The sequence below is a fragment of the Cibotium barometz genome, chromosome 45, assembly GCF_041138505.1.
Source record: "Cibotium barometz isolate CiBa-2024 chromosome 45, ASM4113850v1, whole genome shotgun sequence".
In the NCBI taxonomy this organism is placed as follows: Eukaryota; Viridiplantae; Streptophyta; class Polypodiopsida; order Cyatheales; family Cibotiaceae; genus Cibotium; species Cibotium barometz.
Window position 1 is genome coordinate 16,040,078 of NC_141090.1, and position 144,179 is coordinate 16,184,256.

The 144,179-nt window shown below is 43.7% G+C and overlaps 2 protein-coding genes and 1 pseudogene across 2 annotated transcripts; 1 reads left to right on the plus strand and 2 right to left on the minus strand.

Annotated features, from left to right (window-relative positions):
• Positions 1-14,654: 14,654 nt before the first annotated feature.
• On the minus strand, positions 14,655-93,321 carry LOC147612488 (uncharacterized; the record flags this gene model as incomplete). Its single annotated transcript, XM_086783508.1, has 6 exons — positions 14,655-15,162; positions 29,955-30,090; positions 30,175-30,239; positions 30,327-30,410; positions 30,573-30,674; positions 93,169-93,321. Coding segments are annotated over 6 exons (696 nt in total), but the record flags the coding sequence as incomplete, so codon positions are not given.
• On the plus strand, positions 20,766-21,586 carry LOC147612489 (uncharacterized; annotated as a pseudogene).
• A 42,797-nt stretch (positions 93,322-136,118) lies between the features above and the next one.
• On the minus strand, positions 136,119-138,662 carry LOC147612490 (calcium uniporter protein 1, mitochondrial-like). Its single transcript, XM_086782804.1, has 2 exons — positions 137,382-138,662; positions 136,119-137,052 (listed from the first exon to the last, which is right to left on the minus strand). The coding sequence occupies exons 1-2, from the start codon at positions 137,997-137,999 to the stop codon at positions 136,576-136,578; spliced, it is 1,095 nt and encodes a 364-aa protein (XP_086638930.1). The 5' UTR covers positions 138,000-138,662; the 3' UTR covers positions 136,119-136,575.
• Between the last annotated feature and the right edge of the window lie 5,517 nt (positions 138,663-144,179).

Here is a 144,179-nt window from a genome sequence, read left to right on the forward strand (position 1 = left end):
GTCCTTTCATCACCTATGTTGGTGCCTCCAAACAGGGACTTAAGGGATAATAGTTGGACCCCATAATTTCTTTCCCTCTTAGGAATGTTCACTTTTGTACTTTGCATGCTTTCATGCATATCTTTGACCGCCTCTTAAAGTGTCACATAGACTATGCATTCACTATGCCCGGTAAAACTCGACAGGATGAGGCGATTTCTAGAGTGGAGAATATCTTAAATAACATTGGTTGCCATCATGGGGGCAATGTGGAGATAAGAGTTAACCAAAAGACCTATAGAGTTTCACATATGGTTGCTCAAAAGCTTTCAATGAGTGGAGGCAAGGCGAGAAGGTTTCTCCAGAAGCCTTGCAACAGCAAGCGGGGCAAGGTTCAAAGAAATGCAGACAGACAATATGTCGAGGAAGGTGAAAATGCTCCTACGAAGACATGGGAGCTATGGAAAGACCTTTGTGCTTGTACTACTTCGGACTGCTTGGATGCATGTTGTTTTGTATGAGCAAGTGTGGGCAAATTTCAATAAGGTAGTGTGGTTGATGAGTCAAAGCAGCACAACACACAACTAAAATCGTAAACAATAGCAGAGTTGAAAAGCTTCATTGAAGTCGTGGTCCGCACATGGGGTGAATTGAATATTGTGCATTACATGGTAATATAATGCTTTTAAAGGTTTCCAAAATAAATTTCTTCTTCTAATGCACTTTTCCTAAATGGTGGTTTTGTTTGCTATCTGCAGCACATTTTGTACGCTCATGGTGCATATTTCATGAACGCCTACGGCTCGCTTGACATGTGGAGCACCCAAGGAATGGAGAAAAGTCATTACCGTGCAAGGGGAGTCTATTTCAAAAACACTAGACATGGAGGTGGTAGGACGACTCGATCAAACTATCTCAAAGAAATGTTTGATTAGTTCTTCCGTTATACCTTTGGGAGAAACCTTTCAAAGGAGAGGGCTCGAATGTCCAAATTGGCCCAAATTATCAAAATAAAAAGTAAAGGTTAGAAAACAGCAAGGTGGAGGGGGCAGGGACAAGACCTGCATGTCATGCAGCATGGAGGGTTACACATAGGAGAGTTGGTAAAGTATGGGTTCCTATAGACTTGAATGAGGCAGCTGTAGTTTTCAGCATGTGTGAGAGGGAGAGCTGCAGCCCATGTGTGTATAGGAGAGCTGCGTAGTTATGAGGCTCTCACAGAGCTGCGCCCTCCATGTTTATAAGAGTGTGAGAGAGCTCGTAGTTTCCAGTGTGTGAAGGGGAGCTGTAGTTCTAATGTTCTCAGAGAGCTGCAGCCCATGTGAGTAAGGGGAGAAGCGCAGCCTTTGTGTGAGAAGGCGCCGTCTTCAAGGTGTGAAAGCCTTGTTTCTTTTTCCTTATGAGTAAGAAGCTGCTCTCTGTGTTTGAGAGAGAAAGGAGACGAGCTCGTTTTCTTTGAAGAGAAGTACCCTCAGAACAGCCCACAGCACTCCAGTTTGGGAGGGGAGGAGAAGTTGCAACGCTACTTGTATGAATGAAGAGAAGGTGCCACGCCTAAAGAGTGCGGCTCTCTGTCATGATGACAACCCATGCAATGTAAGTAACGGCTGGCCAGTTTTTTGTTCTCTTTTCTGTGAAATAACTCATATATATATGAGGAATCACCAATTTGTGGCATTGGAAAACCCATGTATATGATAACCAACTCTCTGATTTTGTGGAAAGCTCATGTGTATGAGAAAGACAGCCCTCTGGTTTTGCTTGAGAGAATATGTATGTATGATGGTATGCTTCTTCAACAGACAGACTGAAGACCATAAAGTGATTGTGCCTCCTAGTCACACACTGCTTGCCAGGTTGGGAGAATTGAAGTTCCTTACTGATGTTGTCTTTTCTTGGGAAACTGAAGTTTTGCAGAAAGCTCATACTTGATGGAATGTAACCTTGTTATGTCAAAAATTCTTCAACTAGCCTCAAATTTCAAAGGAGCACTGCGTGGAGGTGGGGGTGAGCTCTCTGGCGACCTGGCATCCTTGGAAGTATTATAAATAATATAATATTTCTTTTTTGGGTTGAACGAGCAGCGCAGCCATATGAGTATAAGAAGAGGAGGGGAGCGAAGCCAGTAGAAGAGATGGTACCCGCAGCTCTAATGCTCTAAGCGCAGCCCATGTGTGTGGAGAAAGCGTAGCTGTAGTGTTTATAAGAGCTCAGCTCTAAAGCTTTCAGAGAGCTGCGCTGCACTCTCTATTGGTGTGTAGAAGGGCTCTCAGAGTTTTCAAAGAGTGATAGGGAGAGCTCGCCATTCTAAGACTCTAGGAGAGCTGCGCAGTACATGTGCGCAGCTCATTGTGTAGAAAAGAGAAAGCGTAGCTGTAGCGCAGAATGTGTGTGAGGAGAGTTCATTACTCTAAAGCTCAGAGAGCCTGCGCAGCTGATGTGTATAAAGGGAGCTGTAGTTTTCAGCATGTGTGAGAGGGAGAGCTGCAGCCCACGTGTGTATAGGAGAGCTGCGTAGTTATGAGGCTCTCACAGAGCTGCGCCCTCCATGTTTATAAGAGTGTGAGAGAGCTCGTAGTTTCCAGTGTGTGAAGGGGAGCTGTAGTTCTAATGTTCTCAGAGAACTGCAGCCCATGTGAGTAAGGGGAGAAGCGCAGCCTTTGTGTGAGAAGGCGCCGTCTTCAAGGTGTGAAAGCCGTGTGTCTTTTTCCTTATGAGTAAGAAGCTGCTCTCTGTGTTTGAGAGAGAAAGGAGACGAGCTCGTTTTCTTTGAAGAGAAGTACCCTCAGAACAGCCCACGGCACTCCAGTTTGGGAGGGGAGGAGAAGTTGCAACGCTACTTGTATGAATGAAGAGAAGGTGCCACGCCTAAAGAGTGCGGCTCTCTGTCATGATGACAACCCATGCAATGTAAGTAACGGCTGGCCAGTTTTTTGTTCTCTTTTTTGTGAAATAACTCATATATATATGAGGAATCACCAATTTGTGGCATTGGAAAACCCATGTATATGATAACCAACTCTCTGATTTTGTGGAAAGCTCATGTGTATGAGAAAGACAGCCCTCTGGTTTTGCTTAAGAGAATATGTATGTATGATGGTATGCTTCTTCAACAGGTAGACTGAAGACCATAAAGTGATTGTGCCTCCTAGTCACACACTGCTTGCCAGGTTGGGAGAATTGAAGTTCCTTACTGATGTCTTTTCTTGGGAAACTGAAGTTTTGCAGAAAGCTCATACTTGATGGAATGTAACCTTGTTATGTCAAGTGGTTCTCTCACCATTTCTCTGTGGTGATCATTTTGCTTATGGCTGTGAGCCTATTTCATAATAAGGGTGCATCCCTATATGCATATGTATCAATTGAGTAAAGGGTGGCAGATGTTGATGTGCCCATCTCCCCTTGCATGTCTTGATCAAATGTATGTAGGCTCCCTCCAATTACTTAGAAAATTGAATGAGGGTAGAGGCAAGGTTTCATGCTTAAGATGTTAAATGTTGAGTCAGCTCACTGAGTAGCTGACTGGTGCCCCTTTTTCTTGATGTTGGTGTGTACTCCGAACTGTGGAAAGGCATTGCTATAGAGGTGTTCCGTGTTTCTCCGCCTCCCTTCATAGCGTGAGTGACCTCTTAAAATTAGGGTTTTTTTAGGGTTATTCGCAATGATGGCATTTCCTTGTATAAATAAAGGTTGACCTCTATTTTTGCCTATTCTTACCCTCATCCTTACCCTTAGCTCTCCTCACCACCGCACGGACAAAGCAAAAAGTGAAGAAGATGAGCGATGAACGACACGCCCAATTGAAGGACAACGCAAACAAGAACTTTGAGCATTACAACCGCACACTCAAGAAAAAACTAACTGAGCAAGCCAGCTCATCCCGGCCAAACAAACAAGTAAAGTTGATGGATTATGGCACAGAAGACAACAGCACGACAGAAACCGACACCATTTGCGGGGAGCCTACATGGGCACACATGGAGATTCCAAACCACCCAGCCGTAGGAGGGAAAGACCTTGCCACGCATCAACACGCAACATCAAGAGCAGCAAGGGGAGCAAGAGGAACAAGCACTGTCCCCAAAAAGAAACAAAAGGAAGTCGACGTATTACAGGCCTCGCCCCCTACAACTACGTCTTGCCGATCGTCTTCCTCATGGCCCCGCTCGCAGGAGACACGTAGGATATAGGGCTTTCCAGGAGATATGGCACTACAAGAAGTCCGTGGAGTTTCTGATCCGTAGGGCACCTTTCTCAACGAATGTGCAAAGAAATGTTGTGGGAATACACGATGGAATGTCGGATGCAGTCGGTTGCCCTGGAGGCCTTGCACAAGAAGCCGCTAAAGCATATCTCGTTAACTTATTTGAGGACACAAAGTTGTGCGCCATCCATGCAAAGCGGGTCACCATAATGGTGAAGGATATACAGTTGGCCCATCATATTTGCGAGAGAAAAGGGAAACAAAAAATGATGTATCTTAACTTTTCATATTAATGAATTTTTGATGTATCTCAACTTTTCAATGTATCTCAACTTTTCATATTAATGAATTTTTGATGTGTTTTATATCTTCCTCTAGCATATCTTATTATCTATTTCATTGTGTAATTGATTTAATCATATAATTCATCTTCCATCACGTTTCAATAAAGGGCCAGAAGGGTGCGAAATAGGCCCCTTCGGGTCGCGTGCAATGGCCATTTCGCACCCTTCGAGCACATATAGGTTTTAATTGTAACATGGTTTTTAATTGTAAGATGTATCATCTCACGAAGGGCATGGGGTGGGAAAATGTTGTGTGCGGGGCCCTCAAACAGGTCATTTTTGTGATGGCCATAGGGGTACGAAAGTGTGGTGTATGGGGGCCTCGTACATGCCATTTCCGCACCCCTCTGGCCCTTCTAAAAGTTTTTGTAAAGTTTTTCCTAAAATTTGAAGGTTTTTATGAATATTAAAATTCAAATCCCTTAAAATCAGCCGTAGATAAAAATTTCCATTAGGATGGAAATATCATGGAATTAAGATGCTCTATAGGCAACCCAATACATCATGAAGTTGGTCTCCTTAAATGGTCTTTACACAAAGTGAAGAATGCAAGGGGAGGAAGATGATGTAAATACAAGACATAATTGATTTTAAATGACTTACTAACTAGGATTACAAAACTGACCGACCGGCCAATAAAGGCCACGCATAGTTGCTTTGAGAAGGTCTTTAATGCAAAAAGGGGGAAGCTGGCATCCCGGTGTGAATTCTTTGTGAATAATCACAGTCACTGGGTGGGAGGTGTCTGATGTAGTGGGCAAGAGCCGAATATGAACCTACAGTAGATCGAGTTTCCCCCCCGCATAGCAAAACTGTCCATCTCTAGCACCCTCTCTTTCTTATCATCTTCATCTGCATCAACCTTTCTTTCCAAGTCAATGTTGGACTTGAATTCATCGATATTATGTGTTGGAGTTGGTGTCCAAGGCACAATTACACGGGATACACTTTGTTGCACCGCTTGGAACTCCTCCTTGGTGACGTTTGCCTGCTCTGCATTCTTGGCTGCCTCTAGAGAAATCACCATTGTCGCCTCCATAGAGTCTGTGGGAGGTTCTCCTCCATGTTTTCTTTGTTGGAGTCATTGAATACGAACCCTACCTTCACCTTTAGCATGCTTAAACACTCATCCATGCGGAGGCCACATGACTTTTCAATGTCATGCAAAAAAATGAAAAGCTCCCCTCTCCTACCACAACCGGACATAGAGAGTCGATCTCTATCTTAGGAAGGGGGGCAGAGTCAATCTCTATCTTAGGAAGGGGGGCAGAGTCATCTTCATCTTCAATGGTGGTGCCGCTTCCACTGGCCTCAAAGCGGCACGGATTTTCTGCGAGCACTAGCGCACCTCCTGGGAATTGTTTTGCGACGATGAGGCTTTCATTGACACCTATGTGTGTTGCACTTTGAGGCTCTTCCTTGTCTTGGATGAATCCGCCAAGGTGTAATTATGGCATTTTGACCTCCTCTCCTTCTGAAAGAAAGAAAACAAAGCAGGCCAGCCATGATATGAAGCGATGGCCAATGGCACCTCTGTTGAGCTTGTGTACTTGCTTCTTATCAAGCTCTAGGAAGTGTCTAGATTTTATATTCATTGCTTCAAATCTTCTGAGCCGCTTTTGGAAGGGCCTATCATTGTGGTTGATATACTCTAGGAGGTTGATATACTCTAGGAGGTTGGAGGCCACCCACAATCTGTCATTGGTGGCCAAAGAGACAGAGTGCAGTTTGCTGTGGGTGTCCATGTAAGATAACGTGTCCACAAATAATTCTTCATCAAGGCGGAGTGTGGAGATCCAATCGATCTCACGAGTGAACATTGCGTGCAAGTGTGTGGCCTCTAGAAACTTGCTCTCATAGAGGAAGTCCATGAAGCGCTCATAGGCAGCCATGTGCTCTGCAGCTTGAGAGTGGAGGTGGCTTGTGTTGTTCAGAATGAGTGAAAAATGACACATAAGGCCTTCAAAGTACTATTTATACTAGATAGTGGCCTTTTCACACTGGACCCAAAAAAAAAAGTTGCTTTTTTACAAGACGAAACCACCTCTTCAAGAAACCAGACAACATATTTTAAATACCGAAGTATCTCAGAAAATATTTTTTTATACAAAACTCCGGTGGAGAGACATTACAAAATTGTTCCAGTGGATACTCATAGCTTAGATTCTTTGAACTAAGGTGACATCATCTGGCCCCTAATTCGAGGACACCTTGGTGTTTGCTTCCATTCTCCTTCTAACCTATCCAAACACCCAACATAGTAAGTGATTCTAGAAAGGGGTGAGCAAATACAAAGGTTTAAATGTTAAACAATCCTTACCTTCCTACCCTACACATTGAAGCAAGCATTATTGATTCCCTCAAATCCCAAAATGTGTAGGTGATCACGGACGTTCAAAAGGCTCCAATGCTCTCTTGCTTCTTGGACAATATCTACCCCCACATTAGGTAGTCCTATAGAGAGATATATAGGCTGTACAACCTCCTCTTGAGCTTGTAGGGGTATCCATGCACCCTTCTTCTTCATCCACCACTCGTAACAGAAACGAGTAGACAAAGCGGTACGCGCTCGCAAGAATTGAAAGGATACACTAGAATGCAATACATTGCACCTGAAATTCTCTCCTTTGTGCTCCCCTCCACAATGTCCCACCCTTGGCCAAGAAAATTGACAATCTCTTCATAGCCTACCTTGCACATGTACATTGTTGGCATTCGTGTGCAAGTAATGGCCCAAAACATGTGGGCAAACACATGCACAGGGCATGCCCAGCTAAGACCAACCGATCTTGAGGCCTTTGTGTACTTCAAAGAAGAATGTATATCATTGGCCATCTTTGCTTTAAGAGCAACAATAGTCCACACATCAGGCATTGGCCATTCAGCATCATTAGAGGGAAGGAGAGGGGACCTCTTCAAGCTTACCAAACCCGTTGACCTGTGTCGGGGCTACATATTTGTGGGTTTAGAAAAATCTTTCGACTAGCAAGGTCAGAAGGGGCATTGTCAGAGAATACACCATCTCCAATGTGTGCGAAAACGACATAGAATGTTCCTGTTAGGCTCCTTATGAGCTGCTCCTCAATGATATTGGAAGGAAAATATCTGGAAATGAGGAAACTATCAAATAAAGTTGAAAAGAACAATTCAAATACTATGTACACTAACATACCAAACTGAAAGCATACAGTTGCAAGGGAAATGAGGACTATGACAATGTGGGCTCAAAGTAATTTTCGATGCCGAGTACACATGTTGGACTAGGCCCACCAATCCATCATGCCTCATTTCCTTGAATCCTAGTAGACACCCCTTCCAATGGTGCTCAACCACAACTCGATGTGTTCCAGTGGCACTGGGCTGCAAATACGCCCAATCTCCCTTTTAAAATTGATTTTCAACCCAAGCACCGTGTTCATCCCTGGTACTGTGCATGAGCAGAGCCCCAACCTCGTCCCTTGGCCTTCTCCTCGACAAAGATACACTACCCTCCATGGTGTGTTCTGCTAGAAAGTTTTTAGGGGGGAGAGAAAGAAGGAAGGTTTCACAGTACAGGTTGATGGGGGGAGATGAAGGTAGATGTGGGTGTGAGGAGATTCGAATGTGTGCACGCACGCGTGATAGAGATAGAGAACGCTGCAAATCTGAGCACAGCTGAGAGAAGGAAGAGAGAGAGAGAGAGAGAGAGAGAGAGAGAGAGAGAGAGAGAGAGAGAGAGAGAGAGAGAGAGAAGGTTGCACAGTAGAGAGAGAATGAGCTATGGAGATTTGAGGTTTGGGGTGAAGAGGATGATGTTGTGTAGGGAGAGAAATCTGAGGTGGAAAAATAAGTTTTTTGATATAATATGGTTTGGGTTGGGTTTTGAGAGGGAAAAATGCACTTTTGAAATTTTTTTGAAAAATCTAAATTTGTAGGGTTTTTTGACCCACGAGAATGATAGGGCTGAAATTGGTGGAGCCCTCTACTTTTTAGAAGCTGCCCCCTTGCTTTATGGCACCCTCCTACTTTTTGCACTCCACCTCCATAATTTATAAAGGCCACTCCCTACTTTTTGAACCCCACAAATGTAGCAATGAGGGAGGGAAGCCTAGTTGCCCCCTACTTTTGGAGGAGACCAAATGTGCACTCCTTTCTTCCTATTGGTCCATTGCTAATGAAGGTCATTTAGCAAAGGGCCCAAAAGGTGTTTTAAGGTTTCCTAATGATATGTGCTAGTAATATAGCAATGCATACAAAAATGTCCATAAATAATATGTACAAACATTTGACACATGGCCAACAAAATAATAATAATTCGAGATGATATTGACAAGATCCTCTATAAATGCGACACACGCACTGCTCATCCCCTATCTCATAAACGTTAACACATTAGTTGTTCTAATCAATTGCTATCTCCACAGCAATTAATCCCAATATGAAACGTTGATAGGCACAAACACAACATACACTCACCACAACTTACACTATGATGAGAGTATCATTATACACATCATCTAGCATGGCATGTATTATCACTTTTTATACTTCAATTAGCATGTCACATCATTTGCATAAACCACTTGTTATGCTTCGATCATGTGTACAGTTGTCTAGTGTAGTCTACTTGTTTCACTTTGATCACACATAGTCATCAAGCATGGCACTACTTGTTACACCTCAACAACATACACCCATCAAGCATTGGTCTCAAGCTATACCAATAATACTAGGTAACTAGTACTTAATGTAGGGTCACCCACCATGATACCAATTCACTAGGATGGCACACTAGCGTTCGGGAATCCTCGTTTTTTTAGGATGGACATTATGTAACAATACTAGACCATCCACACCTAAAACCATAGCAGCTTCATTGACTGACTTGGGTGATGTGAAGATGCGGGCATTCCTAAAACCATAGCAGCTTCATTGACTGACTTGGGTGATGTGAAGATGCGGGCATTAAGAATGGGGCTAAGTTAATCACTCCATTCGTTAACATGGTTTTGCCTACTCGGCATACTGTAAGGCGTGAGAACGGGTAAACTTCTGTAAGATGGCACTAGAACATATAAAGTAGCCTTATCATGCACTTTATGTCAACAAATAGGAAAAATATACGAACTTAGTGTACATAGTTGCTTAGGATTAGGATAATTTTTAAGTTTGCTCGGCCTAGTGTGAAATCTAGTCACTTGTATATAAGCCATTTTTGACAATAACCAATAGACAATCATTCTCTTTTGCAATAGTTTTCTTGTGAGCTCTCCTTCTTCCCTAGTTTGCATGCTATTAAACCTTGCTCTCTGATAGGTGCATGCTAGATAGGTTGTGATAAAGAACCACCATGAAGATGGATCTCTTGTTACTTCAATTAAGGCATAGAGGGCTCTCCCTTCACACAAGAATTCTCCTTTGGCAAAGGAGCATTCCTAAGTGATAATGGAGTGAGGATGCGACAAATGAGCTAGCGCACCCACATTGGGTGGTTGTAGTTTGCGGCTCTAAGACAAGACCCAACAACAAATGCTTTGGCAAGGCTAAAGTAAGCTCTTCACTTGAACAACGCTATCAAAGTAGCATTAGGGGCTTTGAGAGGCCACATGGAATGAGTCGAAATTGGCAACTACCACTTTGAGATTGTTGACCTTTAGCTCCAAATGTTTTTATGTATAGGTGACGAGTTCTTAGCTCTGATGGCCTTGGCAAGCTCTTTGTAGATGTTGTTGACAAGGGCCTTGGCAAGCTCTTTGTAGATGTTGACAAGGGCCTTCTTGTTGTCAAGAGGCTTCTTATACTCTTCCTCATGGTTCTTTGCATGCTACATAAATTCCTTCATTTCTTTGTCTAACTTGTGCATGAGCTCTATACTTTCTTCTATCTTCTTCACAAGAGATTCATTCTCGTTCGCAAGTTGTAGTTGTAGGATGCATCATTTTCTTCTTTCTTTTTTGTTTGGTCCATTGCCACTTCCTCCATAGCTTGTTGCAATTGCTATTACAGTGTAATGATATGAAATTTGAATTGTGTTCTTTATTCTTAGGCTATGTCTTGAGCCACAACACTTCAAGCTTCTCTTTTGTCTAGAGAGACTATGCCAATGCTCTCTTAGCCTACCAATGTGGATTTGTCTCTATCAAGATGGTCGCTTTAGAGTAAATTTATGTAAAAAACTTCATCTCTCAAAGGCTCGCTATGGGCATTAGGAATTTACAGTCATGCGATTCGGTTTAACAAATACCCCAGCAACGTTTAGTCACCTCATGCAGGAAATTCTCAGAGAATACTTAGATGAATTTTTTCTTGTCTTCTTCTATGACATCCTTGTATACTCCAAGAATGATGCAGTAGATCATAAAGATCATGTGCATAAAGTCCTGGAGATCCTAAGGAAGCACCAACTCTTTGCAAAGAAGAGGGAGTGCACTTTCTCTACTGACCATGTCGAATACTTGGGATTTATAGTATCCAAGGATGGGATTTCTCCTGACCCCACAAAAACCCAAGCAGTCGTAGATTGACCAGAGCCCAAAACAGTGAAAGAAGTCAGAGGATTCTTAGGATTAATCGGGTGGTATAGAATCTTTATACCCAGGTATGCTCAGATAGCATCCCCTTTGACTAACCTTCTCAAGAAGAGTACCCTATTTCATTGGACCGCTATGTGTCAGAGTGCTTTTAATAAGCTGAAGACAGCCTTAGTAACCAACCCTATCCTAAAATTTTCATATTTGTTTATACCCTTTGAAGTAGAGACAGATGCTAGTGGTTTTACCCTAGGAGGTGCACTTATGTAGGAAGGTCATGCAGTAGCCTATGAATCCATAAAACTTAGAACGCATGAGAGAAATTATGCTGTCCATGACTTGGAGTTACTCTCAATAGTTTATGCTCTAAAGCTGTGGAGACATTATCTCTTGGATCACAATTGAAACTACCTATCATCTCAATGATTGAAGGAGCCCATCATGACGAGGAAGCAACTTTCTTGGGGATATCTTGATCCTTAATTCTGATCTGGTAATATCCAGATTTGAGATCTATCTTTGTGTGGTAACACTTGTTGATTATTTTATAAGAGCATGGTTGTAGTATGTGATATGTCTCAAGTGGGGGTTGCAGCACGCAAGCAAGGATCGTTATGGTGTTGAAGCCTAAGTTGTAGGTTAAGAAGTATCTAGCCTCAATTGTGTTGGGATCCATAATTATAATGATAATATATCTTCAATATCTTCCAAGGTAGGCTTAGTGGTCTTTGAGTTCTTTCTAGTCTTCCTCTTCTTGATTGGACAACTTCGTGGATGTGGGGACAAGGCTTTTCCATTGGATTTTGGCATCTAAATATTCTCCCCTTTTGAACTCTGGCATATCTCTGTTGGGCCTTTGCCTTGGCTTCAAGGGCTCTAAATGTACTACTTGATTTAAGACTTTTGCAATCATGTGGACATAGATAACACTCTATTGCAACTTTTTGATGAAGTGTGTCCAACCTAGTTATCCACTTGACCTTCCTATAGCTTGTTGACCTCATTGGAATCTTGACATGTCAATCATGATTCTTTTAGTGTCTATCATGGCAGTTGTATCTTTGTTAGTCCCATTAGGCAAGGTGATGGATCACCTTATTGGTACTTTTCTTGTAAGAAGAGATGCACTTACAAAATGTATGGTCCCGTTGCTCCCATAATTCTTTGAGCCTTTTGGTGCCTAGAGTGCCCTTCATAGCATTCCAACATATGGTATTTTAATTAGAAGAGGATTTTGTCATGTGCCGCCTTGGATGTGGAATGCAACATAACTCCCTGAAGATCTTTGATAAGAGAAAGTCTTCTTTAAATATCTTTGTTTTGAGATAGGGTTCCACAAGAACAAAATTATTTTTCTTTATTTATAGATGTTATAACCCTACCACTAGTGAGATGCGAGTAAGCAAAGATGATGTCTTTAATGAGATGAGTAGCTCCTATTGACCAATGAAGGCAACAAAAGATGTAGATGTAAGAAGTAATAATGTTGGACACATGCAGAGCAGCAATCACAGGTGCTTAATAGACCTAGAGTCCTCTAGCAGTATCCACAATTTTGCACATATGTAGAGCAGCAATCACAAGGGCTTAACAGAACTAGAGAGTCCTCTAGCAATATCCATGAGAGTCCTCTAGCAATATCCATGGTTAGGTAGGTTGAATTAGTTACGTCCAAAACTCTATCTGGTTTTTCACGTGTAAAAATGTTATGTTTTTTGATACTTGTAGTGTATGTTGATATTCAGTGCTTTATTAGGAAGACTTTATTACGAAGCCTTTTACATGGAGCTTATGTTCATGTTCAATGCTTTATTAGAAAGACTTTATTATGAAGTCTTTTAAATGACCATCTTGCCACTTCCAATCGATTCTTGTGCACATGACTATTTTGAGATAATCATGGTGTGCTTATCTCACACTTTTCTTTTCACGTGTAAATCCCTTATTCAATTCTTGTCCTTGATGGCTTTGATGGTCTTGGAGGGATTCCCTAAAAGGCCTCCTTTTGAGCTATGTTGTTGGGACGAAGGCTCACGGCACTGATGCCATGGTTATGAGTGTTTGAACTTGGGAATGCAACAAACAAGTACAATGATGGTTAGGACTTAGTATGTGTAGGCTCTATTGGTAAGTGTAGCTAAGAGTGAAGGTCACACTCATAAAAGGGCTATATTGGAGGTGGAGATTTCAATGGGAAGGTTTTGCTGGGCATAACCAGATGCATGTGTGGTTATGCTTGAGTGCATGAAGGTGAAATCAGAGCATGCAAAAAAAAAAAAAAAAAGTAAGGTGGGTGTGAAATCCTTACAAATTGAGACTTGTGACGTGAGTGAAGTGTGAACATGAGTGAGAATGTTCACAATCCTGATTGCAGACTAGGAATGTTTTGAAAATGCATGGACGTGAATATATTCATAATAAAAGTGAAGTCTGAATACATGAACGAATTGTGGCTCACAGAAGTAAACAAAATAGATAAAGGTTGATTCACTACCATGAATGATACATAGCATCTAAGGGGAGAACAAAGCATGAGAGCAAGGGACTCACTTGGATGAACACAAGGTATAACCATTTTAGACATTTTCTTGCTTCATTTTTATGTGCTCTTTCTCAAACACCTCTGCTTTCTTCAATTGTCGTTATCAAGCACTCGTCCTTTCTTTGATGTTTGTTCTAGGACTCCTTGGTATACTATAGTTGTACACTTGGGTTTTGAGCTGTACGTTCAAAAATATGCAAGGTGGAATAGACTTAGCCACTTGGTGTTGTTGCATCAGCCTTAGGCATCACATGAAGATGTGTAGCCAAGGTGTGACACCTCAGAGTCTTTGCCATGATCACACCTTGATGGTGAGCATGGCAGCGCCAATGCGATTTGTTTGGGAAACCTCAGCCTTCCCACTTGAGAGTCGGCATTGTAAGAAGTTGATATCCATGCCCTACCATTAGGAAGTTCTTGTGTTACAACTTGAGAGTCGGCATTGTGAAGTTGATCTACAGGTCTTTGTGAAGCTGTAGATTTGCATGTCCTACCACTAGGAGGTTCCATTATTCCATGCAAGCATGTGCTGGATGCTTACTACCTTTCTTCACATTCTGCAAGGTTTCTGATTTTGGTGTTCTGATGCTTCTTTATGCACAGCTTCATCCAGCCATTGTCACAGCGCATACCATGTTGTTTCAGAATTCAAGCATGCATCTGGTCAATTACATATCACTTCAATAGTGAGGAGATAGATGTGCTGGTCTAAATATGGCAAAGGTTCAAGTAGTTGCCAGTGTTCGGGTTTGATTTCACACAAAACCAAGATGCAAAATCACATCACAATATTTATTTCAAAAACAATCCAGTCAAACTAGGTAGATACTAGAGAATTATTATCTAATATGAAACAAGTCCTGTAACCCAACAAAAAGAAAAAACAAGGGAACACAATGAATCAAAAACAAGAATGAGACACCACATTGCAATCATCATAAAATTACCATAAGATGAGGCAAACAGGATCCATGGTCAATACGTCAAATATTAAGGAAATCACAATAAAGATACCAATATTGGAAAGAAAACAAATGTTGGAGAATGGACACGACTCCTATTAGCCCAACAGATATGCCACAACTCCCTCAGCAATATTTTTTTAAAAAAATTGCATGGAGATACCTTTATTATGTGAGCATCGGTACTGAAATTAGATGCCACTAAGGTAGATTCGAACCCAATTTCTCCTTGGGAGGCATAAGCACTAAGTTCCCACAGCTTCTTTCCACATAAAGAAGCTTTGTTTCTTGAGAAAATATTTAATCAACAAGTTTTTTAACTGAAAATTAAGGTTTTTAGTAATGTGTCCCTCACGTAAAAATTAATCAGTTAGATTGAGTCCCTCACTATTTGAAACAATGAAGCATACAATCATAAACTCTTCATTGGAGTTCAAAAGAAACAATTGCACTGAAGCCTGGAGAGCTACCCTGACCTATCCAACCTTTGAAGGCTCTCTTGAATCTGCAGCTCAAGTGCATTAAATAGAGAAGCCATTGAGTAACGATTGATATTGGTCAACTGATACCATGTTGTCAAAAGTTGGCTATACTTGTCTGCTCCTGAAAACGTGATTATGATCTGAAATAACCATTCAAACAATATAGTTTTAAAAATGTCTTGATCTGTACGACGGTATTCACTTTAACTGATTTTTGCATATCCAAATTTGAATGAAGAACATGTGACATTTAGATAGAATCAAAAGTCCACATTTCACTTGTACAACTTTGTGCTTTTAAATCTTGGGGGCACAACAAAATTTAGTGTGGACAAGGAAAGGAGTGTGGGCCCATCTACACGTGTTCTGTCCACATGCATGCAGTGGGCATGCACACATGCGAATATGAAAATTGAAAGTGCAGGTATGTGCAACTGTGGGTGTGCGTGCACCTGCATAGACAGGCACGTAGGTGCACATGTCACCACATGTGCATGCATGCGCACATGCATAGAGAGAGGGTGTGCGTGTATACTCGTGTCACAGCATGCGCATGAGCTTGTGTGTGTGTGTGTGTGTGTGTTTTTCCTGGGTGGGGGGGATTATGTGTGCATGCTTGCATGTACGAGAGAGAGAAAGAAAGAAAGAAAAAAGAAGATATATTAAACATCTTCAAAAGACTCCATGGGTCTGTGAGACCAAAAGCGGAACAAGAGTTCCATGTGGTACTGGGCCATGGTAGAGGACTACAAAACTGAAAAAAACTCATACAAAACGATAGACTAGCTGTGTCCATCTCATCATCATCATCAGGATTCAGCACTGTGCACTATTGTGAGCATGTGAGTACATGTGAAAATACATGAGAGAGAGAGAGAGAGAGAGAGAGATTAACATCTTCAAAAGACCCAAAGGACCAAAAAGTGATACAAAAGTTCCATGATAATGCTAATCCATGGAAAAAGAACTTGAAAAAAGAGGAACGGAAAATTTAAGACTGGGACTGTTCCGTCAAAAGACTTCATGATAGGTTGGGAGATTGGGCCAGGCAAGAAGGGCTCAATCCAAGAGAGGTGGCCATTGCTTTCTTGCTAGAAGGCTTTCTTGCTAATAGAGGGTTACTAGTTTTCTTGAAATTCCTCAGGGGTATTCATTGAAAAGCCTAAAAACAAATAGGATTCACTTATCAAGTTTCAAGCTCCCGCAAACTACCAGGTGCACATTCAAGTGAATCAGCCAGCAAGTGCTCCAAAGAAGAGGAAGAAGACCTTCATGAGTGCAGGTGACTCTCAAGAAGCAGACGCTTTTGAGGGCACAGGTGCATCTAGAGGCAAGGTGATGAAAGCAAGGAATAAATCAGCTTTTCGAAAAGCCATGCAAGAGAAGATGATTGCTCAACTTTCTCCTCCCATGCAACCATTCCAAGTTGGTGGTGAGGAGAATTTTAACTCCCAAGGGACCACCCTACTTTCCACAAGAAGGGCTTGGTAGTTCTTGAGGACATGTTGGACTCTTGGATTCCAAGGTGCCCAAAAATAGTACAAATACAAAGAACGGGGGATTTCCATCCCGTATAAATCATGGATGCATGTGAATGCATTAGTGGATTTTTGCTAGAGAATGACGTGTTTTCGTGTCCTGTCTGCATGGATGTGCGAAGGGATCAGTAGTGATGGGGACGCTAGCATTGCATGCTGCCTATCCCCAGTGGAGTGCCCTTGTCTGTTGATGAATTTATGGTATTTTACACAGCTTAAAGCATGTGAAAAAGAGGCCAAAAAGGGTACATTTATTATGGTGACCAAGTTATAAGCTTTTGTGTTCACATTCATTTAAATGAAGGTGGACATTATTAATAATATTGGGCACCACATGTGGACAACTTATTTGGCAATAAAGACTCGTGTAGAGAAGGAAACGAGTAGAAGCTGCCAGCCGTCTTCAAGGGAATAAAACTTCCATTTACGTGGACTTTCCAAGAATCGACCACCCTGAACCCATAAAGCAAGTCGACAGGGCTCTAATTCGCCAGGATCACACTGAAGTTTGTTGTACGGCTATTTTCCCCAGCGACTGCTCCGGTATATGTCTCCTTCGCTCTTTTCAAGGGGCCAACTGTGTGGTACTTGATTCCAGTTGCCTGTTGTATGGCTTTGTACCATGCTGTGCGACTTTGTACTTGCTGAACAACTCTGTTCCTGCTACACGATCCTGTACCTGCTGATCACAGCCTTTGTACCTGCTGCACGGTGTTGTATCTGCTGTACAGCTGTTTTCAGCCCCTGCTGCACCATTCTACCTGCTGTACGGCCCTTTCCGGGCTGTTGAACCAGCTGTACCAACCGTACCATTCTGTACCTACTGTGCCAACTGTATTGTACCTGTTGTACCATTCTGTTCCGGCTGCATGGCTGTCTCCCTCTGTGGTACTTGCTGTACCATTCTGTACTTACTATACAACAGGTTTCAGGCGTTGTACCTGCTGTACAGCTCTCATCCACTGAAGCACCTGTTGCACGACTGATCCCAAGAGTCATATTTACTGCATCATATTTGCTGTACTTGTCAAGAGCTCGTGAAGTATTGGTGCAGATTCTGAAGATCTGGGGATTTGTTGCCAAAGAAGAAAGACGGGGCAAAATCTGATGGTTGGTTCCATTACAACGAGAGACAGGACGTGGTCCTGTGAGTTCCTCTCGGGTGTGACATGTTGCTGATTTTCTTTTCCCTTTGTCATAGACTTGGGAGAAGATTTACTTCACTTCCCTAACTAATGGTTTGGGAATAGGGAAGGTGTTTGTTCTTGTCTTCATGCACATGTTGAAAATCTGGTGCAAAGCACCCTCATACTTGTACAAAAACAAATACTCCTTGGAATGAAGCTTTTCCTGGAGGGGGGGGAGGGGGGGGGGGGGGGGAGTGGCGGTCCGTTCCGGCCCCACTGATGTGTTAAGTGAGGTTACCTTTCCTTCAGTGTGAAATTTTCCATTTGTTTGCAAGCGTATTCAAACTAGGATGGGTACTACTCAGGTGCCCACGCCATTACAGAGAGCTGCAAAGCAGTTCCCTCTCTGTGGGTGGGCCTCTCCATGACTCCTGAGTATGTCTTGGATCTGAAGCTTGCAGGTGGAGGGTCAGGGTCCTGGAGGGTGGGAGTGCCTTGCTATCGGAAGAGACTATGCTCGCGCTACGTGCTGGTGGTCCTGCCCTGCTCGCGTTACGCACTGGTGGTCCTCTCCCTGCCCATGCTACAACTTTCTTTCTTTCTTGCAAGGTCCATGGCGTGACGTCGCGCAAGCTCTCCCTGCTCGTGCTATGCACTGGTGGTCCTGCCCTGCTCGCGCTACAGCTTTCTTTCTTTCTCGAAAGGTCCATGGTGTGATGTCGCGCAAGCTCTCCCTGCTTGCGCTACGCGCTGGTGGTCCTGCCCTGCTCGCGCTGCGCACCCTGGCTGTGCTGCACCTGGCGTTGCCCTGTCCGTGCTATGCTACGCCTATCCCCGCCCGAGCTGCCCTGCTTGTGCTGCACACCCCCTGTGCTGCGCCTGGAGCTTCTGTGCTCACACTGTGCTAGCCTGCTTGCGCTACCAGAAATACTCTCTCTCTCTCTCTCTCTCTCTCTCTCTCTCTATTGCGCTACCTCTCTCCTCCTCTCTGCCTGCCTGTGGGAAGCACTGCAGAATAATCTCGAGGAATGGCTCCGAGTCTCCAAGAGAAGCTCGAGGCCCTCGAGACAGCAATGAAGGCACTTATCAAGGAAAACAAGAAGACATCCGATTCCAACCTCAATGAGGTGGAGAACAAGTTACACTGGCACATCATGGCCCTCGAAGTACGGGTCACGGAACTTGAACAAGAGAACACGGCACTCAAGGAGGAGGTGAGTGCATTGAAAGTGGAACTGGTAGCTGTCAAGAACACCGAGAAGGAAGAAGGGGCGATCAATGGTAACACTCTCACGGCCATCAAAGAAGAGATCTCCAAGGAGATCACAAAAGACACGGAGGGGGAACTCGAAGCCAAACAATCAGGATGGGTTGAAGTGGTGAAGAACATCCGTAAAGAGGTGAGGGAGGAGACTCAAAGGGAAGAACACCAAATATTCACACCACCATTGAAGAGGAGAAGATGAGGCAGGCCCGCCGCCTCAACATTCGAGTCACAGGTATAACCGAGACACCCGACTCCACTCCCGAGAAAGATGAACAGCTTCTATGCACTAAGCTCGGCTACAGGGAAGAGGACCCTCTCCCCTTCACCAAAGCATGGAGAGCTGGGAAAGACTCAACACGCAAGCGAGCCCTCATCCTACAGTTTGTAGGGAAGACGAAGAGGGCCACCTTCATGAGGAAGAGGGTGATTCTACGAGGATTACATGGAGATCCCGTCTATTTAGATGACGACCTTACGAGGATGCAAATAGAACACAGGAAAACATGCATGCCAGCCCCCTCTCTGGGCTCTGGTGACTCTATAAGTAGTATGATGTCCCGTCCCTCCATGACCTCCTCCATCCTCCCAGGATGTGTCCAAAGTGCTCCATTGTAGTTCCAAACTGCTATGTGTATCTGTGAATCTGGATCCTCCATAGCTGATGTCCCATAGGCCGCCTGGCGCTAATTGGTGGCCTTGCCATCGATGATGACACGACCATTGCGATAGAATGCTCTCTTGCCCTCTTTCCGGGCCTATAGGACTCCCAAAGTAGAGGGTTATCAGTGGGAGTCTACACATAGGGGGACCACACAGCAGAGCACATTGAGAGGATTTGGAGGTATAGCGGTACTCTTCAGGCGAGAGCTACATGAGCGCCTACGGGTGGTAGCACGTGACTAGGAGGCTAGATACATGTGGATCAGATTGCAACTCTCGGCAGAGAGGGTGTTATACATTGCTCTATGCTACTTCTCTCCTAGAGGATCAAGATATGCCATGACAACAGAGGAGGAGAGTAGAGAGGAGGAGGAGGACACAGGGCCATTGGGAGAGTCACCATATGCAGCCCTTTCAGATGAGATCATACACTACTCCAACCTGGGGGAAGTCCTCCTTATGGGGGACTTCAATGCACGGACACAGAGCCGACAGTGCGACATTTATGATTTCGAGCACCCCGAGGTGATGCACACACTAGAGGTGGAGGACACGGGAGCTTGCAGAGTGTCAGAGGACATGGGGCCGGATAACACTACATATGGTCGTCACCTACTTGAGTTGGAAGCCCGACACCATCTCGTTATTTAACGGGATGAGACAGTGGCAGGATTCAGGAGCACTGATATGCTTTCCACCGTCAGGGGGAGGTAGCATAGTGGACTACATCATGGGGTCCATGGAGACCACACAGGCAGTGACATCTTCCACCATCCCCCCCTGTCCTATCGGTGCGGATCACACGTACCTCTTGCTGTCACTGGCGAGCTCCACACCAGCACCCACAGCCCACACAAGCATCGCATACCACTTTCTACTTCACCCATGACCCGGCAGACATATATGAGCATCATGTATATGACGGGCTACTCCACATGGATCCCCTGTCACCCCTAGACACACTCACCACTCAGATGTCATCTCTACTACATACGGCCGCCACCCGCAGCTTCCCCCATCATACACACATTGCACACACAGATAGATCTAGGAGCATGCCCCAGAATCGGTGGTATGATGATGATGAGTGCAAAGAGCTATACAGACACCTCCGTGCCCAGCAAGCACTGGGGACCATTACACAGAGACAGGCGAGCCGACAGATACGGACCCTCACACGCCGTAAGAGGCGTGCATATGAGGAGGCACCGTACTGGGATATGTACCACCTTCTCATGAGCAGAGATACAGCCAGTGCATGGCGCAAGATGAGAGAGCCTCGCCCTCCTACCCCGATTGAGGATCCACACACATGGCACACATATGCAACGAGCCTCTACCATATCCCTCAACAACCGCCCATACCACAACCACAAGAGCCCCGCCCTACCACCACCTCTACTTTCTTTACTACCTCGATGGTAGAGAGAGCTATCCACCGGTTATAGCATGGGAGATCGGCTGACCACACAGGTATACAGAGTGAGCATCTTATTTATGCAGCTAACACACTGGCACCCTTTGTTGCTCACCTCTTTAATAGGGCACTAGTGGAGGGCCCACCAGCTGAGTGGACTATGCACACCATCGTGCCTCTCCACAAAGTGGGAGACATGCTAGACCCCAGCAACTACAGGACTATCATGATTGGTCATACATTGGCCAAACTTTATGGCGCAGTGCTCAAGGCAAAGTTGAGCTCATATGCAGAGAAGGAGGGACTGCGAGCACTAGGGCACGCTGGATTCCGACGAGCTTTCTCCACACTCTGAGATGTCTAATTGATCAAGCTAGGGCGCGGGAGAGGAGATTATATTGCTGCTTTGTGGATTTCCGCAAAGCATTTAACACGGTGACACGAGAGAGACTCTTCCAGCACCTTCAGTCATTGGGGATCCCATCAGAGATGGTCTGGGGCATCTATGCTTTATATGAGCAGGTCCTCGGCACATACTATGCCCCGGGGGGGCTATCTGATGTTATTGCTAGCACCATAGGTGTGAAGCAAGGATGTCCACTCTCTCCTACACTATTTGGGCTATACATTGATGAGGTGGCTGACTTCATTGTTCACGGTGGTGGGGACAGGGTAGACATCTCAGGTACCACAGTCCACATTATGCTATATGCAGATGATATAATTTTGGTCTCTGAGTCGCACATGGGACTACAGCATCATCTCCATGCACTCCATGACTTCTGCACACAGAGGGGACTCACAGTGAGCCTTGGGAAAACCAAGGTCATGATTTTCCACACCTCAGGGCCGGTTCGACGATAGGCCATCTTCACACTGGTAGGAGGACAGGTAGAGGTGGTAGACTCATATGTGTACTTGGGAATTACATTCGCGACTCCGCCAGGAAGATTTACTATGGCACAGGCAGCCAGGGATAGACTCACACGAGGATATGCAGCTCTGCCATGCTAGAGAGACAATGTCACCAAGCACACTTCCAGGAGCCCCGCACGAAGGGGTGGTTGTTTGACACACTAGTCACCCCTACTTTGATGTATGCTGCAGCAATATGGGCACCTGGACTCGCCACCTCCACATGGTCTCAGATAGAGAGGCCTCAGATTCTCATGCTCTCACGGATGATCCGTAGCAAACCCTCTGTCCCACATGACATTGTCTGAGCAGAGTTTGCTGCACCTCCTATGCTAGTAGAGGCCCTCTTCCAGACGATCTGCTTCATACAAAGGATCAGAGATATGCCATCAGATCGACCCTCACATAGAGCTTTTGAGGCGTCCAGGCAGCTCACAAAGAGTGGAGATAGGAGATCATGATATTCACAGATGATACAGTGGCTCACTCGGCATGGTCTCAGCATAGATCACCTGCCACCTTTCCAGTATGATATACATGCACCACACATCCAGCTCTCTCACAGTGAGAGAAACAGAGTCCTTCGGCAGGATTTATGGCAGCGATACACTCAAGAGACTTGGATTACACCCAGTCAGCCTCTACTGCCGAAGATGCTATACTACAGAGATCAGTTTTTGTGTATCTCAGCGGATGGATTCATTCAGCAACCCGGATATATGGATGTGTACATGCCTCACACTGCCCGAGTGGCGATTGGCCAGCTCAGAGTGTCATCACACCAGCTTGAGATTGAGGCAGGTAGGGCAGCACGGATCCCCAGAGCAGAGAGGATACGCAGACTATGCCAGGAGGAGGTTGAGAGTGAGGAGCATTATGTATGCAGATGCAGAGCATATAGTGTCAGTAGAGAGAGATACACCACCATCTTCAATGGACATCCCTCACTCCACTAGATCATGGAGTCCGCAGACCAGCGCAAATTTCGCCAGTTCTTGCTAGAGAGACAGCGCCACACACAGACACTGCTACGGACTCATATAGGAGGGGGTTACACTTCAGCGCGCTATGGACCTCCGAGCCAGACGGAGACCGAGAGCACCAGGCTACCAGACTCCCAGACTACATCAGAGGGCTCACTTACACTCACACCCGGAGATCATGCTTCGAGGGATTTTTGCCTCGCCATCGCCTATGTATCACATATTACACCCCCATTATGGTACTGGTTGGAGCTAGACAGATCTGCATTGCATTCTTGTATACCCTACGCATATAGGTTGCATACTGAGCCACTAGCAGTAGTGCTCCATCCATCACACCCCCCCACTAGCTCAGTACTTTCATAGTTTATTTCATGTTCATTTTGTCCTTTTTTTTTCTGGACATCTAGAGGACATCAACAGTTGTACATTGATTTGTCTCATAGCAGTCAGATACAGACAGGGCTGATATGGCCAAGATTCCGTATGCTTGTTGAGCTTGGCAAAGCAGCAGGCAAGACATTTATGCCTTGAATCCTCAGAAATCAGCTTGCAGTCAAGGGGCTTTTGCCCAATTTCTGTTCGGGACTGTTTTATGCAGTGTTCGTGACTGTAAAAATCTGATTTTCACTCATTTGGACAGCCAGGAGAGCATTTATTGCTATTGTACCTGCTGGTACAGATTTGGCACAGCTTTGTGCATGTTTTGGCATGGCTGTACATTGTTTTGAGTGATCAAAAGGTTCAAATTCAGCTGCTGAAATTGCCGGTACAGGTTTGGTACATCATTGGTGAGCGCTTAGTACTGCTGTACAGTACTTTGGAAGGGCAAAAGAGCACGTTTAAGGTGCTGTCCAAAATCTGCAGCAACCAGATTTTGGTGTTTTCATCACAAAAAGTGGGAGAAAAGTTGCATTCTTGCTTCCGCAGTCGGAGATAAAGCTTGGGAGATAAACTGTGAGCACTTTGTGTGCTTTGGGTGCAGTGTTTGCACATTTGCAGGGAGTCAGGCATTGACAGGTTGCATTTTGCTATGGCAACCACAGGTGAGAGCTCTTCATTGCTTCACATCAAGAAGCTTGAAGGCTCGCATAATTATGATATTTGGCAAACCCAGTGCTACAATGTGTTGCTCCAGAAAAAGCAGCACAAGCCTATCAAAGAAAGGGGTGTGATGCCCGCTTCTCTTACTGCTGAAGAGTGGGAAGATATGGATGAGCTGGCAAGATCTACTATCATGTTGTCTGTGTCAGACTCATTACTTTTCAGCATTCGTGAAGAGAAGACAGCTTGGGGAATGTGGCAGAGATTGCAGGACTTGTATGCCCAACAAAGTGCCTCAAGCAAAGTGTATTGGTTGAAGAAACTCATAGGTCTTCAGATGAAGGAAGGGGCTTCTATGACAGCCCATCTCAATGAGTTTAATGGTATTGTCAGCCAGGTTATAAATCAAAAGTTGGCAATGGACGATGAGTTCAAAGCCACTTTTTTGTTATGCACTTTGCCAGAGAGTTGGGATACATTCAGGACAGCCACTAGCAATTCGAATGCTATGCTGTCATATGCAGATGTTGAGGGTGCTCTTCTTCAAGAAGAGATGAACAGGAAAAACAACTCTGTTGGAAAGTCCAATGCAATGAATGCACGTGGGAGATCCCAGCAAAGGGGGAAAAGCCAAGAAAGGGGAAGGAGCAAGTCTCGCTCCAAAAAGGATTTGGAATGCCATTATTGTGGCAAAAAGGGACACATTAAAAAGCAATGCTACAAATGGAAAAATGATCAAAAAGAAAAGGGAAAAGGCAAAGACAAAGAGAAAGACGAAGCCAAAGATGTAAAGCCAAAGGGCAAAAGTGGAGTCAAGATCGAAGAAATCAATGTGTCACATGCAGGTGGCAGTGAGGATGAGGTCCTCTTTACGTCTTCACTTGATGCCCATTCACTTCTTACAGGTGGTCATGGTATGCACTCATGGATCATTGATTCAGGTGCCTCCTTTCATGTCACAGGTTGCAGAGACTTGTTTGTTAGGTATACTGCTGGCAATGAAGGAGTGGTTTATTTGGGTGATAACCATGCATGCAAAATTCTTGGCAGAGGTGATGTGAGGCTTGTATTTTCAGATGGCTCACAGCTTATGCTCCATGATGTCAGGCATGTGCCTGAGATCAAGAAGAATCTGCTTTCTACTGGACAGCTTGATGATGCTGATTATGTTACCACATTTGGTAGTGGAAAGTGGAAGATTAGTAAGGGCTCACTGGTTGTTGCCAGAGGCTCTAAGGTGGACACTCTTTACTTTATGCATGCAGGTGTTTGTCACCATGCTAATGTAAATGCAACCGAGCTGCCGGAAATCTCTATGTGGCATAGCCGGTTGGGACACATGAGTGTCAAAGGAATGGAGCAATTGTCTCGTTTGGGTTACTTGCCTTCTCTAAAGTTTTCAAGTTTTCAGTTTTGTGAGCATTGTATATATGGTAGGCAACTACAGTGCCCCCACAAGAAAGCTCTTGGACAGAAAGATGCTCAGTTAGAGCTTGTGCATACAGATGTATGTGAGATGCCTCAGCTTTCTTTGGGAGGGGCAAAATATTTTGTGTCTTTTATTGATGATGCCACACGCAAGGTGTGGGTTTATCCTCTTCGTTTGAAGAGTGATACATTCTCAGTGTTTGAGAAGTTTGTTGCTCTTGTTGAGAATCAAACTGGCAAAACACTGAAGGCTTTGCGTTCCGACAATGGTGGAGAGTATACGTCCAAACAGTTTCAGGACTTTTGTGATGCTAAAGGCATCAAGAGGGAGCTCTCTACTCCTTATGATCCTCCACAAAACGGGACAGCAGAGAGGATGAACAGGACCATACAGGAGAAGGTCCGTTCTATGTTGTCACATGCTGCATTACCTCATGGTTTTTGGGCTGAAGCTGTTATGACAGCCGTTCACCTTATAAACAGGTCACCTAACACGAGGCTTGGTGGGAAAGTGCCAGAAGAAGTATGGACAGGGAAGCCTCCGTCATACAAGCACTTGAGAGTGTTTGGTTGCGTTGCGTACGTGCACATACGCAGGGAAATGCGCACCAAACTTGATCCTAAGTCTCATAAATGCATATTCCTAGGATATGGTGACAGAGGTGAAATGGGGTATAGACTTTGGGATCCCATGAATAGAAAGATCATACGCAGCAATGATGTCATTTTTGATGAAACATGCATGTATAAGGAGCCTGCAAGGCAACAGGAGCCTAGCAGAGTCATCTTTGATGATGATGGACATCATGGACAACAACAAAGGGCTGTAAATCAGCCATTACAGCAGGAAAACCAGCCCTTAAATGGTGCTGAAAATGGTCCAAATGGACAGCCAGATATGGCAGAAGATATCCCTATGGATATACCACAGTTAGAGGATATACCGGGCATGATTTTTCAGCCTTATGGCATGGAACAGGAGCCACCAATTGGTGATATGCAGGCTGGACAGCAACCTGCAAATGATGGTCATTGGGTACGGAGGTCCACTAGACCCTCCAGAGCCCCTGACAGGTTTGTTCCAGGGGTTGACTACTTGATGCTCACTGACTGTGGAGAGCCCTCATGTTACAAAGAGGCTTTACAGAGGGCAGACAAGGCTCTATGGGAGCGTGCCATGAAGTCAGAGATGGATTCTCTGCATAAAAATGGAACATGGAAGTTGGTGCCTTTGCCTGCAGGCAAGAAGGTTTTGCCATGCAAGTGGGTATACAGGCTCAAAGTTGCATCAGATGCTAAGCCAAGATACAAAGCCAGGTTAGTGGCTAAGGGCTTCAAGCAGGAATATGGTGTGGACTTTGATGAGATCTTCTCTCCAGTGGTCAAAATGACCACACTTAGAGCTGTGTTAGCTTTGGTTGCACATGATGATCTGGACTTGATTCAGATGGATGTGAAGACTGCTTTTCTTCACGGTGATCTCCATGAGGAGATATATATGCAGCAGCCAGAGGGTTATGCAGTAAGTGGAAAGGAGAAGCTTGTATGCAAGCTGAAAAAGAGTCTTTATGGGCTCAAACAGGCACCAAGAGAATGGTATCATAAATTTGATACATTCATGAAATCTCAGAAATTCAGGAGAAGTGACATAGATCACTGCTTGTATACCAAGAAAGCTTTGAATGGCAGTCTATTGATTCTCATTTTGTATGTTGATGATATGTTGATTGCTGGGAAATCTCGTAAAGAGATGGATGCTTTGAAACAGAGGCTGCATCAAACCTTTGATATGAAGGATTTGGGTGATGCTAATCACATCTTGGGTATGCGGATACTTCGGGACAGAAATCAGCATGTGTTGTATTTGTCTCAGAAGGAATACATTGGCAAAGTCTTGCAGAGGTTCAATATGGACGGGGGGAAGAAAGCTAGTACTCCTTTGCCTCCATATGTGAAACTCAGTGCTATGGACAGCCCACAGTCAGATACAGACAGGGCTGATATGGCCAAGATTCCGTATGCTTCAGCTTGTGGCAGTCTCATGTATGCCATGGTTGCTACTAGGCCGGACATTGCATTTGCAGTGGGAGTGGTTTCTAGATACATGGCCAACCCTGGCAAGAAGCATTGGGAAGCAGTGAAAGGTGTCATGAGATACCTGAAGGGCACACAGGATTTGTGCATTTGCTTTGGCAAACAGGATGCATTAGTGCATGGTTACACGGATTCGGATTATGCCGGTCATCCAGATAACCGGAAGTCTACTACCGGTTATGTATTTACATTCACAGGAGGTGCTGTGTCATGGATATCCAGGATGCAGAAGTGCACAGCCTTATCTACTACAGAGGCCGAGTATATTGCAGCCACAGAGGCTTGCAAGGAGGCATTATGGCTATCTCGGTTAGTGGTTGATTTGGGCTATACAGGGGATATTCCATTGTTGCATTGTGACAGTCAGAGTGCTATCCAGTTGGCAAAGAACCCTGTCTTTCATGCAAAGACGAAGCATGTGGATGTGAAGTATCACTTCATCAGAGAGGTGATAGAGAACAAGCAAATTCAGCTTGTTAAGATTCACACGGATGACAACCCGGCTGATCTGTTGACGAAGAGTTTGCCTCCGGAGCGGTTTGCTCATTGCAGACACTTGATGGGCATTGGATGAGGCCAGTTTCAGCCTTGATATGGCCTTGTATATTATCATGTACATGCTGATTTTTTCTTTTCCTTCATTTAAGGGCACTTTGCCTTTAAGTGGGAGGTTGTTGGGGTAAAGGCGTTATGCCCACCCTTATAGTGTGTACAAGCCCATAAGTTATAGTACATAGTACACTTAGTACTTTTAATGTACTAAGTGCACTATGTGTACTAGTGCAATATACATGTGTGATAGGGGAGTCACACACTCATGCTTTTCATGAGTTGACTTATCCCCACAACTCTCTCTCTCTCTCTCCCTTGCTTCTCTGTGTATGTCTCCCATGAATGAACTCTAACCTAACCCTAATTCAGGTTTTCTCCCATCAGAGTTCGGCCTCTAGTAGACGTTAATACAGCTCTCTCTCTCTCTCTCTCTCTCTCTCTCTCTCTCTCTCTCTCGTAACTCCGTAGGAGAGTGGATCCAGGGGGCCTTGAGGTATGGCTATGTGATCCCTTAGTCTTTGAGGGGCCTGCCACCGGGGGGGGGGGGGGGGGGGGGGGGGGGGTGTTGCATACTCTCTCACAAGCAGATGTAGTCTAACGAAGTCTATGATAGAGGTTTCGGAGGCATCCCACTGGCTCTGGCCTTCACGGTACTGCCTGAGCACCGACTTCCAGTAGTGACGAAGCTCCAAAAAACACATACCCAAGCATCTCTGATCCGCATACTGCATAACCCATGATAAGTGGCCAAACCCATCTCGGAAGTGGGAATATGCCACCATTCTGTAGTAGTCCCCGATTACCTTTGTAATAATTTTTATTTTGTTGATAAAATCTATTTGTTGGCCAATTTCGTCCATGGATATGTTTACACTAGTGGACTCAAGTGGTACGATCCCCGGAATCCAAGTATGTTAGCTCCAGTGGTGAGCTATGCTCAAGTGGTACTATTCCCAAAGCCTCATGTTTACACTAGTGGACTCAAGTGGTACGATCCCCGGAATCCAAGTATGTTAGCTCCAGTGGTGAGCTATGCTCAAGTGGTACTATTCCCAAAGCCTCATGGCAAGATAGATCAAGCGGTACAATTCCCAGATCTATGCCAGTAGGACCAAGTGGTACGACTCTCGGGTCCTCAAGTTCAAGAGGTACGACTCCCAAATCCAGAGCAAGATGAGCTCGTGGTGGTACAAGTATTGTGAACGGAGAGTTCTTGCATGAGTGACTTGCCTAGCATAAGTGTGTGTGACACTCGATTTATGCTTGAGCTTGTAAATGCTTTGTGCTGCCTGTTTGGTTTGTTATGTGTCGTCTTGAGGAGCCGGGGACACCTGGAACTATGCAACCCCACGGCATGTGGAGTGACTTGTTTGTTAACATGTCTACATGTTGGCTTTGAATACAGAGACTCCATCGTAAATGTTGTAAATCATTTTAAGTTTGTGGATGAGTCTCATATATGGGATCAAGTCATGGTGAAACTGGATGTGGGTCAAGGTAGAAATAGGGAGGTGTAGATGGAAACCCGGATATGATGAAGGCTGGAGTAAGTATGATCAACCCCAATAGGCACAAGGGAGGGAGGATGAAATCATGGATGCACATCGCAAAAAAGTAGGAGACCCCATCAGATAGTCTACCATACTCGAACCACCACTGGTGTAAGCAAAGAAAGGGGTTGCGTGAGAGGGCGTCCCTCCCAAATCCATCTATGCATGAGCTAATTATATATAATGGGATGTCAAAATGGCCCTCATTTGGCAAGCTCATATGCTTTCCACATGCATGGCTCGGCCGTAGGATACCTAAACGTGATTCCTGAAATGCACAAAAAACCCTTACCCTAATTCCCATGAACCCTCCAACCCTAAGGCAGACGTTGAGAGAGAGAGAGAGAGAAGCCATACTGCAAGCCTGCAGTTGTAATCCGTTATTGTGGTGTTTGATGTGTCAGCATTTTGGCAATCGGTTTCTCTAGTCACACAACTACCATCTCTGCAAAGTTGATTTTTGGCATAGCAAGCTGCACAATTGTCTTCTTTCCTGTTCAAAAAAAATGATAATATATCACAGATATGATCAGTTTAGCAGATTACAAGCTATTTATTTTCTTGTTTTCATGCTTACCAAAGAAGATGAGCTAGTCTTCCTCCCTCAAAATGAATGTCTAACGTAAGCTCCGGAACTCTTCCCTGCAATGTAGCTTACACATAAAGAAAAAGCATCTTAACAAGAGCTTTTTTGTACATTGAAAGGTTTATCGGCAGGGATTGGCCTACATCGGCATACAAAAAATAGCGTGGATTCGAGATGACTGTTGGATTCCTTCCAGCAAAGACGATGAGGCTCGCATTCCCTGCAAACTGCACTCCAAATGTGCTCTATGAAATGTTTTTGCATTACAAAATCAAATTGAATGGCATCGAGCGGTCGGCCCATATAATGCTTTAAAGGTTTGATCAAGGTATCTTACATCATGTCTTAGTTGGTGTATGGATTTCGAAGGTTTGATCAAGGTATCTTACATCATGTCGTAGTTGGACGTAGCTCGTATTATCGAGCTCCAACTGTCCTATTTGCTCAATAACAGGCCGGAATACAGTCACAACAGCAGTTTGAGGAAGTTGCTGTGTAGAATAAACATAAAAACAAAGTCAAGGACGCTCGTGATAAGGACAAACTAAGAAAAGTAAAAGCACTAAACATGAAATTCATTTGTTGGAAATGTGGTGATTTAGAGGTAGTTCATGGTTGTATGGTTTATTGTTTTCAAGGTTGATTTGTAACTTGTGAAAGTAGATGAACAAGAAGTGATAAACTCTCTAGAAAAGTCAAAAAGTTGTGATGGTCGTTTTGTGATACTTTCGGGACTGCATGTTTGGGATGCTTTTGGACCACTTCTTTGCCGGAGATTAGGAGTTCATTATTGGAGCTATATCATGTTGTATTTTGAGATCATTTGTATGTAAGATTATGCAACGAGTTCGCGGCGGCCAGTGGGGGAAGTTGCAAGGTGGCTCTAACCATATGCGGGAGCGTCGGGAAGCCTTCTTGAGGCTCTGGTGACTTGGCCCTTTTCTCACAGACAAGGGTGGTGAGCCCACTTGGCACTACAAACCACCTGTGTGGCTGTTCCCTCCCCCACCCCTTGTATGAGATAGCCTTCTCCTCATAGAGCGGCCAGCCGGAGGAGAAGTGCATCACTCTTCCCCGCTTGTTCTTTGGTCCTCGCCCCATTCATGGAGGCGAGTTTGTATCTAGCCCTTCAAGGTTGTGTTTAGCCCTTCAAGGCTGGTTTTTTGTTAACTAATAGAAGGATCTTGTTTCCAGAAAAAAAAAAGATTATGCAACGAGTTCAGATTATCTTCCCCATCAAGCAACTCATTGTGGTTAAAGGTAATCAGGGGTTTGATTTTTGTCTTTGATCCCTACCTCTCGATTTCCAACACGGTATCAAAACCATCTAGGGCTAGGATCAAGACAATTATTAGCTAGATAAGTGTGTCATTAGAGTTTGTTTTGGTAAGATTAGTTTCCTTATACCTTCTTTCTAAGCCTTTACGAATATTTCAAGCAAGTGGTTAGAGAAGAGAAGGGCTTGATTAAGCACATAATTCTTAAGGCTCAATGAAATAATTACTATTTTCTTTGCAGTTTGCAAATTCCTCCACAAGATTAGCCCTAATCACAACTGAAAACACACTTAGTACCAAACCAAATCATAAGGTAGCACGCTAGCTCACCTCCCAACCACAACTGCCATCCATCATCAATCTCCCCCAATCCAAGGCTAGGGCTCTTGCACAATCCCATAGGCCCACATCCCATACCACCGAAGCCAAGTTATCTTTCCACTTAATCTTAGATTTAGGGATCAACTTATTCCTAAGTTTTCTTTCTCTGAAATCTATCCCCCTCTTGGGTTCAAGTGAAACATAACAAGTTTCTGAGGGGTAAAAACATTATCCTCGGCTCCCAGCATCTCTTTCACTTGACTAACATGAAAGACTAGATGAACTTTCACATTCGAAGACAACTCTAGTCTGTAAGCAACCTTGCCAATCTTTTTCAAGATCATGTAAGGTCCACAATACCTAGTGGATGACTTCCCAACCTTCCACCTGCATAACGTGTCAGAACTCTTAGGCACTCTCAAATAAAACTCAGTGAACGTTGTCTATGAGCATAAAACCGTGCACGAACTTGTGTACTCCTAATAGCCTCTCGTGCACTGACTAGCATTTCCTACATATCTACTAAGAAATCTCTAGCCCCATCAATCTGAATACCCTATAGTCCAACTATTACCGGAGATCTAGGTTGGTATCCAGACATCAAGATAAATGGATTGTATCCAATAGCCCCATGCTTAGCACTATTATACGCAAACTCGACCATCAAGATGTACTTCTCCCAATCTAATGGTCTCTTGGAGACGTATGCACAAAGCATATCCTCCAAAACCTGATTCACACTCTCTGTTCGCCCATTAGATGAGAATGATGAAAGAAACTCATACTCCGTGTAGTCTCCAATCTCCAAAACTAGTTGTCAAAAGTGTCAAGAAAACTCGGAGTCCTTGTCATTGACTATATCAAAAGGCACTCCATACAACTTGAAATGCTGCTCAACAAATTGTTGCACCAATTTAGTTGCCTTCACTATCACTTTTGTAGGTAAAAATTGTGCCATCTTCATCAATATGTCTACCACCACCACCAAGATAGTATCATGCCCTATGTTGGTCCGTAGCAAACCTACAATGATGCCTATGGAAATATTCTCCCATTTAACCCTTGGGATATCTAGAGGATGTAGCATACCTCCAGTCTTAAGGTGTTCACCCTTATTCACTTCACATTGACAACACTTTACCACAATATTGAACATACGCTTTCATCTTAGACTAGTAAAACGTATGTTTTACCAAATCATAAGTCTTCTCTTGTACCCCAAGATGACTTGTTGTAGAGCGTCATGACATTCATACAAAATCATTTTCCTAATATCAACATTATCTAGTACACAAACGTTCTCATTCTGAAATAGCAATCCATTCCGGGTAAGGAACTAACCACCTACAGGCTACCACTCACAGATAGCATGACTCTTGAGTCTTGGTCTAAATCTATGGAGCTACTTCCAATATCGATCAAAATGATTGTCGAACTCACATAGCTCTCCCAAAGAGTCATAAAGGCCAGCCCTAATCTCAATGACACTCAAAGAGTTCGCCTGTCGAATTTTACTTGAGGCGGATTCCGCCACTGATTTCAGCCTACCCTTCTGATATTTTATTTCCATATCAAAGTCTTGTATCTACTCAACCTACCGTTGTGTGCTCCCTTCACCTTAAGGTTGAAAGCTCGAAAAGCCTCATCAAGCTTCACTTTCCAAGAAATTGATTGTTGGACTTACATCCTCTTCTCCGAAGGTAGTTCATGAAAGATACAATTAACTGTGAATAATCCCTCATTGACTTCTTGAGAAAGACGGTGAATTCCCAAAAAATGACTGAAGTTGCCTTATGGTCTAAGGAATCGGCCAATCTACAACCTTCTATATCCACACAAGATCTATGCTCATTCCATCTCGAGAAATTCAATGTCCTAGATAAACGAGTTCTCCTATGAAATACTCACACTTCGTATACTTGGCATACAACTTCTCCCGCCTCAAAATCATCAAGACGATCTAAAGATGTTCGACAAGCTTCTCAAGAGTACAACTATATATCAAGATATCATCTAGAAATGCTACTACAAAAGTTCCCTAAATAATCTCTAAAGAGATCATTTGCCATTTGCTGAAAAGTAGCAGAAGCATTCGTAAGCACATAAAGTAATACGAGAAACTTGTAATGGCCATACCACGTGCGGAATCCCATCTTAAAGGTCTACTCGGCTAGGAAAACATTTACAAACTTTGCCTTGGTGTTCTCTAAACCTATGTCTACTATACCTCAACACTAATTGAATTAAACTTACAATTAGCATCAGACGACATGGTATCTAGAACATGAGATATTTTAGGGTTAGGATTGCTCAAGCCTAAGCTAAGGAGGATGAAAGATATCCATGGTTGTGGTGTAGATAGAGAGAGAGGAGTAGAGAAAGAAAGAGAACAATGCTCATGAGAGAGATTGTATTGCACGTACAATATAAGATTTGATTGATGTGTTGGTAAAACCTTCAAATTACAATGCTTTTATAGGCATAAGTATCCTTTGACTCAGTCACACTCACTAGAACAATGACACATGGCATAGCCTATGACATCACTGCTTACACATAAACGGCTATAAGAGAAGGTTCGCACACACTTACTCACTTACATAAGTTGTATGAATGTTCACACACACATACAAGGATTGTTCACACACAGATACAAAGAGAGTTGCATGTATACAACGATGGATACACACACACAGACTCCGAAATACCCAACAAATCCTCCTTTGGAATGAAGGTGGAAATGTCCCAAGATAGACCTTCAATAGCCACTATGATTTGGACTCAACATTGCACTCTAATGCAACACTCTAATGCTCCATTTAAGACATGTTTCCTACTACAAACTCAGAGGCTAGTAAGCATGGTTCAGAGGCAAGTGAGCTTGCACATAAGTCGTAGAGGCTCAACAATCATGACTCAGAGGCTTAACAAGCATGGACACGTAGAGACTCAGAGGTCTAGAGAACAGGGGCCAAAAGAGCTTGACCACTCATGACTTTCACTTAACATCAGTCTACTCAAAAATCACCCCCCCTCCCCCCCGCGACATTCAAAATAGGGATAGATTGAAATAGTGGAGCCTTCTATAACATATGGTGGTACAAACACATAAAAATTTGAGAGACATGACGAACACTTATTACAAATCTATTTTGGGGGACGACCTAGGTAGAGAACCCATCATACTCACACATAAATAATCATGAAAAATTATTTTTTCTCAGTGGGAGAAAATCTTTCAATATCCGGAGCCTGCAAAGGAAGTCAATGTTGGTGGAGCCGCATGCGAGGGCTACTCTGGTGGAGCCGAGTAGCGCTCATGCCGAATTTGTGCAAACCAGTTATGTCGCCTCTAGTACCCAAGGGGGTAACGATAACCGATGCACGAAGCATCAAATTAAACATTATGTGCTCCTTAATTTTGCTCAATTTTTATGCAAATGGCCAATTTTGAGAAAAGCCCAAAAATGCAAAAGGTGCAAATCCTTCAATTTTGGCTCAAGAGGCTAATTTTAGCGAAACCCCTAAATTTTGCGCTTTTCTAGGCTTCAATTTCTGAAGTAGAGAGCAATTTTGGTAAAAGCCCTAATTATTCTCAAATGATGTAGCTTCAATCTGATGCAAAAATGTAAATTTTGAAAAAACCCTAAATTTTTACAAGTGTTTTTTTTTGTTAATGTGCAAGTACACGATGTGTGATGAATGTTGTTGACGAGGTAGAGCATTTGCTTCAGATTGGTGGTCACCAAGCACAGTTGTCAAAGGCATTCAATTGACAGTGGCAGGAGCTCAAAGTGGCTAGGAGCAGGTTGCATTGATACAAGATGAGCGGTAGGCATAGACAGGCCGGCTCCAAGTGCTGGCAGCAAGTAGAACACTAAGCAGCGAATGCCTTTTGTTTTCTGTTCTTTTTGATGATGTGGATTGGAAATCTTAATAATAAGGTGGGGAACTGACAGGCGACAGACAGTAGAGAAGTGTCAAGGCGGCGCAGTCGACTCTAATTTCCAACCGCACAGAAGCGCACAACCAGCGATGAAGAGGCCACCAATGAAGAGCAACAGCAGGAAGACAACTTGGTTCTGATATCATTTGATAGATTTTAAAGGAGGGGATGAAAGATGTCCATGACTAAGATGTAGATAGAGAGGAGTAGAGAAAGAAAGAAAACAATGCTCAGGCGAGAGACTGTATTACACGTATAATATAAGATTTGATTGATGTCTTGGTAAAACCTTCAGAGTACAATGCTTTTATAGGCATAAGCCTTATCTTTTGACTCAGTCACACTCATTAGAGCAACAACACATGGCATAGCCTATGACATCACTGCTTACACACACATAAACGGCTATAAGTGGAGGTTCACACACACTTACTCACATAAGTGAGTGTTCACACACACACATACAAAGGGCTGTTCACGCAAACACAAACAAGCGTACACGTATACAATGGATACACACACACACACACACACACACTCCGAAATACCCAACAAAGTGTTAGCAGTCATCTCCTATCTGTACCATATTACTCAGTAGGGAGTGAGGGCCTCTGTTGTGGGTGTGCCTGCCTAGTTAGGAGTAGTCTCCATTTTTCCTCATTTTCCATGTTTTTTCCCCAGTTTTGCTAGTCGTGGGGGATCCTAAGAGCTGGCTCCTGGCCGATCTGTTGTATTGCTGACCGACCTGATATGGTCCTGGCCGATTGGAGGTTTTCCCAGTCAAGGACCTCTCACTTTCTGTCGACTGTTTTTGGGCTGGCCGACCAGCAGCCTAGGGTGGTATAAATACCACCCTTGCCCCCCACTTGTCATTTGTACCGGATCTTGTTGTATATAACAGAGTTTATACAGCTTCTCTCTCTCTATACTTCTGCGTTTTCTTTCTCACAGCAGTTGTCTCATTTTACGCTGTGCATTCTGACATGGTATCAGAGCCCTAGGTGGCTTGAAGCTTGGAGACACTGTGAGCTTGAGGGCTTGCTGTTTTTTGGTGCTGATTGGAGAATTTATGGCTATTCGGGACTTGGAGAAATAGGTAGAAGGCGGCCATCACTGCTGGACAGCCACCTTGCATAGTGCTTGCAACCTCTTCTTCATTTTTTTCCCCACCCACCCTCCCTTCACAAGACCTTATGAACCCTTGAGATGGCAGATTTGCTTGAGATGGCTGAGAAGCATGTGAAGATCCCCACCCTCCCCACATTCCCGGTGGATCGACAGTTGGACGGGACCAACTATGGCATCTGGAAGGTAATGATGCAGTCTATCCTGGAGTCTTATGACTTGGCTGATTTCATTGTGGTTGGTGTTCCAAGGCCAAAGTTGGAGGACGGGGAGCTTTTACCTTCTACTAGGAAAGAACGGGAGGCTCAAGCACAGTTATGGGATCGTGTCAATGCCCGTGTGTGTTCTTTCACCTTCCTTAACTACACACCCCACGTGATCAATCACATGACGCTCGCCCGAGGGATTTGACAACACTTGGCTTCATTGTACAAAAGGGTATCACCCATGAAGAGGATTTCCTTGGAAGTGCAGATGCCTTGAAGGCAGAGCGGACATGTAACCATTGTGGCGAGAAATGTCACTAGTGGAGGAAATGTCCTCAGCGGAGCACCGAGAAAGGTGCAGATTCCTCAACTGTAACCGTGAATGCACTTGGAGATTATGGACACCGGAGTTTCATCTTCTTCGAGCAAGGAGGCGGTTGGACTAACCACTAGGGATACTCGGGAGTGGATTCTAGACAGTGGTGCTTCCAGGCACATGACTTCTTCCCGAGAGTTATTACAGGATCTTCAAAGGCACACAGGTCACATCCTTATTTCCACTATCCCTATTCACAGTGAGGGTAGGTTGGAGATCGTTCCCGATGGCAAAGGGGGAAGCATTCCTCCTAGGTTCTTTATGTCCCATCCCTTGGTTTTCATCATTTGTTAGCGTGTGAGGTTTGCAAGATTGGCATACGCGTGGAGTTTGATGAGCATTTTGTTGCTCTCCGGGACAAAGCAACAGGCCAGGTTGTTTGGGAAGGTGGAGTGAAAAATGGGATTTACAGACTCTTAGCACTCTCTCTTACAGGTTCTCAACTAGGTGATTTCATCATGACCACTTGAATGTGGATACATTGTGGCGGGCTTTCCGGGACCAGATGGTGGATGGCTTGCCAGATGTTGGCAACAGACAAGGACATTCCAGTTCTTGCGTTTGTCAGTCAAAGGAGCCTTTACAGGTGAACTATGCTTTGATCATTCGAGAAAAAGAGCCCACTTCCATTAAGGAAGCTCTTTCCCAAGAGACTTGGAGGAAAGCCATGCAAGTGGAACTTCAAGCCATTGAGAAGAATACCACTTGGGAGTTGGTTCCGAGGCCGTCAAAACGGTAGTCATTGGTATCAAGTGGGTCTATAAGACCAAGTATACGTCTGATGGTTGAGTGGATAAGCACAAGGCCAAATTTGTGGCTAAGGGCTATGCTCAACGACGTGGCATCGACTATGAGAATACCTTTGCACCGACAGCAAGGAAGACCACGATTCGGACAGTTCTTGCCCTTGCCTCTTCTCAACGGTGGCCGGTGTATCAGATGGATGTAAAATCTGTGTTCCTTAATGGTGACTTGCAGGAGGAGGTGTATGTTGAGCAACCTCAAGGCTTTGAGGTTCCGGGATCAAGGGGGATGGTTTACACGTTACGGAAGGCCTTGTATGGTCTTAAGCAGGCTCCCAAGGCTTGGAATCTGAAGATTGAATCCTTCTTTCTATGGAAAGGTTTTCAGAGATCAGTTGCAGATCCTAACTTGTATCTCTTTCCGGAACGCAGTATGGTCACTTTGATTTTACTTTATGTGGATGATCTTATTCTCACTGGCGGTCATGTGGAGCACATAGCTGTGACGAAGGCTGCCTTGTCAAAGGAGTTCAAGAAGACTGACTTAGGCTTACTCCATTTCTTTTTGGGATTGGAGATTTGGTAGACCCAAAAGAGGTTCTTTCTTTCACAGCAACGATATGTTCATGAGTTGCTGGAGACCTTTGGGATGGAGAACTGCAAGCTTATTTCTTCACCGATGGACCCGAATACTAAACTTACAGTTAATGATCCTTGTGAGCAGGTTGATGCCTCCTTGTATCGGAAGCTTGTTGGTTCATTGATTTGGTTGCTGAACACCAGATTGGACTTGAGCTTTCCACTGGGACTGTTGAGCTCATTCATGCAGACACCTTTGAAGACTCATTGGGACGCAGGATTGCAGATCTTGCGGTATCTGCAGGGTACGAAGGATCTTGGACTCTTCTATGTTACTGGAGGGGGAATGAAGGACCGAGTCAGACTCCGTGGTTGGAGTGACTCAGATTGGGGAGGAGATCCAGACACAAGGAGATCTACATTAGGCTACGGATTTACCCTTGGCTCAGGAGCTATTTCTTGGAGCAACAAGAGGCAACCAACTATTGCCTTGTCTTCTACAGCAGCAGAGCACCACAGAAGGAACCCACAGTCATCCAGTGCGATAACCAGAACTGTATAGCTATTGCTCGGAACCCGGTCTTCCATGCCCGGATCAAGCACATAGAGATACAATATCACCTTGTTCGTGAGAAGATTTTGGCTGGTGACATCTTGATTGTTTATTGTTCAACGGAGGACAATGCGGCGGACCTCTTCACGAAGTCTCTACCTTAGGCGATGCTCTGTCAGCACTCCAGCTCACTAGGGTTGGTTCCACATCCAAGAGCTAAGAGGGGGTGTTAACAGTCATCTCCTGTTTGTACCATATTACTCAGTAGGGAGTGAGGGCCTCTGTTGTGGGTGTCAGTTAGGAGTAGTCTCCATTTTTCCTCATTTTCCATGTTTTTTCCCCAATTTTGCTAGTCATGGGGGATCTTGAGAGCTAGCCGACTGTCTTTTCACTTGGCCGACTTGTTGTATTGCTGGCCGACGTGATATGGTCCTGGCCAACTCGTCTTCTGTTGGCCGACTGGAGGTTTTCCCAGTCGTGGACCTCTCAGATGTTGGCTGTTTTTGGGCTGGCCGACCAGCAACCTAGGGTGGTATTTTATACCACCCTTGCCCCCCACTTGTCATTTGTACCGGATCTTGTTGTGTATAGCAGAGTTTATACAGCTTCTCTCTCTCTCTATACTTCTACGTTTTCTTTCTCACAGCAGTTGTCTCATTTTCCGCTGTGCATTCCGACACAAAACGCATTGTAACACTTGATAATTAAAATCCTTTACTATATTATGGAGTTTAATTGAGTTTACTATATTATGGAGTTTAATTGAGTTTACGGAGTAGTGGATAGGACATCAAATGACTACTCACAGGGTCAAAAAGAATGTTTTGCTTCAATTATTCTTGATCTTGAGCTGATAACCATCAAGCAATCCCTCCACAAAGAATCCCAGAATGGTGATACGATCCATGTGAGTTGGCTGAGCCTACAACTCTCTAAATTTCTGTAGATAGGTGTCAAAAGGCATATTCTTCATTTCCAAGATTTTAAACTTGGGCACTCTGTCATACTCATCCTCGGCCTCAAGGAGTCTTTTCCAGAAACTCTCTCAAAATCTATCGTGGCCTTCACGTGTAACTCTTTCCACCAGGTAAGGGCTTTTCCTATCAGGAACCCTTGTACCATCTGTATCTTTTAATCCTCAAGAAAGGATAGAACTTAAAATGTGTACCCAGCCTATGAAACTAGGATTACATTGTCTTCTAAGCACTCTGCTTTTTCTCCCCCGTATAGGGCTCTCGAGTAAAAAAGGGTGCTACTAATGATGTCCCACCTCCCCCTGCAGTTACCAAGCCGACCAATGTTGCTTGCATAACAACAATGGTGTTGGAAGGTTCAAAATCTCTTGCTCAAGCGAGGCCATCATAGCGTAGAAGTCCACTTTAGTGACTACGTCATCGACCCTCATGTCATTATCGGTGATGGTCTTTGTGGAGATGAAAAATTTTGTCCATCACACGATCGCTATGTACTTCATCAGCCATGATAAATCCCAAGCTGATTTGTTGCTTCTCAAGAAAAATCTCACGTGCCAAGTGCAGAGATACAGTGTTACAAAATTCCGCACTCCCATGCCCTACAAATCCCACTCTTGGAAGCTGGCTGGCTGAGTTCTTTCAGCCCTCTTCACCAAGGAGATGTGCACTTCTTGTGTGGAGAGAGAAACAATAAGAGAAATACCTGGAATCCCAACATCTATGCCTAGACATGCATACCTTCATCAGCCTCTGTGTTAGGATCGCTCTAATACATACTCCTCCACAAGACCTGCCCTAATCACAGCTCAAAACACAGTTAGTACCAAGCCAAATCATAAGGTAGCAAGCTAGCTCACCTCCCAACCACGACTGGGCATCCACCAATCTCCCCCAAGCCAAGACTAGGGCTCCTGCGCAATCCATAGGCCCTAACACCAACGTCCCATACCACCGAAGCATGCCCGAAGGCCTTTGGCACGCCAACCTATGTACTAGCCATGTGCATGACATGAGCATGTCTGTCCTAGTCCAAGCCAAACCTTTAGCGGTGCATCCGCACAACTGTGTCTCATAATAACCCAAGCCCTCACTTGTATAGTGATAACTATGCCATGAATAGCTAACCTGCTATAAACAGCCATTAAGCATGTTTTATCAATCTAGTAACCCTAGCCAAGTATCTGCCTACTAATCCCTAATCTCGGGGCCCCCTATGTTGCATGCACGGAAGCCTTACTGTACAGATCCATAGCCCTAGGACATATTAAGAACAAGATGCTGAAGGAACATTTGAGGTTAGAAACATAGATTTCTGGGATTAAAGGGGAAATTTGGAAAAGGAGAGGAAGTGGAAGAAAAGGGGAGGAAGTAGAAGAAGGGAAGAAGGGAGAAGAAGGGAGGAAAAGGGGAGGAAGTGGATGAAGGAGAAGAAGAGGAAGGAGAAAAGGAGGGAGAAGAGGAGGAGAAGAAGAGGGAGAAGAAAAGAGGAAGGAGAACAGGAGAAGGAGACTTGCAAGGGCAACCGGGACTCGGAAATGGAAGGAGAAGGTGACGGTCGACCTTGCAAACCAACCAGCGGGGCTAGTGGGCAAGTGGGGAACAAATCGTGGGCGACGGTCTAGCGAATAGATGGCGAATAGAGGTGGATCGAAAACATGAGTACCTTTGGGAAAAAAAAGTCAAAAAAAAAACGAGACTTCATATTTGGGCGAAACGTGCTTGATGGAGAAGTTTCTAGGTTTCGTAGAAGCATTTCGCCTCAAAACATTTTGCAGGTTTTGAAATTGCTAAACACATTTTTTTGTGACTATGCATCATCATATTATCATCCTCCTGAGCATCAACATCAGCATTAGCATTAGCATCATCATCATCAGCATGTTAAGCACATGGAGGGCATGAATACCCAGTCAGCAGCCCCTAGAAATCAGTTGGCAGCCAGCAGGGACTCAGGCAATAGGCAGCCAGGTGCTCAAACAGAAGGCCATCAAGTGTGGGTAAACATTGGAAGCAAGTGCATCATTTATCAGAGCATTTCATGAATATATTTGTCCAAGGTTGACCGACAGCAGCAGTAGCTGGCCGACCAGCACTTTCAGCATATTTATAATTTTATGCCATCATTTGCATTCAAGTATTCAGCATATTCACATCATTGAAGAAGTAGAATTCAGTAGAAGCATGTAGAAGGGGCCAGAGGTCACCCCTAAGGGGTAGACGAAGGGCCTGGCATACGTACAGTCTTTTCAGGCACCTTTTTGTACCATGTAATACAAGAAAACCTGACACCAACTATCTCTCTCTTCTTCTCTCTCCTTTCCACAATGCCTCGCCGCAACAGAAATGACCATACCCGGAATGTGTGGGATGACTCCATATTCATCCACAAGTATGGGACCTCTGGCACCAAATGTGTAGTGTGAAAGTATTGTGGAGATGTCTTGCGTGGTAGTAGCACCCGTGCAAGACCTCATTTCACTTGGGAGGGAAAGCAAGGGTCACATGGATACTATCCTGTGAGTGAGGTCGTTTTTCTTGCTCATGGTGGTTTGGCGGAAAAAATTCAAGAAGTGTGCCCACTCATGCGCCCTCCACTACCTCGAGAGCGGATTGACGAGAGTGTAGAAGCTGCAAAGCAAATTCAAAGAGGAGGCCATCGGCCCCAGCTCACAACCACCAAGCACATCAAATGTTGGTGGTGTGAGCTCACAACCACAAAGTGCATCAAGAGGTACTGGTACACCTTCACACTCTACCGCTATGGATGGAGCATCCTCACATGCAGCTATGGCGGATTCTCCTCATATTGATGAGTCTTTATCAAATCTTCCCATAGATGAGGCTCATGACACACTCCTTCCTATGCCTTCAAGCACAAGGCCCTTTCAAGTCTTCACAAAAAAGAGGGGTAGACAATCCTCGCATGGTAATCAAAGCACTCCAGCATCATGGTATGCCCCAATGCTAAAGCAAGAGGCACAAATCGCCAAGCATCAATTCTTTTATCAATGTAATCTTCCCTTCCACATTGCTCGTGCGTCCGCATACCATAAATTTTATAATGCAATAATTGCAGCGGCCGCGGCGGGAGCTTCCACCTCAAATCCCGTCAACTAAGGACTACACACTTGACAAATCAAGTCAACCAAATAAAAAATGAGTTGACGGGATTGAGGGCCTATTGGCAGCGGTATGGATGCTCTATCGTTTTCGACGGATGGAGTGACATAGTAAGCCTCCAATTTCCTCCTTTTTTCTTTGATCTTCTTATGCATTGTAATTTGTGCTACATCATACATAATAAATAAAATCATTGTGCAGTATACACAAACATTGCAATGTGCATTAACATTACTTGTGGCCCATGGCCCGTGGCTCATGACTCCTTGTGTCTTTGACGCTTTGTTTATCAAGCACTCCAGAGGTGGCAAGACAAGATCAATGTCTTGGTCTCTTCTTGTGCTGGCACAACATTAGTGTGTGTTGCTGATGCCTCGGGCCCTGGTTTGCGTATTACAGGTGAGTAGATATATGGGCACATTCAGCAAGCTATTGAGGAGATTGGCTCACAACATGTGGTCCAAGTCATCACCGACAATGGATCAAATTGTGCAAAGATGGGAGAGCTTGTAGTGCGTGATTATCCCACCATTGTATGGACTCCTTGTGCCTCCCACTCTCGTGATTTGATGATGGAGGATGTTGCAAAGCTTCCATGGGTGGAGCTAGTGTTAGAGAAGGCCTTGGGTATCATCAAGTTTATCACCCGCAAGCCTCAAGCTTTGGCACTCTTTAGAGGCATTTGTCACTATGATCTCGTGAAACTAGCAAAGACTCGCTTTGGTTATTTTTTTCTTGTACTTCAAAGTTATGTGGCACATCGTTTGGAACTTCCAAGCATCCTATCTTCTCTCAATGGTTTAAATTTTAAAGATTTAAACTTTGAAGACGGTTTTCAACCTTCTCTACTAAATACTCTCAATGCTCAAGGCTCATTTAATGCATTCCAGGATGGTGCAAAGCAAAGACACTCTTCGTCATCTAGTTTGTAGCGAAGAGTGGAGTATGTGGGCTAGAAGCCGTAAGTCCGAAGCTCAATGATCACTACTCATATTTTAAGTAATGACTTTTGGGAGGAGGCGGATGGCATCAACCAAGCTATTGCACCACTTTATTTCATCTTCCGACTCTTTGACCACGAGGAATGCACCATGAGCTTGCTATACCACTACATACAACGGCTTGTGCAATGCATGACCACATGTAGAGTTCTATAACTTGAGAGGTATGCAATCATGACTCTTAAAAGTTTTAAGTCCCATAGGTAATGGCCATCTAAGTCTTATGAGTATTTACTATTAAGTAGTGAGTCGTGAGTTGTGGCCATGAGTATACTTTGCATGTGCAGGGTTTTCGACCTCTCTCGAATTTGGAACAAAAGGTGGATTCGGTTTCATAAACCAATCCACACTATTTCATTCATGCTTCGTCCTTTATACAAGGATCCAAGCCATCGGCATGATTGCAAATTAGTTTGTGACTAGACTTCCTACTTGGATAGAGTATTTGCTCCCGAGAAACAAGCCACGTAATAGATCTTTGCCCTTAGTACTTACTTCTTACATTCATAACATTTGTTCAAAGCTTAAAGTTCAACAGTAAACTTCAAACTCTACACTTTGCAGCTTGCTATTAACACATGGTCCATGGATCATGGACCATGGTTTTATGTATGCTATTAACTTATGCATTTAATTTTTACAATCTTGATAGCATTGAGAAAGAGTCCATACTATTTGCTCAAGATCTTGACCAATTTGCACGAGAGATTGCCATGAGAGAGGAGCAAAGACGGCAACCGTCTCATGGTGGGAAATCAATGGACAGTTGACTTCCACTTTGTGGACCTTGGCTCTTCGCACACTCTCCCAAGAATACACTAGTGGTGCGGCCAAGTGCATTTGGAGGATATGCGCAGACATTCACACAAAGAAGAGAAATAGGTATACATATTTTGTTCTATGCTTTAAAGTTGAACTAAGAAGCTAGAATCTAGATTCTAGGATTTAGATGATCTAACTAGTAACTAGTAAGACTCACGAGTCAGGACTAAAGACTCAAGAGTCATAGACTATAGTAACTAGTTCACCTTCTAATCTTCCTTTTGTGTGCTTGATGTTACAAGTTGAGTACAAGCCAACTAGATAATTTGGTCTATGTGAATGCAAATCTTTGGCTACTTGAGAAGCTCAAAGAACGTGATGGGAGCAAAGGTTCTCAAGTGGAAGGTGAAAGAGATTGACAGCATGGTGATCACGAAGCTAGAGGGAGGCATTGAACGTGGAGAGAAGATCGACCTTACCTTCATTCAAAAGTGCAATGGCGAGGATCTCGCATATGATTTCCTTCGTGAGGACGAGGAACACTTCAGACAGGTCACACGAGCCCAAGCTTGAGCCCTTCTTACTGCTCCTGAGCCAGAGGATGTTGATCTTGACTTAACCTTCTCCTCCAAATGTGGGTACTTCTTCCAGTGCACAGTTGAGACATGGAGGAGGCACCAGCCACCATGGTAGAGGCCGTGGCAGCGATTGCTCTCTTGTTATACGAAAGATGATGCCATCGGACAAGGAGGAGCTAGGGAGTTCTACTTCTACAAAAACTAGAAGCTAGTGCTCATGGCGCTATCATCTCCCTCTCCCGATCCACGAGTGTCCGAGGCACTAGTACTATGTCACACATATGATGTCACATGATGATTATACATTATACTCATCTTTTTTTTGTTTTTTGCTACTATCTATGATATATGATCTATCTCATCTCATCCATGATCTTTGATGATTGGTCTTGGGCCTTCTTGGCATTTTGGTCTAGAGTCCTGACTCTTTGAAAATTGGGCTTGAGCTGTGGACTATGGAGTTTAAACTTTGAATGATTCAATGATGAATCCATTTTGGTATTTGAATTTTTGAGTCTCAACTTTTGATGCTTTGTGACTCGTGAGTTGTGAATTCGTCACTCATTAGTATAGACTTGTCACTCTATACAGTATGGATTCTATGGAAAGATAATGTTTTGTGAAATATTATGCACTCTACACAAATTGCAATGCACTTAATGTTTTGTGAAATATTATGCACTCTGCACAATGCCCTATATATTTTAAGTTTCAACTTTCAAAGTTTCATCTTTCAACTTTCTAGTGGTTTTTCAAAGATATATGTATATATTATAATTAATAAAGTAAAGTATTTTCGAAACTTGCAGTTCTTTTTAGCAACGGACGAAACCTTTCAAAAAAAAACCTTCGAACCTTGAAACGTTTCTTGTGACTATGGGACTCAAGATCAACATCAAATGATGGTGATGACCTAAATGCTATCCTAATCAGGGATTACGCAATTCATGCTTAAGATTAGCCATGGCACGCGCGTGCACGTGACATCCCCTCTTGCTAAACTTGATGACAACACTCTGCCATTCTTCCTCCCTGGACTACTAACTTTGACTTTGACCTTCTACCTCTAACTTTGACACTTTTGTCGGAACACCTTCCACTTCTGATCTCCACTTCCAAGTCTTGCTGAAGAACTAAGCATTTGTTCCATTGTTATCCCCATGCCTGCTATCCCTTTACCTTGACATAGCGGTGGGTAACCTACCGGAACTGATCATGCCTGTACTGGTTCTGGGTAATACCCCCAAACAATGCTTTCCTCTAGCTTCGCCTGTTGCAAACCACTCCATCTGCTACCCTTGCTGCATTCTTCTGATGGATTTGTGCAGCTCCTTGGGACTATGCTTAGTGGCTGAGTCTCAATGCTCTAATACCAATGTTGCATGTGCGGAGGGATTAGAAGATGGGTTGGTCTCCCCACCCTCCCTTGAAGGATATGTATTGCCTTAAGGGAGTAAGAATTTTACAAGTACATAAAACGGGTGGATTGGCCTAGCCATACACCACCGTTTCTTCCAAAATGATTGAATATGAAAACAACTTACAAACACTATACTAGCCTACAAGTAGCCCAACTACAAGTTAGCAATATGATGCCCAGCACCCTTCACCAAGATTGCCCAACAATCCCGGTTTCTTCAAATGTAGCTTAACTTAAATAAAATCAACCACCTAATGGCTGTAAATCAGCCTTCCGAGAATGCCCAACACTTCCTAACGGTTCTCCCGCATAGAACTTGTAGCAACCGGATCCAAGATGATTCTTCCACAGCTTCAATCTTGGAAATTTGTCTTCTTTTTCTTCTTCCAACTTGAATAGAGACTTTCAATTCTGAAAATCAGAATTCAGCCAGCTTCTAAGTGTTTTGGAGAGGTAAAAACACTATGGTATGGTTGGAAAGATACTCTACAATAATTGTATTAGATAGAGCAATAAACAAAGGCCAAGAAGTACTCTTGAATGAGGCTGGAAATCTGAATTTATAGAGTTCTATTCAGCCTAGAAGGAGGCGCCTAGATGAAGAGAAGGAGTGGAGGTTATTGCTCATGAAAAGATGTGGTAGGGAGAGGTTTGTGCAAGACTTTTGGATCAAAGAATGGCTATTAGCAAAGTAGCAACTCGTGTAGCTAAAAGAGGAGGAAAAGTTTACTTTTTATCTTTTTCTTTTGAGTTAACTAGCTTGCATGACTCTTTTGGAGAAAAGTGAGCTTGCATGCTTTACTTTTAAGAAAAGTAAGCTTGCATGGCACACTTTTAGATGCATGAAAAGATAAAGCATTGCATGATGCATGCATGTAGTTGAAAAAGCTTGCATGTCGCATGCATGGGGGTTTTTGGCCATGCATGTCGCATGCATGAGGATTTCTGGCCATGCATGTCGCATGTATGGGGGTTTCTAACTATGCACGTCGCATGCATGAGGGTTTCTGATCATGGAGAAGAACTTTATCAACAATACTTAGCTAGACTATCATGCATGTATGCATGCATAGAGATAGAAAACCCGCATAAGAGTGGACTGCCTTCAAAATGTCAATTATTCCTGTACAAATCCATCAATACAAGTTAATTGAAGACAAGTTATGCAACATACTAACCCATGGGTGCAATCCAGGCGTCCCCAGATCCATGAGCTTCTCATGCAATAAAATACAAGCATTGTTCAAGCAAACAAAACAATACACGCAAATAAAAATAAGCCATGCACACAAATGTATGCATTTAAACACATATTTTGGAAAAAAAAAAACCCATCTACTTATATGTACTTGATATTTACAAGGGCTATGGTATTTGGCTCTCCAAGATCCATCAAATATCCATGGCATTATGTATTGCATTTGGTTCTCCAAGATCCATCAAATGCTTAACATGCTTCTATGCAACTAGGATCTTGTCGATACAGCTAGCATACACATACATGGGAAGCCTAACCATAAACATTCCATGGCTACATGTAGTGTCCAACACCCATTTTCATGGATAATAGAGAATTTACAATATGAATCCCGAGAAATTAGGGAATAGTTAGTCTGTACATCTGCCAAGCCCTTGGTCTACCCCTTAGGGGTGACGTTTGGCCCCTTCTACATGCTTCTACTGAATTCTACTTCTTCAATGGTGTGAATATGCTGAATACTTGAATGAAAATGATGGCTTAAAGTTATATATATGCTGAAGGTGCTGGTCGGCCAGCTACTGCTGCTGTTGGCTAGCCTTGGACAAATATATTCATGAAATGCTTTGATAAATGCTGCACTTACTTCCAATGCTTGCCGACATCTAATGGCCTTTTGGTTGGCACCTCGCCGCCTGCTGCCTGCTGCCTGCTGCCTGCCGACTGGGTACTCATGCCCTCCATGTGCTTAACATGCTGATGATGATGACGATGATGATGTTGAGGATGATGATGATGATGATGTTGATGACTTAACTGCTGTCCTAATCAAGGATTATGCTATTCACGCTGAAGATTAGCCAAGGCACGGGCGTGCACGTGACACACCCTAACCCCTTTGGATTAGGTCCCTAATCCATAGATTAGTGTCCAGGTACATAACACAGTTCCAAATCTATTTGAGAGAGAGAGAGAGAGAGAGAGAGAGAGAGAGAGAGAGTTATATTGACGTCTTCAGAAGACCCCAAGGGCCTATGAGACCAAAAGTAATACAATGGTACCATGGATATACTGAGCCATGGAAAACTGAAAGAAAAAGCAAAATGAAAACATCTGACAGTACATGTGATCAACAGATGATCCTATGTAGAGTGAGATATGCTGTGATCAGCTAATGTCGATACCCGCCTCGGCCAAAACCGATCTGATGGTGGAGTGAATGTCAGTCCTCTGTGATGGGAGCGTGACATGTCGGCAGAGAACCTCACGAATCCATCTCAGTGTGGTGGAGGGTCCTGATGCTCTGGGTCGAGGACGTCTGGCTCGCAGAATGGATTGAGCTCTCTCACTAAGAACTCCTCTGGGGCGTGGAGCTGGAGCGTGGGTACGGGTGGTGGGCTCTGATGTCGTAGTAGAGGAACTGTTGTGGGCAGTAGATTCTGATGTGAATATATGTACCACAAAGAAATCTGTGATGGCTCTCTGTGAGGTGTCCTGTGGGAGCCGGGGCTGTCTCTCAGCATGTTGCCTCAACACTACATCCCTGTGTCGTCTGAGCTCCATCAAGTACATGCCCAAGCACCTCTGATCCTCAAACAGTATCACCCGTGTGAATGGTCCGAATCCCTCTCGGAAGAGGCAATGGAATCTCCCCCGTATCTCATAGTAAGCCAGGCAACTGAGCATATAATGGGCCTCATCCTCTATTGCTCCTGTGATGCATACTGTGCATGTCCTCTCCGGGATATCCCCAGCTCTGCCAATCTCTACTCTGAGGCGGTGGGAGGATACCCTGAGTTGGCCGATCGTGATACGCATAGCATGTGACATGTGTATCTGTATGTATCCCGAGATCTCAAAGAATCCATCCTCGGAGAGTCTCAAGAAGTGATCTTTGTAGAACTCACACTTCTTACCAATCTCTAACGAAGACACCCATGTTTGGTGTATGTGTAGCCCGAGCAGATCTAACCGGATGATCCGGTTGATCTCCTGATGTGAGAGATCAAGGTATGGGGAATCCAGGCTATACTGAAACGGGGGGAGACGGTCCATCTGTATGCCATGTGCATGAAACCACTCGACTACCTCAGAGTACCATGCATGTGTCGGTAATGGTGGTGGCCGTGTCGCTAAGGAGGAAGGCAATCCAGCTCGTCTCAATCGCTCCCTCTCCCTCTCGCCATATAATTGCATAGAGGACTCTAGTGCTAATCATGGGAGGCGATCTCTGTCAAGCGTGTATACATGCTGAATATAAGTGACAGTCTGATAAAGGGCATCTGTAACCATTGGGGCCACCCCAAACTCTGCATGTAGAATGTCATGTGGTACAGATGGCTTACTCCTGATCATGCGTGACATCATCACCTGTAGCCTCTCTATGCTCCTTCAGCTAGGCCTGGCCCCCAAAGGGTTGCACCATACATAGCCGCTGGTCGTACTAGAGTATCAAAGAGCCAGCACTTAGAGCGGGGTTCTTGGAAATGTGCCTCGAAACACTGTCTGTCCATACGGGCTAGGGAGGCGTGTCCCCTCGCAAGTCAGTCAGTGGCAACTCTGGTCATGGAAAACAAAGGGCCTGTAAAAGTGACTCCTAGATACACATACTTATGCACAATTCCACTGGGGCATCCCTGTATATGAAAGAAAATGATGAGGCGACTGCATAAGCTGTGTTGAAGACCATAACCTTGGTTTTGCCCAAATTGACCGTAAGGTCTCTCTCCCTGCAAAATCTGTCCAATGCATTTAAGTGTTTCTGTAAACCCTCGGCTGAATCTGAGATCAAGACAATGTCGTCAGCATATAGCAATATGGGCACTACTGTCTGAGCCAATGGTGAACCTCTACCTCCGAAACTATCCACAAATAGTGTGATCTCATCAATGTATAGGCCAAAGAGTGTAGGTGAGTGGGCAGGCCTGCTTAACCCCAATAGTGCTACATATATCTCCCGAGGTCCCACCGGGTGCACGTACTCGGCCGAGTACTGCCTCAGAACTGGAGCTCCTACAAGCGTCCTATCAGACGAGATCGAGGGACGGAGTCAAAGGCTTGCGAAATCCACAAAGCAACAATACACATGTCTCTTTGAGGACCTTGCCTTCTCTATGATAGCCCGTAAAGTAAAGATATGGTCTAAGCATGGAGAGTTTCTCCTAAAGCCTGCCTGGCCTAATGCTCTGTTTCCCATCCTCTCTGCCATAGAACTCATCATGTCCTCTAGTACTGCCCCATAGATTTTGGCCATTGTGTGACCAATCATGATAGTCCTATAGTTACCTAGGTCCGTGGGATCTCCTGCTTTGTGGATGAGGACAATGGTGTTGGTAGTCCAGGAGGGTGGGAAGCCTTCACAGAGTGCTCTGTTAAAAAGACTGGCAAGAATGGGAGCCAATACGTGGTGCCCGTGGGCGAAATGTTCCGCACGTAGATCCTCATGATCTTTTGCTCTCCCATTATGCAGCTTTTTAAGAGCCCTAGTGACATTGGGGGAATCAAAGAGATAAGATGATGTAGGCCTAGGGACGTGTGACATTTGTGGTATAGGTTGGTTTGGCACATCATACAGCTGTCGTGCATAGGCTTCCCAAAGGCTAGGATCTGTGATAGGTGTAGGTGCTCTTTTTTCTTCCAAAATGCGCCAAGCTTCTAAGTTGTCCTCGCTCAAAAAGAGCTAGTATAACTCTTGTTCTCGTCTGGCGAGAAATGCCCATTTCTTTCGGCGAGTGAATGTACGGAAGATGCGTTGCATCTTATGTGCTGAAATCAGCCCATGTTCCCTCTCGCGTAAGAGGCAAAGCTTGGTGGTTTTGCACTCTTCATCATACCATCCATTCTGGGGTTGGGATCCCACTGGCAAACTTGCTGTGGAGCATGTGGCATGGGCGGAGTCATGGATGACGGAGGAAAGTTGGGATGTGATGGTGGAGATAGGAAGGGATAAGTCCAGAGCTGAAATGTGGCAGGAGAGGTGGTCCTCATAGATGTGGTCAAGATCATGATGGAAATGAATCCAGGTGAAGGTGGTGACAGGGGGTGTGGGTGTGGGTGGTACGATGGGCATGAGATCGTGAAAGAAAGTAATGCGTGGTCAGCTAGTATGGGGGGAGGAGGGACGGTGAAGTCTGAGATGTGTGGTATAAGAGCGGGAGATCCCATGAGGTAATCCACCGTACTAGTGCCTCCCCCATGTAGAAAAGATGTAAGGTTGTCCGACTGCGGCCATCTGGACAACCCATTATATATAACCAGCTCATGCATAGCCCCCATCTCCAAGAAGTGTCTACCATATGATGTTGCATTCCCCATATCTTGGTTGGCCCTCTAGAGACCCATCTCAGCCAAGTCAATTTCTGACAACATAATGGTATCTCCCTGGAAGTCACATGTCTGCACTTGTTCCCCTTTTGTCCGTGCATTAAAGTTTCTTAATAGGAGGACCTCTCCCTGCAGGGAGAACTCTGCAATGTTTGCAAATAATGGCGCATAGGGAGTCTCCTCTTTCTCTGTCAACCTGCATGCATATTCTGATTTCTCTGGTGGGAAGTAGCATACTACAATATGCATCACTCTGAAGCCAGACCTGGCTAATCGCATCCACATAAAACGAGCCTCCTCATCGTGTCTAACCATTGTGAGCATGCCTCTCAAATGAGGGCGAAACAAGCATGCCACTCCTCCCGAGCCACGCACCCCCCCAGTGGTGCATGTTTGTCCTCTGAAAGCTGATTCCCATGTATAACCCTCCACTTTGAGCAGCCCTCTCTCAGGACTTTGAGAGTTCCAAGCAAGACAACTGACTAGGCAACATTTCAAGTGTGACTCCACCGAGCACAAAAAAATGTCCAACAAACACAAAGAAGAAGTCTAAAGAGGAGGCTACTTAAGAACTAAAGAATACTCATGAAGGAGATTCGCATGCAGTGTCTTGGCTCTCTTCATTTCTCGACTTAGTCGCATGTTGTGGTTACAAGATTGCATCATGCTGACATGCATTGCGTGAGATAAATTGTTGTGGCATCTTAGGACCCATGTAAGTAAGCCACCAAAGAACCATGCACCAAATTGTGCTGAACTCAAGCATAGTGATAGAGCAGTGGGAGTCTCCCGTATGGGGCAAACCTAGATGTAACATGCAGCGGAAGTCTTCGTATTGCAGGATCCTGTCACACAAATGCTCACACCGTCTTCTGTATCCTGAGTTTCGCGAGTTTAGCAATCCACTTTAATACATCAAAATTTAGAGAGATATGAAAGAGAGAGATGAGAACTGTACACCGTATGGGGTCCCGAATTACCCACTGAAGGGCCCCCTATCCCGTTACCGAGATAGTATTTGCTTTATTATCTTTAAAGAGACTGACAGTGTGACTGACGATAAGCCAAACGCAACACCTCTGAAGACCAAGTGTTGGGCTGAACTGTGCACTGCTGTAGAAGCACCAAAGATGTCCAATCTCGAGCCTATGCACTCTTCCCAATGGTATGAGGGAGGGATGCAAAGCTAGGGCTGAGAGAGGGGCTGTTTGGGACTATTCTAGACTATATATGTATGTTGTAAATGAATGTAAATGTTGCGTTTTACCTTCACCAAGAGGCTGGAGTAAAACGATGATATGATGAATGTTGAAAACTGTGTGGAATTTGCTTTATTATCTTTAAAGAGACTGACGGTGTGACTGACGATAAGCCAAACGCAAGACCTCCGAAGACCAAGTGTTGGACTGAACTGTGCCCTTCTGTAGAAGCACCAAAGATGTCCAATCTCAAGCCTATGCACTCTTCCCAATGGTATGAGGGAGGGATGCAAAGCTAAGGCGGAGAGAGGGGCTGTTTGGGACTGTTCTAGACTGTATATGTATGCTGTAAATGAACGTAAATGCTGCGTTTTACCTTCACCAAGAGGCTGGAGCAAAACGATGATATGATGAATGCTGAAAACTGTGTGGATGCAGAAAACGCAAGGCTGAATGCTGAACTGATGCATTTGACTGATGTAGATGGCTGAATGCTCATGCGTTTGAGGCGCCTAGGGCTGTGGGAGACAAGCGCTGAAGAGAGAGGGCTGAAACTGCAATCGCTTATGCTCCTGAGGCTGAGGATGACAAGCGCTTGATGGCTCTCTTGCTGAATATGATGAATGACTAAATGATTATGCAAAGCCTCTATTTATATGGATAAGATGTGCCAGTCGGCTGGCTACAGTGCTGGCCGACTGCACATGTCCAAATAAAATGTCTAAATGATGTATAAAATGCTAAAAATGATGGGAAAATTACCAAAAAAATCCTAGATAAATCCTGGATGCTATCTGAGGTTTCTGCAATGGTCTAGATGCTATGCATGAATGATGTACAATATGCAGTATGCTTTCTGATGTAAACCCTAAGGTTTCTACTGACTGTATATGCATGAATGTGTCTCTTTAAGTGGGTTAAGGGACTTAGACTACGGACTGACTATGGCTGAGAATGACCTACGTAACTCGTACCTGACTTATCCAAGACTGAGGATATACAATGGGGTCACGGCGTACAACAAATATCATCCTATTGGGTTCTAATAATGTACAGATGTTGCAGTGCTGATGATGAGCCAGTTTGTCACCATGCACTACAGTGCAGAGTGCATGTGACACTAGACCACAGGCGCAACAAAGTTTCCAGCCATGTATGTGAGGAAGAATCTTCAAAGCCATCAAAGGTGTTTGGTGGAGAATCTTCCACAACATTGGTGGATTCTTGAGCAATTTGGCATCAAAGGAGGATATTTTTTATCATGAAGTTTATTTCCTTGAGTATGTTCTGTAGGAGGGTGTCCATAGAGAGGACCGAGCATCTAAGACCAACACCGATTTCGTGAATGTGCCAGGGAAGTGCAGGTGGATACAGGCTTCCATCAGTGGTTGTGAGGAATAGCATCTATCATTTTTTTAACTCTTTCATATGTATGAGGGCTCTAAAATTAGCAAAAACAGATTTGTTGATCCATGGATGGGGATTTTCAGTGACTTTTGGAAGGGATTCTATCAGGAGAGTCCTCAGCAAAAGCTTGATCAGAGATTATCACAAGATACATTTGCAGTTCTTGTGTTGACAAGACGAAGAGCACAATGTTAGCTACAAGAAGACAAGACACAAGGCTTCATCAAAGTTCTCAAAGCACCCAGTAACTTGGGTCGGAACCAATGTGGGTTTGTCAAATTCTCCTATGGTACCCATAACTAGGTACAGCTATTCCCAGAGGTCAGAGAAATTAGAGCATAGGTATTTTTGACCTCCCACACATACATCCGTATTTGATTATGTGAGTGCATGTATGATTTGTTTATTCAAATGACTTTGAAAATAGTATTGTGTTAAGTGAAATTTGAGGTTAGAAAGGTTAATAAGTTAGAGATCCCTCCCTAACCAGCCTTTCTTCCTCCCTTAAAACCTAATTTTAGCCTAAAAACAGCCTAAGCTAGATCCTAGACACAACATACAGAAAACCCAAATGACCCTGCAAATAGAATTGAATATCGTGAACTATGCCCGCCGTCTCTACCTCTGTGCTTGAGTTGGGGAGCCTTTTTTTTCGACTAGCTTTGGCCCAAGATCCTCCCGTAGTTACCGATTTTTCACGGCCCGTAGGCGCTTAATTATCTGCACGTAGGTCAATGCCGCCAAGGAAGCACCAAGGGGAGTTTTGAACCCAAGACCTCTTGGTCCTAGGCAAACACCTTCACCACTTGAGCTATCACCTCATTGGTTGAGTTGAGGAGCCTTATTATGCAGGCCACCAATTTTTCCCCCACTATTCCCACTTAACCTCATTATTTTCATTGACTTACGGTTACACTTGAAAATGATCACTCTGCTTTTCCTCAAATAAAGAATAATCAATATTTTACTTCTAGGGGTGATCAGCCTTCAAAAAAGACTTAGAATTGTTAACCGTAGTCAATAAGCCCTATACCCATAAGACCAAATCTGTAGATAAGTCAACTAAATATGTTAAAATTAAGAAAGATCAAACTCAAAACAACCCACACAAACAACTCTTCCTTTTAAATGACTCTACAAGACATGCCAAACATCGATGCGAAGGATCCTTTTCAGATTGTGGCATCATGAGCAATGTAAGCTGCAAAGGAAGCGCTTATCTAACCGTCTCTAACTCTGCGCCTTTATAGGCTAAGCCACCTCTCTTTTCCGCATTGTTCCCACTTAACCTCATTAAAAGCAGAATGATCATTTTCAAGTTAATGAAGCTACTATTTGACTTTAAGAGGTGATCAACCTTCAAACAGGGTTTAGAAACGTTAATTGTAGTCAATAAGTCTCATAATATCCATAAGATCAAATCCATACATAAGTCAACTAAATATGTCAAAATTAAGAAAGACAAACTCAAAATGATCAACACAAGGCCTTTTCCCTTTCGATTTGACTCTAACAAGACATGCCAAATATGGTAGTAGCAAGGAAAGTTGTTTCCTACCTGCTGTAGGAATTTTAATCACCTTTTTTTACCATCGAATCCTTATATGCATGACCCCGCACATCTTACAATTTTCCGAATTTCATGTATAGAAACATACCTACAAACACCCACATAGCACGTATGCGCCCGAATCAGCCCAATCAAGCGCCGTGCATCATGTTTCTCAGGTTGGTTATATTCATTTTTGTCAATTTTGACCAATTTTGGGAAAAAGACTAGAATGTGAAATTGGGGATTTCCTTGCAGGTAACCCAATTTTTGTCAGAATGCCTCGTGCCAGGGATGCTATATGGTCCCATGTCAACACCCCCCCCCCTAAATCCAAAGGCACAACACGGGGTGGAGGCTCCTCCAAATGGAGATGTAATTGTTGTGTAGGACCTGGGGTGGGATTGGTTTCATAAGCCAATCCACGAGCTGCCCACATATTGCATCCTCTTTGGCAAAATGAGGAGGGATAGTAGGAATACATGAAGAGATGGACATGAGGGGATGTGGACCACTTGAGGCAACTAGAAGAGGAGCTGCTTGTTTTTAGGAACAACAACAACAAAAATGCAACGCAGAGCTTGAGCCTGCCTCCTAGTGGAAGAGATACAAGCTCAACACCCCTCACTTGGTAAGATAGAAGCTAGTGCTTTGAAAAATGTAAATTGTAATTAATTGGGTCCTATGTTAACCAAGTTTTTTTGTCTTCTCATGAATCATGACAGAAATGCCTCACCATTCGAGTCCTCTCATAGGATTGCAACTCGAGTCCTCGTGAGAGGAACTAAAGCACCTGGGCTCTCTACCACACAAAGACGAGGAGCCAATTGTCTACTGCTCAACTAGAGAAATGGGTGTTTTGCCATTGCAACCTCCACCTAATTGAGCCGCCTAATTGAGTAGTCAAGCAATCCAATTGAACCTTCGCAGGTCAATGTCAACAAAATCAACATTGAGAAAGTCAAAGAGACCCCACAGATTCATCCGGAGAAGTGCAACATTTATGCCTTGCTTTACGAGGAGATGATGGCACTTGCTTGCATCACATGAGCTCATGCATCAACAGCAGGAGCTAGTAGTAGTGTGGTAATAGAGACAAGTGTGGCATTGGAGACATCTGACACTGAGTCAGCTTAAGGAGGAGGAGGAGGAGGCCGAGGATGTCGAGGACTTGAGGGCGGCTTGAGCCTCCAAGCCTTTACGTTATGGGCCATGAGCCATGGCATATGCTATATCATGATTTATTATATAATATTTATGAGCCATGACTCATTAGTATTGACATTTTCAGACTTCTTATTTCTTTATCAGTGATTCGGTGTTCATATATTGAGCTTTGCTGGGTTGTGACTCATGAGACTCAGTGTTCCTCAGAACTTCGGTTTCTTGTTAAGTTGTTCACTGTTTATTGGCAACAGTAGACACAATAGGTTGCAGCATGCACTATGCAGTGCTTAGGGCTACCACCTGCAAGGCCCAGGCTACCTGTAATCATCTATTCTATGTTTTTTGCCTTCAAGTTGATTGTTTCATTCCTTCCATGCTTTGTACAGCTTTCTGGCATAAAATAAGCAGCATTGTAAATTTGTATGACCTAGTTACACCCCCCCCCCCCCCCAACACACACACACACAGAGGAAACTTCTAACATTTGAAAGAAACGTTTCGGAAACATTTAGGGACATGTTTTCAGAAAAGCCTCATAGCTATGGAAATGATCCTTTTCAAGTTATGATTCCACTTGAACCTAGTATACCTTAAACCCGCATGCCATTATTGAAACTTGTGTGTTTTCAATATATTTTGAGCTTTAAAAGAAATTGCCATTTATAAAAATAAGTCGCACACAAAGAATGTTTTAGAATTTTTTGTTGGTAAAAGTTAGAACTTACAACTGCTAATTCCCCACTACAAGGTGATAGGAGATTAAGATTCGTGTTTGAATTGTTGTACCATGATGAGATTCCACCCACCATCCCTACACCTAGGCTGATACCATCCTTCTTCTTTAATAGTCCAAGTGTAATGCAAGGGTCAAACACCCCATTGTCATCCCCCGCGTTTATTTCTCTCGTACCAAATACTAGAATGGTTAAAGCCACCAGAAATAACATGTTTCATGAAGAGGTATGAACCTTTAAGTATCTCCCATTCCTGCAAAGAACTTTGACGATACAATAAGAAGGTTTCAGAGAAGAAATTTAAGAAAAAGGTAGTAGAATCACGAAAGTTATAAGTGTGGATAAGATTATCTCTAGGCTTAGTTTTACTTGCATTTTGTGCATATTGTTCTCAAGCTATGCGGCACACATGCAAAGTGAGGCAAGCTTTGATTGGAGAGCATACACATAGAGACCATAAGGGTGAGCATCCAGAGCATAGACTTCAACATGAGGAATGAGGGGGATGAATGAGCACATATGTGATGGGAGTTGCCCAAGAGACCTTAATATTTCACCAAATTAAGACTACACACGAATGTAAAGGATCATGGATGCAGATATAGATGACATGTATGTGTGCACTCTATACTCTAAACTAGGGACCAAAGATGGACCAGCCCTCTCCTCCTGCTGGTTTCTTTATTGAACTTCCTTGCAATGAGCACTCTCTTAAACTTATCACTGAGAGTTCAAGACTTACAGACAAACAGTATAAAAGCAATTCTTGCAAAATAGCTTGATGATGAAGCCAAATTCCACACAGCCCTCCCTCGTGAACAATCTCATGACCCCATGTCACGTGCACCCTCTGCACTAGGGTGCCATGGGGCCATTCTGTTGTAGAGTGGAGTTAGGAACCTTTTGGATGAGTGATGATCATGATGTGAGTCATTATCCTGGGACAGGTCACTGGTTGCCCCCATCGAGGATAGAACAGTTGGTGCGTTAAGCCGCACACAAATACAAGCCACTGTGATAAGCCGATTATTAAGTGGCCGCACAGCTTATTTGGCATGAACTGGGCATCCAACGCCCTAGGACCAAACAGGACATCTGGCACGTTGACAGAATAAGTTCCCGGCAAGACGGGGCATGGCAGGCACATCCCAGCCTGACTGGACAGCATAGGGCAGGGCAAAAGAGACCGTACAGCCTTATAGGGGCAACGCTGCAACATGACAAGCCAACCAGCCAGTGAGAAGCCTCTGTGAACCCATGGGTGCCCCAAACAGGTTGTGGGCTGGCCAACCAAACCGACAATTGAAACGCAGCATAAAATGCATTTTAATATATTTTATTTGTATTTTCTCCAGTGGTGGGCCTGTAAGGCTGCTAGACCAGCTCCATGGGATGCTAATTCTCCTATAAAAGGAGCATCTGGCGTCGTTCTCTCTCTCATCTCACATTCATGCAAGTACCAGCGTTGGGAGAAGTCCAGCAGCATCCTGCAGCAGCAAAGATCAGTCCTCACACAAGGAAGGCATCTAAACTTCTGAAGCTCTGCAGGCAGCTCACCCTAACGCAGATCCAATCTCTTGTAGAAATATGGAAGCAAGAGCTAGAAACTAGAAGACTAGAAATGAAATAACAACAAGATTGAAGGACAAAGAGTTACCTTGAGACGAGTGCAGACAAGACACAAGCTGAATACTTCTTATGATGTGAGACCCACAATATATAGGTGTGTAGTACAAGAGATAGTAGCCAAGCTGATATGTGGGACAAATAAGATGCCACATGGCAGACACACAAGACTCAAGACAAAAGTTTATACTAGACTAGGAAAAGAGTACACCTAGTGTGCACTTATTTCCAACACCCTCCTTAAGTGGACACTAGGAGGAAGACAAAAGACAGACAAGACAAGACCAAGATAAAATGACTAAGACTGAAAGACATAAACATAAGACAAGATCCTAAGACACCCCTCCTCAAGTGATATCCTCATATGGGTCCACAAGGGTAGGGACAAGATGGATCTAAAACAAGACACAGTCAGATTGATAGACAAATAGACAGACAGACAAGACTAGATAGACAGAAGACTGACTGTAGACAAACAGATGGACCTTGAAGACATCCCCTCCTCAAGGGCAATCTCTGCCTCTTGGGTAGGGACAAGAGAGAGGTCAAAAAGCAGAATGAATAAGACACTAGAACCCCTTGACCTACATCATAGGTGGTCAAAGTGGTAGAAAGATGAAGTAATCAGAAAGCCCACTCCTCATCATATGAGGAATGAACAGCAAGATCTGCTGATGGAGATGCTGCAGCAACATGGGCTGAGGTAGATGCAGGGGCTGACGTAGAGGGTTTAGAGTAGCAGTCCTTCTCCCGGTGATTATCACGGCCACAAATGGTGCATGGATGAGCCTTGAAGCAGTCCTTCTCCATATGATTAGTTTTGCCACAATGGGTGCAAGGCTTTCTTACCTTAGAACTTCCTTTCTTTGCTAAAAATGCAGTGTCAGTTACCTTTTGTTGTTGAGTTCTTTCCTCTTCTTGGAGAGCATTGATGATACCTTCAAGAGTAGGATTATTGTGATACTTGAAGGTAGTGACAAGAGTAGCATAGGTGTCAGGTAAGCTCTTGAGAAGCACAGCGAAAGCAATATCTTCGGAGATGGGGAACTTCACTGATGCAAGCTGAACCATAAGACTACGAAGATAATTGACATGAGAGGCTATAGTAGCTCCCTCCTGCATATGTAGATCAAAGAATGAGATCATAAGTGCAATCTTAGAGTTTTTAGAGCGGGGTCCAAAAAGGGTATCCAAAGTGATCCATGCTTGAGAAGCAGAATGTATGTCGGAGATGTGATGAATGTAATCATCTCCAAGACCGAGCAAGATGATAGCATAGGCTTTGTCATTCTTGGCAGTGGGAACGTAAGTGATAACTTGCTCAATGTCGGAATCTTCGGGAGCAGCATGGTGAACAACGTCCCAAAGACCTTTTTTCATAAGATGGCACTTGATTTTGATTTGCCAAGTATGAAAGTTGGACCCATTGAATTTGTCGATAGACATGAGAGAATGAGTAGAAGAGGCCATGTGGGAAGGTCTTACCTCTTGCTAAGATGCAAGGGCAGTGTCTATTCCCTTACAAGATTGCAGAAATGAATGAAAGAAGAGATCCAAATTGCAAAAGTACTGGCCAGCAAACTGAAGGAGACAATGCACAGTACCTTGTAGACTCTTCAAGCGCAATAAATCCCAGGCAGAGACAGCCCCTTGAGTCGATGAAGAAGGCAGCCAAAGGAAAGCATCAGGGTAGTACGATGAACGTCCAAAGCTGAGGCGGCTCCAAAAAAAAAACGGCAGAAATTTGCTGAGCTGCTGCAGCCAAGTCGGTAGCAAATAGATGCTGGTCGGCTGCTGCTCTAGCTCTCTCTCCACGAATAACAGCGTGCAGTAAGAAGTTCAGGCCTGCGAGGGTGAGTGGTGGCTGAGAATAAGAGCGGAACTGAGCAAGATAATGGTGGCAGATTTCTGTTATGAGAAGAACGGCTGCAGGGGGCAGAAGTGGCGTGCAAGTCTACAGCAGTAGAGACAGCCTGAACAGGAACGGCAGCAGCTAGAGGTGACGGCCTGAATAGCAACAATCGTGGAGAAGACGGGCAGAAGATGGAGATGCCTCCTCTTCAAGATGTCGCTTCTCCACGTAGGTAGTAGAGGTCCTCAAGAGGAAAGAGAGCATACTCTCTTGCACTTAGAGAAAGAGAGAGAGGGCATGGCTTCTCTTTTTGGCCTCCCTCTCCTCAATCTCTAGGAGCAAGGAAGCAGTGGCTCTGATACCATGTAGAAATATGGAAGCAAGAGCTAGAAACTAGAAGACTAGAAATGAAATAACAACAAGATTGAAGGACAAAGAGTTACCTTGAGACGAGTGTAGACAAGACACAAGCTGAATACTTCTTATGATATAACACCCACAATATATAGGTGTGTAGTACAAGAGATAGTAGCCAAGCTGATATGTGGGACAAATAAGATGCCACATGGCAGACACACAAGACTCAAGACAAAAGTTTATACTAGACTAGGAAAAGAGTACACCTAGTGTGCACTTATTTCCAACATCTCTGCCATCAGCCAGCCGAGAAGTCAAGTAATGTACAAGTCCACAAGAGGTCTGTTCATTCAGTTTACCCATTGTACTCAAACCTCGTAATACAAGTAAATACACTGTTTGCCTGTGGGAGCCCTTAAGTGGGTAGTTGGGGGTGCCGCCTGAGCAAATCCTGAGATAGCGACTTCATGAAGAGGTCCACGGTACTGTCCTCCGTCGAACAGAACTCTAGCAAGATGTCATCAACAACGATCTGTTCACGAACAAAGTACCTCTGGATGACCATGGGTTCCTCCAATGGAAGCCCAAACCTGCAATGCAACCTCTGCATCCTCACCACCTCATAAGCAGCATCACAAACAGCCCGGTACTCTGCCTCTGTCCTCGACAAGGCAAAAGATGACTGCCTCTTACTGCTCCGAAAAACTGCTCCTGGGCCTGAAGTAGATCTCCTCGTGTCCGGATCTCCTCCCCATGAATTAGGGTTTAGAGTTCATTCATGGGAGACATACACAGAGAATCAAGGGAGAGAGAGAGAGAGAGAGAGTTGTGGGGATAAGTCAACTCATGAGACATGAGTGTGTGACTCCCCTATCACACATGTATATTGCACTAGTACACATAGTGCACTTGCGAGAATGGATGTGTTGTAAAAGAATAGATGTGAAGGCGTATGTGGATATATGAATGGGAATGTAGAAATGGATGGTATCTTACACATGTGAGCAAACACCTTAGCAAAATGGTGTGGCTAAAAGAAAGAATAAATCTCTCATGATGTTACATGGTTAAAGGCCAAGATTTTCCTCATGTTTTTTTGTTGGAGGCAACTTTATGTGTGCCACTTACATACTCAACAGATGCCTAACCAAGGCCTTGTAGGAATAACACTTTTATAATAATCCTTTTATGCATTTTACCATGCATAAATTCTATTTTAATGAGTACATTAAAAGTACTAAGTGTACTATGTACTATAACTTATGGGCTTGTACACACTATAAGGGTGGGCATAACGCCTTTACCCCAACAACCTCCCACTTAAAGGCAAAGTGCCCTTAAATGAAGGAAAAGAAAAAATCAGCATGTACATGATAATATACAAGGCCATATCAAGGCTGAAAATGGCCTCATCCAATGCCCATCAAGTGTCTGCAATGAGCAAACCGCTCCGGAGGCAAACTCTTCGTCAACAGATCAGCCGGGTTGTCATCCGTATGAATTTTAACAAGCTGAATTTGCTTGTTCTCTATCACCTCTCTGATGAAGTGATACTTCACATCCACATGCTTCGTCTTTGCATGAAAGACAGGGTTCTTTGCCAACTGAATGGCACTCTGACTGTCACAATGCAACAATGGAATATCCCCTGTATAGCCCAAATCAACCACTAACCGAGATAGCCATAATGCCTCCTTGCAAGCCTCTGTGGCTGCAATATACTCGGCCTCTGTAGTAGATAAGGCAGTGCACTTCTGCATCCTGGATATCCATGACACAGCACCTCCTGTGAATGTAAATACATAACCGGTAGTAGACTTCCGGTTATCTGGATGACCGGCATAATCCGAATCCGTGTAACCATGCACTAATGCATCCTGTTTGCCAAAGCAAATGCACAAATCCTGTGTGCCCTTCAGGTATCTCATGACACCTTTCACTGCTTCCCAATGCTTCTTGCCAGGGTTGGCCATGTATCTAGAAACCACTCCCACTGCAAATGCAATGTCCGGCCTAGTAGCAACCATGGCATACATGAGACTGCCACAAGCTGAAGCATACGGAATCTTGGCCATATCTGCCCTGTCTCTATCTGACTGTGGGCTGTCCATAGCACTGAGTTTCACATATGGAGGCAAAGGAGTACTAGCTTTCTTCCCCCCGTCCATATTGAACCTCTGCAAGACTTTGCCAATGTATTCCTTCTGAGACAAATACAACACATGCTGATTTCTGTCCCGAAGTATCCGCATACCCAAGATGTGATTTGCATCACCCAAATCCTTCATATCAAAGGTTTCATGCAGCCTCTTTTTCAAAGCATCCATCTCTTACGATGCAGCGCGTGTAGCCCGCTGCCCCCTGCGCCTCCCCCTTCGCAGTCGCCGCCGCCTCCTCCCCCTCCTCCTTCACCCGCCTGTCCCCGCAGCCCTTCCTCCCCTCCGCCTTCACCCGCCTGTCCCCGCAGCCCTTCCTCCCCTCCGCCTTCATTCCGCCTGCCCCCCTCTGCCCCCCGCCTGAGCCAGACCCTTCCGCCCCTGGCCTTCCTCTTCCGCGCCGCCCTCCACTTCCCCCCCCTTTTTTCTCGCCTTCTCTGCGCAGCCCCCCCCTCGCCATCTTTCTTCCTCCGCCTCTCTCCCTCCCCCCCGCCCGCCTTTTTCCACCTCTTTTCCCCCCCCTCCCTGCGTCGTCGGCTTCTCCGCCCCCCGTCCCTGCGTCTCCCTTTCTCCCTGCCTCAGCCCCCCCCATCCCCCCCCCCCTTTTTTTGTTTTTTTCGGCGTCTTCAGCGGAGTGGCGTGGTCTTTCTTGGGTTCGTCTCGTCGATTCAGCCAGTACCTGGTCTTTTTCCCCTAGGAGGACTCCATGGCAGCCTCTCCGTCAGCCCCGACCGATACAGGTCTTCGACTAGACTTCTCAGATGCAGAGCAGCAGCTTCTCGTGTCCTCCGTTTCTTCTTTGGAGGCCTCCTCCTTGGTTTGCAAGGTGGTGGGTAGCCGCCCAATGCGGAGAGAGTTACGCGACCTACTTCAGGGTAGCCTCATCGGCGAGACTGCCAGAATCGTCAGCGTGGATTTTTTAGGCCGCGGCTACTACCAGGTGGAGTTCGAGTCCCCACCAGCAGCTCAGAGGGTGCTGGCTCGGAGCCCCATTGCCCTACGCTCCTCTCGGGCGTTCTTGGCGCGATGGACACACGGTTTCGACCCATCGTCTGATCCACTGGCAGGCGCGACTGGATTCCCCATCACCGTCTGCTTTCCAGGTCTCCGAAGGGAGTACTTGCCCCTCCTGCCGGCCATAGGCAAGGCTATCGGGCAGGTGGTGGAGGTGCCACAGACCGCGGCTTCAGTGGTTGCTCGGGCAGCAGGACTCCCGGCCATTCGTGTTGTTGTTTCGTCACCGGAGTCCCTCCCGAAGACGATCCTCCTCCCTTGTCTTTCTGGAGGACATCTGATTCAGCGCGTGGAGTATTCGGGCCTCCCCGGTCAGTGCTTCATATGTCGGGAGATGGGCCATCTCGCACGCTCCTGTCCCCGCAAGGGGGCTAATCCTTCACGCTTTGCTGCCTCTGGACCCCCTGCGGGAGACCCGAGAGGTGGCCATCCACCTCCGAGACCGGACATCTCTGGCTCGTCACAGCAGGCGCCACCATCGGACGAGCAGGCTCCGGCGGAGGACACCGCACAGACTCAGGAGGCTGGAGGCTGGCAGGAGGTTCGCCGGCGGAAACGCCCGGCTCGCAGGGACCGTCGCAGACGCCAGCAGGCAGCGCAGGCTGGCGGACAGGATGGTGGACGGGCGACTCCGGCTGGCCCACAGGCACCTACCCGTATTTATGCTCCAGTCAGGGATAGGCGGCCGGTAGGTCCCACCCCGATGGACGAGGATTCAGTCTCAGTGCCCGTTGCTGAGGCCGATGGAGGAGTCTCCCACGTGGAGACCCCACTCCCGCCTCCCCCCGCGGGGGGCCCCGCCCCCTCCTTGGAGCAGTTCCCTGAGGATCCCCGGCCGCACTCTGCGACCCCCGGCTCCCCGCCCCCCCACCCGGAGAGCACTCTTCCCTCCTCCCCCCCTCCCCCCCCCCGCCCCCCCCCTCCCTCCTCCCCCGGCGGCCCCCCCTGACTCCTATCCTCTGGCAGATGCCTTTCCATCCTCCCCTCGCTCTCCCCCCTCCTCGCCGCGCGCCCCCATCCCTCCTTCAGCCTCTCCAGGATACTTCGCCAGACCACCCATTGCCCCGGGGCAGCGCAGCTGGGTAGGCCAGAGTTCAGTCCAGCGGCTGTTTCACCGCCACTCCGGGCCGGTGGAGATGGCGATCCTCGCTTCACCCGCCACAGAGTTCGCCCCAGCCTCCCCTGGGGGGCCCCCGCGAGTGATGGGGCTACCAGTGGATTACAGTTTTTTCAGGTGCCTCCAGCTGGATGCTGGCCCATTCGAGACTCTGGTCGCGCCCCTGCGAGTTTGCGTGGTGTGCCATCCCTCGCGTTCTCCTTCAGTGGTGAGCAGCATGGTGGCCTTCTCCTTTCCTCTCAGCGTTGCCCCAGACACAGCCTGGGATTGCAGCTCTGTAGAGGAAGTTCTGCGTGACCAGATACTGGAGTTTTCTCACCACTTCAGCGACCTGGGGCTCACGGATCTACTGCAGACCCGACTTCACTCAGCCCGCATGAGCCTGTTTGGTATAGGAGATTGGCGGGTGGATCCGGTCCACACATCAGTTGAGGCGGTGCTACTGATTCTCCTCCATGCCGCCCCGAGGGTGCAGCCTTCCTTTAGGTACTTATATGCAGAGGATTGGTCTCACGCCTATGCTCTGGATAGGGCGAAGGCGGAGTGGGGCTGGACCCAGACACAGGTCACCCTCTTTCTGGAGAGACTCCGCACCCGGACAGACAGTGATTATTCTCCCTCCAAGCCGGCGCCCAAGACTCCTAGAGTGGAGGGCAGATCATCCGGGCCGGCTGAGAGGGGTGAGCCAGTGGCGGCTTCTTCACTTGCCTCAGCTCATCCATGAGGATCCTCTCATGGAACATCCAGGGTCTCGGTGGACATCGCTGCCACATTGGTCGGGGCAGACTTCGTCAGGAGATCCAGAGGGCTCTCGTTGGAGGACCCATAGATATTCTTTTCATCCAGGAGCACCACCTTTCTGCCGGGCGTACCCGCATCTGCGGGAAGATCTTGCCAGGCAGGAGTCACACTTTTTGGTCCCCGGCATATGGCCCCCAGGGGAACCAGGGCGGAGTATGCATCTCAGTCAGCGAGCAGCTTCTTTCTGAGGTTGTGGACTCTGGCACTTTGGTTCAGGGTCGAGCGCAGTGGGTCATCCTTCGGGTTGGGGAAGACCGCATTGGCTTCCTCAACTTCTACGCCCCTAACGGGGCGTCCGGGAGAGCCGAGTTCTGGAGCACCATCAGGCAGTCCCTCCCCTTGGCAGACCACTGGTGCCTAGGAGGGGATTGCAACATGCTGGAGGACGCAGAGGATAGGATGGGGGGCAGCCAGGAGACCATTCATGGGCCAGAGCTAGCTGCCTGGGAGGAGCTAGTGCTACAGGTGAGAGGCCAGGATCCGTGGACTCTCCCGGAGTTTGGCAGGTTGCAGGGGAGTCTATCTTTCTCGCGCTCGGATAGACGAGCCACAGGCGTTAACCTTTCCCGCATCGACAGATTCTACATTGATGAGTGGGCCTGTGATAGAGGCGGCACTGTGGGCATACTTGCTGGCTCCTCCTTTTCAGACCACTTCCCAGTGCTTCTCCAGATTGAGGACCCTACGAGAGGAGAGCGGGGCCAGAGCGTCCGGATTCCTGATTGTCTCATAGAGGAGCCTGACATCGCACTCAGAGTTGAGCAGGTCTGGCAGGAGCTACAGTTCAGGAGAGGCTCGGCAGCCAGTGATCTTGCCAGTGGCTTGCAGGAGATTAGTCGGATGCTCAGACTGGCTGCCTTGGACCGTCTGGAGGCCTTCAGGGAGCAGGAGAGGAGCCTTCGGAGGAGTTTAGCGTCCCTCCAGAGACTCCAGGAGAGAGATCCTCTGAGCCCTTGGATCTCTGAGCAGATGGAGACAGCTCGCACTGAGATCAGATCCATCGAGGAGAGGCGGGTGGAGTTCCGATTCCATTCTCGGTCTTCTTTTTGGACTCAGGCTGGAGATAGAGTGACTCGGGATTTCTTTGAGGCGACTGGGCCTCGCTTCAGACGAGAGGGTCTCAGGCGGCTTCGTCAGGCTGATGGCCAGGTTGTGGTGGATCCCCCCAGGGTGCGGGCGATAGCCACAGATTTTTACAGGGTTCTTCTCTCTGCTGAGCCGGCAGACGACAGGGTGAGAGAGGCTAGGGAGGCAGTCTGGAGCTTCACGAGACCGGTTGTGCCGGCCCATCTACAGCACTCCCTTCTCTCCCCCTTCTCGGATACGGAGCTGGAGGAGGCTCTTCAGGCATTACCGCGGGGCAAATGCCCAGGAGAGGACGGTCTTTCAGTGGCTTTCTTCCAGAGGTACTGGGGCCTCCTTCATAGGGGCTTCAGATTGGCATTCCAGGAGATTATGGGGACGGGAGTCATGCCGGACAGCATTGCAGAGGGGTTGATTCACTTGATCCCCAAAGAGGGCGGAGACAGACTGGAGATTAGACAGTGGAGACCGATCACCTTGCTAGGCACGGCCTACAAGGTCCTAGCTAAGGCGATCAGCAGGCGGCTTCAGCCTCACCTTCCGGACATCATCCACTCCACGCAGACAGGCTTCATCCAGGATCGGAGCATTCTGGATAACATTTTCTCTTTCTGGGAGGCTACGGCCTTGGCTAGACTTCGGCAGGAGGATTTGGCGGTGCTCCTTCTCGACTTCGAGAAGGCATATGATCGGGTGGACTGGGCCTTCTTGGAAGGCACTATGGAGAGGATGGGCTTCCCCCCTCAGTGGATCCGTGGGGTATCTGCACTCTACACTTCGGCTCATAGCCAGGTGCTGATACAGGGTGTGTGCGGAGAGAGGTTCCAGCTTTCGCGCTCGGTGCGGCAGGGGTGCCCCTTGGCGCCCTTTCTTTTTCTTTTTGTGGCGGAGGCCATGAGCACCTTCTTGACGGCACAGGATACAGGTTTGAGGGGCCTCCAGCTTCCCATCCGCACCTCGGAGGAGCTCCTAGACTCGGAGTTTGCGGATGACACTGCTGTCTATCTTCAGGGAGGTGAGGAGAACCTCCGCCGCTTCGCCTCAGCCATGGACAGGTTTTGCAGAGCCTCGGGCGCTTTGATCAACTGGCACAAGTCGTGTGGGCTGTGGGTCAGTTCTATGCCCCCCCCCGACTTGGAGGCCAGTTGATGGTTTTCAGTGGCTGCCCCCCGGCACTACAGTGCGTTATTTGGGCTGCTATGTGGGCATTGATATATCTCCGGAGCAGCAGATAGCCCCCCTTCTTCTGAGCATTCGGAAGAAGCTTCTGTATTGGAGTACTGCTCGTTTATCTCTGGCTGGCCGCGTAGTGGTGGCCAACCAGGTTCTGCTCGCTACCATGTGGTACATCACTTCCTGCTGGGCCTTCTCTCGGGCGTGCATTGGCCAGGTGCAGAGGCTCATCAGGAACTTTCTTTGGTCCGGAGGCGATGGGCGACCCGCTAGGGCAAAGGTGGCATGGGCTGTGATCACTCAGCCGAGGGAGAGAGGCGGCCTGGGCATTGTAGATCCTATTTGCCAAAGCCGAGCTTTGCTTGGCAAGCTGGTAGTTCGTGGTCTCCTGCCAGGTGTTGAGCCGTGGAAGGAGCTTCTTGTTTCCAGGATGCTCAGCCGCACTCCGTCTCTTAGCGGCCCCTGGAACCCCAGCATCAGGTGGATCTTTACGGAGCAGCGCTCCAGAGGAGTGGGCCTTGGCTTCGAGGAGCGTTTTGCAGCCAGCCTTCTGAGGGCCTGGGCGCATCTGAGGCCGGCACTCTTCCAGACTCCCCCGGGCACCGATGAGGAGCGCCTGAGGCAGCCATTGATCTGGAACCCCTTGATTCGTCTCCCCAGTGGCCATATGGTTGGCTCGCGGTCTCACGTGTCGTGGGGCCCGTTGAGCTCCGGCCCAGCCCAGTCCCTAGACGACTGGATATGTTTTCAGCAGCTGCCTCCAGAGGCTCAGGAGAGGAGACTCAGTGGGATGAGGGGCAGAGAGTTGATGAGACAGGATATTGAGGCGGCCATCCCCCGGGAGTGGCGGACCCCAGTACAGGACCCTTCACCTCCACAGTGGATGGGTGTCTTTACTCGGCATGAGATCCTCCTAGCGGTCTGCGGCACAGCGGAGAGAGTCGCCCCACTCACTTTCGAAGTGGGAGAGGGTGGCCAGCTTCAGAGGTCACGACTAGATTTGGATGGGTTCCAGGGTTGTATCCTTCAGAGGGTTCGGGTGGTCGGCTTTCATCAGAGACAGTGGTATGTAGACCCCTCACCGGCCTCGATAGGGGAGGATTGTTCTTGGAGACTCTGGGCTTGGGACAGCAAGCCTCTTGTTCGCCTTCAGTGGGACCCAGGGGAGTGGTTTTGGCGAGATCCCTACTCGGCCCCTACCAGCCCTGCCATTCCCTTTTTTCAGTACACAGCGAGGCTGGGGCGGCGGATTCAGAGACACAGGATAGAGAGCACCCCGGCAGCGGCCGAGCATTGGCGGCGACAGGGGCTCTCCCCTGCCTTTCTTAGGGACTTCTGGCAGCGCCTTTGGGCCAGCTTCCGTCCCCGGAAGGTGACACTTTTTCTCTGGCTCACAGCGCATAGAGGATTGGCTGTGGGGGCTTGGCTTGCTTTTGGTAGACACCCAGCGTCCTGCCCTCGGTGCGATCATGCACAGGAGTCACAGCGGCACTGCTTATGGGATTGCCCACAGGCACAGCAGGTCTGGCAGCGCGCTCTCAGGATGGTTTTTGCAGGTTCTCCAGGGGAGATGTTGGTGACATGGGGTGCGGTAGCTTGGGCCACGGATAGCGGCCCTGCACTTGGATATGAGGACGCTCCTGGCAGTGTGACCATCCAGGTCTCTGACAGGGCGATGGCGGTGGTTCCGACGCCAGACTTCTCCTCGGCAGCCTCTCAGGAGGGGGTCGGGCAGAGATGGGAGTTGATCAGCAGCATGACGGCCTGGCACATATGGAGAGCCCGATGCAGGGAGGCCATTGACCACCAGACGACTCCACCGGCGGAGGTCATACAGGCCCTCTGGGTGGACATCATCCACACCTTGAGAGGACACTGGGGGAAACTCCAGGGAGACTCGGATCGCATGAGAGGGCGCCGCAAGGCTTTCCTCCGCACTTGGCAGCCTGGCCCTTTCCTCACCGCGAGGGACGAGGATGTCATTTGGCACTATCGGCCGCCAGTTTGGCTTTTCTCACCTCCTTCATGTATTACTAGGTAGCCCCCCCCAGAGAGCGGCCAGCCACGGGGGGGAGCTCAGGTGTTCATTGTGTTTTATCCCTCCTTGCGAGGTGAGCTTTGTAGCCATATGGCGTTTTCTCATTAACTAATAGAAGGATCTTTTTTCCGGGAAAAAAAAAAAAAAAAAAAAAGCATCCATCTCTTTACGAGATTTCCCGGCAATCAACATATCATCAACATACAAAATGAGAATCAATAGACTGCCATCCAAAGCTTTTTTGGTGTACAAGCAGTGATCTATGTCACTTCTCCTGAATTTCTGAGATTTCATGAATGTATCAAATTTATGATACCATTCTCTTGGTGCCTGTTTGAGCCCATAAAGACTCTTTTTCAGCTTGCATACAAGCTTCTCCTTTCCACTCACTGCATAACCCTCTGGCTGCTGCATATATATCTCCTCATGGAGATCACCGTGAAGAAAAGCAGTCTTCACATCCATCTGAATCAAGTCCAGATCATCATGTGCAACCAAAGCTAACACAGCTCTAAGTGTGGTCATTTTGACCACTGGAGAGAAGATCTCATCAAAGTCCACACCATATTCCTGCTTAAAGCCCTTAGCCACTAACCTGGCTTTGTATCTTGGCTTTGCATCTGGTGCAACTTTGAGCCTGTAAACCCACTTGCATGGCAAAACCTTCTTGCCTGCAGGCAAAGGCACCAACATCCAAGTTCCATTTTTATGCAGAGAATCCATCTCTGACTTCATGGCACGCTCCCATAGAGCCTTGTCTGCCCTCTGTAAAGCCTCTTTGTAACATGAGGGCTCCCCACAGTCAGTGAGCATCAAGTAGTCAACCCCTGGAACAAACCTGTCAGGGGCTCTGGAGGGTCTAGTGGACCTCCGTACCCAATGACCATCATTTGCAGGTTGCTGTCCAGCCTGCATATCACCCATTGGTGGCTCCTGTTCCATGCCATAAGGCTGAAAAATCATGCCCGGTATATCCTCTAACTGTGGTATATCCATAGGGATATCTTCTGCCATCTCTGGCTGTCCATTTGGACCATTTTCAGCACCATTTAAGGGCTGGTTTTCCTGCTGTAATGGCTGATTTACAGCCCTTTGTTGTTGTCCATGATGTCCATCATCATCAAAGATGACTCTGCCAGGCTCCTGTTGCCTTGCAGGCTCCTTATACATGCATGTTTCATCAAAAATGACATCATTGCTGCGTATAATCTTTCTATTTATGGGATCCCAAAGTCTATACCCCATTTCACCTCTGTCACCATATCCTAGGAATATGCATTTATGAGACTTAGCATCAAGTTTGGTGCGCATTTCCCTGCGTATGTGCACGTACGCAACGCAACCAAACACTCTCAAGTGCTTGTATGACGGAGGCTTCCCTGTCCATACTTCTTCTGGCACTTTCCCACCAAGCCTCGTGTTAGGTGACCTGTTTATAAGGTGAACGGCTGTCATAACAGCTTCAGCCCAAAAACCATGAGGTAATGCAGCATGTGACAACATAGAACGGACCTTCTCCTGTATGGTCCTGTTCATCCTCTCTGCTGTCCCGTTTTGTGGAGGATCATAAGGAGTAGAGAGCTCCCTCTTGATGCCTTTAGCATCACAAAAGTCCTGAAACTGTTTGGACGTATACTCTCCACCATTGTCGGAACGCAAAGCCTTCAGTGTTTTGCCAGTTTGATTCTCAACATGAGCAACAAACTTCTGAAACACTGAGAATGTATCACTCTTCAAACGAAGAGGATAAACCCACACCTTGCGTGTGGCATCATCAATAAAAGACACAAAGTATTTTGCCCCTCCCAAAGAAAGCTGAGGCATCTCACATACATCTGTATGCACAAGCTCTAACTGAGCATCTTTCTGTCCAAGGGCTTTCTTGTGGGGGCACTGTAGTTGCCTACCATATATACAATGCTCACAAAACTGAAAACTTGAAAACTTGAGAGAAGGCAAGTAACCCAAACGAGACAATTGCTCCATTCCCTTGACACTCATGTGTCCCAACCGGCTATGCCACATAGAGATTTCCGGCAGCTCGGTTGCATTTACATTAGCATGGTGACAAACACCTGCATGCATGAAATAAAGAGTGTCCACCTTAGAGCCTCTGGCAACAACCAGTGAGCCCTTACTAATCTTCCACTTTCCACTACCAAATGTGGTAACATAATCAGCATCATCAAGCTGTCCAGTAGAAAGCAGATTCTTCTTGATCTCAGGCACATGCCTGACATCATGGAGCATAAGCTGTGAGCCATCTGAAAATACAAGCCTTACATCACCTCTGCCAAGAATCTTGCATGCATGGTTATCACCCAAATAAACCACTCCTTCATTGCCAGCAGTGTACCTGACAAACAAGTCTCTGCAACCTGTGACATGAAAGGAGGCACCTGAATCAATGATCCATGAGTGCATACCATGACCACCTGTAAGAAGTGAATGGGCATCAAGTGAAGAAGTAAAGAGGACCTCATCCTCACTGCCACCTGCATGTGACACATTGATTTCTTCAATCTTGACTCCACTTTTGCCCTTTGGCTTTACATCTTTGGCTTCATCCTTCTCTTTGTCTTTGCCTTTTCCCTTTTCCTTTTGATCATTTTTCCATTTATAGCATTGCTTTTTAATGTGTCCCTTTTTGCCACAATAATGGCATTCCAAATCCTTTTTGGAGCGAGACTTGCTCCTTCCCCTTTCTTGGCTTTTCCCCCTTTGCTGGGATCTCCCACGTGCATTCATTGCATTGGACTTTCCCACATAGTTGTTTTTCCTGTTCATCTCTTCTTGAAGAAGAGCACCCTCAACATCTGCATATGACAGCATAGCATGCGAATTGCTAGTGGCTGTCCTGAATGTGTCCCAACTCTCTGGCAAAGTGCATAACAAAAAGGTGGCTTTGAACTCATCGTCCATTGCCAACTTTTGATTAATGACCTGGCTGACAATACCATTAAACTCATTTAAATGGGCTGTCATAGACGCCCCTTCCTTCATCTGAAGACCTATGAGTTTCTTCAACCAATACACTTTGCTTGAGGCACTTTGTTGGGCATACAAGTCCTGCAATCTCTGCCACATTCCCCAAGCTGTCTTCTCTTCACGAATGCTGAAAAGTAAAGAGTCTGACACAGACAACATGATAGTAGATCTTGCCAGCTCATCCATATCTTCCCACTCTTCAGCAGTAAGAGAAGCGGGCATCACACCCCTTTCTTTGATAGGCTTGTGCTGCTTTTTCTGGAGCAACACATTGTAGCACTGGGTTTGCCAAATATCATAATTATGCGAGCCTTCAAGCTTCTTGATGTGAAGCAATGAAGAGCTCTCACCTGTGGTTGCCATAGCAATATGCAACCTGTCAATGCCTGACTCCCTGCAAAATGTGCAAACACTGCACCAAAAGCACACAAAGTGCTTACAGTTATTCTCCCAAGCTTTATCTCCCACTGCGGAAGCAAGAATGCAACTTTTCTCCCACTTTATGTGATGAAAACACCAAAATCTGGTTGCTGCAGATTTTGGACAGCACCTTAAATGTGCTCTTTTGCCCTTCCAAAGTACTGTACAGCAGTACTAAGCGCTCACCAATGATGTACCAAACCTGTACCGGCAATTTCAGCAGCTGAAATTGAATCTTTTGGTCACTCAAAACAGTGTACAGCCATGCCAAAACATGCACAAAGCTGTGCCAAATCTGTACCAGCAGGTACAATAGCAATAAATGCTCTCCTGGCTGTCCAAATGAGTGAAAATCAGACTTTTACAGTCCTGTACACTGCATAAAACAGTCCCGAACAGAAATTGGGCAAAAGCCCCTTGACTGCAAGCTGATTTTTGAGGATTCAAGGCATAAATGTCTTGCCTGCTGCTTTGCCAAGCTCAACAAGCATACAAACTTGAAAAGCCCCTTGATTTGAGATCAATTTCTGATCATGCATGGTACATTGGCGCACATGAAGGCATCCAGAGTGTTCACGATGCTTCCCCTTGGCCACATATACATCCAATACATGAAAGCCCCTTGATTTACAGGCACATTGAGTGCTTGTAAGGCATCAGCACATTATCCACAGCATCAAATGCGATTGCCTGCATGCAAATCAACCAAATCGGCACAAAAGCCCCTTGATTTGCACTGCAATTTGCTGCAATTTTGCCCAAATGTGCGATTTTTCACATCATACTGCATGTATGAGTGCTTAATTGCACAATTACATCAAAAGCCCCAAATTTCGACATCCAATTTCTTGCAAATTGATCCTGATTTGACCAATTTCCTGCAAATTGATCCTGATTTGACCAATTTCCTGCAAATTTATCCTGATTGTGACCAATGTCACCCAATTTTGCCAATTTTGCTCAAAAATTGAGCAATTGGGCACCTGTACCTGCTCAATTGCTTGAATTGATAAGAAATTCGCAAAATTGAAGCAAAAATACCTCTGAAATTTCTGATTTTTCTGAGTTTCTTGACTTGCAGGTGCTGTTGCAGGAGATTTGATGCTGTTGCAGAAAAGGGAGGGAGGCTTCTTGCTGATGTTGCTGCTGTGCAGGTGGGCAATAGCTGAGGAGCTCTGGTTGACCAAGATGCTGCTTTGCTGAAGGCGACTAGTTGTTGACGTGCAGGATTGAAGGGCAGCAAACGTGCAGTCGTACCAAGCTGCAAGTGGGCGTGAAAGCACCGGATACTTGAATTTTGGCAACAAACACCTGGTGCTCGCCCACGACCTGCGCTTCAACGCCACCTAGTCGCTCGAGCTCGCTTTCACGGGGACATATTCACCACTTCGCGCAGGCCTCCTTTACGCTCAGCAGCAAGCCGTCTAACGTCTAACACGTTGCTGCCTGCAACGCACTCTTGTGTCAAGGCGCTGACGCGTGGCGTATGGGTTACTTGTCGGAGATGAGTGTGCACGGCGCCCGACTCCAAGTAGCTGTGCGCGCTGATGAAGCGCCACTGCTCTTCTTCTTCGCTCGCCTGGCTATGCGCCTTCGCTTCACTCGCCTAGCGCCTATACGCCTAGCGCTAATGCGCTTTGCAGCCACGCCTATCTTCTTCGCTCGCTTATGAGCGCAACCTGCTTTGGCTGCTGCGACTGTTGGGCAGCGTAGACTACCTGCTGGTTCTTCTCCTGTTGGGCGCAGCCTGTGTGGTGCTCCTGTCGTGTCCTTGCGACCAGTTGATGTAGGCGCCTCACCACATTCACACGAGCAAGCCTGCTTGCACAGAGATTCGAAGGGCACCGGCTCTGATACCAGTTGACGGGGAGAAACCTGAATTAGGGTTAGAGTTCATTCATGGGAGACATACACAGAGAAGCAAGAGAGAGAGAGAGAGAGTTGTGGGGATAAGTCAACTCATGAGGCATGAGTGTGTGACTCCCCTATCACACATGTATATTGCACTAGTACACATAGTGCACTTAGTACATTAAAAGTACTAAGTGTACTATGTACTATAACTTATGGGCTTGTACACACTATAAGGGTGGGCATAACGCCTTTACCCCAACAACTGAGTCACTCCACCCGTGGAGTCGGACTCCATCCAACAATCCCCCTCCTGTGTACAAGAGTCCATGATCCTTCGCATGCTGCAGAAACCACAGGAAACACAATCCTGCCTCCCAAAGAGTCATCTACAACCATGAGCTCAACCGCCTCATCAGGAAGCTATCGTCCAATCTGGTGTCCATCAACCAGATCCATGAACCATACTGCTTCTGAGTCAAAAAGGCATCACACTGCTCACAAGGATCAACACCTGTTACGGTGCACAAACAAGTCCTGGAAACCTTATGAAGACCACGCAAGGCCTTCTGAAACCTGTCAACCACCCCCTCTGAATCCGGAACCACAAAGCCTAGAGAAAACACCTCCTTCTGCAAGTAATCACCTGCCTGGCTTTCTGAAAGGTCCCCGTGGAAAGAACATCCTCATCTACTGGAGGTTCTTTGTCCCGAATACTACGAGACATCAGGGCATAAGTGACCTGTTCAGTTTCCTCTGACTAACGAACACAAGAACTACCAACATCAGTACTGGAGAGTTCCTGCCAACTGCTGCCATCTACTGGCAAGCTATCCACCATCTGGTCCCGGAAAGCCTGCACCTGCAGCGTATCCACACACAAGTGGCCATTACCAGACTGCCACTCATCGCAAACCTGAGGACCTGGGAGAGAGAGTGCTGAAAGCTTGTAAACTCCATTCTCCACTCCGCCTTCCCAAACCACCTGGCCTGTTTCTTTGTCCCGGAGAGCAACAAAATGCTCATCAAACTCCACCCGTACGCCAGTCTTGCAAACCTGATGCACTGACAACAGATGAAAACCAAGTGTCGGAACATACAACACCTGGGAGGAATGCTTCCCTCCTCTGCCACTATCTCCATCCTGCCCTCACTGTGTGAACTGGGATAGTGGATGTATCCCCAGTAAGAATGTGACCAGAAAGCCTGCAGAGATCCTGTAAATCGGAACGGGAAGGAGTCATGTGCCTGGAAGCACCACTATCTAGAATCCACTCCTGAGTATCCGTTGCGGAGAGTCCTCCAATCTCCTCCCTGCCTGAAGAAAATGAAACATCGGTGTCCACCACCTCCAGGTGCACAAAAGCAGGAGTCTTCATGATTGCTGCTGAGGAATCTTCACCCTTCTCGGTCTTCCGCTTGGGACACTGCCTCCAATAGTGGCCTTTCTCGCCACAATCATTACAGGTCCTCTCTGCCTTTAGTTTCTCGCGGTCAGTAAACGGACTTCTTCTCAGAAGACTTCTCCGACAAAGCCTTCCCTTTACCCGTGTTATGGCCTTTCGACCGTTAGCCAGTTAAGGCCTCCGAACCTCCACCCTGAGGAGGGTTCGTGAATCGTTCCTCCTGGTCCAGGACCATGGGCACAAGCTCCTCCCACGTGATGGTGCTGAGCCTACCACTGGTAATCAAAGACGAGTAAAATGCCGAGTACGAAGAGGGCAAATGTGACAGCAACGTGATGGCCATGTCCTTTGACGATATCTCCTTCCCAGCCTGAAGAACTTCCTGCTGAAGAGCCTGCAGCTTGTTAATATGCTCCTGCATCGTCGAGGACTTTACAGGGTTCATAACCCGCATCTGTACTTCCAAGGAAATCCTCTTCATGGGCGATACCCTGTTGTAAAGAGAAGCCAAATGCTGCCATATACCTCTGGCCAGCGTCATATGCTTTACATGATTGATTACCTGCGGTGTGCAGTTGAGAAAGATAAACGAACGGACCCTAGCGTTGAGACGATCCCACATCTGTGTCTGAGCCTCCCGGTCCTTTCGGATCGACGGTAACTCCCCTTCCTCTACTTCCAGCCGTGGAACCCCAACAATGACGAAATCAGCAAGGTCGTAAGACTCCAGAACAGATTCCATCATAACCTTCCATATGTCGTAGTTGCTCCCGTCCAACTGACGGTCCACCGGGAACGTGGGGATTGTCGGGATCTTCACATGCCTCTCGGCCATCTCAAACAGATCTGCCATTGCGGGGATGTACTCTGAAAAGGGTGGGTGGGTGGGAACAAAGAAGAACTAATACCTGCAAGTGGCTGTCCAGCAAATCAGCCCGCCGTCCTCTTGCTTCTCCTCTTCCCGAACAGTCCAAAACAGTCCACCAATCAGCCACACAACAGTCCCCCTCTTGCTCACACAAATCCCAAGAACTATCTAGAGCCTAGGCTCTGATACCATGTCAGAATACGCAGCGGAGATGATGACCAGATCTGGGAACACGAGAGCAAAACGCATGCAGAAAAAATACAGCACAAGAGAGAGAGAGATGTAGGCGTGTAACTCTCCTCTATATACACAAGAAGATCCCAGGTATGATACACAAATGGTATGGGGGCTCGGGGCCTATTTATATGCCCCCATAGGAGCAGTCGGCCTGCTGAAAAAGGCACTCCACGACTGCATCATCAGTCGGCCAGCAATAAATGAGGCCCACGACTGCATACATCCAATCGGCCAGCAGTACAGAGGTCCACGACTGCTGTTGGGCAGTCGGCCAGTCACATGTCTGCTGATGGGCCAGCCGGCCAGCCACTCAGTGCTCCTGCCAACCTCTGGCATCCCTCCACACCACTGGAAAATGGGAAAAATAGGGAAAAAATACGGGGAGTGAGGAAAAATGATAAAACACCTCATAAGGACGGGCACACCCACAACAAAGGCCCTGGTGTATAAAAGTAGACAGGAGATAACTTCTAACATCGCGATCTATCAAAAACAATAAATGCCAATGGCTGACCATGTGCCACAAACTAAAACAAGTTCTCTGTTGGGGTAAAGGCATTATGCCCACCCTTATAGTGTGTACAAGCCCGCGACGTGTCAGCGCTGGGCGTTAGTCGTCGACTAGCTTACGGCTCACAACGCGTTGGGCGGAGCCCGTCATGTAGACTGGCGCTAGGCGAGCGAAACGCACAAGGCGTAAGACACGTATGCGAAGGCAGTAAAGCGTATTAGCGTGGAGCGAACACGCAGCACGGCGAAGCCGTAAGGGAAGCAACGCACAAGGCGTAAGACACGTATGCGAAGGCAGTAAAGCGTATTAGCGTGGAGCAAACACAAGCGCACAGCAGAACGAGACACTCCGTCTGAGAAACCATCGAGAGCAGGCAAAGAACCGGAGCTACTCTAAGAGGCGAAAGCCGTAGCTGCTTAGGGCAAAGAATCTGCAGCAAGCCTGAAGAGCCCTCCAACAGCATCAAATTTCTGCAGAGCAGCACCAAATTCAGCACACTCCCCTTTCCTGCAACAAAATTCAGAATTTACAAGGTATCTTGCTTCATTTTTTTTTTGGGACTTGCAATTGAGCAGGTACAATAATCAATTGAGCAGGTACAGGTGCCCAATTGCTCAATTTTGAGCAAAATTGGCAAAATTGGGTAACATTGGTCACAATCACGATCAATTTGCAGGAAATTGGATGTCAAAATTTGGGGCTTTTGATGTAATTGTGCAATTAAGCACTCATACATGCTGTATGATGTGAAAAATCGCACATTTGGGCAAAATTGCAGCAAATTGCAGTGCAAATCAAGGGGCTTTTGTGCCGATTTGATTGATTTGCATGCAGGCAATCGCATTTGATGCTGTGGATAATGTGTTGATGCCTTACAAGCACTCAATGTGCCTGTAAATCAAGGGGGTTTCATGTATTGGATGTATATGTGGCCAGGGGGAAGCATCGTGAACACTCTGGATGCCTTCATGTGCGTCAATGTACCATGTATGATCAGAAATTGATCTTAAATCAAGGGGCTTTTCAAGTTCGTATGCTTGTTGAACTTGGCAAAGCAGCAGGCAAGACATTTATGCCTTGAATCCTCAAAAATCAGCTTGCAGTCAAGGGGCTTTTGCCCAATTTCTGTTCGGGACTGTTGTATGCAGTGTACGGGACTGTAAAAATCTGATTTTCACTCATTTGGACAGCCAGGAGAGCATTTATTGCTACTGTACCTGCTGGTACAGATTTGGCACAGCTTTATGCAAGTTCTGGCATGGCTGTACACTGTTTTGAGTGACCAAAAGGTTCAATTTCAGCAGCTGTACTTGCCGGTACAGGTTTGGTACATCATTGGTGAGCACTTGGTACTGCTGTACAGTACTTTGGAATGGCAACAGAGCACATTTAAGGTGCTGTCCAAAATCTGCAGCAACCAGATTTTGGTGATTTCATCACATAAAGTGGGAGTAAAGTTGCATTTGTGCTTCCGCAGTGGGAGATAAAGCTTGGGAGAACAACTGTGAGCACTTTGTGTGCTTTTGGTGCAGTATTTGCACATTTTGCAGGGAGTCAGGCATTGACAGGTTGCATATTGCTATGGCAACCACAGGTGAGAGCTCTTCATTGCTTCACATCAAGAAGCTTGAAGCCTCGAATAATTATGATATTTGGCAAACCCAGTGCTACAATGTGTTGCTCCAGAAAAAGCACCACAAGCCTATCAAAGAAAGGGGTGTAATGCCCGCTTCTCTTACTGCTGAAGAGTGGGAAGATATGGATGAGCTGGCAAGATCTACTATCATGTTGTCTATGTCAGACTCATTACTTTTCAGCATTCGTGAAGAGAAGACAGCTTGGGGAATGTGGCAGAGATTGCAGGACTTGTATGCCCAACAAAGTGCCTCAAGCAAAGTGTATTGGTTGAAGAAACTCATAGGTCTTCAGATGAAGGAAGGGGCGTCTATGACAGCCCATCTAAATGAGTTTAATGGTATTGTCAGCCAGGTCATTAATCAAAAGTTGGCAATGGACGATGAGTTCAAAGCCACTTTTCTGTTATGCACTTTGCCAGAGAGTTGGGACACATTCAGGACAGCCACTAGCAATTCACATGCTATGCTGTCATATGCAGATGTTGAGGGTGCTCTTCTTCAAGAAGAGATGAACAGGAAAAACAACTCTGTTGGAAAGTCCAATGCAATGAATGCACATGGGAGATCCCAACAAAGGGGAAAAAGCCAAGAAAGGGGAAGGAGCAAGTCTCGCTCCAAAAAGGATTTGGAATGCCATTATTGTGGCAAGAAGGGACACATTAAAAAGCAATGCTACAAATGGAAAAATGATCAAAAGGAAAAGGGAAAAGGCAAAGACAAAGAGAAAGATGAAGCCAAAGATGTAAAGCCAAAGGGCAAAAGTGGAGTCAAGATTGAAGAAATCAATGTGTCACATGCAGGTGGCAGTGAGGATGAGGTCCTATTTACATCTTCACTTGATGCCCATTCACTTCTTACAGGTGGTCATGGTATGCACTCATGGATCATTGATTCAGGTGCCTCCTTTCATGTCACAGGTTGCAGAGACTTGTTTGTCAGGTATACTGCTGGCAATGAAGGAGTGGTTTATTTGGGTGATAACCATGCATGCAAGATTCTAGGCAGAGGTGATGTGAGGCTTGTATTTTCAGATGGCTCACAGCTTATGCTCCATGATGTCAGGCATGTGCCTGAGATCAAGAAGAATCTGCTTTCTACTGGACAACTTGATGATGCTGATTATGTTACCACATTTGGTAGTGGAAAGTGGAAAATTAGTAAGGGCTCACTGGTTGTTGCCAGAGGCTCTAGGGTGGACACTCTTTATTTCATGCATGCAGGTGTTTGTCACCATGCTAATGTAAATGCAACCGAGCTGCCGGAAATCTCTATGTGGCATAGCCGGTTGGGACACATGAGTGTCAAAGGAATGGAGCAATTGTCTCGTTTGGGTTACTTGCCTTCTCTAAAGTTTTCAAGTTTTCAGTTTTGTAAGCATTGTATATATGGTAGGCAACTACACTGCCCCCACAAGAAAGCTCTTGGACAGAAAGATGCTCAGTTAGAGCTTGTGCATACAGATGTATGTGAGATGCCTCAGCTTTCTTTGGGAGGGGCAAAATACTTTGTGTCTTTTATTGATGATGCCACACGCAAGGTGTGGGTTTATCCTCTTCGTTTGAAGAGTGATACATTCTCAGTGTTTCAGAAGTTTGTTGCTCTAGTTGAGAATCAAACTGGCAAAACACTGAAGGCTTTGCGTTCCGACAATGGTGGAGAGTATATGTCCAAACAGTTTCAGGACTTTTGTGATGCTAAAGGCATCAAGAGGGAGCTCTCTACTCCTTATGATCCTCCACAAAACGGGACAGCAGAGAGGATGAACAGGACCATACAGGAGAAGGTCCGTTCTATGTTGTCACATGCTGCATTACCTCATGGTTTTTGGGCTGAAGCTGTTATGACAGCCGTTCACCTTATAAACAGGTCACCTAACACGAGGCTTGGTGGGAAAGTGCCAGAAGAAGTATGGACAGGGAAGCCTCCGTCATACAAGCACTTGAGAGTGTTTGGTTGCGTTGCGTACGTGCACATACGCAGGGAAATGCGCACCAAACTTGATCCTAAGTCTCACAAATGCATATTCCTAGGATATGGTGACAGAGGTGAAATGGGGTATAGACTTTGGGATCCCATAAATAGAAAGATCATACGCAGCAATGATGTCATTTTTGATGAAACATGCATGTATAAGAGCCTGCAAGGCAACAGGAGCCTGGCAGAGTCATCTTTGATGATGATGGACATCATGGACAACAACAAAGGGCTGTAAATCAGCCATTACAGCAGGAAAACCAGCCCTTAAATGGTGCTGAAAATGGTCCAAATGGACAGCCAGAGATGGCAGAAGATATCCCTATGGATATACCACAGTTGGAGGAGATACCGGGCATGATATTTCAGCCTTATGGCATGGAACAGGAGCCACCAATGGGTGATATGCAGGCTGGACAGCAACCTGCAAATGATGGTCATTGGGTACGGAGGTCCACAAGACCCTCCAGAGCCCCTGACAGGTTTGTTCCAGGGGTTGACTACTTGATGCTCACTGACTGTGGGGAGCCCTCATGTTATAAGGAGGCTTTACATAGGGCAGACAAGGCTCTATGGGAGCGTGCCATGAAGTCAGAGATGGATTCTCTGCACAAAAATGGAACATGGAAGTTGGTGCATTTGCCTGCAGGCAAGAAGGTTTTGCCATGCAAGTGGGTATACAGGCTCAAAGTTGCACCAGATGCAAAGCCAAGATACAAAGCCAGGTTAGTGGCTAAGGGCTTCAAGCAGGAATATGGTGTGGACTTTGAGGAGATCTTCTCTCCAGTGGTCAAAATGACCACACTTAGAGCTGTGTTAGCTTTGGTTGCACATGATGATCTAGACTTGATTCAGATGGATGTGAAGACTGCTTTTCTTCACGGTGATCTCCATGAGGAGATATATATGCAGCAGCCAGAGGGTTATGCAGTGAGTGGAAAGGAGAAGCTTGTATGCAAGCTGAAAAAGAGTCTTTATGGGCTCAAACAGGCACCAAGGGAATGGTATCATAAATTTGATACATTCATGAAATCCCAGAAATTCAGGAGAAGTGACATAGATCACTGCTTATACACCAAGAAAGCTTTGGATGGCAGTCTATTGATCCTCATCTTGTATGTTGATGATATGTTGATTGCCGGGAAATCTCGTAAGGAGATGGATACCTTGAAGCAGAGGCTGCATCAAACCTTTGATACGAAGGATTTGGGTGATGCAAATCACATCTTGGGTATGCGGATACTTCGGGACAGAAATCAGCATGTGTTGTATTTGTCTCAGAAGGAATACATTGGCAAAGTCTTGCAGAGGTTCAATATGGACGGGGGGAAGAAGACTAGTACTCCTTTGCCTTCATATGTGAAACTCAGTGCTATGGACAGCCCACAGTCAGATAGAGACAGGGCTGATATGGCCAAGATTCCGTATGCTTCAGCTTGTGGCAGTCTCATGTATGCCATGGTTGCTACTAGGCCAGACATTGCATTTGCAGTGGGAGTGGTTTCTAGATACATGGCCAACCCTGGCAAGAAGCATTGGGAAGCAGTGAAAGGTGTCATGAGATACCTGAAGGGCACACAGGATATGTGCATTTGCTTTGGCAAACAGGATGCATTAGTGCATGGTTACACGGATTCGGATTATGCCGGTCATCCAGATAACCGGAAGTCTACTACCGGTTATGTGTTTACATTCACAGGAGGTGCTGTGTCATGGATATCCAGGATGCAGAAGTGCACAGCCTTATCTACTACAGAGGCCGAGTATATTGCAGCCACAGAGGCTTGCAAGGAGGCATTATGGCTATCTCGGTTAGTGGTTGATTTGGGTTATACAGGGGATATTCCATTGTTGCATTGTGGCAGTCAGAGTGCCATCCAGTTGGCAAAGAACCCTGTCTTTCATGCAAAGACGAAGCATGTGGATGTGAAGTATCACTTCATCAGAGAGGTGATAGAGAACAAGCAAATTCAGCTTGTTAAGATTCACACGGATGACAACCCGGCTGATCTGTTGACAAAGAGTTTGCCTCCGGAGCGGTTTGCTCATTGCAGACACTTGATGGGCATTGGATGAGGCCAGTTTCAGCCTTGATATGGCCTTGTATATTATCATGTACATGCTGATTTTTTCTTTTCCTTTACTTAAGGGCACTTTGCCTTTAAGTGGGAGGTTGTTGGGGTAAAGGCATTATGCCCACCCTTATAGTGTGTACAAGCCCATAAGTTATTTAGTACATAGTACACTTAGTACTTTTAATGTACTAAGTGCACTATGTGTACTAGTGCAATATACATGTGTGATAGGGGAGTCACACACTCATACATCATGAGTTGACTTATCCCCACAACTCTCTCTCTTGTTGTTTCTCTGTGTATGTCTCCCACATGAATACTCTAACCTAACCCTAATTCCTGTTTCTCTCACACAGTTCTCGAAAGGAAGAACTCAGTCCAGGGATTAGACAACATCTGTGTACACAAAGAAGAACAACCTTGACCAACATCCCAGTCAAAGCATCTGTCTAAACCCAGAAAATCTTGGAAACTAAAACTTGCTTCCAAAAACTTATGCGCATCACGCAAATTCTTGAATAATCATGATTCAATAGTCTTGGTATAAGAATAGGCGGGTATACTTGGAATAGCGTGAATATCTGTACACACTCTTGCTATGTAGAGGACCATCAAAACCTTAAGGACTGTAAGGCTGAAAACGTACATATTGGGTATTGTCGCATAACCGTCTTGTCATGCCATCTGACAACGAATCCCAACATGTAAACTTAATGTAGATGCCCTCTATCAAATACCTGTGTAGCCACAGTGTCAATGTGTGGTCAACTATTCCTCAAACCTACATATGTAGATAAGTCTTGCCTATCAAAGCCCAAAAACGAAAACAATGGTCATTCCAATATCTGTAGGGTATTAGGTCTATGTCTTGCATGGTACAAGGCCATGACTAACTCTGTGTTCGTGAAGTTCTTGGAGTAAAAACTCCCATGTGTATCCCTGAACAAACATGTGTACTGTGCTTTTATTGTTAAACTCTATCTTGCATATTCCTTGCATGTGAAAAAATAAACACATACCTCATAACACACTAATCCAAAACTGAGATAGAATGAGGCACGTGCATCCGAACCTCACAAGTACACCACAGTCCCGTACACAACCTAGACATTTTGAAGAGAAAAGAATCTGAAGAGAGATCGTAGAAAAACATGTCGCCATCACTTGCTGCTGTAGAGCAGCCCACTGACGATCGTACGCCTCTATCCGGACAACCTACATGTGGCTGTCCACAACCTTTGGCTGCGTGAGGTAGACCTCGGGTAACACGGATGGCCGTGGCATGTGCGGCTCTGCTAGACTTCCCTGCATCTGCATTGAGTGCGTGCACACGTCATGTGTGGCTGCGTGGGAAACAGCCCCAAAAACTTGGGCTTCCTCACCCCAAAGGGGTGCCCGCCAACAAGGTACAGTCCCATGTGGGCTGCCAGAAGCCCCATCGAGCCCCGACAATCCCTGCAACCGCCGACAGTGCCATTGATAGTCCTTCCCATGTCCATAGCACAGGCGACTAGGTAAGGAACCCCCACGTGCACCATCAGCTTCGGGAAGGTAGGTGTTTTTTTTTTCATCTTCCACGGAAGCATTTTCTGAGATCATTGAGTCAGTCAAGGACCACTTGACCAAAGCACAGGAAGCCTATAGCAGACAGGCAAATAAGTCAAGACGAGATGTCCACTTCAAGGAAGGGGATTGCGTCTATCTGCGTGTCATGAAACAAAGATTGAAACAAGTGGGCAAACGTTGTCCCAAGCTTTCATTCCGTAGTTTTGGACCTCTCCCAATAGTTAAAAAGTTCAGTGATTAGGCAAACGTTGTCCCAAGCTTTCATTCTGTAGTTTTGGACCTCTCCCAATAGTTAAAAAGTTAGTGATGTCTCCATGAAGTTGAAATTGCCTAACAGTTTGACGATGCATGATGTTTTCCATGTTTCTTGGCTAAAACCATATGTTGGTCCAAAAGTGTTTGATGTTTCAGATGAACAGCAGCCAGACGTGGTAGACGAAGCAGAAGTTATCGAGCCCGAGCAGATCCTTCTTCATCGTTGGAAGCATGGTTCCGGTCGACGGATACGTCAGTTCCATGCGAAATTCGTGATTGAGGCACCCACGAAGCCGTATGGCTAGACGAGGAATTCTTTCAAGAGTACCCCCAGTTGTTGGCAGACTACTTGGAAGCCATGAACCTGCCGCCAAGCTAAGCAGGAAGGAATGTCACATGCACTCTGCACTGTAGTGCATGGTGACAAACTGGCTCATCATCATCAGTGCAACATTGTACAGTATTAGTTCCATTCAGGATGATATTTGTCGTACGCCGTGAACCCATTGTAATCCTCAGTCCAGGATAAGTCAGGCACGAGCTACGTAGGTCATTCTCAGCCATAACAAGTAAGTCAGTCAATCTAAGTCCCTTAACCCACTTAAAGAGACGCATTCATGCATATACAGTCAATAGAAACCTTAGGGTTTGCATTAGAAAGCATTCTGCATATTGCACATCATTCATCCATTGCATCTAGACCACGGCAAACACCCCAAATATCATCTAGTATTTATCAAGATATTTACTAGGAATTTTTTGGTAATTTTTTCATCATTTTCAGCATTTTATATATATTTTATGCATTTATTATGGACAAGAGCAGTCGACCAGCTCTGTAGCCAACCGACTGGCTTCTTTGCCCCATATAAATACATCACTTGCATATTCAGCCATTCATTCAATCATAAATCAGCATTGAGCATTCAAGCGCTTGGCATCTTTAGCACAAGGAGCAAAGCGATTGCAGTTTCAGCCACCAGCCCTCGGCGTTTGTCTCCTACAGCCATAGGCGCCTCAAACGCATGAGCATTCAGCACTTCTTCATCAACAAAATGCATCAGTTCAGCATTCAGCCAACAGTTCATCTAGCGTTTTCTACATCCATACAGTTTTCAGCATTCATCTACTCATCGTTTTGCTCCAGCCACTTGGTGAAGGTAAAACGCAGCATTCATATTCATTTACAGCATTCATACTCAGTCTAGAACAGTCCCAAACAGCCCCTCTCTCAGCCTCAGCTTTGCATCCCTCCCTCATTCCATTGGGAAGAGTGCTTAGACTCAAGATTGGACATCTTTGGTGCTTCTACAGCAGTGTACAATTCAGCCCAACACTTGGTCTTCAAAGGTCTTGTGCTTGGCTTATCGTCAGTCACGCCGTCAGTCTCTTTAAAGATAATAAAGTAAATACTATCTCGGTAACGGGATAGGGGGCCCTTCAGTGGGTAATTCGGGACCCCATACGGTGTACAGTTCTCATCTCTTTCTCTCTCAAATCTCTTAAAAGTTTGAAGTCTTAAAGTGGATTGCTAAACTCACGAAACTCAGGATACAGAAGACGGTGTGAGCATTTGTGTGACAGGATCCTCCAATATGAATACTTCCGCAACATGTTACACTGATGCGAGTAACATCGCAATTGGAGGTGTATTACAACAAAATGGTCATCCAGTAGCTTACATGTCTCATATTACTGCCCGCAGAAAAGAATTACTCAGTCTACGATCGAGAGCTCCTCGCAGTTATACAGGCCTTGAAACATTGGAAACGTTTTCTTTATGGCCGTGACTTTGAGGTTCGCACTGACCATCAGGCATTACGCTAGATTCAGACAATGCCAAGTGCATAGTGGAGTGACCGACAACACCGCTGGAGCCACATATTCCAGCAATTTGGTGGTATGATTGAGTACCTTCCAGGAAAGGTCAATCCAGTGGCCGATGCTTTGAGCCGAAAGGGACAGGCAACTTTGATTCAGACCACTAGACTCGACCTTGTTGGTACGGGACTCGACGACATGAAGCACACGTATGCAGATTCCAAGGAATTCGGTACACAGTGGGAACATGCATTGGATGCCACAGGACCATGCCACTTTTTGATACATGATGGTTGGCTTTTCTACAAAGGCCGACTGTGTGTCATGAAGTCATTCAGGGCAGCTTTTCTCCATGACACCATTACTGGTGGTCATAGGGGTATGAATTCGACTTTGGAGAAGTTAGAACGGCAATATTATTGGCCAAAGATGAGGCGAGATGTGTTTTCATATGTACAACATTGTGATATTTGTCAAAAGGTGAAAGCTCCTTGTGGGAAGAAGATAGGGTTGTTACAGCCCTTGCCAATTCCTAAGGGACCTTTCCAAGATATTTCGATGGATTTTGTCACGAATCTGCCTCCTTGTCCGAGTAAGCGTAATACTCAGTGCTTAACTATAGTTGATAGATTTAGCAAATTTGTTATGCTTATTCCATGCAGGGCTAATGTGACCACCGAAGATGTTGCCCATTTGTTCATTTGGCATTGGTACCCGATTGGCAGGATCCCTAGGACCATAGTGTCAAACCGAGATGCCAAGTTTACCAGTCATTTTTGGAGGGCATTTTTGGCTGTCTGTCTGCGAATGGAATGCACTAGACAACTGCAACTTAGTTCCGAAGTTTTCAAATAATGCCCTCCAGAAATGCGAGGTAAACTTTAGATTCCTTGATGCCACCAGCAGACATGCCTTCTTAGACAGGCGGACTGTCCTCAAGGGCACACAAGTGTACATGGGAGATGACCTCACCCTAGCACAAGTGGCACACCAGCGTGAGGCAATGGTGACAGTTCATGAGGCCCGTAGAGCAAGCAAGTGGGCTATCTACAGAGATGGTAGAGTCATTATCACTGAGTGCCGCCCCAAATAGGGACGCAGGGTCTATGAGACCAAACACCTGAGGTTGGCACTATGGAACTACAACGGCATGCTGTGGTCGAATCCAAGAGGCTTGAGCGAGATTCTCACAGGCAGGGATGTCATTTTTTATACCGAGACTCATCAAAGCCTTGAGAGGGGCTTACCATACAAAGCCAAGTACGAGTGGGAGTCAGGTTTTTGAGGTGAGACCCCCACATCAGGAGGAGTACGTGGCTCTGAAAGGGTAGCTGTCCTTTTTAGATCTCATCTTCGACAGATTCTCAGCATCGCCCGAAAGGACAAGGATGCACGGTATCTTTGGGTGCAGCTACAGCATAGCAGTGACAGAGTCATCCACATTGCTGGGTGTTATTTTGCACCGCGCCACTCCCCTTACGCCACACAGCATGGCCAGTCACTGTACTTACCATTATATGGGGATATTATGGAGTTCTCACAACTAAGGGAAGTCCTGTTGCTCAGGGATTTCAACGCCAGGACGGGAAGTCAGCAGATCCCACTACTCGATCGGGATGACCCTATCAAACTACAGGAGTAGGACATCACTGACACAGGGCTACAGAGATCATCACAGGACCGTGGGGAGGTCACGGTGTGGGAGATATTTCTTAGAGCTAGGAGCTGCACATGGTCTCATTATCTATAGCGGGATGTCTCAATGGCCCTCCTACGACGCCCTCACGTCCTTCCCTCACTTAGGAGGTACTAGCACAATGGACTACCTTATGGGATCTCTGGCTTTGGCACTTCTTCTCCCCAACTTCTCCATCCCGCCACCCCCCTTTAAGGCTGACCATGCCTACCTCTCTTTCACTCTTACCTGCACACCACCCACCCCTCCGCCACCACCCCCCATCTCACATTACACTCAGGTCCTTTTTTATCACGAGCTTGACCTTGTTTACTCCAACCACATCTACCGCCAACTCTAGGATGTGGAACCTACTGTCCCCCTATCCACCCTCACATCACAGCTCACCACCATACTCCACACATCCGCCACCACTTCTTTCATCTCCACACAGCGGTCTACCGCCAAGCCACCTTGCACTTCCATGCCCCATAACAGTTGGTATGATGACGAATGTCCGGCCACACGCTCCCGTCTTAAGCATGAGGTATGGATTGGGCAAACCACAAAGCGCCAAGCACAACGGATTTCTCAACAGCTCACCCAATGCAAGAAACGGGAGTTCTATGCTCGAAAAGAGGATGAGTTATACCGACTTTTCTTAGGGCCAAACTACAAAGAGGCCTGGAGGAAACTCTGAGAACATCACCCTCCCACACCTATCACCTGCCCGGACACATGGCACGACCCTTGGCCTTTACATGATAACTAATGATGACTATGCTTATGAATGAATGAGAAAATGACTTGATTAATGCTAAATTCTGACTTAGGCTTATATATATGTGTGGGATGCCAGTCGGCCAGTAACCTGCTGCTGTCGGCCTGTTGCATGGACAAAACCCTGAAAAATACTGATTACTTGCTGCGCTTTTGTCTTCTTGTCCTGGCCACTCTAAAGCTCCTGGCTGCCTGCTACACAACACCTGCTGCGAGCTGACAGGATACTGCTGCCAGCCAACAGGCCCTTATGCCTTCCCATGATGATGCTGCTGATGTTGATGATGCTGCTGATGTTGATGATGATGATGATGAAGATAATGATGCTGCTGATGATTCTGATGCTGTAGATAATGATACTGTAGATACTAATGCTGATGACACCTATCTGCTGGTATTTATGCTTCTACAGATGACTAACTGATGATTAATCAGGGATTAATGATGTTCATGCAGAGGATTAGCCATGGCACAGGCGTGCACGTGACAACTGCTCTGCCCAGCCTCTCAATTGCAAAGTACGGTCTAAAAAGTCCAAGTCATGGGAACATTTGGAAGGAGAAAGGCTCGTGTTGCTTGGAAGTTGGGTGGCAAGACAAACCAAGAGCACATGCTCATAAAAAAGGGTATATCACAGAATGTTTTCTTTGTGCTTATAATTTGTGAAATCAGCATACCAAATTAGAGCCAAGTGTCTAGGAGTTTATTGCCGTACGCACTGAAAAATCACGAGCATCAATCAATTCATGCAAGCATTGCAGCCGGTAAATCAGCACATCAGGACATGAAAACAGTGCACAAATGCGCATTAAAACCCTAGCATACTGCATAAATCTAACTCAAGCACACGTGAAAACCCATTGCTTAACCTTACTGTACCAACAAACATGGACATGCACTTGCAAACCCTAGCATACATAATGTAACAGCATACAAGGATATACACTTGCAGATGCTAGCATACATGAAAACCCCTAATGTAACAGCATGCATGGGCATACATTTGCAAACCTTAGCATACATGGGAAACGCATAATGTAACAAACAGCACGCATGGACATGAAAAAGAAGCGCGAAGAATACACTACAGAGCCTTGAATGCAAGAAAACAAGTACGAAAGCAAGAGAGCGAAATCAATGGCATACCAGGAAATCGAGGCGAGAGTCCAAAAGCAGGGGCGAACCAGCAACCGTAGAAACGCAGCGACTCGGGAGACGTCGAAGTGGAGGCCAATGGATGGATGATGGTGAGGATGATGCTGATGTGATGGTGTTATGGTGATAAGTTATAATTTGATGATGATGATGATGGTGATGGTGATGGTGCGTTCAAACGTTAATAAGGAACTGTACATAACCCGGTCTTTAGTGTAACTAGTATTGCACCCGCGCATTGCGGCGGCGGCGGCAGACCAAGGTTCAAGAACTATTCCCTCTCTACAACCATCTCTCTCTCTCACAGACACACACACACACATGCACATGCATGTTAACCTATGATGACGGACATTGAGACGTATTATGTTTTACGTCATTAATTTAAATATTCTGAGTCATGGGCCGGGCTTATCGGCACCATATGTTAAGGATAAAAGGATTGGGTGATCGCCGATGAGAGACGCACCTTGAATATCAATAGGATAAGGGTTAGGATCGACCGGCCATGTATGGGCGCCCATGTGTGAACGGCCAAGTCACTTATAAGAGTCAAATGTAACCCTAAAACCATTATTCTCATGTGTTGAATACAAGAGTGCTCTTGCTTTATCTCCTTGGTTTCCTTCTCCTGCGTGTGAGAGAGAGAGTGAGAGAGAGTGAGAGAGCGATCGAGCACTGTGTAGCGGCACGGCGGCGGCGAGGCGGTAGAGCGGCGACGGCGGCTCCTCCTTCACTGTTGCGACGCGGGAATCCTTCACGGCGGTGGTTTGAGCGGTGAGTGACACACCCTTGCATTCTGTTTGAGCTTGCTTTCCTGGTTGTATGCTTGTAGCCATTCGTGGGTGTGTTGTGTCGCATACGGTGTTCGACCTGTGCGGCAAAAGCGCACATTTTTGGCACCGCTGCGCCGGGGAGATGCCCTGCACCAAGCTCCAGTTTGCAACTCGGGCTGCTGCGTGAAGTGAAATTTACACTGTAGGAAAGGCGACGGTGTGTTTGTTGTCGAGGCGTTTCCGTGTTTTGCAATCTGTTTCTGCAATTTGTCTTCTGCAACTCTGCTTCTTTTGTTATTTTTCCGTTCCGCATGTGTCCTGTTCTCTGGTTTTCTGCGTGTGAGGGGGGGATTTCTGAATCCCCAGGCCTATGCTGTGTGCGAACTGCGCCGCGGCAAAGTCTGAACCCTAGAAAGAAACCCTAGAAAACTTATCCCAAATCAATATATATATATATATAATTAAAAAAAATTTAAAAGAAAAAAAACCACCAAACGTGTGAAGAGGGAAGATTTTTTATTTAGAGAAAAAAAAATCACCAAACGTGTGAAGAGGAAAGATTTTTTATTTAGAGTTAGAGAAAAAAAAATTGAAAAGAAAAACCCCCAGCTGACCCGACCCTGACTTCGGTCCAGGTCTTTTGATATACATATATACAGGAGAGTGAGCCTCCATAGCTTTCTTTCAAGTGAGAGCTTATGGGAAGTTGAGCCCTATATGTAGCCCACTCCCCAAGGAGTGAAGTGAGCATGTGGGATAAAGCCTTCACCCTTTCCTCCACAAGCAAATAGGCCTTCACCCCTTCCCCCACAAGAAAACAGACTGTTTTGAGGACCACAGGAGCTCTGGATAGGCGAACACGGTGCTGTAAAGCACGCTAGGACCCTTTAAACGATACGCTCGTTTCAAGCTATCACACGCTCTAGTCCAGGTTCGACCATAAGTAAGGGGGTAAAAAATGAGTTAAAAACAATATAAAAACAAGTAAAAACGGGATGCGAAACACCTAAGAAACCACTTGTGTGGGCTTCAAAGGCAGTCACCAACGCCCGTAGGGTACCCACGTCACATGCATCTACGCTCTGGTCGAGTACTAGAGCCTGAGCCACTAGAAAGCGTTTCAGTTTACGCAGGCTCACACCATCCCTCCACGTTGGCATCTTGGCCTTCGCCAAGGGAGTGCAACCCAAGATCCACGAATAGTGGATAGTGACTCGTCCTCTGACTCAGAAGCCATGGAAGGGCACCCTACCAAGAACCCTGAGGAGACAAGCCAAAACATGCCAGTTTGGGCCCCACAACCCGGATCTAGCATGTTTAGTCGTCTAATAGAGACCTTTAGTAGAGCTACACGCCCTGAACATGCGACAAGCGAAGTAAATGAAGAAGGAGGGGTAGTGGATTCACCATTCACATCTCATGTAGACCCTACCCTCCCAAAGAGTGTCCATGTGGATATTCTACCCACTTCGTTTAATGAGGGCCCTACTGAGCTACTACCTTCCGATGCTCTTCCTAAAGTAGAGGTCCCTAGAAGCCAATCCATAAGAAGTGACATTGTGTCCACTTCAAGAGAACAGTTTGGCACACCAAGTCTAGATGGGATATTTCTCAATGAAAATTGGGAATATGATCTACACACAAAGACTCTAACCGACCTATACACGGGTTACACATACCATGTAGGTTGGCATACGATCTACATCTAGCGCCACTATCTAATCTAGAGGAGCAACAACACATGATATGTGAGGTTATTCATAGAATTATCCAATTTGAGAGGCAAAATAGGGGAGTGGACCTAGTTTCCACTGGCCCTATGAGATTTTTGGATACGGGCAAGGCCAAACAACCAACCCTATCACAATTGGAGACTCCCTCGGTGAGTCCCATAGACCCTTCGTATGTTGTTTCGCCTGGAGTCTCAATGCAGGTTGAGCCCACGAGCAGTAACTTTAGCTTTCCAACCTTGGCTCAACTTTCCATTAAGGAATCCACAATGCCTACCCCAATGATGAGCATAACGAAAAGTGCACCTGTTATCGCTGTAGTTAGTACGACGCCGCTACCTAGTGGAACAGTACATACAACAGTGCGTGCCAGTGCCTATCAACCATATGTACCTATCGCTACTCATGCTCATGTAGCTCCTACGCCTCTTAGTATGCCAATGGCGTATGCTCCACGACCGCCTTATCACAACCCTTATCCAAGAGGAGCTAGGCCTAGTCACATATCATATCTTACGTCATTTGCCAACATACCCAGACCAACGCCAACTCCTATCAGCCAGGCTATCCCAGAAGTGCCTCCACCAGCTATGCCTGCTCACCTAGGTGATCTCGCAGCGTTTGCTCAGACGATCGGACGATCTATTGCGGAAAACATGCGGGGCATGCCTGAGAGAGAACCTAGAAGCAAGGCAGTACAAGTGGCTAAGCTCACTCAGAACTTCAGTGGTAACGAGGATCACATTGAAGTCTTCAAATACGTGTGTGATTCCTTGGAAGAGCACAATGAGCTGCATAAGTGTAAAGTCTTAGGCTTAACCTTGAGTGGGAAGGCCGGAGATTGGTATCGAACCTTAAGGGTTGAAGAGCGCACTCACTACCCCACTCTCAAGAGATTGTTCTTGAAAGAATACATACGTGAGGGTGTGCTTTGGGGAGTAGCATCGCAACTCCAAAAAGCTGAACGCAAGGAAGGGGAGTCAATGAGAGACTTTATAAGTCGATTGAAGCATCTAAATTCTCGCTGCACTCCCGATGAGCGCTTCAATAATAACCAACTGCTCGATAGATTCATCCGAGGATTGCGCCATGAGGACATATACAATGGCCTAGTCATTAGAGGTCTTACAACGTGGGAAGCAGTCACTGCCAATGCAATCCAGTTAGAAGACAACTTGATGATTGTAGGTACAAAGGTGTCTTCGGAGACAAAATCCGTTAGTTCGCAAGTATCTGGGCACGAGCCAATGATGGTAAAACCTATTGCCAAGGAGCCCAAGATATCCGAAATGTCTGTGTGACCGACCTTACTAAGGCTCTCCAAGAATACTTTAGGAGTAATCGAGCTCCTCAAAATAGCCATATGTACCCAAGAAGAGAGCAACAATGGTGTTCGGTTTGCTTAGGACCACATAGCACGAGTGAATGTCCCACATTCAGAGTCAAATTCAATGGGAATTGCAATGCATGTGGTAAGTATGGCCATCAATCTAAAGATTGCCTAGTACTTAAGCGAATGTTGGCAAATCAGGCACCACTAGCCTGGTCAAACACACCTCAAGTACCCGCGCTAATGCCTGCATAACCTGTCGAGCAAGCACATAGTTCCAAGGAATCTGAATGTAGTCCAGTCTGTACCGTTACCACCGCCAGTGCTGCTAGGACCACAACCTCCACATCCAAGGATTACCTCAATAAACCAGATGGGTTGTGAGTCACATAGTGCGTGTGGGGATTATGAAGAGGAGATAGACCCCACTGCTCCATACGGGGATTGATACATTTGAAATGACTCCCCAGTACTACATGGAGGATCATTTCGGGCAAGTCAAGCCTGTATATCAAGCGGCTGCTCTCGCCACAAGAGGGCAAAACCTTAATACCTTGGCGAGGAGACCACCTCTTCAATGCTACGAGTGTGGTGGACCGCATCGTGTAGCGGAGTGCCCTAATAGGCTACAAAAGATCGCTACTCAGATGCAACCAAATCAAGGGAGCACATCGGGAATGTCGGTACTTACATGTAATCGTTGTGGCATAGATCATTTGATTGCTCAATGTCCACATAATCCTAATGCACCCAAGATTACGCCATTGAATTTGGTTGAGGTCACCAACCAGGCACGAGGAACCATACCTATTATACCCGCGAATGTAGTTACACGATCAATGCTTCAAAATCAAAACTACATTCTCGAAGAGAGGGATACTGCATCAATTGCTCGAGCAAAGAAAAAGAAAACGCGGCGGAAGAGATCGCTTAATGCCACGAGCTCCAAGCCTAGTTCAAAGGCTAACATAGGGACAGGAGACGACCCCATGTATATGAATGATCCTGAAGATGATTCCGATTCAATAGAAACCATGGGGACCAAAGCCACTACCTTAAGGGAGGACCCCACTCGGGAGCTCAACGAGGGAGAATCAAGCGAGTACATAAATAAGGGGAAACAGAAGGAAACTTCCTCAGCCCCACAACCAAGTCAGTTAATGCCCTCTCGACCACCCAAACTGACTGAGATTCCCCAAGACAAGCCACGTGGGCCAAAGACCCTCAAGAAAAAGATTGGAACTTACCCGAACCCAGTTGAGGAGATTGAACAAGTGCAACATTTAAGGGGTTTGGTGGAAGAAACACAAAGAGAACTGGAGCCAAACCCGAGAAAAATTAAAATTCCAGACACAGTGTTTCCTACGCAAGTTCAGCCTAACAGGAACCATAAACCGTTAGCTATACCTAGTATCATTCGGGAAGAAAGTGAGGATAGGACATCTGGCCGAAAGTGGGCAAACACCCTTTTTGCTAGAAAGAATGTTTAGTGAGGGAATGACTGACCCCATTGAAGAGGAAGTGATTCCATCTTCACCAGTCCCTAGTCAAGGGGCGATATCTTGAAAAGTACCGTTGAATGTGTCCAAGCTAAGGATTTCATGTCCTCTGATATCAGAACCACGATCATATCCAAATTATACGGAGATCCTGAGCTATTCTTAGCTCTTCGGGCATTTCTCAATGGAGAACTAAAGGCGGGGCTACCACAATTTGCAAATATGGATAGACTCGACACGCTTCAAGATGAAGAGGAACATTGGGATCTACAACCCAACCTAGATGAAGACTCGGTCGTTGAAATACCTGTGAACAAGTTGGGACAGTACTTTGAAGGTGACGAATCTAATGCCACCCTCCCCATTACTACCAAGGGATTAACTCTAAAGGGAATCCTTGATGGTGGTGCTGGAGTGAGCATTGACTAAAAACTGTTGGGAATCTATGGGGAGACCTCACCTCGAAGTCACAAACATAGTGGTTAAGATGGCAAACAGAACTATTGCTAAACCTATTGGAATGTTAAGGGACCTTAAGATCAAGGTTCCGGGATACAAGGTAAGACATACCTTCATTGTAATGGATTTCTCCAAGCATCCTATGTCATATCAAATGATCTTAGGACGTCCTTTCATGAGGGAAGCACAAATGGTGCATGATTGGTCGAAAAACCATGTCTACCTACAATTCCAGGACTCTGTCATTCGAGTTGATCTTGAGAATGGTCGTGCACATCCTTTAGGAAGCAAGGTTATCATTGATAATCGATCGGATACCACTATTCACTCTGCCCCATTAAGGTATTGCTATACATGCAAAAAAGAGACTGATGATGGGAAAGATTCTCCTTATATGGATGTCCTATCGGGTATGACTGAGTCGAATAACGTGGATTGGGTACACCTAGCGGCAACCATAGACACATGGGGAAATAGAGGCACAAGTTGGGTAACACCTGAGGGGCAAGATATGCCACCGTTAGTGCCAATAAACATGATAGGTGTTATGCACTTGACTCCTGATGGCAAGAAAGTGGCAAACTCAACTGACAGTAGCGAAGACTCTGACCAATGTAACTCTGAGTATGAATCTCAAGAACAAACTGACTCTGAGCCTGATGGGGGGGATGAATCAAATATTCACCCAAATGTGGAAGCAAGGTGCTCAAGGCCTAGGACAGTGACCTCCTACAGTTCATCCGAGAGTGAGGGGGACACAAATGAAGATCGACCAAGTGAGTTCGAATCTGATAGAAACAAAAATCAAAAACTTGGTAAGAAGAAAACGAGACATAAGCGCCAACGCTATCGAGCTAAGGTGCGAACCACAATAAACAAAGAGCGATCCACTGCAGAATGGCTTAGTTATGTAGGAGCTATTGACGCTCATCAAAAGATAGTGGATAATTGGAGACAATACCTCCAAAGTGTCATGTGGTGTATTCCGCAACCTCATGACGTCGTCCAATTAGAAATCGAAGAGAAGCCAAAACTAAGTCGTACTGCAAGAAGGCGGCAAAACCAAGAGTTAGCTCAAAAGGAGGCGGAATTGAAAGAAAAAGCCTGGCACAACAAGAACCAGTAGACTTACACCCCGCACCCGAGCATTTCAAATCATTCACCACCACAGGGGAACATAAAGTGGTCTACACAAAAGCCCAACGAACGCCTACCAATGGGAGTAGCGGTGTCTACGATGGCCCTGCGGTAGTTAAGGAGATAGACTTAGCAGATCCGGGTGAGGAGTCTAAACCAGTTTTTATTGCTCAAGACCTCACCCAGTCAGAGGAAGCTGCACTTAGGAAGCTTCTTAAAGAATTCAAGGACATATTTGCTTGGACATATCATGATATGAAGGGTGTTCCACCCTCCGTGGTGCAACACACGATTCCAATGATTAGCACTGCTAAACCAGTCCAGCAACGTCCCTACCCAATGAATCCTAAGTACGCAAAGATTGTACAAGAGGAAATTGAAAAGCTTGTAAAATGTGGATTCATATACCCTATTGAGCACTCAGAATGGGTTTCTCCGATAGTCATCGTACCAAAGAAGAATGGGAAACTCAGAGTGTGCGTTGATCTCAAAAAGGTTAATGCAGCCACCAGAAGGGATCATTACCCCTTGCCATATTCTGAACATGTGCTTGAAAGAGTGGCAGGCAAGGAGGCATATAGCTTTTTAGATGGGTACTCGGGCTACAATCAGATCACAATTGCAGTCGAGGACCAAGCTAAAACAGCATTTATCATGGAGTTTGGAGTGTTTGCCTTTCGCGTCATGGCTTTTGGCTTGACCAATGCACCTGCAACATTCCAACGATTGATAAACACGGCCTTTAAGGAATATCTAAGGGACTTCTGTGAAGCTTTCTTAGATGATCTTTGTGTTCATTCCTCTTGGGACGAGCACTTGATGTGTTTACGAAAAATATTTGAAAGGTGTAGACTATATCGCATCTCCTTGAATCCTTTCAAATGCCAATTCTGGGTTAAACACGGAGTTATCTTAGGCCATATAGTGTCCAAAAATGGGATTTCCACTGACGAGAGTAAAATCAAGGTCATTCTGGAATTGCCCCCACCCACCAACTATAAGGGAGTCCAACGCTTTATGGGCCACGTTGGTTATTATCGAAGGTTTATTCTATTCTTCGCTGAGATAGCTCGACCATTGTATAAGCTTCTCATCGAGTTTATTTGGACCGAAGAATGTGACCGTGCCTATGAGCTATTAAAGAAGGCCTTAGCGAGTGCTCCAATCTTGCGAATGCCTAACTGGGATTTACTCTTCCATGTGCATATTGATGCATCAAACTTTGCTATTGGGTGTGTGTTAACTCAACCTGGAGAACACAAGCTAGACTACCCCATTAACTTTGCCAGTCACCAGTTGAACGATGCTGAGATGAACTACACCACTACGGAGCGAGAAGGGTTGGCAATGATATATGCAGTAAGGAAATTTCGTTATTACCTCCTTGCCACCAAGTTTGTTTTCTATGTGGATCATCAAGCATTGTTGTATCTGGTAAACAAACCATGCTCCACAGCAGGAAGAATCACACGATGGCTATTGATTCTTCTTGAGTTTGATTTCACTGTTGTTGTGAGACCTGGCAAAAAACATGTTATGGCTGATCATTTGTCTCGCATACCTAATGGTGAGGCTCCTATAGGGGTTGATGATGACTTACCTGACACTTCCCTGTTCATGGTGGAGACAATGCCTGAATGGAGTGAGAAGATTGTTAACTTTTTGGTTAATGGCTTTCCACCCAAGGAGCTTCATAAAGATCTAGCTCGAAAGCTGATCAAAGAATGCGAACCCTATTGCCTCATAGCCGGGACTCTTTATAAAAGAGGAAAGGATGACGTTCTTAGGCATTGTGCCCGAGAGGATAAGTATCTATACATTTTGCAAGAGGCACATATGGGTGTAGCCGGTGGTCACTTCTCAGGAGACTTAACTGCGCGAAAGATCTTACAATCGGGGTATTGGTGGCCCACTATGTTCCAAGATGCATCACTCTTTGTGAAGGGTTGCAATGAATGCCAATGATACAAGAAACCCCAGCGGAAAGATCAGATGCCCCTACATCCGATCAAAGTAAACCAACCATTTGAAAAGTGGGGTTTAGACTTTGTAGGTCTAATTAGCCCAGCGGCCCGCAACACACAATCTCGCTATATTATTGTGGCCACTGACTATATGACCAAATGGGCTGAAGCGAAAGCGACACCCGTAAGGCAGATGCAAGGACAACAGCCAAGTTCCTCTTTGAAAATATAATCACACGCTTCGGTTGTCCTTTTGAACTTGTGAGCGACAATGGTACGCATTTTATAAATGAAGTGATTAAGGAGCTCACAACAAATTTCATGATATCCCATCATAAATCTACTCCTTACTATCCGCAAGCGAATGGCCAAGCCGAGAGTACCTCAAATATGCTGGTACACACCGCACATACACTAATGAAAACACACAGTATCTCCTCCCACACAAACTATCTCCTACATAGAAATTCTCAGCCTCTCTCTCTCTCTCATGCACACACACACACACACACACGCGCACTTAAATAGATTTACACACATATATAATTTTAATTAATTAAATTTTAGATTAAATTTTAATGGTAGGGATGAGTGGTGACGTGTGCTCACTCTCAAATAAATGCATCTTACATGTAATCTCTCTCTCTCTCTCTCTCTCTCTCTCTCTCTCTCTCTCTCTCTCTCTCTCTCTCTCTCTCTCTCTCTCTCTCTCTCTCGCTCTCGCTCACACACACACACACACACACACACGATCAATTTTAGAAATCGGACACTGGCAACAATGGCAGGGTCCGAGATGCGGTGCCATGCATGTATCCAAATCAGTAATTGTTTCCTTTGTTATCCTATATCTGTAAATGTGGGGCTGGCAAGAATAAAGGAAAGTTGTAGTAGACATGTGAATCCCTCTGCTTTGCTTCTTGGAATTCCAATGGTGTCCACCTTCTTTTCACTGGCATATACAAAGGGTCCACTCTCTGTGTTGGCGGCACACACATATACTAATGACTATATTTTGGAATAGTCAAATACTCCTTCCTCCATACTGGCTATATATACCAATATCTGTGACAATGGCTGTATATCCCCCTCGTGTATAGATTGGATTTGCCTTTTTCCACCTGCTGCTGCGGAAGCAGTAACTAATCATCATGAATTTAACAATTCTGATTTTAAATAGATCTGCCAAGTGCAAGTTTGCCAGCTTTGTATGGCGTGCCACATTTGACCATAATGTGCCCTCTAGCCAAGGACAATAACTCTTCTAATTTTGGCATTGGTGCTCGAAGAGGGTATGGTACATATGGCTGCTTTATTGGAGTAACATCAGAATATGCCTCTGGCAGGATCCGTCGAGTAGGTTTAAAAGGTGTTATTTGCATTAACACTTTGAACATTAACTTTGGCTTGAGTAGAGGATTTCATGTTCTGATTAATCCCTCGTATTCTACAGTAGACAAAGACTCAAGAATAGTATTATCAGTAGATGGCTTAAGAGTATCTCAGGGTAGAGTGTGACTAACCTCTTGAGTTGGTCGTGTGGTGGAGACGGCGGGTCAGGTGCCGACAACTCCTTAGGGGCGAGAATGTTACTAAGAAAATCTAAGGGATGAGCAAGAAGTCTAGAAAATATACAATCGACATGAGATTTGTCAGTAGGAGGAGCACTTGGGTATGGATTAAGTAATTTTCTTGCGACATTTGAAAATACAGGGTAAGTTGGATTAGATGAGGAACTTGATGTTTCCTCTTGACCCTCTCTAGAACTAGGGGGTGGGTGGCTGGGTTTGCTGAGCTTCATAAATTCTTGTAGCTCAATGATATCCTCCGGAGATATGTTAGGATATTCAATATGTATTTTTTCAAAATTATAAAGTACGGTAGTCAGCATGGCTTCTAGATGTTTGTGGGTATTCTGATATAGCTTAAGAATGTTGGTGAGTATTATATACTTCTAACTACCCATGACTTGTGATCCACTTGTAAGTGTGAGCTACAACCTTGTAATTGGCTGGTGTATCAGGAATATCATCTGGAACAAACAGGTCTAATTTGTTGGACACTGTTGTCTAGGATGTCTGAGTTTTGTAACACCCGACACCAACTACGAAGGTTGAGCACAATGGGGTGTAATGGATAGAAGAAAATATTCTTTGGATTAGTCAATACTAGTTCCCCCTGGAAAATCCCCATGATTATAGTAGGGTCAACATCACTCTCTGTATTTTGTTTAGTAAGTGTTAATTCTCCTAGGCTCAAATCATCAGACAGATTGATTTCATATTGTAGTAAAAGAGAGTGTTAGTGTAGGAAAAAAGAGAGTCAAAGTTTGAGGAGGGTCCCGAGGAGTTATTGGCAACAACGAACCTATTTCTAAGGCTCGCTCAAGAAATAGTCACAACTCGTCGGTCGGCTCTTGTCTTTGGCTGTGTTCTTGGATTGCCAGCTAGCACTCCAATTTCTATATCCAAGAATCCTTGGTAGTGAGAAGATTTAATATGCTAGTTTCCCGCACCATTCTTGTGGCATCCAATTCTTCAAAGCGTCTTGTTGCTGCCTCCTATGTCGTATGGCCGTAGCTTCCATTTGTTGAGCCTCTGCAATCTTTTGAAGCCTTTCAGGGCCAAGGTTTGGACTAACTTGGAGCTGCTAAGTAATCTGCCGCATGTCCTCTTTGTGTGTGTCCCTCAACTTCTGCATCTCCAAGGTTTTGGTGTTGATGGTCTCATTCAATGCTCGTACTTTTTCTGCATTTGTTTTATTTAGTTGTTCTATTTCTTGTTGAAGTTGGAGCACTCTTTGATCAGCATCCTTAAGGGCTGCGGATATTGATTTCAAGTTACTCTATAGTTCTTCTTCCTTAGCTTGGAATGTGTTTTGGAACTCCTGTAGCTGTTGAGCCTGGATGCTTGCTTGTTCCTTGTTGTGTACCACTTCTCTTTGAATCTGTTCTTTTGCCTGCTCCAGTTGTGCTTTCAAGTCTGTATTTTCCTTAATTCTTTGTACCAAGGTTTGGCTGAGAATAAGATTATTACTTTCGAGTGTTTGATACCTCACTTCCTGCTCCTAGGCAACTTTTAAGCTTTTTAAGATTACATCCCTGTGTATTGCTTCTACTGCTATTAAATGCTCTTGGAGTGTTTGAACTTGATTGGTTGCATCTTGGACATGCTTCCATAGTGTTGTATTTCTGTCATGAACCATATGAGTGGTTAGGAGATGGCGTCGCCACACCCTCTGCTCTTGTTCCCAAAGAGAAGCACTTGTTCCCGCTACTCCTTCCAATCCAGAGTGTGGCAACTATAAGAGACTATCTAGGCCTTCCATAGTCTCATGAAGGAATCTCTCATAATCCAGATTATGAAGTAAAGACTTCTCTGTAATCTCCTCTACATAATCCAGATTATGAAGGAATCTCTCATAATCCAGATTATGAAGTAAAGACTTCTCTGTAATCTCCTCTACATCATCCAAACGTTGCCTTTTGTTGGGGCTTGGTGTCTCCTCAATTCTCTTTCATTTGCCTGTATCCAGTCGTTCTTTGGGGAGTCCTTCTTGGGGTGTCTCCTCAATTCTCTTTCATTTGCCTGTATCCAGTCGTTCTTTGGGGAGTCCTTCTCGAATGATGTGGCTTCTTCTTCTGGTAATTTTTCCTATTGAGTGGCTCTCTCTGTATGCAACTCAGCGGAAGCATGTGTATCTGACATGGTTGAATTCTGAAGTGGGGAAAGGTTTTTGAAAATTACTTATGTCGCTTGGAGGTGGGGTTTGTTGATGTGTCTCTGCTACCATCCCCTTTGGAGGTGCTGATTAGCTAAAACTTGTTGCTTTCCATTGCCCTAGTACTTCTTGGTAAGATGCTATCCCCTGGGGTAGCTCGACCTCTAGTCTTTGTGTTTCCTTTGCAACATCAAGCATTATTCCCCTCATCTTCCTTTCAGTTTTCTTCTTTTTGCCTTTCTTGAGCTCCTTCATGATTTCCTTTGTGTCCATAAATAAGGCTTGTCCCTCCTGCAGCTCTTCGGAGGTAAGTGATGGTGGTATTATCTATGTTAATTGCTGCATCTGTTCTTCTTGTTCTGGATTTGGAAGAGTCCGCTATGCTATATGATTCAGCACCTTTGTCATCAAGTACGGATTGCATACCTTTGACTGGTGTGCCTTCAGAAAGTTCTCCATTTCTCTATGAATGTACCATGCCCAATCATTCTCTTTTCTTCATGTACTTTGGCTATTCTGTTAAGGGGAACCGTATTGTACCTATCCACTGGCTCTACACGCTTTTTCTATCACCTCATCTCTGATGTTGTCATACTCAGCCCCATTGGAGTTGTAAGAACTTTTCTTCAGCATGGCGTCCAAGGGGCATCTTCTCGTTGTGTGAGAGTGTATTTTAAGAGGTGGTGGTAATTGTAGAGCCTCATGTATTAAATCTTCTGAGAGTAATACATGTTATGTGGTTCCATCTACTTTAGTCACCTTTCCTGTCTTAGTGGCCTTGTCATAGGACTTGAGGTACTCCGCACACAATTCTGTATTGATGGTGGTTCAGGGGAGACATTCTGCCATTCTCCCTTGGCCCACTTTCTCTAGTTTGTCTTTGACCTCTAAGCCATTGGGCACTGGTACGGCCTTGTGATCCAGTCCCTTCTGGGCATACTCATTCTAATGGAAGGAATGGGAATGGGCGTAGGTTGATAAGGGTACACTCATTCTAATGGAAGGAACGATGTAAGCTTGAGTTGGAAACGGGCGTGGCTTATGAAGGAATGGGTGCACATTGGTAAAGGAACGGGCGTTCACTTTCTTAAGTATGGCCGTACATCTGTAAAGGTATGGATGTATGCTTTTAAGGGCTGAGATTATCCCCTTCATCCTGGGTCACGAACCCTTCCTCTGCTCTTGGCTCTTCATTAATGGGCTCTAAGTTTGGAATTTTCCCCTCACTCCTGCCCATAACCATTTCTGGCTCTTTGCCACGTGATTGAAATAGGTTCACATTTCCCATCTCCTTTTGTTCGGCCCTAGCTCTTCGAGTATCGAGCTCTTGTTTCCTTAAGCTCAATTCTTGCAGCAGCAGCTGCCGTTCTACTTCAATCCTTTTCAAATCTAATTCTACTTCCTTTGAGGTTGGGAAGAATACTTGACCTGTCCTGGCTGCGCTTTCCAAGTCTCTTATCATTCTTGGGATACCAGTGTGTTAGACAGCCTAGAACTTGAAGGTTAGGTTAGTAATTCTTGCCTTGGACCTAGTCCAACACTGGGTGACAGACCCGTGTCTACAGATTGCGTTTCCTCATCGTTGTTGGTTTGGAGACCAAAAAACCCCTGGGCTATATCAATGATACCACTAGATCTAGTAGGGGAGGGTGGTTTCTCTTGTTCCCCAAACCCAGAGAATCGTAGCCCTTCCTCCATGAAATCTTAACTACTTATCTCGACGGTGGCTAGATTCCTTAAGACACTCAATTGAGTGCTCACTGAGTGGCCTGAACCAACACTCTTTTGATAGGAAGATCCTAGGTGATTTCATGATCGGGAGTGAGGTCATCTTCGATGAGCTTTTCAAACCTCAAGTGCATGTGATTTGATAAGCTAGTTTGCTACCCTAATTGAATTTTGGTAAGGTACTGTCGATTTGTTTTCTAAGGCCGTGAGACTGCAGATAACCGTTCACGGCATGAGATGTTAGAGAATCGTTCACATTGTGAATGTCCCTTGAGGTCTCCAAGCTCACTTGAGAAGCACCAATCCTCCAAGCTCCACCTCCATGCTGTCACCGTAGAGTCGCTCGCACCACCACACAAAGGTAATCACTCTCTCTCTCTCTCTTCTTCACACAAGCATATAAGTATATAGAAGGCACATGTGCTAGAGTACTCTCTCTCACTCTCACTCTCAAGACAAAAGCAAGAACTCTCACAGCACAAAGAGGGACTGTGTCCATTCATTATGAGAAAATGCCTTATATACAATTGGCCCTTATTCACACTTGGGTACCTAGAACTTACTAACTTGGGTGGCCAATATCTCATAATGTACAACTTTTATAGTGCCTTTGCATGACACTCATTAATATCCTCAAATGGAGGAGCATATTTGTTAATCCAAAATGGGATTAACAGGGGCTGGTTCTGGAGGTCTCGTGTTACTTCTCTTCTCTTCTCTTCTCTTCTCTTTGCGAGTCTGTCTTTTCTTCTTCTCTTGGCACAAGTCTCTCTTCAGTTCTCTCTCTCGCACATGGCTTTTTTTTTCTCAAATGTCTGTCGTCCCGACTGTCTCTCGTCTCGCGTCCAACCTCTATTGTCTCTCATCTTGTGCCCAGCCTCCACTGTCTGCCTCGACTATCTCTTGTCTCGCGCCCAACCTCCACTATCTCTTGTCTCGTGCCCAACCTCCACTATCTCTTGTCTCGTCTCCCTCTTGCCCGACTCCTGCGCGGAGGTTGGTGGGTAGATGTATCAAGGTTCAAACCTTCGTTTGAACCTTAATACATCAATTAATTAATGGTCAAACCTTCGTTTGAACCTTGATACATTAATTAATTAATGGGGCTCGTAAGATCCCCATTAATTAATTAATAGTATAGACTGAATATGCTAGTAAAATGTAAAGGAGAATATAGCTAAAGTCTACAATGAATTGGTTAGCAGCTTTGATTTTATTGAAAAGTCTTATAGTCGAAATTGGCAATGCTTTGCCATAAATAATCTTAAGAGGTGCACGACCAGTAGGGCCGTGTTAGGAGTATTATTATAAGCAAACTAGAGAAGATGAATGTATTGATCCAAAGATGAAGGTTGTTGAGACATATAAGCTTTAAGTAGGTCTAAGATAGAAGTACTAGTTACTACTTTAGTTTGTCAATTCATATTTGGATGGAATGCTATGAAAAAATCTACCTTGGTGTTTAAAGTAGTAATATTTACTACTTTAGTTTGTCCATTCGATTTTGGATGGAATGCTATGGAAAAATCTAACTTGGTGCCTAAAGTAGTATTGTTTACTACTTTAGTTTGTCCATTCGATTTTGGATGGAATGCTATGGAAAAATCTAACTTGGTGCTTAAAGTAGTATTGTTTACTACTTAAGTTAGAGAATAGTGTCATCCAAAAGTTACTGCACACCTTGGAAATGATAACCTTAGGTAATCCATGATGCATAAAATTTATGTTTTCCAAATCAGTGCATGGCTTGATGGGAAACCATAGTTTTCTTACATGGCAAGAAAAAACTTTGTTTGTTAAATTGATCCATAAAAAAATCCAAATTGTATCATTATGAGTAGTAGTAGATGGAAAGTTGGTAATCAAGTCCATTGACGTGTTTCCAAGGTTCATTAGGGATAGGTAAAGGCATGAGAAGTCCTTGAGCTTTTCCTTTGTAATTCTTGATCTTTTGGCATGTAACACACTCAACCACAATTTGGCTACACCATGATCCTTATAGGCTTAGCAAAGTGGAACAAGAGGATGTTGTGAGAGACAACTAGCTGAATATTTAAGGGACGACCGGCCTGAGTTTCTACATTTTGTAAATATGGCCAAAGAATTCCCTTGAGACCAATTAAAGTAGTAGATACACCACAATGTCCCATGAATGGTGGTCATTGCATTTCTTCCAAGACAAGTTGTCTAAAGGAGGTGTGATGCATAATCTTTTATGAATGAAAAGATAACTATCATTATCGGAATATAATGGCCTCCAATTACTATCACATAGCTTAATCCAACTTTAGAAAAATCTACATCTTGCTTGTAATTGCCTTGCATGGGCTCAAAAGGATTGCTCTCAATGGCCTTTGAGTCAAAGTATTAGCCACAACATTTTTCTTTCAGGGATGATATTGGATCAAGGGTTGAAAGCTTTGAATGAAGGAAGTCCACTTGATATGTCGGTAAATGAGAGGATGATCAAGAACTTTCAATCTTCATTAAGAATTCGAAACCCATTAAATAATGCTTCCCAATCCTAAGAGCATGAACTACATCACAAAGTTCCTTGTCATGTGTACTAAATTCCTTTCGATTGGTTATAATTTGGCAATTTTGTTTTTGCAAAAAATCACGTGTCAATTTTGGAGCCTGACTAAAGTGAAAGTTTGTTTAATAGAAGCATTAAACTTTCAGCTCTCATAAGCTATGGTTGGGATGGCCATCTTGCATAAGCATGATGCCACTCCCATTCTCACTTGCATTAGTAAACAACAATAAAGAATGTTCGTTGAAAATCTAGAAGTTAAACAAGTGGTACAAAGCATCTTTTAAGGCTTGAAAGGATTTGTCTTATCTTTCAGTGCAATTGAAAATGTCTAGCCTTTTTTAAAACTTCAGTTAGAGCGTTTGTGATATATGTAAAGTTTTTAATAAACTTTCTATAATAGCTACACAATCCAAGGAAATATCTAAGCAGCTCATGTATTTCATGTGGCTTTGGCCAACAAGTAACTATACATTCAAACTTTTATGGATCTATGCAGATTTCCCCATAGTAGACACAATATGGCTAAGATATCCAATAAGAAGTGACTCGTATATCATGAATGGAATAAAGTTGATTTTTTGTCAACAGTGAAAATATCTTTTCCAAGTGTTGCTTATGCTATTGATATTACAAAAGACTAAGATATCATCCAAAAACACCAAAGATTAAATTTTGGACTTTGAGAGGTATCAAATCCATCATTTGACTAAAGGTTGCCGCAACATTGGTTAGTAGACCAAAAGGCATAACCAAGAACTTGTAGTGACCCGTTTGAGTTTCACCTAAGTTCTAAATGCTATTTTTTATAAATATCTTCTTTAGCCATACAGACTTGATGGTAGATTCCCAATTTGAGGTTAATTTTACTAAAACCCTAGCCCCTTTGAGTTTTGCATGTGTTCTAAATGCTATTTTTTATAGATATCTCCTTTAGCCATATGGACTTGATGGTAACCCCATTTGAGGTCAGTTTTACTAAAACCCTTGCCCCTTTAAGAGCACGGTAAATCAATACATACCCAAAAAATTTCGTTCTTCTTTTTAAGAGGTAAATCAATACACACCTAAAAAGTTTCATTCTTCTTGTTAAGAGCATGATAAATCAACACGCACCCAAAAAGTTTCGTTCTTCTTTTTAACGAGAAGAACTGGAGGTCCAACTGGTGAACTATTGGGTCTAATCAAACCCTTGTTTTTGGATTTCCTTTTTTTTAATGATGTTAACTCTATATATAAAGCTTTACAATAGTTTCCATACATTATCTCAATTTTATGATCCTCTCATTTGGTTTTAGGAACTCTTGGAGGTAGTTCTTCCATGAAATAATAGATGGATTTTTAGATAAATAGATGTTGAGATAGGCTAGTTGGTGTGTCAGGAGTAGCTATCTAACACATATTGGGGCCAAAAATAACTCCTCAAAGCGTATTTTTACTTCTTCTTGCAAATCACCATGCAAGAAGGCATTCTTTACATCCATTTGATGTAAAGACCAACCCTTTGCTGCAGCCATAGCAATGACAGCTCTCACGGTTTCCATTCTTGCAACCGGGCTAAGCTCTTGGCGAACCAATCTTGCCTTATACTTGCTCACTCAACCATCAGCGTTATGCTTGACCTTATACACCCACTTACATCCGCCGATTGCCTTCTTTTCTTTAGGCAAAGACACTAAGTCCCATGTTGCATTTGCATCTAATGATGCCATCTCCTCATTCATGGCATCTTCCCATTTCTTATTTCCAAGTACCTGCTCAAACAATTCCAAAACTATGTGTTAAGATTAGCTATCTAACACATAGTGGGGTCCAAAAATATCTCCTCAATGCCTCTTCTTAACAAATTCCAAAACCATACAATGATGCACAGTCTTATTACAACCATTCTTATTCTAGAAAAGCATTCCTTTCTAAACAAAAGACAAACACTTTATTTTTGAGATCTTGGATGAGTTTGTCCCACACTACTAGATTAATAAGTTCAAAGCTTTGATGAATCAATCTAACCATCCATATGTTGCAGCATGCCTTCTTTTGAGGTCTTCTTGATCTTCTTCTTCTTCCTTAATTCCTAATTCTAGAGGGGTTCCCTATTATATTCCTTATGCGAAGCTCTAGGCATTAAGGGAGATTTGGGATATGTATTCCATAAAGAGATTGGATTTATGTGGTCCATTTGTCTCACGGTCTTGCAAGTTTATAGGCAAAGGCTTGTAAGGATTTTTTTCTCTGTTCATGTAGGATATAATGACATTTGTAGGTATGATGAGAATCACACCATATTGCCACACATCCGAGGGTCAAAGGTCTTTTAATTCTCAATCCCAAAGGACCTACTAATTCAAGATATGCCACAATTGAGACACATAAAGAGGTATTAGATCCTTCCTGTGAAATTTAAACCAATCAAAAGTTGGACATTTGCCCAATTTATAGACTTCAAAAATCCACGTACACATCGACATCAACAAGGTCACAAAGCAATCAATTGAGTACTTTGAGCACTTAAACCCATCTAATGGTGCCCTTCAAATCCATAAGTGAACAAACCACCCATACAAGGTTGTAGGCAATTCCCACCCAATGCGCTTCAAGTATTATATAATGAGAAAGCTAGTTTGTAAGTGTTTAAGGATCATTAAAAGCCAGTGTCTAGTCTTGGGTTTATCTCTTGCCCAAAGATTAGGAGCTTGCCTCCAAAATTTGGTAGATTATTAAGAGTGTTGCCTCCAAAAATTTAGAGTTTGCCTCCAAAATTTGGTAGATTATTAAGAGTGTTGAAGAAGAGGGAAAGTGGGTAGTTTTAGTTCAAACTTGATTGCAAATCATGTTTTTTTTTGGTTACTAAGGGCAGTTTCTTCATTATAAAAGAAGTGAAAAAACCAACAAAATTGATGCATTTAGGCTCACTTTACATTCTAGCTACATGAGACTAAAGTGTTCACATGGACTAGAAATTTCAATTTTTGGTTGTTTAGTTGATTTTTTTTTTTTGTATTTCAATACATTAGAGTGTCTTAGTAACCTTAACAAAGCTTCACAAAAAAACACTCTTGGTTGCTTATTTGTTAGGGTTTTTCCTTAAAGACCTAGTTTTAAGTAATTAGGAAAATTAAAATACTAAAAAACCCATAAAACATGAGCTAATTAAAATTGATGATTTGGGTTAGGAAGATTGGTTTTTCAGTGTGATTAAGTTGTCATAACTCAATTTTGTGAAATTGGGCACTTAACTGACATAAAAATGGGATGATTTTTGTTAATAGGGTTGTTTTTTAAAGTATTATTGAGTTGGCATAACTTAGTTTTGTGTAATTGGATAGTTGATTGACACAAAAATATATAATTTAGGGTTAATAGGATTGTTTTTGTAAGTGTTATTAAGTTGTCGTAACTTGATTTTATGCAATTGGACACCTTAACGAATGGATGATTTGGGTTAATAGGATTGTTTTTTAAGTGTTATTACGTTGTCATAACTCAATTTTGTGCAATTGAACACCTAATTGATGCAAAACTTATGCAAATTGGATTAATTACGTTTTTTTCCATCATAGAAATTAGACACTTTCAAGAATGATTAACCTTGGTAATTTCTTGATGGCTTTGTTAACCCATGATTGAAATCACTAAATCCAATTAGTTTTGAAATTTGCCTTAATTACACCTAAACTCTTCACATTTGCACCCAATTAGCAATTGAATTAGTATCCAAACTTAGAGAAATCCCTTAAATTAACAAGAACCCCTAATTTTGTGGTGGCCCCATCATTAAAAGCCTAGTCCCAAAAATTGAAACCAACCAAGCAACAAGAAAGGGAACCCAATCATTTAAAGCCTAGCCCCAAAACTGAAATTGACCAAGAAGCAACAAGGGGAATGCTTGCCCTTTAATGCAAGAATGGAGTGGGGAAGTGGAGAAAGAAAGCTTTCATTTTCTATCTTGAAGTTTGATTGCCAAGAAAAAGGGGATTAAATCCAATATTTTCAAGGAGAAGGCTTATTATCAACATAAAGTGGCCTCACTCGTGTAAGAGCGTTAAAAGGGATTACATATTAAAGGGGGCCCTCTTGTACCTTGTCCTTAAGTGGAATGGGTGTTTAATCTCCAAGCAGAATGGGTCGATTGTTCTCATTTTAAGTGGAATGAATTATGGGGAGCCACTAATGAGGGGGGGTTTAATCTCCAACCATGTGAAACGATAATTCTCACTTTAAGTGGAATGGATCATGGGGATCCACTAATGCGGGGGGGTTAATCTCCAAGCATGCGAAACGATTATTCTCACTTTAAGTGAAATGGATATGGGCACTACCATTAAGGGGTTTAATCTCCAAGTCACTTTAACCCCCTTGTGTCACTGCCCTCTATGCTTTCCAATGGCCCTCAATGTACCAAGCCGTCTGACACTCAGTGTTGCCTTTTGATGGGTGTCAATGTTTTGAATGTAAAAAACTTGGGCTTTTTTTAAAACTAGTGGCATGGCCTCTCTGATGGGTAGGATCTGGGCACACGGTTTGCCATTGTGTGTGTGCGCGTGCTGTAATTCTCCCTCCTCTCTCTTTCTCCCTCCCCTTCAGCATTGTCACATTCTCTCGAGACTCTTTCTCAGAGCTCTCTCTCTCTCTCTCTCTCTCTCTCTCTCTCTCTCTCTCTCTCTCTCTCTCCCCCCCCCACAAACACGTATATGTATGTACATATGTATGTGTGTGTGTGTGTGTGTGTATGACATATGTATGTAGATGTGATATGTATGTACATATGTATGTGTGTGTGTGTATGTAGATGTGATATGTATGTACATATGTATGTATATGTATGTACATATGTATGTGTGTGTGTGTGTGTGTGTGTGTGTGTGTGTGTGTGTATGACATATGTATGTAGATGTGATATGCGCATGTATGCAACAACGTATATATAAACACACATGATTTCAAAAAAACCATGAAAAATAAAACATTTTCAATTGAAATTTTGTACATAGGCAAAAATTTAATTGTTTGTATGCTTATGTTTGACAAAGTAAGGACATATCGATTTTCATAACTATCTTTATAGTGTGAATAATGTATATGTTAAAAAACATAATAATCTCTCTCACTTATACGCTCATGTTGGGCAAAGAAATGATGGAGTTTTATAAATATCTTTATAATATGAAAAATGTATATTTTTTAAAGAAATACTCTCTCTCTCTCTCTCTCTCTCTCTCTCTCTCTCTCTCTCTCTCTCTCTCTCTCTCCCCCCCCGCCGACCCCACCATCTCTCCCCTGCGCATCCCATCGCCCCCCCCCTTTGTGTCACCCCACCCTGCGCACCCCCCCCTCTCTCACTCGGGCGCAAAACCCCCCCATTCCCCTATCATTTGTCACCTCAGCGCCCCCCCCCATGGACACAAAACGCCCCCTCCCCTCTCGTTCGTCACCTTAGCGGGCCCCCCACTGACCCCCCCATCCCCCCATCGATCCTCACTGGGCCCCCTTGTGTCACCCCCCATGCCCCCCCCTTTGCTTCACTCTCCCACCGTCACTCATCCCCCTCTCCTCTCTCTTGCAAAACCCCCCCTTTCTTATGCGCTCACCAACCCCCATGCGCCCGGCCCCACCTCCTCTCCCCTATCTCTTCTCTCTCCCAATGTCACCCACCCCCTCCCCCTCTCTCACCTCACCGACCACACACCCCCCCATCCCCCTCTCTCTTTTTCACCAATTCTCTCGTGGGCACCGGCCCCATCCCCCTCTCTCACCTCACCGACCACACACCCCCCTCACTGACCCCCTTCTCTCTCTCTCTCACTGTAAGATTCCTCCCTCCAGCTTTTAATGATGTAAAGATGTAAGAACCTACCCTTTACTCTCTTGTAATCATCCTCCCCCCTTCAGAAATGGACCTGTTTTGGTCTAGAGAGAGAAACTATTCTAGAGAGAGATAATACAATTTTAAAATATTTTTGGATAAGTATTTTCTTCCAGTCAATAGGAAGTGATCCCCTGAAATAGAAGTTAAAAAATAGTTTTCCAATGTGCATTAGAAATTAATTGAATATGTGCACTCAACACCTTAGCCTAGGGGTACCTATTTTCAAAAAATTATGGATTAAGGTCCAAAGAGTGTTCTAATGGGCCTATAGGATTAATCCAAGTGTTTGAATAAAAAAAATTCAAGAATAAAAGAAAATCCCCCAAAAATGAGTAAATTCTCACATAAGATAAAGAGTTGACTAGTACTGGCACTTAATAGTAAAAAAATGGGAATGTTGACACCTCTGGAGGGTGAGTGGAGCTCACGAAGGAGGCGCCTAGAATCCTCATCATTGCCCCAATTTTTAATTCAAAAAAATGAGATATTTTATCTCTCCTCTCACCTCTTCCAAACTAGATCAAAAAAATGGGTTTAACTAGTCCAAATTGGATCAAACTGAAGCTGGAAGCCTCTAGATCCCAATTGGATTTGGTTGGTGGACTCCCTCACCTATAAATAGACCACCTATTCCTTTGTATTTTTATCTTAGTGTATTTACATGCTAGTGTAATTTTCAATTTAGTATATTTTCTTCTTCCCTCTTCATTGGCCCTCCATTGTGAAGCTTTGGCACTTCACTAAACCTCTTCTTCTCTTGAAGATTACCCTTTTCCCTTGGTGGCCAAGCCTCTTCCTTGAGGGCTACACAATTTTTGCAAGGTAAAGAATCAAGTAAACCAAGGGTAAGCCTAAACAATGAAGTTTACTCTCTCTTTTTGATGTTAATCTTCTTCCTAACCTCCCTCATGTTTGGGAAGCATTTTATTTCATGGGTTTCCTCTTAAAACCATGCTTTTCTTGATTTATGATGAATTAATGTTTATGTTTAAGCTTAGGTTTGGGCATAAACTAATTTTTATGTTAAAAGTGTAATTTTGAGCATTCTCATTTCATAGAAAATGTGGGAAAGTTATGGCAAAATTTTATTATTAGAAAAATGAAGGTTTATGCATAATAAATTTTATTCTAAAAGTGTAATTTTAAGCATTCTCATTTCATAGAAAATGCGAGGAAGCTATGGCAAAATTTTTATCATTAGATAATGAATTTATGCATAAAATAAATTTTATGCTAAAAGTAGAATTTTGAGTATTCTCATTTTATAGAAAATATGGGGAAGCTATGGTAAAATTTATATCATTAGAAAATGAATCTATGCATAATAAATTTTATGCTAAAAGTGGAGTTTTGAGCATTATTCATTTGCCAGAAAAATAAAGGTTATGCATAAATTTTTCTAGATTCATTCAATTTATGAGAATTATGGAAGATTATGAATATAATTCATTTAGATAAAAAGATGAATTAGTATGTGTGCTTAAGTATTTTATGCTAAAAGAGGGATTTCCATGATATTTTATTTTGGAAAAATAGAGAAAAGAATGTGAAAATATTCATAGGAATGTGTCGAGAAAACATGGATAAAATTTTAATTAGAAAGAGGAATCACGAACATAATTAACTTTTGGAATTATGAAGTATACATTTAGATTCTTGAAAAATAGAATCTTGAGTACCTTCTAAACGAGAAAAGGATTTCCCAGAAAAAGACCAGAAATAGGCTTAGTTGGATGAATGTAAATACTTGTGACTGACTTATTCCTAGATTCCCTGGTGGGGGAAAGGAATATGGAATTCTTCAAAGGATCGAGGATCCAAAAGTGAACGAAAATTTAGATTTAATTGAATTGAGTCGAGAAAAAGTTACCTTTGACTAAGCCAAGTAATGACCGAGACTTAGAAAGTTCTATCAGTATAAAAAGTAGAGTAACTGTACTTTGTGGAACAAAAATTCTCATAACTAGATCAAGGAAAGTTGATAATCAAACCTAATTCGCTCAAAGCGAAAAGAGACCATCTTGTTTGTGGAAATTGGATTGAGGTGTGGAATGATGTGGAGTGATGTGTAGTGATGTGTGGAATGATGTGAGTGATGTGTGGAATGATGTGGAGTGATGTGGAACGTGTGGATTGATGTGGGTAATGTGAATGAATGTGGGAATGTGTGGGATGATGTGAATGAATGTAGGATGATATGAATGAATGTAGAAATGGTGTGCAATGATGTGAATGAATATGGAAATGATGTGAATGAATGTAGAAGTGATTTGGGATAATGTGAATGAATGTGAAAATGATGTGGGATGATGTGAATGAATGTAGATGATGTGAATGAATGTAGAAATGACGTGGGAAGATGTGAAGGGAAGATGTGAATGAATGTAGATGATGTGAATAACTGTGGAAATGATGTGGGAAGATGTGAATGAATGTGGAAATGATGTGGGATGATGAGAAATGATATGGAATGATGTGGAATGATATGGAATGATATGGAATGATATGGAATTTTGAGAAATGATGTGGAATGATGAGAAATGATGAGGAATAAAGTGGAAAGATGAGGAATGATGTGGAAAGATGGAAATTTTGCTTGGAAACTATATTTGTATGTGAAACCTGTTTTTTAAAGATTGTTTTACGTCAAGAATGTTGGGGAAGAATTTTGACTATCTTATGGAATGAGGTCATGGTGGGGGACCTAAGTGGAAAATGTTGCAACAGCTGACGGAGAGTCAAAGAAGGACGTCTTGAGTGGCAAGGTCAGCCGAGGTCTGACCAGCCTCAGTTCAGTTAAAATGGTGAGCTTTCAGTACAGTGGATGAGGGGCCAAGGAAGCGGCCTATGAGTGAAGCGCTAGGTCACTTGCGAAGGAGTCTAGAGGGTGCTAACCATATGGTGCTCGGGCTCTGGGTCGCCCAGGATATCCACGCGTGCGTCGAGGAAGAAAATGAGTTGGAGTTTGTTTTCTGAACACGGGCATGGATTTGGTTGATTGGCCTTGCTGGTCTTCAACGGATGAGTTCCTGGATCTTTTTAATAAATGGATCTTGTTGGTTGATCTAGCTGATCTTCAACGGAGAGTCCATATGGATTTTATGGAAAAATCTTGATTATACTCTTGGGTACTATGAGCTAGGAACTATTGAAAAGGCTTTTGAGTGAAGGTGAGCCTAGAGGGACTGACCGGGTGGTGAGCGTTTTGGTTGGCCGATGATGCCATAGGTATGCTGAGGAAGGAATGATTGGAAATTGGATTTGGAATGAGGTCATGAGGACCTAAGTGGAAAAGTTGGAAATTGGACCCTAGAAATGGAATACTGAGGATTATGATAGAAACACTGTGGTTTTATTGCAATGCTATTTTGGAAATAGTTGAATCTAAGTAAAGGCAATTTCATATTGGGTGTGTAAGTGGTGTGTCTATTTAATTTTTGCATAAGTGCTGGCTAGGGGGCCTGGGAACTCTTTTTCCTGGTACCCAGGACAAAACATAACCAAATTTTTATAATGGATCCTATTAATACAGTGGTTAGGCGATTGGCTAACCCATGGGATTGGATGGGGTTAGGCTAGATTGATGGATTCCTATAATAAAATTCAATTTTGTTCAAGTTACGATAGTTGAAGTAAGTCACGGGATAATTCTTGTTCTATGGAAAAGAATCAAGCGGCTGTGTCTCTTTGGATGGGGAAAAAAGTGTTGGTCTCTACTATGAACCAAGTGCAAGTTCCTCCTTTGATTCGGCCATATGACGTGCGGGTTCAGTCGGAATATAAAGGATAGTTAAGGCTCTTGAATACGTTAGAAGATTTTCTTGAAGGAATCACCTATGCTTTTCTGGGAGAGGGAAGTTTTTTTCGGGTTCGGTTTTGGAAGAGCCACCGGATTAGTCTCTTGTCCGGACATTCGTGGGCGAGGCCCCGAGTGGGAAGCTCTGCCTTGCATGCAAGGTTGCTACCTCCGCTGCTAGCACTCTAGAGTTTGATGCGCAGAGAGGGTAGGGATCTCACAGCTGGTATCAGAGCAATTTGGTTGAAGCTGATAAACCAAGAAACAAGAAATGTCAAAAATTTATGAGTTTTACCAATGAAAGACTGTAATCGTGTGTTGAAATTCGTCCGAGTTGATATTCAAAATGGAGATTCATAAATTGGGAATTGGGTTCGTAGATGGAAGTACCGCAGTTGTGTGGAATCCGCAACTTGCTTGAGGCCTAGATATGATGGCGTTTACCTAATAGCACCAAGGGTGATGAGACTACCCATATATACCGTGGGTATAACTGCAGCTCTATAGTGACAATATATACGAGTGAATCTAAGACCTTAAAGTTATGAGCAAAAATGCTATTCTAGATGATGATTTTTTCGAATCCTGGTTGCTATGATTTTAGAATTCTGGTTGAAAATTGATGAATTAATTTGGATTCTGATTGAAGGATGATGATTTTTGAAGTCCGGTTGAAAGTAGATGAGTTGAATAAGTCATGATGATGATGAATGGAGAGAATTTCAGTGATGATGTTAGTAGCTTGGAAGACAATCAAGACTTTCAACAGATCACTATAAGATTAGTGGATTGTGTTGACAGATCTTTGGCCCAGTAGACCCAATTGTGGAATGATGAATCGAGAACTTGTATAACTGAAATTCTTGTAGGGAATGTTCAAATGTTAATTGAAAATTACTGGTCTGATGGACCATTATTGTGCTAAGGATATGAATGATCTATTTTCTGATAATGAGTTTTGTATGTTTCTTCCTATAGAAGGGATCTTTATCCCAGGATTCTGAGAGGGTTGACCAAATTTTAAGGAACCCCAGAATCAGTTGAATCTAAAGTTTAACTCCTTTTGGATTTAAATTATAAATAAAGTGGTCTTTTCACCTAAGCGTCTTGGTGGATAAGTTGGAAAAAAGGGACTTGACAAAGAATTTTCGTATTGATAGGATCATGGATCGAGGTCGTCGTGGTAGAAATGTTAACCCCCAACTCGATGAGGAAGAGCTCAACCCAGATGTTTGCAAAGCTCTTCATAGATCTCAGCCTGGACCTTTCAAAGGTGAAGGGGAGCACTTAGGAGAAACAGTAGAGAAGTGGATCGAAGCTATGGAGGAGTACTTCGATGTCACAGGTTACAACAATAAAAGTAAGGTGGCTCTTGTAAGGCTGAAGATTGTAGAGACAGCCAGAGTAGCATGGAGGAACTACTGTAAGACAAACCGCTTGGATCAGAACACCCAGACATGGGATGATCTCAAGGCATACCTCAGAAAGAGATTTTGTCCTCCAGGCTTCTTGGAAACAAACATGAATGAGTTTCTTGAGCTAACCTAGGGGAGTCAAACTATGGAAGAGTATCACCAGGCATTCGCTCTCCTCCTCAAATACTCGACAACACTGGATGAAGAACAGCTGAAGGCCAGGTTCATTCGGGGAATGAACGAACCCTTGGATACCTTGGTGAAAAATGCTGAGCTAGTTTCTATGGTTGAAGCAATGCGGATGGCGAAGGATTTCGCCAAGGCCTTTGTTGTCAAGGTCCCACTGAAGCCAACACCCTCGTCTTTCAAAAGATTTCTAACCCCAAAAAAGCGACTCCAAATTTTTGCCTCGTAAGAGACAACAACGTCCTAATCAAACCCAAGATACAAGAAGTTTTAGAATGGAAGGAAGGCCTTTTCCTCGGAACACAATCCCCCCTGGAACACAATCCCCCCTGGAACACAACTTCAGAAGTTCCACCCTTGAACAAAGGAATTAGATGCTTTAACTGCCAAGGATACGGTCATCGTAGTATGGATTTCCCAACTCCTTTTGGATTAAGGTTTTCAGGACAAGGAAGTCAAGGACCAAGATTCCAGATTCTAGCTCCTTCCTTCCAAAGTAATCAAGGTCCTTCCAGAGTAATCAAGGTCCTTCCCGTCAAAATCAGGGAAATCCCAGAGGTAGATTCCCTAACCAACCCTCAACTTTGATGCAAAGTAATGCAAGACCTCAGTCTTAGGTGGTTCCCAAATCAGCCATCTACTTCCAAAGTAGTAACACTGGAAGTAATAGAAGAAGAAAGAGAGTATCCTCCAGCTGAACGTGAGACATCTCACATTTTTTAAGTGGGGTAGGATGTACGATTCCTCCCTTTAGCTTTTGATGATGTAAATATGTAAGCACCTCCCCTTCAGTCTCTTGTAATCATCCCCCCCTTCATAAATGGAAAAAGATCTTGTTTGACCTTGTTTTGGTCTAGAGAGAGAAAATATTCTAGAGAGAGATAATACAGTTTTGAAATATTTTTGGATAAGTATTTTTTTCTAGTCAATAGGAAGTGATCCCCTGAAACAAAAGTTAAAAAAGAGTTTTCCAATGTGAATTATAAATTAATTGAATATGTGCACTCGACACCTTAGCCTAGGGGTACCTATTTTCAGAAAATTATGGATTAAGGTCCAAAGAGTGTTCTAATGGGCCTATAGGATTAATCCAAGTGTTTGAATAAAAAAAATTCAAGAATAAAAGAAAATCCCCCAAAAAATGAGTAAATTCTCACATAAGATGAAGAATTGACTAGCATTGGCACGTAATAGTAAAAAAATGAAAATTTTGACCCCTCCGGAGGGTGAGTGGAGCTCATGAAGGAGGCGCCTAGAATCCTCATCATTACCCCAATTTTTAATTCAAAAAATGAGATATTTTATCTCGCCTCTCACATCTTCCAAACTAGATCAGAAAAATGGATTTAACTAGTCCAAAACTTGTCCAAATTAGATCAAGCTGGAAGCCTCTAGATCCAAGTTGGATTTGGTTGGTGGCCTCCATCACCTATAAATAGACCCCTATTCCTTTGTATTTTTATCTTAGTGTATTTACATGCTAGTGTAATTTTCAATTTAGTATATTTTCTTCTTCCCTCTTCATTGGCCCTCCATTGTGAAGCTTTGGTGCTTCACTAAACCTCTTCTTCTCTTGAAGATTACCCTTTTCCCTTGGTGGCCAAGCCTCTTTCTTGAGGGCTACACAATTTTTGCAAGGTAAAGAATCAAGTAAACCAAGGGTAAGCCTAAAAAATGAAGTTTAGTCTCTCTTTTTGATGTTAATTTTCTTCCTAACCTCCCTCATGTTTGGGAAGCATTTTATTTTATGGGTTTCCTCTTAAAACCATGTTTTTCTTGATTTATGATGAATTAATGTTTATGTTTAAGGTTAGATTCAGGCATAAACCAATTTTTATGTTAAAAGTGTAATTTTGAGCATTCTCATTTCAAAGAAAATGCGGGGAAGTTATATCAAAATTTTATCATTAGAAAATGAAGGTTTATGCATAATAAATTTTATTCTAAAAGTGTAATTTTAAGCATTATCATTTCATAGAAAATGCGGGGAAGCTATGGCAAAATTTTTATCATTAGATAATGAATTTATGCATAAAATAAAGTTTATGCTAAAAGTAGAATTTTGAGTATTCTCATTTTATAGAAAATGTGGGGAAGCTATGGTAAAATTTATATCATTAGAAAATGAATCTATGCATAATAAATTTTATGCCAAAAGTGGAGTTTTGAGCATTATTCATTTGCCAGAAAAATGAAGGAGGTTATGCATAATTTTTTCTAGATGCATTCAATTTATGAGAATTATGGAAAGGATTATGAATATAATTCATTTAGATAAAAAATGAATTAGTATGTGTGCTTAAGTATTTTATGCTAAAAGAGGGATTTCCATGATATTTTATTTTGGAAAAATAGAGAAAAGAATGTGAAAATATTCATAGGAATGCGTCGAGAAAACATGGTTAAATTTTTAATCAAAAAAAGGAATTACGAACATAATTAACTTTTGGAATTATGAAGTATACGTCTAGATTCTTGAAAAATAGAATCTTGAGTACCTTCTAAATGAGAAAAGGATTTCTCAAAAAAAGACCAGAAACACGCTTAGTTGGATGAATGTAAATACTTGTCACAGTGACTGACTTATTCCTAGATTCCCTGGGGGAAAGGAATATGGAATTCTTGAAAGGATCGAGGATCCAAAAGTGAATGGAAATTTAGATTTAATTGAATTGAGTCGAAGTTGCCTTTGACTAAGCCAAGTAATGACCGAGACTTAGAAAGTTTTGTTAGTATAAAAAGTAGAGTAACTGTACTTTTAACCTGGTTGATTGTGGAACAAAAATTCTGATAACTAGATCAAAGAAAGTTGATAATCAAACTTGATTCGCTCAAAGCGAAAAGAGACCATCTTGTTTGTGGAAACTGGATTGAGGTGTGGAATGATGTGGAGGGATGTGGGATGATGTGTAGTGATGTGTGGAATGATGTGGATGATGTGTGGAAGGATGTGGAGTGATATGTGGAAGGATGTGGAACGTGTGGATTGATGTGGGTTAATGTGAATGAATGTGAGAATGATGTGGGATGATGTAAATGAATGTGGGAATGATGTGGGATGATATGAATGAATGTGGGATGATGTGAAAGAATGTAGAAAATGAATGTGAAAATGATGTGGGATGATGTGAATGAATGTGGAAATGATGTGGGATGATGTGAATGAATGTGGAAATAATGTGGGATGATGTGAATGAATGTGGAAATGATGTGGGATGATGAGAAATGATGTGGAATGATATGGAATGATGAGAAATGATGTGGAATGATGAGAAATGATGAGGAATGATGTGAATTGATGGAGGAATGATGTGAACTGATGAGGAATGATGTGGAAAGATGGGAATTTTGCTTGGAAATTGTATTTGTATGTGAAACTTGTTTTTTAAAGGTTGTTTTACGTCAAGAATGCTGGGGAAGCATTTTGACTATCTTATGGAATGAGGTCGTGGGGACCTAAGTGGAAAATGTTGCAACAGTTGACGGAGAGTCAAAGAAGGACGTCTCGCGTAGCAAGGCTAGCTGAGGTCACCTGCGAAGGAGCCTAGAGGGTGTTGACCATATCGTGCTTGGGTTCTGGTCACCCAGGATACCCACGCATGCGTCGAGGAAGAAAATGAGTTGGAGTTTGTTTTTTGAACACAGGCATGGATCTGGTTGATTGGCCTTGCTGGTCTTCACAGATGAGTTCATGGCTCTTTTTGATAAATGGATCTTGTTGGTTGATCTAGCTGATCTTTAGAGTCCATATGGATCTTATGGCAAAATCTTGATTATACTTTTGGGTACTATGAGCTAGGAACTATTGAAAAGGCCCCTGAGTGAAGTACTAGGTGAGCCTAGAGGGACTGACTAGGTGGTGAGCGTTCTGGTTGCCGATGATGCCAAAGGTACAGTGAGGAAGGAATGACTGGAAATTGGATTTGGAATGAGGTCGTGAGGACCTAAGTGGATTGCAATGTTGTTTTGCAAATAGTTGAATCTAAGAAAAGGCAATTTCATATTGGGTGTGTAAGTGGTGTGTCTATTTAATTTTTGCATGAGTGCCGGCTAGGAGGCCTGGGAACACTTTTCCCTGGTACCCGGGACAAAACATAACCAAATTTTTATAATGGATCCTATAAATACAGTGGTTGGGTGGTTGGCTAACCCATGGGATTAGATGGGTTAGGCTAGATCAATGGATTCCTATAAGAAAATTCAATTCTGTTCAAGTTACAATAGTTGAAGTAAGTCACGGGATAATTCTGTTCTATGGAAAAGAATCAACAGCTGTGCTTCTTTTGATGGGGAAAAAAGTGTTGGTCTCTATGAACCAAGTGCAAGTTCCTCCTTTGATTCGGCCATGTGACCTGCGAGTTCGGTCGAAATACAAAGGAAAGTTAAGGCTCTTGACTACGTTATAAGATTTTCCTAGAAGAATCGCCTATGCTCTCTAGGCGAGGGAAGTTTTTTCCGGGTTCGGTTTTGGAAGAGCCGCCGAATTAGTCTCTTGTCCAGACATTCGTGGGCGAGGCCCCAAGTGGGAAGCTCTGCCCTACGCGCAAGGTTGCTACTTTCGCTGCTAGCACTCAAGAGTTCGATGTGCAGAGAGGGTAAGGATCTCACACTCATCTTCACCAACCATACCCCTCCCCCTCTCTCACCTCACCGACCACACACCCCCCATCCCCCCATCTCTCTCTCTCTCTCACTAACCCACCGCAATGGACACCATCGAGCCACCATCTTCATGCCCTCGGGCCCTACCCATAGTCATGTCGGAGAGGTTGCCCAGCTCAGCTCGGAAGGCTAGGTGGGCCCCGCTTTACTTCGCAGAGCGGCTCACACAACATTCCCCTTCTCTTGTGCGCACTACCCCACCGCCCACACCGCCCACTCCCCCCCCTCTCTCATTCATGCCCCTCTCTCCTCTCCACCATGCAACTTCCCATGGCCAACGTGATGTGCTTTGGTGGTTGCTTTTGGAGAATAAGGCTATGGTGGATGCATGGCATCATCACAAACAGACACCATTGATGTTTTCTTGCATGAATGGAAGAGCAGCTTGCATTGAGATGTTGGTGGAATGGGGAGCTAATGTCCTCATATTTGATGCATCCTGTGGGAGGACTTGCATGCACTACATTGCAAAAGGTGGGCACCTCCATTGCCTTTAGATAATCTTGAAGCAACCTCGGATTTAGGAGCACGCCTTTGCATTTTTTTGCGGCCCGAGGTGGGTCAACTGAATGTGTAAAAAAGCTTCTAGCATGGGGTGCAACCATGCAAAGCTCTCGTGCTCTGGCCTGCCCTTTCTATCGTCGCAATATTGAATAGCTAACATGAGCCTGACCCAAAGAGGTAGAGCAACAAGGGGAGAGAGTTATTGAAGAGGACAAGCAACAAGTGGAGAGTGGAAAGGATGAGAACAAGGATCGGACAAGGATCTGAGCAAGGTAACTGCTGCAAATAGGGCCAAGAAGCCTATAGATGGTGGAAGTAGTAGGCCTAACCCTAAACCCTACACCCATTTTGCAAGCCTTGTCTCATACCATTTAGGATGGTTGATTCAGTCTTCAGTATTTTTTTTGGTTGTTTGCCTACAGGCATGTATTGGCCATGGCCACGTTTCATTTTGTATCTTTGTATGCTTGGACTTCGTGCCCAGAAGTTTTGCTCGGACAAAGTGGCCAGTGATGATTATGGTTTAGTTGGTTTATGCTTCTATTGGTTTGAAGCGTGATCTTAATGTCGGATGCTTTGCCCAGGGGACGATAGTGGTAATATAGGTAGCGGTAACTTGCTGGATGTAGGCAGCTGTAGTGGTAATACAGATAGGTAATACACAGAGATGGCTTGCTGGATGAAGTGCCTAGGAGCTCTCAGTTCAATCATTTTTTCCACAGCTAGCTTGCTCGATGAAGTTGCCCAGGAGCCCAGTTGAATCGTTTTTATTATTTGCGTATCTCTCTAGAAGGTTTTCCTAGAAAGATCATTGTATGAGGCATGCCTAGGAGCCCGAATGTGCAGGATGTTTTGCCCAGACTCTAGCTTGCCAGAGAACCACCTTTTTTTTCTGTGGTATTCACCGAGATGGTGAATTGAGTAGTAGTGGGCGGAGGAAGCCAAGTCCTCCACACTCCACAAAGAGCCTCCCACCATCACCTTTGATCGCTCCGACCGCCGTCACCATCGATGCTCTCCAACCACTCTGACCGCTCCGATCGCCATCATCTCACTGCCGACGCTCTCTGACCGCTCCGACCACCATCACCGCTGGTGCAACACCTCTGACTCTGGTCCCGCTAGTGCCCTCCGTGTTGAAATTTGAGCATAATGATGAGCTATGGTGGATCATACACTAGAATCAACATGATTAACAAAGTGATTAAGAAATGATTAAGACGTAATTAGTGAATAATTAGCAAATAGATTAAGATAGGCATGGATACTCAAAAACCAGCAAATTCTCATTAGGGCTATGCCTCAATTTATAGAGTTTACATCAAGCATCAAATCCCTTTGATTTCTCCATGATTCACTCCCAGAATATCTCCACCTTTTGCCTGATTCTCTCCACCTCTTCTCTTTTCCCTGAATATCTCCCAGAATATCTCCACACTCCTAAATTCCCTCATGCTACCCATTATTCTCTCCCAGTAGATTCTTCTAACCTTTTCACAGGTTCTTTCACAATTACATCTCCTCTTTTACAGCCTCTATCCAAGAGCTTGTTCCCGCACACACCCTATTCACTTGTATATTTCAACACCTCCCCTCAAGTGAATACTCCTAGTACACCTAGACCCTATACCAAGTTTGCCTCCCCTTACTTGGTAGTCCGCGACCAGTGTCTACTCCTCCCCTCAAGTTATCTCAGCACACCTGGACCCTGTATCAAGTTTCTTTCTTACTTGACAGTCCGCGACCAGTGCCTCAAGTCCCTAAACTCCATAGTCCTTGACACTCTCTCTCTCTCTATGTGTCCAAGGCTACTATAAGTGCCCGCGACCTTGACTAAAGTGCTCACACATACATCTACCACGTGGCCTACATCATCGGTGGCTCAGAGGTGGTTTTACTTTATTGGGGCAGGTTACATTGGGTTGTGGGGTCTCTCTCTCTCTCTCTCTCTCAGAGATTTTCACATGGCTCCTCACTCTTTGGAGCCTCACATCTTCTCTTGTCTTCAGTCTTCTTGTCGTGGCAGCATCTGTCCACGCGTTCGTCTCTTCTTCCAGTCTTCTCGCGGCAGCTTCTCTTCTTGTGGCAGCTTCTCTTCTCGTGTCCATGTCTTCTTTCAGCTTTTCTTCTTGGTGTGGATCCTCTTCTTGGGAAGAGATATTCTTCTTCTTTCATGGCTGGGGCCATGAGCTCGTCCGTCAGGTCATTTTGCTCCATGTGAGCAACATGTTTCAATGTTTTGCTGACAGTTCCTTTGGGCTTCTTATGTTCATCTTTTATCATTATGCAATGCAAACCCAAATTTATGCGGGAGGTCTTACCTCTTGCCTTAATCTGGACAAGGGCAGTGTCTGTTCCCATTTTTACACTGATAAAATGTGCCCAATACATAATGCGTATAGCATTCATTCTCATGCACATTCCAAATGCAATTCTGGCTGTGAATAATCTTGAATTTGAGTGAGATTTACAGGCATTAACCATGGGTTAAATGCAAAATGATGATTTTCACAATTTTATCAGCACAATTTTCCCAGAAATTACACTAAATTAAGGGTAACCAATTTGTACGGGATGGTTGGAGTATCAAACCAACTCCGATTTGAAATCTGAAGTTATAGGCATCTGTATCAGATACCTAATGGTTAATTTGAACCCTCAATTGCACCAAAGTACAGTGATTAGCACTGATTAATCACTGATTAGCAAATTAATGCTCTGGTTTGTGTGCAAAAAACAGAGTATACGGGGAGTCCAGATCTGGTGCCTTCCACTTCAAATGAGCTCAAATGCTTTCAAAGGCATTAATAGCAATGAGTCTAGTAGAGGATTAAGCTAAGAAACACAAGATTTGACCAAATAATGAAAGCTTAATCTCTGTTTTACCAAAGTCACATGCAGATTTGATGAAGAGCTTGGATCTCACTGTAGACTTGATGAAATTAAATTCTGTCTTCACCAGCTTGTAGAGCATGCTTGATTACACCTTGGGCTAGGAGGAATTGAATCAATTTGACTTGAGCTTGAAGAAATCTCCATTCTGCTTCAGAAAAACGGCGCCCAGCAATCAGCGAAAATCGGCGCATCCTGACGGCGGTTTGCTGCGTTTTTTACATAGGCTTGAAGCCATAGATGTAAGCTAGCTAGTGTATAAAGCTTGTGACCTAATGTGATGTGTGCTAAGTGCTAGAGGCCCTCCACTGGCTGGGGGTGAAGGGGAAGAGTGAAAACTCACTAAAAATTGATTTTTTTGCTAATTACCTACTAATCCTGATTAATTCACTAATGTGCTCATAAATCTGGTTGATTCTAGGCATGGCTCTGATACCATGTTGAAATTTGAGCATAATGATGAGCTATGGTGGATCATACACTAGAATCAACATGATTAACAAAGTGATTAAGAAATGATTAAGACGTAATTAGTGAATAATTAGCAAATAGATTAAGATAGGCATGGATACTCAAAAACCAGCAAATTCTCATTAGGGCTATGCCTCAATTTATAGAGTTTACATCAAGCATCAAATCCCTTTGATTTCTCCATGATTCACTCCCAGAATATCTCCACCTTTTGCCTGATTCTCTCCACCTCTTCTCTTTTCCCTGAATATCTCCCAGAATATCTCCACACTCCTAAATTCCCTCATGCTATCCATTATTCTCTCCCAGTAGATTCTTCTAACCTTTTCACAGGTTCTTTCACAATTACATCTCCTTTTTTACAGCCTCTATCCAAGAGCTTGTTCCCGCACACACCCTATTCACTTGTATATTTCAACACTCCGCGTGCTCCGATCGCTCCAACAACACTGGTGCCCTCTGACATCTCCGATCAAAGTCATTGCCAATGCCCTTCGACCGCCATCATTGCTGGTGCCCTTGTTTTCTCAACTCTTGCAACACAGAGCTTGAAGATTCTCTTCTTCAAGCATCTAAGTAATAATCTTTTATCTTATTAGTGTTTGAAATTTCTATATGTGTATACATAACATTGAATCATTTTTTTCATAAAGTAAAATTAGAAAAATATAGCTCCCAAAAAGAGGAGCCAACGTACAATCAATGCAATGTTTGGCAGGACCATGGCCATTAGTGAGAGAAGTTTTGATTTGAATGAAGACTTAGATGAGGATTTTAAACTATTTGGCGTTAATAAGGAAGATCATTTTGAGAAATGTGAAAAAGAGGCCTCCAAAATGAAATTTTGTGACGCTTGGAAGGATAAATTTCCATGGTTGAGATGCATTTTGCAAGAAGATAAAACTATCATGAAATGCTCTTGGTACAAGAAGTACTAAATCATAGGCCCTTAGGGATTAGGATTCGATTGTGTCACTATATAGCATGATGCAATCAAATCACATGTCCATTCAAGTGGTCCTAAGACTGCAATGGCTAAGTGGACTTGTGACATGGAGAAGCAAAAAAAACTATTTTTGTACATGCTTTGGAGATGGATGATGCCAATAATGAAACTAATGTACTTTATTGCACAAGGGGACTTGGCTATAGCTACATATGAGGATCTATGAAAACTAGCAATGTCTTTAAATGGTGGTACCAAACATGCCCGAAAGCAGTGAGTATTTCCTCTTATACAAGTTGATATGTCGGGTATCATTTTCTTTATGCATTTGCTAGCCAACTTGTAGAGATTCAAACGATGAGTATGCTAGAGTCTCTCTTCTTTTTAATAATATTTGATGAGAGCAGTGATCATGGCTTAGAGCTGCAGTTGATTGTTTATACAACCTACTTGAAATCCAAGGGTAGTGGATCTAAGCACACTGAGTACATGGGTATCTTTCTCATTCCAAATGGAAAGGGGAGAATTGTTTATGAACATTTGAAAAAACTCTTCAGTGAAAGAGGCCTTCATGAAAAGAGATTGATTGGTTTAGCTATGGTGCCTCCTCAATGCTTGGAAATAAAATAGGAGTTGTAACTCTTATGAAAAATGATGTGCCTAATTTGATAACGATACATTGCATAGCACATCAAGAAGCATTAGAAGTTAGTGATGCCCGAAGCTCATGTTTGTAGAGGAGTGATTTTTTTTTTGTGAGCTTCTTTCCAAATTTTGCAAGCTGTTTTTCAACTCTCAAGACCATCATACCAAGTTTATAGCATCAAGATCATCACCATAGCAATAATATATTTACCTATCACTCAAGATGTTTACACATAACCTAAATTATTTAAGAGAAAAAGGGGACTCTACGAGACTTGAATACATACATAAGATTCAAAACTTTTTTTGACTCTAGAATTTGACAATTTTGATAATAGAAATGAGCTCTGAAGGCCCAAAAATGGTAGAATCAATTGTAAACATGCTCATGTTCTGGCCATATCTCCCCGACTGATGTTCACAAAAAGAGGGGTGTTGCCAGGCCATGGGCCGTCAATGTCAAAAGGGGCTGACGGTTCAGGGGCTGGCAGCACCCCTCTTTCCTAAACATCAGCTAGAGAGAGAGAGTCAAAACATGGTGTGTTTACGGTTGACCAATGCTGATGGTCTAGGGGTTGGCAACCTCCCTCTTTCCTGAATATCAGCCGAAGAGAGATGGTCAACATGGGCGTGTTTACAGTTGATTCTACCATTTTTGGGTCTTATGTGCTCATTTTTTATGTCAAAAGTGGGAAGTTACACACACAAAAAAACTTTTTCTAATGATAAAATTTTGGGACACCTTGAGCCCTCCTTTTTAAAAGTGTGCTTCTTCTTTCTTTAAAAAAATTTCCCCAATGATCTAGAGTTCAAAAAAAGCTTGTAAATTTTCTAAAAAGCTCGCACACAGAAGCTCACAAAAAAAATTCTCCTAAAGTGAGGAGGGTTGTTAGTTAAACATTATTAAAATTAGAGCTATTGCATCAATGAACTTTGTAAAATTTGTATTTGATAAGGAAAATGAAAATTGTTATTAAAAAATGATAATGAGGAATGATATACCTTGAAGTGTGGAACTAAAATATTGGATTTTAAAGAGCATGGGAATTTGTAGAGCCATGAGAAATCGTTCCAAGCTTGTAAAGAGCATGGTGAGTCATAGGGAAAGAAGTTTAAACCCAAAGTAATGACCAATAACACAAACATTTAAAAAAGATATTGCATTAAAAACTAACAATGTAAGGGTTAAAGTGTTTAAACCATCGTAAGCTAAAAACCATAAAAATGTTAAAAGTTAAGACTTAAACAAAAAAACTATCATAAGCTTAAAACCTTAGAAATGTTAAAACTTAAAGACTAAAAAAAACAAAAAACTAAAGGTTAGTATACGTGTGAGGTTAGGTTATAAGGTACCTATAAGCACTAGGTTAGGTTATAAGGTAAGCACTGGTTAGTTTAGTGTTTTTACAACTTAAAGACTTAAATTTTAAAAAATTAAAGGTTAGTATACGTTTGCAATTAGATTATAAGGTCATTATACATTTGAGGTTAGGTTATAAGGTACCTATAAGCACTAGGATATGGTTTTAAAACATATAAGGTTAGTATTAATAAGAAAAAGATATTCTATAAAGTGTGTGTGTGTGTGTGTGTGTGTGCACGCGTGTGTGCATGTGCGTGTGTGTGTGTGTGTGTGTGAGAGAGAGAGAGAGAGAGAGAGAGAGAGAGAGAGGACACACCATTGATCAGTGCTAGCTACAAGCAAAAATAAAATCACAGAGCATAGGATCAAAACTCATAGACCGAAATGTAGTTAAACAATATATAGCATCGTTAACATCTTACATTTCAAAAGTTTCAACAATTGTAGCCTCTTCTTCTCATTTATAATACCATTACTTAAAAAATGTCAACTTTGTGCTCTTTGGGCAGTGTGTAGGTAGCTAAGGTATAGAGTTTCTCCTCATTGATGCAATTTGGCTTCTCATCTCAGTTAATTTAAGCTACTAGACTACATCACCATTCGAACCAAGGATTATAGGTGTTGTTTAATGAGAATGGATGTTTTATTAAAGATTTTAGGAATAAGTGTAAGCTTAAGAATGGCAAGTTATTTACATTGGATTTGAGTATGCAGAAGCGAAAGCTTCCTCGTTTACAAATGGAATATGTGTCATTTTTGACATGGAGATATGGCATAAACCATTCGAACCAAGGATTATAGGTGTTGTTTAATGAGAATGGATGTTTTATAAAAGATTTTAGGAATAAGTGTAAGCTTAAGAATGGCAAGTTATTTACATTGGATTTGAGTATGCAGAAGCGAAAGCTTCCTCGTTTACAAATGGAATATGTGTCATTTTTGACATGGAGATATGGCATAAAAGGATTGGTCATTTGAACATTGAGAGGCTTATGTAGGCAAAGGCATAGTGAAAGGATTACCAAAGTTTAGAGTTAATGGTACACATGGTGTATGTGGGGCTTGCAAGGTAAGAAAGCTAGGCATCCTTTTCCAAAGTAAGGAAAATGTAAGCAAAAGAACTTTGGAGGTTATACATATAGATGTATGGCGACCTACACCACATAAAACTTATCTGAATGTCTTTTCTTAATGGTTTGTCATTACTATGTGTCTTCTATAGATGACTATACAAGGAAGCTATGGGTGTATTTCATGAGGTTATACACATAGATGTATGGGGACCTACACCACATACAACTTCTCTAAATGTCTAAGATAATAGACTCTTCCATCTAGAAAGCTTTGCATTAATCTCCATGGGTGTAGCCATTAACTTGCATAGAAAGATAAAAAATCCCCACCAACTTCTTGCACCCTTTCATATGCACAAGTGGAGAAGTATCTTCCATATAGAAAGCTTTGCATTAACCTCCATGAGTGTAACCCTTTCATATGCACAAGTGGAGAAGTATCTTCCATATAGAAAGCTTTGCATTAACCTCCATGAGTGTAACCACCACTGACTTGAACTCAACCATGCCAAATACCTTCAAAATTTATTTTCCATAAATTTCTTGTACCCTTTCATATGCACAAGTGGAGAAGTATCTTCCATATAGAAAGCTTTGCATTAACCTCCATGAGTGTAACCACTGACTTGAACTCAACCATGCCAAATACCTTCAAAATTTATTTTCCATACTTTTGCTGAGAAATGACGATTCCATCTGTCTCTTTCCAAACCTCAATCCCCAAGCAAAAATGTATAAGCCCAAGGTTTGTCATTTCAATCTCTAAACTCAACATCTCTTGTGGCTGTTGGATCTAAACTCAACATCTCTTGTGTGGCTGTTGGATCTAAACTCAACATCTCTTGTGGATGTCGGATCTTCTCTTCATGTTCTCTATCATAATGAGGACATCATGTTCCTACCACCTTGCTCTGAGAAAATATACAAATTTTCATCTGACAGGCTTTTAGAAAGACTAATACTTACAAAGAAAGACCAATACTTACAAAGAAAGAATCTAACAAGATTTTAGAAAGACTAATACTTACAAATAAAGCATCTATCCATTGGAGGGGCCTATTTTTCAGCTTGTAGAATGCCTTCTGGAGTTTGCACAAGTTGTTTTCTGAACTTGATATCTGAAACTGGGTGGCTATGCCACATAGACCTCCTCCTTAACATGGCCATTCAAAAAGGGCCACTTCCCATGAGGGGCCAAGGCTAGTACTATATGAATAGTGTGGTCAATCTAGTTATGGGGTTGAAAGTCAAACCCTTCTACCTGTGGAAAACCCTTTGCTAACCTTGCCTTGTACTTATCTAATGTACTATTAGACTTGTACTTGGCCTTCCACGTGTGGAAAACCCTTTGCTAACTTTGCCTTGTACCTATCCAATGTACTATCATACTCGTACTTGGTGTCAATAACCTTCTATTTTGTTGGATGATCCATAAGATCCCAAGTGCGGTTTCTCAAAATTGTCATACTCTATCTACATGTCCCCTTGTAGTTCAGATCTTCTAATGCTTCCTCCAAGTTGGCTAGCACTTGTACTTTTATTATGTCAGCCATCAACGCTATATTGACAGTGTGACCAGAGGCCCTCTTCTGCTCCTCTATTCTCTTAGTTCTACGAATAATTGCTAGCTCTTATGTGATTCCCATCCAAAATCTGCTTCATTCATTACTATATTTGTAGAAGTACTCATACTAGGGGTGGAAAATTTAAGCTTTCAATGGAAAGTATATTGTATCTTGATTCAAGAATATTTGTAATATTCTTAAAAGAGCTATGAAGAAAAGAAAAATGATTAGGATTGAAGAAGATGGAGTTTAGAACATATTAGATATTCTTGAAAGACCTATGAAGAAAAGAAAAATGATTAGGATTGGAGAAGACAGAGTTTAGAACATATTAGATATTGGAGGATTGTAGAAGGCATGCACAATTACTTGCATCTTTTTTGCACGTGGTCCAATATAATCTAAAAGTCTATTCAGAGTATGGCTATTCATAAATGTCTGTGGGCATCCATAAATCAAGTGATTATTTTAGATCATAGACAACTTTCTTACACATGAACACTACATTAAAAAATAATATATAAAATTTAAATATTTTTTAGGCATGTGAGATCTAAAGCATTAAATGACTTTTGAACGAGGTATGTACACGCTTTGATATGGAGCTTCCAAGTTGTTCTTGTCTATCTTAACACATTTGAGAACCATTTTGATTAAAAAGGACCATTTGTGTATTTTCTCTACAAAATTCATTATACTACAAGGTTTCTCATGAGAACTCTTAGAAGAAATTCAACAAAGGATGGTTGCTAAGATTACAACCACATGAGGTAGTACCATATGGGATTAGACTTACTAGTGCTCAATCCAAAGTAAGGAATACCTCTTGATATGGGATTGGACTTACTATTGATATGAAGTTTGGACTTACTACTACTGATATGGGATTGGACTTACCTCTTGATATGGGATTGGACTTACTATTGATATGAAGTTTGGACTTACTACTACTGATATGGGATTGGACTTACTAGTGCTCAATCCAAAGTAAGGAATACCTCTTGATTTGAAAGTATCGTAAATTAAGTGCTACGAATGTATGGTAAAGGCAGAAGTATTGAGTGTTCCTTGTTGCCATACCAAAATAGATGTGGAAGGATGACATTGTCTTTGTAGCTCGAGAAGCCTTAATTAAGTGCTAAGAATGTATGGTAAAGGCAGAAGTATTGAGTGTTCCTTGTTGCCATACCAAAATAGATGTGGAAGGATGACATTGTCTTTGTAGCTCGAGAAGCCTACCTATGTCAAAATTTCTTTTTTTCATAAGCTTTTGTTGCTTGGAGGAGAGAAGAATCTTACCAAGATCTTGGTAAGTGAGATCCTTAGAGGTAACCATAAAGAAGACATACCCAACAAGCAAGTTAATGGCGGTGACAAAATAGGCAATAGGCTCCATGACATCCCAAGAGAGGTCCCAAAAGGTAAGACGAAATATGAGAGCCATTTGCAATGTGAGGTAGCCAAGTCCCGACCAAAGGACCCTACGAGAGTGCTTGTGGGCAAGTCTATCAATCTCCCCCTTCTCTTGTTCAAGACGAGAGACCTCTTGGAGGATAAATTGTTGCTCTCTTGTTGAAAGAGGTTTAGGTATTGCATTGATAACAAGATGGGCAACCTGAAAGGTATCACATTTCGATTTCTTAGTCTAAATGAATATACCTTTTTGAAGAAGAAAAATAACCTAAAATTTTGTTTAGACACTAGTTTAGGATTACTTTGTCATGTAAATGAGTCACTAGGATGAAAGATTTGTAATGTGGATATTATGTTTAAAAATATGTGTTAGGAAGGCAATAGGTTTCATAGTAGTGAGAAGAGGGATCACCATGGACAAAAAGAAATTGAGAATCTTTAGGAACTACATTGAGCTTCAAGCTAGCAAAATAAACAACATAGCCAGAAAGGAATTGGAGATTTTGCAAAGAATTGAAGGAGTTATTTTACCTCCTTGGGGTTGAGGTAGACAATATCTTGAAAGATCAAAATGACACCAGCATCATCAAGTGATTTAGCAAAACGGGCTGCCTCTTTTAGGGATGATGCCACCCCCATGTTGTTGCAAATCTTGAGGAGGTCAGCATACGACATGATGCAATGCCTCTCCATCTCAAGTCTTTGCTTCACAGCCTCCACTTGCATGAGTCGAAGCAACCGCCTTGTCTTGTGCAATGCTTGAATATCATTCCTCTCCTTATCCTTCTCGTCATCATCCTCGTATAAGCGTCCATGGGGGGGGAATGTGGATGGTGCACACATGGAGACATTGAATGGAGAAACAAGTTTTGGCAAGCTAGGGGATTGTTGCCGTGTGTCATGTTGTGATGGGCTATTACCTTGTGATGATATGAATTGCGAGGAGGCATTGGATAAGGGGCGTGAGCTACGCCATGTGTCACCTTGTGAAGTGTGCCACACGTCGTGGCGTAGTTGATCTGTCAATGCCAACTTGAGAGGCTTTTGGGAGCTGAAGGCGGCGGGCTGCCTACCTTGCCAAGGGCGATGGTAACTTGCTGCTAGATGGCGCAAGCTACTAAGAGCCAATGAAGATCTCTTCATTGCCATCTCTGGCTCTCTCACAAGCTAGCCGGCTATGGCGACTCTCTCTCTCTCTCTCTCTGTGTGTGTGTGTGCACAAGCTAGCCGGCGATGGCGACTCTCTCTCTCTCTCTCTCTCTCTCTCTCTCTCTCTCTCTGCACAAGCTAGCCGGCTATGGCGACTCTCTCTCTCTCTCTCTCTCTCTCTCTCTCTCTGTGCACACGCTAGCTGGCTATGGCGACTGTCTCTCTCTCTCTCTCTCTGTGCACAAGCTAGCCGGCTATGGCGACTCTCTCTCTCTCTCTCTCTCTCTCTCTCTCTGTGCACAAGCTAGCCGGCTATGGCGACTCTCTCTCTCTCTCTCTCTCTCTCTCTCTCTGCACAAGCTAGCCGGCTATGGCGACTGTGTCTCTCTCTCTGCACACGCTAGCCGGCTATGGCGACTCTCTCTCTCTCTCTCTCTCTCTCTCTCTCTGCACAAGCTAGCCGGCTATGGCGACTCTCTCTCTCTCACACCAGAGCTCAATAAGAGAGCTTCAATTTATCCTAAGCTGAGAGCTTCCATGCCCCCCTTAAAAAACAGGCCCTCCCCTTCTTCTCTGCACACGACAAGCGAACCGAGCAAGAAAATCTGCAGAGGAAATCGGAATCACGCCTTTCCTCTCTCTCTGCACACGACACCCGCACCATGTAACGTCTCCAAGCACGTTGGAAAGCCAGTGCCCCGATGCCGTATTTATAACTAAAAAAGAGAAGGCCTACTACTCCAAAGAGCCTCCCACTTCCAAGGTATTGGGGCAACCCCACCATTTGATTCTCCTCACAAATTTTTTTTTTCTAACCACTTACAAAAAGCATGACCTTCAACCTCAACCGATTTTTATTGAAATAATGTATTGGTTCTCGATTTATAACTACAATTTCTAAAATTTCAACCTTTAAATTCAAGGTCAGAAAAAATATTTATAACTACAATTTCTAAAATTTCAACCTTTAAATTCAAGGCCAGAAAAAATTATAACCAGTTTTTCTCAATTTGAACCGTGAAAATTACACTAAGGACGGTTTTTTTTTCTGACACTGCTCCTCATTTCTTTCAATAACTATTCATGGTACATTAAAGAAGATCATGTTAACCCTTTCGAAATATTAATTTCAAAACAAATTTTTTATTTTTGCTTGTATGAATGAATCCAAGAGGATGCACTTGACCCTACTATTTCAGAAAGCTATTTTTCAACCTACCCTCTATCACTTTCATGCCACCATAGCATACCTTCAAAATCCACCCTTCCTTCTCTTTAGTGAGGTAATGGTTCAATATCCTTGTCACCCACCTATGACAAGATTTTACAATGTTTTAAAGTGTAATAACATGGGTTTATTATGTACATTACTTTAAAAACATTCCTTTGTCAATTTCAAAATGTGCTTTTTAACTATTTTGCTAGTGGGATTCCAACAATTCTAAACCATATAGAAATATTCCTACTCGTTTTTGAAAATTTCAAAATGTACTTTTTAAGTATGTTGCTAGTAAAATTCCAAGATTCTACTAATGCCAAAAAGCACATATAGCATTAGTCTCTTTCTTGGCACCTAATGAATATGCTCCCACCTTATTTCACCCTTTTGATTACCTTTAAAAAACCTCTTGATTAAGGAGGTTGCCCTTGCATCTTTGTAATAAGGACATGCTTAACATGTCACATGCCAAAAAGCATTCAAATTATGTTTTAGGCAATTTGCACTTCAAGAAATTGAATTACCATCACAAAGCATCTACTTGGCATGATGCCTCCATGTTGTTGAATGTTCTATTATACTAAATATTCACATTTTCTTCACTTTGAATCTCAATTCCTTACCAAGTTTTTATTTAATAAAATCATGGGAAAAATATCCATAGTGCTCTATGGAAGTATACAAGGAATATACACTTCACACACATATTGATATTTTATCCAATACCATGTAGATTGTTACAAGTTCAATTATGGAAGTTGAAACCCTTATTTTAAAAATATACCATCTGAATACATTCTTTATGGTTTGTTCCATGAATTAACTTCATCCCCTTGTTACATAACTTTTGAACTTTCATATGAACCTAAGGACCCTCTTTCTTTCAAGGTGAAAATGGTATTGTGCTAAAATATATGCCCCCAACGTGGTTTTTCCCCAACTACCATAAATGTAGTCTCCCTCTAATCGAGGCCAACCATCACCTCTTTGCCCCTTAATCTTTGTGCATTCCACCCCTTAACATTTTGTAACTTTGTTTTCTCAAGATGCTATGCATTTTTTCTAATGGAAGCATCTTCTTTAAAAACTACAAAATTAAAAAAGGAATTGGAATTGGAATTGGAATCATTCACCCTTAAGGTAGTTTTGTTTATTTCATCCTCAAGTTAATGCATCTAAGATCATGGCTAACATGCTTTTGTCACCTTTATAGTGTAGCTACTCTAAAGGGAGTATCCCATCCATAAATCTCATATGCTTCTTCTAATAATTGGAGTCCATTTTTTATATCATAAATTTAAAACGTGTATCCTTAGATAAGGACAAGAAATTAGAGTCCATTTTTTAATCATAACCCATTCTATCCAATAATCCATTTTTAAATATTTATTTTGAAGTAGATTAAAGAAATTATTGGAAACCAAGAGTTGCCACACTACCCATGGTGTGTCATGATATCACCCACGTATGCACATTTGTTGGCCAGCCATCAATGTCATTGGGTACCCCTTTGGTGAGGGTTGCTAGAACCCCTGGAAGCACACACATCTTGATGGTCTTGTGGAAGCTTTGGCATGCTAAGAGGTAGGTCCACACTAACCACCTCTCCAATCTTCTACAAAAGATAAGCTTAGGGGAGTTGAAGGCACAGGGGTTCCCTTTTGACTATATATACCCTTTGATCTTTTCACATTGCCTTTACATGTGGGATTACTTGAGATCCCTTTTCCTATCTTGCAATCCCCACTACCCATGCAAGAGTTGCACCTCCAATAGAAATTGCAATGTAATTTATTACATAATCCCTTTACAAAGAAAATTTATATAACAATTTTTATCTCATCATACCTAGAATATGATAATTTCCAAAGAGATGGTCTAATTATGAGTGCTAGTTAGGTAGTGAATGTCCAATTAAAGAAGGCTATCCATGCTTTAGTGAAGTTCATTCTTTATTATGGAAGGATCACCTCCAAAACAAATAATTTGTCTAACCTTTTTTTCTTTTAAAATTTACAAGGATTCCATTTAAACATGTTATACTTTTTAAAATTTTACTTCAAAATGGAAATCTATTTGTATTAAACCTTCTCGATTTTATTTACATAAATAAAGGGATTTATTTTTTTTCTAAAACTTATAAGGATGATCCCATTTGATCATGTTACTCTTTTAAAATATTCTTTATCAAAATTCAGATCGATTTATATGAATGAATTTAAGAGAATAATATCCCAAATTTAAGCTTTTTTCCATTTTTTTTCTTCATGGATCACTAGTGATCATCTTCAACACCTTTTAACACACTTACCCTCCATCACTCTCAATGGTCCCACACCTTTGCCTACCTTCAAAATGCACCCTTCTTCTTTTAAGTGAGAGAATGATTTAGTCTCCTTGGCCACCCACCTAAGGCATGGTTCCACACCTTCATGGAATGAATATTGACTAATGATAGGCCACTTAGAAAAAATTCGATTGTATATCATCTTTTAACCTACTTCCCCTTAATCACTTTCAATGGTATCACATTCTTATGTGCACATTCTTGTGTGCCTTGAAAATTCAACCTTCTTGTATTAAGTGAGATAATGATTTAGTGGCATTGTTCTACACTCTTTCATGAAAAAGTGTCTTTCAAAGTGTCACAACACGGACTGAGCACAAGTCCACTCACATTTTTATTTTTTTTAAAAAAAAGTAGATTTCTAGTGTAATTATGCCCATTTGACTAATGCTATAAACCATAAGATATTCCTTTCTCTAAGGGTAGGTATTAAAAAGCTTAGAATTCACATGCCAAAAAGTATTAAAATTATGTTTTATGCAATATACACCTCAAAGAATTGGGTTTTTATTTGGAAAAAAAATACATTAGGCATGCATCCTTGTAGTTAAATGTTCAATAAAACATAAGATATTCCTTTCTCTAAGGGTAGGTATTGAAAAGATTAATATGTTAAGTTTACAAGTCACATGCCAAAAAGTATTAAAATGATGTTTTATGCAATATACGCTTTCCATTTGAAAAAAATATATTAAGCATGCATCAATGTAGCTAAGTGTTCGAGCATTATGTAGAATAATCTCACTTTATTAGTATATAAGAAGGATATAAATCTCTCTCTCTCTCTCTCTCTCTCTCTCTCTCTCTCTCTCTCTCACACACACACACACACACACACACACACACACACACACACACACACACACACACATTTTTTTTTAAATAAAATTGGGACTTATTGAATGTTACATAGATTCTTAGGAGATTATTATAAGGCCAGTACTGGAATGCATGTTCTATCAATATATAATAAAAATGCATTCTTTGCTATTTGTTTCATGAATTAGATTCTTATTCCTAATTCCCAATTTTTTATACATCTTGGATGGAAATTTATGTTTGTTTTGTACTTTGTCACCATTTTTTAGAAATCTAAATTAAGTTATACATTAGTAGCTGTAATGTATAACCACTTGCATGTGGGTATAGGCATTGTCATTCCAAACATGGTCAAATTTGATTAATAGAAGAGTGTGAAGGATTTTCCCTTTTTAGCACTTATATACATTTAGAAGTGTTTTTAGCATGAGATCATAGTAGCACATGTACACATAAAAATGTTATTGGATGCATATATCACTTATGTGCAAACAAATTTTGCATCAATATTGTGTACGGTATCTCAATTTAATAAGGTCCACCAATAATAGTCAAGTACACCAATCTAATGTGATTTCATCATTATACACATATAAATTTATTGTATATGTATCATGCATCTATTGTAACTTACTTTTTCATCAATACCATGTCTTATACATAAAGGAGAGGTAGCACTCCATCAACACTATATCTTATAATACACAAGTAGCACGTCATCAAGATTGGAGTTTTTGTTAGATTATTGCATAATTGTTGGGAGGAAAATAAAATTTAACAATTCTCTTTACTCCTTCTCTTGGTCTCAAGATTCAACAGTCAAACAAAACAGTGTATAATGTTTTAAGATGCATGATGAATTATTTTTTGATGTGTAAAGCTAGGTGTCACTAATAATGGTAAAAATATTTTTATTCAATCTCTAGTGTATGTGTTTTTTTATTGTGTAGTTAGGTGTCAATAGTAATGGTAAATTTGTTTTTATTCAATCTCCAGTGTATGTGTTTTTTTATTGTGTATAGTTAGGTGTCAATAGTAATGGTAAACATGTTTTTATTCAATCTCTAGTGTATGTGTTTAGTTAGGTGTCAATAGTAACAGTAAACATATTTTTATTCAATCTCTAGTGTATGTATTTTTTACTGTATAGTTAAGTGTCAGTAGTAATGGTAAACCTATTTTTATTCTTTGTCTATTGTAATGCATTATACAATGTGCATGTTTAAATATATATATGTAACTATATGATTTTATGTAGTTTATGTTTATCTATACAAATATTAAGGATGAACCTATTGTATATTACCTCGACACATGCACATGACTGTTTATAATAATTAATGTCACTAAACTGCATTAAGAAGATGTGTCTAAAGAATCCATTCATGTAGTATAAGACTAGGGGTCCCATAAATTGGCTAATCAAAAGGAATCATAACATTGTAATGGGGTTTGGAAAATTGGATGGATAATTATCCTAGTTGGATATTCTCATCAATGAACACAACTAGAATGGGTGACATTTGGATAAGGGGTACTTATCCGACCATAGATACTAGATGGATAGGATGGATTGTGGAACCTTTTAATATTTACATATTATATAAGAAAAAAATTAGCAATACACCCAGTTGACAAGATACAAGGTTCATTCCCAAGAATGAGCTCCATCATAAAACAACACACTAGCAACTCATCCCATCAATGCTTCATCTACTTGTTCTTAACTTCAAGGTTTTAAAGATATCAATCAAGATTATGTAAAGATAGAATCTTGATTTGATATCTTTTAAAA

Coding starts and splice junctions, on each gene's coding strand:
- LOC147612490 (XM_086782804.1), bottom strand. CDS start 137,999: ATGGCAATGAAGAGATCTTCATTGGCTCTTAGTAGCTTGCGCCATCTA. Junction 137,053..137,381: donor TCTACCTCAACCCCAAGGAG/GTAAAATAACTC, acceptor GATACCTTTCAG/GTTGCCCATCTTGTTATCAA.